Raw genomic sequence first — 128,722 nt, 5'->3', positions numbered from 1 at the left:
ACAGACTGAGAGAAAAATCGTCAAGATTGCCACCTTGGAGTCTTCGGCACTTATCTCTTGGAGATTCCAGGTAAATGAGTCTGAAGAAAAGCATAATAAGGAGCTGAATGATGCTAAAATGCGAAGAAAATCACAAAATGATCATCTTCTGTGAGATAATTGCTACATGAAGCAAGCTCAACATGCAGTGCATATAGTCATGTGATTAGTTTATTCTGTTAACATGATTACAGCAGCTTTAAGTATGTTAAATTTAATACACAGGTGTAGCAGTTTATGTGAAGTCTCTTCATTCAGCTAGCATTGTATAACATGATGTTCTGATTCTATTCTTCACAGACATGGCGAATGTTCAGGCTTGAAATACAGCGTGATTTTTGAAAACAGCGCGATGATAATTGGTGAGTGAAGAATAGCCATAGGGGAATTATCTTAAATGGAGACCCGTGTTAATAGTTTATCCTGTTTGTATTTATGTTTTCTACACAGAGCAACCTTTCTACCTCAAGGATGTCTTCCTGACTGCTGACTGTTCCGACTGTCTGGTTATCTATGAAGAAGTTATCTCTGGGGAAAATGAATATAACTCTCTCCTCGTGTTCAGTGAGAAACTATCCCTTATCTGTCCTAAACACATTGCAAAACAGAGGATTTGTTTTAAAAAATGCCTCATATTGAATTGAAACTCCTGGGATTATCGCTGTTTCTGACGTCTTTGTTTCCAGGCAGGAGAAAGACTGTCTTACCTGATGCCCTGGAGCTGTTCAAGAAACAAGCTGAATGCCTCCGGATGCCATCACCAATAATACTCGACCCAAACTATGGTGAGAATTTTAACACATGTCCCCATGTCCCCATGTCGTCCCTCCAGAGCTATTGGTTTTATTCTTAATATTTATGTACACAGAAATGTGTCCTGATGACATCCAACCAGTCGAAGGGCTTGATGGGCTCAACTCCTTATTACAGACCAAGATGCTTCGATTTGCAAGAATTCTGGATTTCTTTTTTGATATGTTTGTGAACTGATTTCTAATCACATAATTAAACATTAAATTGGAGCATTTGTATTATTTCAACTAACAAGTTAACTGAAGGTTTGGATGAGTCCACAGTGTCGGCATTAATGGAAATCTAAAATGTTTATTTCAATAAACTTAAACAGCATGATATATATGATATACTAGAACTGCAGTCAAAAAAGAAAAGCAGTCAAGAATGCAAGACATGACTGAGTTGATGCAATGCAATGACATGCAATGACAGCGGCAATTTCTGGAGCTGAACCTATGTAACATGGTAAACATGTATCTGGCCAACAAATCTGGTGCCCCATGTGAGGCATAACTGTACTGTAGCTGTTCATAATTGTACAGAGATAATTCTGCATAGTTTTGGTTGACTCCCAGCTATATTTACAAAAATGCTACTACTCTGTACATTTTGTGAGTTTTAGGAAGTAAAGAGTTGGAAAAGTTGAACTGAAGCCTCTTGAAAGACATACCAAAGAACGAACCAGAAGTCCTGCTGCCTTTCATTTGTCATTATAAGGAGCAATTATGGCTGACACATACATCTACCTGAATAAAAATAAAATAAAATATATACTCGGAAATCTGGTAGAGTACAAGAGTAAAGAGTGTCTTATGTACAATCAACTGCATATTTCATCATGTTAGCAAATAAATCCTGTACATTGTGTGTGCAATGCAGTACAAAACCACCATCATTAGTGCCCTGTGATGTTGCTGAGTGCTAATACAGAATTTCAGTGTATGTACTATAACATTTTAAAATACTAAATTTTGACATGAATTTTGACAGTAAAAAAAACCTGCATCCTGGAGCTGGGTCCTCAGGAGAGCAGTGCAACACTGACCCAATATTACAGTTGTAGTTCTGCGTAAGCCTTTGACGATGCGCAAATGGTCAAAATCACTCATGTACCTAATGTTTTGGCGAATGAGTGGGGATTCGATTCTATAAAAGGCCTTAACAATTGTACACACACAAAGTTAGACAGCAGAATTGCCTCTTCTTTTACCTTTTTGGTTCTTTTTTAAAAAAAAAATTGGCACAATACATTGTTGAAAGTTGTGTTTTTCATGTAAATGGAATTATCAGTTTAGCTGTTTACTTTTAATAAAACCTGCACAGACAGCATGCAAGTGTTGGTCCAATATCTGTAACATTAGTCTGCTAAGAACACTGTAAGCATTATTCTATATAATTCACACCACTAGATAGATAGATTGCTGTTATCTAAAAATTAAAGGCACTCTAACTCATCGGCTATCACAAAATTTCAGTGTATGCACAAACATATAAGCAAAAGCCGTTTGTCCACCCACAAGCTAACATCATCTAGTAGATGCAGTAAATATCAGAAGGTACGCATTTTACACAACTTAAGGTCTCTAAGTGAGTTTAGGAAACTAACTGCATTGACATCAGTGAGCTGGATATATTCTTAAACAAGAGCAGAGAACAGAAGCATAAAACACACTATGAACCTGTACACTGATAGGCTGTCGTTGCTATTGGTAGCTCCAATGGTTGTCCTTGTGGTTGTTGTAGTTGTTGTAGTTGCTGCGGTTGTTGTCATAGATGTCGTCGTTGCTGTTGCTGTTGTCGTCACTGTTGTCGTCGCTGCTGAGGTTACTGGGGCTGCTGTGGTTGAGCGCGTGGTTGGTTCGGTGGCTGTGGTTGTTGTTGGTGATCTGGTTGAGGCTGGCTCCGTATCTGTGAACACACGGACAATTAAAGCTTGTTAATCAGCATCTTTGAATGAGGCACAGGGCGGCCATTGATACTAATGACACCACAGTAATAATAACAATACTGCTGAGCCTTTAATCTTTTGAGGAGGTACAGTTGACCTGAGCGTTCAGCAGCCTACAGCCTGAAAAAACACATCCTATTTAGACCAGGCGTGTCAAACTCATTTTAATTTCGGGGCCCACACACAGCCCAGTTTGATCTCAAGCGGGCCGGACCAGTGACATAATAGCATAATAACAGATTTTTTTTCCATTTGTTTTACATTTAATTAACTATTTTTTTTAATTTTGATTTTAAAAAAAAATAATAATTAAGAAAAATAAGTACAATTTGGGCGCACTGGTGTCTGCTGTTTAGTCCTGGATATCTGTGTTGTGTCCACTTCACTTACTAAAACAGTGGAAAAATTAGGAACAGCAGTTATTTTCATTGAAAAACTGCAGTCCTCTATGTAATATTCACACTCTGCAAATTCATGCGGTCTGGTTTTGGCCGCGGGCCGAGTGTTTGACAGCTGTGTATTAGACTGAACAACATCAGACATGAGCTAAACATACAAGTATTGCACAACTAATTGCATGATATATTCATTTTTTTCTTCTATGTCAAGAGTAAGTTTATTTCCTTCATTTTAGTATAGTTTAGTTGTTTATTTTAGTTGCGTGAAGGGACCTCGCAAAGTAAGTATTTCATTGCCAAGTATGAACCAAAGCCCTTTGCTACTGTTTTCAGTCTATGCTAAGCTAAGCTAACAAGCTACACAGTGTGGCTTCATTTCAGAACTAGGCGAATGCTTGGGGCCCCCAAGCCACCAGGGGGCCCCAAAGCTGCATGTTCATCCTCATCTGAGGAGAATTAAAATGTCCTGTCTTTATCTGTAGCTATCTCGTGTGTTTGTTACATCCCTTTATATGCTTAAAAATAAACGTAGGTCAGGATATAAATAAAATAAACACGTTTTGCACAGACTCCAGTAGTGCACAATTGTCACTTTCTATATTTATATTACTTACTTGCCTATTTTTTATACTTAGTTAGCTAATTTTATTCTATTTTTATACTCTTACTTTTACTGTTTCTGCTTTGGCTTGCACCAGGACCAGGGTAACTAATTTTGTTTCACCTCATGTACCAACATGTGTGTAATGACAATAAAACTCCTTGAATCCATCTAAGGATGAGGAATCTCTTCATTGTAGTTTGACAAACTAGGGGCCCCCAAACAGCATCTTGCTTAGGGCCCCCACGAAGCTAGAAACGGCCCTGCTTCATTTGTTAAAGTACAGATATGAGAGTGGAATCCGTCAAGCAGTTTAAAGAGAGCGTACTGAGTGTCAAACGGATGACGACAGCGTTAGCTTGGCCGTCTGATCTCATGTGCTGTGTTTGTTAAGAGATGGTTCCATGCCACCGAGCTTCTACGTAAATTTGAGTGTGTAATTTCTTCTTGTCAGACTCACAGTTGACTGCAGCAGTGATGTTTTCTGACTTCACCACTGGAGGGGGTTGTGGTCCTTCAGGTCCCAGTTCTAGTTTGGCTTCACACCAGTACTGAGCTCCATCATGTTCTTTGCTAGCAGTGATGTTCAGAGTGAAGTTCTCATTCACTGGTTTATAGGGTTCACTACTTTTAGACTGGAGTTGTTTCAGTGCTGTCTCTCCTCTGTGGAAGGTCACAACAAGGTGTCTAGCAGGAGCTACGTTCTTCACGGTACACTGCAGCTGGTACTGATGAAACTCAATCATCGGCCCAGTGTGATCTACAAAGCTGATGGACACATGTTCTGGAGGCTCTGAGGAGACAAGGATGAAAACAAAGATGTAGAGAGACACACATAGCAAACTAGAGACTATAAATCCCTGTAACTACTGTGAATCTGAACTAGAGAAGAGAATAAATTCTGATTATAAATGATAAAACCATCAATGTTAAAAGTGTTTTGGTCAAGTTTACTCACGGTAGACAGTTACATTCAGGTTGGTACAACACTGTTTATCATCATGAGTGCTGTAATGGCACGTGATAGTTGAGTCCCATTCAGTCACTCTGTCAACGTTCCACACCAACGTAGTTCCATTTCCTGTTACCTCTCCCTGAGATTTTTCCAAACCAGATGTGATGTTCTGGCAGGAATTATGACAAGGAACACATGTAGCAGAGGTTGGGTCTCCATGCTTCACTACCAGACTGGTTGGAGTGAATACAGGTTTATCTGCACAGTTTTTTTCTGTAAGATAAACAACAAATTACATCACATTGACATCAAACACCAACGCTTCTAAAACTGAAATCCTACCAATAGCAATTACAATCATACCTCATATCTCACGTTAGTACCTTGGCAATATAGTTGCGACTAAATCCGCAGACTCAAACATCTCCCCTGCTCTAATTTACAGTATGTTTATTATAGTGTATGTAGTCTACATTTTGTACATACATACGTACACAATAGTCATATAAAATATACATGTATATGCTGAACACTGTGTATTATAGCACTCATCCATGCTTCTCTAATTCAGTAAACAAAGATCTGATCTTCACTGATTTGATTTGATTATTTTTTTGAGACGTAGACTAGTCACTAGCTGCTAACAATGATTACTAACTTTGTCGCACACGCTGCAATAACAGAATCACAGGAGAAAGAATACGGGGTGGAAATGCAGAAAAAAATGTGAGTTCATAAGACCAACGTACATTAGCTGGAGCACGAGGGTCTCTGAAGCAAACACTACAAAGTATAAAACACTGCGTACTTTATACACAGACTGGACTTAAGACAATAAAACTGACAAAGGTTTACTATGTACTTACCACAGCTGGACACATAGTGGACATGCAGAACACCCAAGAGAAAAACACAGAGAAACATCATACTAAAGTAATTTTTTGGGTGTCAAATGAAGCCGTCTGGTGGAATAAAGTGTCCCAACGTGAAATCCAAAGGTAGTCAGAGAGTGAATGCGCTGTACCAGCTCCCCCTTTTTCCTTTTTCTATTGTTCAGAACAATGTTGGCAAAGCACCATGTTTTTACACCACACATCCTCTCTGAAGTTTTTTTTTTTTTCCAGCAGTTATATCCTTAAAGCTACTAACATGTGAAAGTGAAAGTGGCAGAGAATTGTCATGGAGGCCAGAAGCAGGACAAGTCTGTCTCCCACCCCAGGCCGCATCATTTTAAATTATTAACTTAACAAAGTGAAAGTGTCCATAAAGAAAGGACTCTAATATTATCTTAAAGTAGACTTTATGCTAGAACAGGGGTACTGGATTACATTCAGCTGCACAGCTTTACCTTAAGATGTGAACACTGAGGGTATACCGATCAGGCATAACATTATGACTACTGACAGGTCAAGTGAAGAACACTGATTATATCTTAATCATGGCACCGGTGTAATGGGAATGTTTCACGCGATCAATGCACATGGTTTAGATGCTTGTTATATACTCTGCAAGACACGAGAAATTTGTTCTTGCTCCTAGGGCTACGAGAACAAGAAAAAAGTTAGTTTTGGACAGACAGGTAGTTTCAACTTCAGGAGAAATACTAGTACCAAACTTTGGGGAAATCTTCACAGGGCCCTCCTACTGCAGCATACATCACACGCGCAAACCGCGTGGGAGATGACGAGAGGGACTTTTCTTTATATTTTCGGATATCGGCCAGTCGTTTTGACGACCTTGTCCGTCGTATCACGCCGTTCATTCAGCATGCACCCGCGCACACAGTATGCCGATCTCTACCGAGGAGAGATTAGCGGTGAGACTGCAAATGTTAGCTTCTGGGAGCTCACAGAGTGGCCGCTAGCATTTCCACTTTTCCCCATTAACCACACCCACTCCAATTCATGACCAATTACAGAATAGTAATCGGACACCGCGCCAGAAAAAAGTTCTGCACGATTGATGTGTCGAGAACAAGCTGCGAGAACTCCCAGACGAGGGCTGCAAGAACAAAATTACGTCATTTTGTTCTTGCAGCCCAAGGAGTGAGAACAAACTTCTTGATTCTTCTTCGCTTCTTGTCTTAAACCTACAAGTCTAATTGAGGCATATGTCAGATGTTCTGTAGTATTCTTGTCTCCTTTCGGGGCCCATCTGCAGATGTTGGAGAGAGACCAACACCAGCTCTATTGGACTTTTACGAGTTGCTGATGAGTTATTTTCCAATTAGTGCAAATAATTAAAAAACCATACATAAAGGCTGATTTATTAAATACTGATAATTTGTGCACATCATTTATTGACTGCAGGGCTGGTGTTTCAGCTGACAGGGAATGAACGAATCAAATAATCACCCAGTGGAGCTGCGATGATTGTTCGACTGTAGGCGCCCAGCGCACTTTTCATTGTAGCCTGCTGGGATTAAGGTGGAACCCGCTGATTTGACAAACACACACATCCATTAGTCATTAGGATGTATGGACTTGTGGCCATAATATCAGCAGGTCTTTTGGTGGTCTACACACAAGTAAAATAACCCTGAATCCTAATGACCTTAAGATTTGTGACTTCTTGTGCCCAAACTGCTGTGGAAACAGATCTGAGTCACAGTACATTCCTTAACTTCCTGGGAATTTTTTTTTTTTGTTTTTTTTTGTTTTTTATCACTGTTTCCTCGAAACGCTGCCATGGTAAATGAGGGCGTTCACACATTATTCTCTACGAGTCCTTACACAATACCAACACGCACTTATAGAGCATGCTCCGGCCCCCGGTTCATGTTTACATTCAGACGGAAGCAGAACGCCCTAATAAAGCGTGGAGATGTTTTACAGCGGCAGGTTCTGACTTCCACTAGTTTTAGAAATGTTCGGGAATCCGAATGGGACTTTATGTAAGTGATTACAAAACCATGTGAGATAAATTTTGACACCTGGCAACAGAAACAACAAAAGCTCTGCCAACATCAATAAGCAGGCACGCTCAGAATAAATCCAACACAATAGATGGTGCACCTTACACAAAGCGCCATGACCTAACAGTTCGGACCTGGTTGACCTGCTGCACTCAAACACAATAATAGATTCAACAATAGAGTAAAGAAGGCCGATCTTGGCAATGTGATTTGTTCTGAAAAAATTTGACCACGTTGCTGCAACAAAAGTGTAAGTCACGTATGTTTTTATTTATAATTTTAAGTTAAAGTACAAGCAAATGGAACATAAAAAGATCCGCAAAGAAAAGAAAAACGTACAAAGAAACAAATGTGTTTTCAAAAATCACCTTATTTACATATAACGAAAGTCTGCATTCACTTCGAGAACGGGTGAAAGGAGGTAAGTGCAGCCCAGGGGAGGCTAACGAATACTTTCAGGGCACGCAGTAGTTCCAGTGTCGTTCGTTGGGTAACGCCTGGCAGAGCTGCAGGCAGCAGCTGATGGTGGGCTCGTAAAACACAGCGTCCGGTTCCTCGATGTCCGCTTTCTGTTCTTTTATCTGACACGCAGGAGAGCGGGCGAACAGAGAGGGCTTGGGACGTTTGACCAGAGTTTTCTTTGTCACGCAGCCCATCTCTATGAGCGCCTGCGGAAGAGAGGGTGAAACATCAGCTGTAATGCTGCTTCACATCAACAGCGACGGCAAAGAGAGTGAGTCTATTTACCTGCATGAGGTCCAGCACCACCACTGGCTGCAGCAAATCTTTGTAGTGCTCCACCAGCGCCTGCTGGGTGAGTCCGGGCCGAGACATGACGTGGTAAAGAAGGGCCTCCAGCATGCCCTTACACACCTGCTGGTTCAGCTTGCCGTCAACCATGCGCCACGGCCGGCTGATGAAGCTCATGTTTTCACTGTGAGGAGAGATTGAAGATTGATAAATAAAGATGAAACAGCAGAAATAAGATAATTGAAAGAAAAATGCACAAGAAGTGATACTTACTCATCATCAGCTGATCCTGAAGGTGAAGAGCATGCCTCCTCTTCTCTTTCATTGTCTAAGCTGCCCTCTCGGTCACTCTTTTCTTTCTCTTGTTCCTGTCTTTTCTCAGTGTCCACGTTCTCCTGTCCTGCCTCCTCCTTCTCCTCCTCCTCTCTTTTCTCCTCAGGCTCCGTCTGCCTTCCTCCCTCCTCTTCCGTGTTCAGCATCTTCTCCCCTCTCCCCACGTCGGCCTTCTCAATCTGTTCCAGCTGCTCTCCCTCACCGAGCTTCTCTCTCGCAGCACCGCTCGACGCTCCACCCTGGTCCCCCGCGTCAGCGCTCGCGTCTCCGTCCACGTGTGTTTTTTTAGCCGGTGTCTCCTCCGTCTCCTGAGGGACGATTCTGCTCCTTCTCTTGCGCATGAAGGCGAGGTTGTGCTTTTTCTCCGGAAAGCGTGACTGCGACCTCTGCTTTGAGTTTACGGTCAGCAGCCACGCTTCAGCGTGCTGCATGAGCACCCAGCGGACGCCCATGCTCCCGACTCTTACCACCTGACCTTCTTCTTGTAGATCCTGAGGTAAAAAGACAGGGATAGGGGTTTAGGAGACAGTCAGAAAAGACAACAATAATGCAGCCTCAACTAATATGAGCTGTGCATGCGTTCACCTTCATATACTGCTCCAGGCTCCTGGTGCGTCCAGACTGGGGCACATTCAGGTCCGTAAGAGCCTCGTGGAGGTCATGCATGTCCAAACCGTTCTCACCAGCTTCCTCTAAGCTCCTCCTGAGCTGAGCGCACGCTTCAAGGTCCTCAGGGCTGTATCCTCTTTGCTCAACAAAACGCCCGTCACACTCCTCCACACTGGGAGGAGAAGAGCGGGATGAGCGTACGGAGTAGGTTAGGATGGAGGGCAGCACGGATGGGCCACATTTAGTCAAGTCCGGCGGTGTGGAGTCTAAAAATTAAGGGGAGAAAAAACAAAATGGATGAAAAATGATTCCCTGCAGATTAAACAGACTTTGTACTAAGTCTTGAAAGCGTTTATACTTACTCTCCGTGCTGAACACGCTGTGAGCCGGTGTGTTGCGCAGCTGCAACCTCATCGTACATGACTCCATCACAATGTTATCGTTGGGGTTGAGGTTACGTAGTTTGACTAGAAAAAAAAACAACAACAAATTAATTAGACAGAACAATTTACAAATCTTGTAATAGACCGGCGACCTGTCCAGGGTGTACCTCGCCTCTCGCAGTTACAGATAATTTAATGAATTTATAAATCTGGACAATGCAGCAGTTAACAATCCATCCCACACATTTAAATCAAACAATAAACACAATACAGACACTTTCCTCTCCCGGCAATATCCATTTTCACCCAATTCTCCTATTTTATTTCTTACACTTTTTCCAAACTGGAATTGCGGGGACGGCGAGTGGACATATTTGACAACATCGACAAAATTAGACGGGATTGAGGGAGAGGTTGAGTCTGGACCATCTTTAGCTGCACAAATGGTCTAAGACAGGGGTCTTCAACATTTTCCAGGCCAAGGACCCCCAAACTGATGGAGAGGTGGAGCAGGGACCCCCTACTTATGTGTATTTAAAGACATTTAAATTTATGGTAAAAACTTTCGCGACCCCCCTGCAGCACCTCCGCGGACCCCCGAGTCGTCGCCGACCCCATATTGAAGACCTCTGGTCTAAGAAATGCAAAGGAATGGAATCAACAGGATTGTATAAGACAGCGTGGGTAGAAGATCAACTCCTCACACTTGAATAAAACAGACTTAAAACCACCTTTGCTACAACATCTCTGCTTGTACGCTGCATCAAAGTCAAGGCAAAATATTGTACTGTCGCTTCTATTTCAAACAGACCGTGTGCAAGACACTTTGAGTGTGTCCCATTATCTCTCGATAACAACGTCCTGTTGCAGGGAAACAAGTCACTGCCGCTGGCATATCAGTAGGAGTGGCGTGTGGCTTGTGGCCTGTCAGTGCAGGGAAACAAGCCGCTGCCACTGATATGCCAATATTGAAGTGTTGTGTGAGTCAATAAACTAACCAAGAATGTAGAATAATGATAAACACGAAGACAATATGCTTTACTTTTAAGCCGTGCCCCAGGAAAAGCCACGGCAAATTAATAACACGTTATAAAAACAGTCGTCTGTCGGAGAAAAGCAAAGCTTCACCTATCCCAGGAGAGCAGTATCCTCGCATCATCAGGTAGTTGGTGTGCGAGGCTTGGTGTGCTTTCACCTGCAGCTTCTTTTTGCCCTCGCACTCCTCACCGTCGTCGTCGTCATCTTCTTCCTCCTCCAGCGCTGCCATGCTGAAAAGAAAGAAGTCGTTTTTACTTTTTAGTACGAATACGTTGCCTCAGGTGTAGATTTAGTTGTTTTCTCTTTGGGTTAGCTGGTATATACTGTACTGTGAAATATTCCTCCTCCTCTGACTGATTTGAATTACTTTAATGTCACTTGAAATGTGCACTGTGCAGTAGACATCACAGGCAGCATTACAGTCTCTCCACATACACGAATAATAATTCACCTCTTAACTACATCGTTGTCCACCAGGTTGCTGTCCACCACCACCATCTGCTTAGGTATGGACAGGTACACACTCAGCAGTCCCAGAGACATCAGGCTGAGCGAGACGACGCAGGCGCCACCAGGAGAGTCCAGAGAGAACTGCAGCATCTCCGACACATCTGGAGGGCACTCTGAAGCTTGAGGTGCTGCCTTGGAATTGGCCGACCCTCCTGGCGGCTCTTCTTTGGGCAGATGATCATCTGTGTGCTCCTTGTTCGACGTGGCTTCAGACGAACCAGATGTAAGATGATCATCTTCTGTGCTTTTCTGCTCGTCTGACTTGCTCATGTCCTCAGTTTTCATATTGTTTACGTCTGCCTCCATTGACCTGTCTTCTCCGTCCGTCTGACTTTGGTTGTCTCGTTTCTCTGCGGCGTCTCCGTCGGGCCTCTCCGCTTCGCTCGCTGGCCTGTCTTCTTCTTTTCCTCCACTTTGTTTTTCTTTTCTTTTCGACGCAGCTCTTCTTTCCAACGCTTCCTCCCCGCCGTGCGACCTTTGTTCAGTTTCATGGTAAATCTGAGTAATGGGCCAGTCATCTCTGGTCCCGTTGTCAATTAGACGCCTTAAGAAGCAGAAGGAGTCAGTGCACAGCGAGTAAGGAAGGCGCCACGAAAAACACCTATCAGGAAGGAAGAGGAAAAAGTTGGGTCAAACGTTTTGCCTTCGGACAGAAGGCAATGCAGAAAACCTTGAAATCTGGAAAAAGCTTCCTTTAATTTAAAATTCTGTTCCTGTCACAGCTCAACATGTAATCTTTTAAGCCAGAAAAATGTCATAATGATTTAACTGTGTGCTTTGAACAGGAGTACACAAGTGAAAGTGGAGGCTAAAGCCTGATATCCCTTTTCCTAAGTAACACAGATCTGCTTTCATTTCTGTCGCAGTCTTGAAGGAAATTGTTTTTGATGGTAGAAATTTTGGCACAAAATGACTTACTGGTGCCTGCCAAGCAAAGCCGTATTAGAAGTGTAAAGAAACAGGAAGCAGCTTTGCTGTTATGGATGACTGTCACCAGTGAATTACATTCCCTCTCACAGTATTCACCCATGTGGATGTTTTTTATTCCTTACTGCTTTTATAAATGAATTGTGGTTAATTTCTTATATCACCAAAAAAATAAAAACAAAAATCTCAATCCCAATTTCTTACAAAGCACACTAAGCAAGCATAAATATTCACCTCCCTCCAGTTATTATTTTATAGATGCATCTTTGGCTGCAATCACAGCACTTAAAAAATCTAAATCACTCAGACGCCAGTTCTCTATTGGGCCGAGGTGCGGGCGTCGTCTCTGCTACGACGGATCATTCACTTTGTTGTCTTGGAAACGTCTGTGTGTTAATTATGCTTCAGGCCATTGTCTTGGTGTAAATAAATCTCTTCCCATGATGTAGTCCTCTTGCAGACAGACTGTCCTCCAGGATTTCCCCGCATTGTGCTGAATTCGTTTAACCCTCAACATTTACAAGACATCAAAGTGTGTATGCGGTGTCGAGTGGGCTTTGGTGTCCGCCAAGCATAGTGTGTAGTCTGATGGCTAAAAAAATCTTAATTTTGGCCTCGTTAGACCCACAAGCATTTAGGTGAACTCTGATCAAAAATGGATATAAGATAAGAAAAAAGGTATTCTGGGTCTTGGGTATCAGGCACTCATTAAATACGACAAAGGTAGACCTGCTTTCAAAAGCAGAGACTGGACTAATGATTTAAACATGGACGTCGACGAGGCGATATGGGAACGGATATGGGAATCGGCAAACAACATCTCGGTCTGTAATAGGACAAGAGAAACTCTGTTTAGACTTCTTCACTGTTTACAGATCACTCCTTAGTTTAGACACAAAGTGGATGACACTAAATCAGAATTGTGCACTAAGTGTAATGTCGAGTTAGGGAGTTTTATTCATTGTGTCTGGATGTAGAAAATCGAGTACATTTAACCATTAAACCTAAAAAAGACCCGGTTTGTCTATTGTTTGGACTGACGGACACACAACTTAGAAGTGCACATTACAAAATTCTTCTTCTCTTTTCTCACTTTTTGTGCAAAGAAGAACATATTGGGAAGAACTGAAGTGGATAGACTGGAAACCCCCCACAATAGCGGGATGGCATAAGGCAGCGGTGTCAAAATCATTGTAGTTTGGAGACCACATACAGCCCAATTTAATCTCAAGCGGGCCGGACCAGTAAGAACAAGAAGACAAGACAACAAGAACAAGTAAATTATTATAATTTCTTATTATTAAGAAATTTTTTAAGTAAAATAAGTGCAATTTGGGCACTGTCTGCTGTTGAGTCCAGTGTTGCCTTCTGTCCACTTCTCTGACTAAAACAGCGGACAAATTAGGGATATTAGTCATTTTCATTGAATTTTCACATTTTCAATGCGAATTGATGCTGCGGGCCAGATTAGACCCTCTGGAGGGCCGCTTTTGGCCCGCGGGCCGTATGTTTGACACCAGCGGCATAAGGTTATTTTTGATATGTTACACCTATGGAATACTTAACATACGGAGGTTTTCTATGAAATCAGGTCCCCATTCCTTACTGATATTGGTACAAGACTAGCTGCCATTGTGTTGAAAGGCCTGGTGGACCATAAGTGAAAAAATACAGTATGGGTCAACACATAACGGGGCTTCCTCCGTGATGCTGCTGTGGTGGATCGTAAAAACTGCATGCTGTCTTTAGGGGGATTCCCCCCCCCCACTCTTACTTCTGTGTATCATGTATGATTCTTTTGTTTATGAATGATATGGCCTCATCCCCTGTTGTTATGGTTGTTTTTGTGGCTGTCTATGTTGGTCTGCGTTTATGTATATTTGGTTACTCATATGTGAAGGAACAGAAACTGTACTTCTTTACTTTTTGTCCATTCACGTCTCCAGCCTGTTGCTCTACATTTATAAATTGTTTTTCTCGTGGAAAATTCAATATGAACAGCTGTGTGCTGCTCATACTAATATATATTTTTGCTCAAGAGTGAGACATCAGTCTTTGAGGACAAATGCAGTGTCCCATGCGGATTGGCTGGAGCCCAGGATTGGCTGTTCAGGAGGCTCAGCCGATTTAAATAGTCTGACTCTCAACCGCCCAAGAGATTGTGATTGCTGATCATGATGAGCTGTATGTTGTGGAACTTTTTTTCGTGTGCCTTGTAACTTCAGTGAGTTTTTTGAGTGTGTCCCTTACAGACGTCTTTTTTCCTGTGAGTGTGAATTATATTAGGAAGCAGAAGGGGTGAACTGCCATTTCTTTTCAAATCCGTTTTCTCCTGTTTTTGGTAAAGTTAGACAGTTAGGTTTAGAGAATGTCTTTTTCTTCAGTTTTATTTGCATTTAGGATTTAGTTAGATTTTGAGAACCAGGTAGCTGGGTTTTTGTTTGTTGTTTTGGCCTGAGTTCACCCTGAGGACAAGCTTCATCAGTTGCTGTATGTGATGTAGAGTCTCTCCCATCTCAGCTGCTGAAGGTTTTAACTCTTTCAGGGTAGTTATAGGTGTGTTGGCGGCAAATTTAAAACATCTGGATTAAAGATCGATGTGAACTGTACGAGGTAGAGACATTCTCTAATGATCAGAGACGCCGTAATCCGTTCTGTTTTCTCTGGTCTCCATAACGCATTATGTCATTAGAGCTGGATGAAATGTAAAAGAAAACGTTAAATGGTACAGCACTATATATAAGATGGTGAGATAGAACCTGCTCTGTTATAAACAATAGTTATTCAGACGGTACGGTACATGATTAATTCCTGCTGGAGTCAGGAACTCTGGTACAAAACATTAAAAAGGAAACACGATACAATACAGATTGTCGCTTACAATGAAATCTGGTAACATGAGAAATAGAAATACTTATTCTCGCCAGTTTTGGTGATGCAAGTAATGAATTGAGTCTTTCCTGAGGTGGGCGTGTACCTGTAGTAGGACTGGGAGAGCTGGTAGGACATGGGCAGGATGGGCAGCGCTCGGTTTTTCTTTGGCCCAAACGGCTGACTGACCCGACGGCGATTGATGAGCCCCCTCTTCCTGCACTGGATGAACACTTGGCAGAGCAGCTCCTGGTTGTACTGACTGTACATGTGGAAGGTCTAAGAGAGAATTAGAGGAGTAATCAGATGTTTGCATGTGTTTTTTTTCTTCTTATTCTTAGCATTTTTGTTGTTATGTTTTCCAATGTGTGATTATTTAGAAATAAAACCAGAGACTGTGAAGAGGGCGGCACCTGAAAGGATCTTGAGGACTTCATCTGACTGTTGGTCATGGCCAGAGTGCTCTGGATCAGGTTATGCAGCACTGTGGCATGAATGTCATCAGTGCTGCGGAGGAGACACACGAACCGACATTAGTTGCAGTCGTTATTTTAAATGAAATAATATCTAAAAATCAAAATCTGAATCCTTACCAGGTGAGAGTGTCTTTGCATGAGACCTGTTTTCCGTTGTCTATTGCAGAAACCTTAAACCTGTAAAGAACATACTGTGTTACATTAAACTCACCGTCTGAAGGCAAGGAATCAAACCTCCACCTCTGCTTACCGAGAGAACAGCTCCTGTTTCGTGTCAGGAATGATCATCTCGTGGGCGCTCATGACGGAGCTGAACTTCTGTCTGAGCAGCCTGATGTACTCAGAAAACGCTTTGACACAATCCTTAAACAGCACAGATGGAAATATTCAACTCTCAAGACAAGAGTCAACTTCAAACTTTAATAAAAAAACAAAAAAAAACAAAACAGAAACACACCTCTGGTTTATCGGGGTCAACAGGTTTCTTCTCCTCCAACACTCTCATCATCGTTTTATCCTGGTAAACCTCAGCCAGACAGATCCTGCATCGAGTATGAAATCTAAATAAAACCGCACGACCGACCGTGTTTAAATAACCAACGTTGTTCATCTGTTATTGAACCAACCTGTAGTTCAGGAGCGTCTGGGGGTTTTTGAGGATGTATCTCGACCGCCGTGCGACAGAGAGAGATGTTTTATCTATCGATATGTCAAACTCTGTGTGGAGCAGGTCTCTTACCACACAGTGAGGTATGAATGGACGTTTTAACTGCAACACAGAAAACACCGTATGATTTAATCCGAACAAGTGAGAATTTAAAACAATTAACAGGACAAGAAGCAGTTTCTGTGAGTTTATTCTTGATCGTTCTACTTCTACAAGCAGAAACAGGTCTAGGTAATCGGTGACAAGTGGCTTCAAGAAGACACTGCTTTGTTTTCAAGGGTTACTGGAAGAAAACATTGAGAAAACACTGGCTTGATGTATTTGAGTGTGTGTGTGTGTGTACCTTGCTGTTGAGCAGGTGTGAAGCCACACAACAGAGCATCATCAACGAGTCTTCTTGTACAGACCAGAAGACCCTCTGTCTGGTCATCATTTTCAAAGCCCGGTGGTCGGCCTCGTCGCGGGCCGGGGTGCGTTTCTTTGGCTCTTCATGGCAGATGACACACAAGCACACAGAAACTGTGAGCTTTCCCCTCTGAAGCCCATAAAACACATGCATACATTTTTATTACGTTTTCCTGCACATGCCGTACCTTTCTTCTTCTTGCGCGGGGCCTTGACGACTTCCTTTTTGCTTCTCTTCCTCTTTTGTTTCTTTCCTCCGACCACGCGCTGGTTTCTGGAAGCGGGTTCGATGTCCACCTGTTTACAAAGAGACAGGAACAGAGAAGACAAACTGTTTGCACAAGACACAATTACGAGGCTGTGTTTTGAAAATAAGCAACTACAATATAAGCTTTACTGTTTATATTAGATAAATATAATATAATCAGACAAACCAACAAATAACATAATTGCTGAAGGCGTGATACAACTTTGAACACAGTTTCTTATAAAAGAAACTGATAAAATTGCGCTTTATAAGTAGGAATTGTAGACATATGTACTATATGATATTCAGTTGTTTCAAACCTAATAACATTTAGGAAGCGGTGGGTTGTAGTGTTGTTTGTTCACTCGACTTATATCACCAAGTTTTTAGCCAATAAATTAAATTATTTACCAATTTGTATAACGAAATATTGAAGTTCCTCAAATGGAGAATCGAATGAAATCTCCAGAATGATCAAAAGGTTATATCAACACATCTTAGGAAGTTTCAATCCGAGTGTAAATAAGGACAAAAAAAAAAAAGATAAGATGGAAATTGACAGAAAACATACCTCCACATTTTCTGCAACCAGTGGTCGCTTGGAGGTCACATAACGAGGTGAAGTGCTCTCTCCTGTTGTTATAGAGACTAGTGTTAATTTTAGGCCCAGTGTAATCAGGATTACAAACAGAAGGTGATTAAAAGCAGAAATTATCATTATGTTTGGGGGAACTCACCAGCTTTAAGTGCAATCCTGAGAGCATTTTTACTCAGGAGGCTTTTCAGTCTGATTTTGGTCTCCTCTGCCTCTAAACCAGTTGGATTCTAAAATAATAATAACAATAATAATATTAAAATGTATATTAATTCACTCTTTGTCACCGAATTAGATTACAATTAAGAATAAAATCACATTAGCTCAAAGAAAGATGAAAAAAGGCCAATACTGTCTGCACTGTCTGCACATGCATGTTTACATATTCAGCTTGTGTTTTAGCTACATACCCTCTTAACAGCAAGCAGGTGATTGGTCCACAGCCAGTTGCGTTTCAGATGAGCAAAGAACTCAGAGTCCAGACCTCCTGCTCCTTTACCGTCTCCTGGTATCGCCCCGTTATCACACACTTCTCGGCTGCCCCTGTGAACGATTCATTCGGTTAACTGTCAAAGCTTAATGATAATCATCTTGAGATTTGATTTTTTTCCATAGAGTGAGGGAAAAAAGCAAAGGGACAAGGAGAACAAGTTAAACGTATTGTGATCACTACTGAATCTTTATCTCATAGCAATATTCAAACTACAGTCAACTTAAAAAAAACACAGGTGTCACATGTCATAATGTCATTTAGACCCTTTTGCATAGAAGTGTCCAACTGCTAGCCCATGTACAATGTGCAGACTGACACATTATTTTCTGTACAAAGTACAAAAAAGAAATGGGCCATGCATGTGTTTTTCCTGCATTAGGTCCATGGCAGGACAAGTGAACACTCCTGCAGCTGATAGAGAAATCATAATCCACTTACTTCAGCAGGTACGACATTCCTACAAACACATTGCGTTCACGCACGAAGGGGGGAGGAGCAGCTTCCTCCTCCGTGGCGCTCCTCTTGTTACGAATTACCCCTAAAAATGCAAACGAGATGATTTTCAAGACATTTTCCGTATGATTACCAGAGCTCTGAAAGCGCACGTTGGCGTGATTTCATAGTTGTGTATGCACGTACCCAGCGGTGTGTTGAGGCAGACACACATCAGGTCAAACCAGTAGCTTTCCACGTCATCGGCGGTGTTGAATGTGTACTGACGCTTCTCAAACGGTTTGTCCGGTGACTCTGTGACCAGCCAGTAGTGAGGCTCAGCGCTGGTGGTGTCAACAATAGTGGCATTGCGTCTCAGGTACACGAACACCTGGATCAGAGAGGAGGGAAAGAAGATGAGATGTTTGAAAAGAGAACTCTTTAATGTTTTATATCCTTTGAGTAAGAATCTACACTTCTCATTACAGCCACATTCTGTAAGTCCTCCTATTAACTCACCAGCAGTTAAACTGAATGCTACAAACAGCTCCTCTGCTTTTTGTAAAAATACGATACAAGACTAGTTTTTCAAACATCTCATCCTCACCAAAGACCTATTCTTCTGACCCATATTTAATAATTATTTGTTAATATTGCTAATTATTATTACTTGGACTTATATTTTAGGGTGCTCTCCAGAGGTGTCAAGTAACGAAGTACAAATACTTCGTTACTGTACTTAAGTAGATTTTTCAGGTATCTGTACTTTACTTGACTATTTCTTTTTCTGACGACTTTTTACTTTTACTCCCTACATTTCTACACAAATATCTGTACTTTCTACTCATTATATTTGAAAAACAAGCTCGTTACTTTTTTAACCTCCACGTAAAAGACGTGACATGATCGGACATGACTAGAGCATCGGACTAGAGAAGGAAAGTCGACGATGCGCTTCCTGTGTTCTTCTTCTACTGTTTTGAACAGGCAGCCTGTTGGTTAGTTTGAGCTCTGCTGCCACCTAGTGACTGGAGGCGTGCTTATCGTTCAAGCATCAATAAAGACAGTAATACTGAAAGTCCACCTGACCCCACTATTTGAGAACTACTGGTCTAATGTGAAACAAACAAATTCAGGTATGGTGTGGTTTCTGTTGCTATCATTAGTTTTTTGAGGATTTTTTGGAAGCTAGTTTACAACATTAGCAATGCTATGGAAACACACCTTTTGATAGTTTATAGCTAACACTAGCTAGCGGTTTAAAAACAACAACCCAATAACCCTCAATTTATTATTAAAAATTATTCAGATGTTCATGCAGGACATCTGGTCAATTCAGTCTAGATTATTCTGCTAGAACTTTTTCATTTTGCAAAATTAACGGATGAATTGTTTCATTAATGGCAAAATCATTTTTACTTTTTACTTAAGTACATTTCAGAGCCTGTACTTTCTTACTTTTACTTGAGTAAAGGAGTTGAATCAGTACTTTTACTTTTACCAGAGTATTTTTTTACACAAGTATCCGTACTTTTACTAAAGTACAGAATGTGAATACTTTTGACACCTCTGGTGCTCTCACACCTAACTTGTCGTTCTGAAACCAGGACCCAGGTCAGTTTATGTGGGGGCTGGTGTGAACGCGACAATAACAATCAGTTCTGGGAGAACTGAGCTAAAACCAGTTGGAGGGTTTGCAATCGCTCCCCTGAGCTTTTTGTTTGCAGCAGAGAACACAAATTACACAAATGCCAGCGACACTCTCATCTGATGCTCATTTTTGATGCGATGAACCAAAATTAAATGAACTGTGACGACACTGCATCACATTACTACATTAGTTTTAATATTTATCTCCCTTATCAACTTTCCATTGATATTTTCTGTATTTCGGTGAACGGATGAGTGCAGCAATGAGATGAATGCAATCTTTATTTTTCATGTTTGCATTTGCAATGACAGACTGTGTTGTGTACCTGGTCTTTTTCCTTGAACTTCTCTGCAGGACCAAACTGCAGCAAACCCATGTAGATCAACCTCTGCAGGTTTTCATGAAACACAAAGATGTATTTCCTAAAACAAAGACAAATATACATTTAAAAAGTTTAATTTCACATTCTTCTTCTGGATTGCAGGTTACAGAGAGCGAGAGCAAGACAGAAAAGAAAGAAAGTCACCGTTTATAAAGCAGCTGTCTTTTCATGCTCGCAGGCAGCGCTCTCACGAGGTAATGTTGCTTCACAGGGTCGTTGAGATAATCCTCCAGTCCATCTACCTGCGGATAGAAATCCACAAACGTGTTCAGTTGCCAGTTTTATAATGTCGAACTATTTAGACGGCTTTGTCCCATAAAAAAAATAATTTAGACTCACCTTGTAATTGACCTGTATGACCTGCACGAAGATGGAGAGAGGCAGGCAGAGGAGCAGGTCGCCCACCATTGCCCAGCCACGGTTGTAGTCTTTTTGTACACGGACAGGAGGGACGAATCTCTTCCATGAGTCTTCATCAGCGTACACTATCAGAGACATGGAGAGAAGTACAGTAAAATGGTTAAGAACAAGAACAACTGAAGGAACAATCTGAAATCAAGAAATCACGTGCTGGATATGACAGAAACATATAAATGCATCAAATACGCAGCTCACTCACCTTTCATGTCAGCCTGAGGGTGACTAGATACGGATTTATCCTCCCCTTCATCCCCTGACGTCACATCCAAGTTAGGTAAGGTATAGTCTGCGGTTTGCTGGTCCACAGAGCCGCCGGCAGCAGCGTCAGACGACTGCGTTCGCCCGTCTGTGGAGTTTTCTGGTTCTTTCAGGTCCGGTTTGACTTGGCTATCTGGGTGTTTGGCGTCAGGGTCGGAGCTGCCGGGGTCAGCTGTTGTTTGATTGGTCGCGTCAGAGCCGGCCGGGGAGTCGTTTTGGTGAGGGTGCCCGTAGATCAGGTACCACAGGAAGTTATGAACAACACGCAGGCGATGCATCTTAGGTTGAAAGCCGAAGGTTTTACTCAGACCTCGGACTATAAAAAAAAAAAAGGACAAAGATTTAGGAATGAAATATCTGATCTTGTGGATGTTGCGTAAATGCACTTAGGCAAATTCAAATACAGTAGTTTTCTTGTAATGATAATCTTGATGACGAGAGATCCTCAGAAATTAAATTATATGGAGCTCACACAACCCACTCATTAGTTGGTCGACAGAAAAAATAAATGGATTGGATTGGTTGGATCTTTACGATTCAATATTAACCAAGCAACATGTTAAGAAATATGTGCAGTGAATGGTTTAAACCCTCTGCTATTATCCTAATATAGCAGAGGGGACAGACAGAGCATCTTCTTTGTATTAAATGATTGAAAACGGAACTTGTTGTTGGCTTGAAGTCGGAGTCATCCTTTATCTTTCCACTGGAAGCCTTCGACAGCTTCGATTGCTTTTCCAGGTCTTTGGCTTTCTCTTGGGCATGCTGCACCCTGGAAGAAGGAAGAGGAAGTCCAGTGAAATAAGATAAGAAGCAGTTGAATGGAGGTTTTTATCAAGAAACAGGATCCAATGTTCATGTTCTACATTAGTTAAGGAGTAAGTACATAGTGCACTCAAGTACTGTCCTGCAAGTCAGACTGTGGAGAGCAGAGGATCCATCATTTTGACATATGTAATTGGTTCTGTTTAATTTGTATAAAGTTTGTTAAAACGAACTGTGGCAGCACCTGAAACAAAAGCATGCAGCGAATGGCTGAAACGTGTCTTTACAAGATTCAGGTGCAGACTCCCGACCCAGCTCCAGCAGCACATCGAAAAAAAAAAAATAATTTTGTGCTCACCGTACGGCCGAGTAAGAGCTGGAGATTTTGAACCGGACCTGCTCTATAACTTCTTTGATCGCGTCGTCGCTGGGCTGAATAGATGGATGAACGATCATCTCAAGCTACACGTGCAACAGCGTCAGACGGACACAACACAGACACAGAGACAGAGAGAGAGAGAGAGGGGACAGTTTATATGTGATGTGATGATTGTCTAAGTGAGTCAAATGTGGCTTAAAATAAGAAGATATGTCAACAAACATTCTCCATTATTGGACTGGAACTGGTATCACAAGTGACCAGCTCTTTCCCCTTCTTGTCTCTGTACATTCATGGCTGTGATGCGTGCATGTACCTTCTTGGTGATCCCGTCCTGTATGACAGTGGTCGTGAAAATCTTAAGCAAGCCTTCTCTCGACAAACTGTTGACGAGGCGTACAATAGACTTCTTGCAGCACTTTGAACTGACGCCATCCTGCTTCTCTTCGTCATTGATCATCTTCTGCAGCCTATAAAAACAGGGCACGTTGAGATTTTTTACTCTCTCTCTACTACTGCGCGATAACACGATTTGACGCTTCAGGCAAACTCACGGGAAAAGACCCTCGATGATTCTGAAGTTACGGATGGCCTCCACAATCAGGTTCTTCCTCCGCAGAAGACGGTATGTCTCATGGGACCTAATCAAAGTCCCTTTGGGTGCCTGATGGAAGTACATTGAACGGTTACTTCCGCCATTTCACACAGATTACCATCAACCTATTGTAGCCGGAGGAAAAACAAAACACTGTAATCAACCGGACTCACCTTAAGCTCGGAAACACTTTTAACAACCCCAGGGTCGTCGTTTGTCGGGTTATCTTCTACATTCGACGTCTCATTCTGAGGCAAAGAGCTGGCACAGGTGGAGTTGGGTTGTTCCTCAGTCTCGGCTGGAAAATATGAAATTAAATATGAAAAAACAATGAATTTGGGTCAAGGCTAAATCATGTCTGCCCTTTGTTTTAGTTTTACGGACAAGAACATTACTGTTTTGGTCTAATCTGATGGTCTAAAACCTTCCTTGCTTTGGGCCAAAGAAAGCATCTTTCCCTCCATCTTTTACAGTTTCTGAAGTTCATCTTATCTCTGTTGTACACACACATTAACAGCAAAATGTCACCCAGACGGAAGTTGGAAAACACGACTAAGCAAAAGTCAAGTGAGCACTCACTCTTCTCCTCTGGTGAAGGCTGTACGATGGGACAGTCAGTCTGTGTTTTCTTTTCCGTTGCGACACCTTTTTCCTCTTCTGCCTTTCCTCTTTCTCGGTCTCCACGTCCAACCGACCCTTCATCCTCTTTTCCGTCATCACAGATTTCCGCCTCTCCATCTTTGCTTCTTTCTCCGTTTGTTTTTTTAATCCTCTTGGCCGCGGGAGTGCTGACGTCTTCTTTCGCCGTCGCCTCCGACGGCGTTTTGGGGCAGGTCGGGTCAGTATTTGATGTCTGTGGCGCGGAAGAGCAGAGGAGCTTCTTCCTTTCCTGCTCCTTAGCGAACTGCTTGAGCTGACCACTTACACCCACACACCTGTCAGGGGACGCGCGCAGAACAAGACTTAGTACAACACGACGCGACATAATGTGGTGTGAAACTAAGGATTAGTTGCTTATTTAGAGGTACGAACTTATGGCTGATGTATTTTGTAGTCCTCTGACGACCCTCATCCACCATGAATCCCTGTAAGACATCACACACATTACACATTTACAGTGTAATACAAAGCCTAATTTAATACTACTTAACTTCTAAAGCTTATTTTTGTACAAACCACATGTTCACACTGCTTCATCTCCAACCAAGAATAAACCAGACTATTTAAAATGTTTACTTGTACTTGTGCAAATGGCAATAAAGTCTATTCTATTCTTCTATTCTAATGACAGCGGCTGACGGGAATGTCTTGAATTGTGCTGGCATCTGGCCATAAACTTAATTATTACTGAACACTGTGGCTACAGAGGAAATGTCGGGGCGTCACCCTCTATCCTAAAGAATGTTTACATCCAGCTATTGTTGACACACAGAGGGATATTAAAGGCCTGGTAGAGGCAGTAAATGTAACATCAGGCGCTCACCACAGGCAGGGATGTAACTCATACACAATTTCTTTGACGATCCACGACCAAACGTCTGTTACCACACCTACAGCCACGTGTCTGCTCTAGCTAAACATATTTCCTGAAGGCAGCATTAACCGAAGAGCAGATTATCTGGTCATTCTGTATCGTCTGCATGTTTGCAGCTTATACAGTAGTTACAAATGCAAATGGCTGCATTTTCCACTCATAGAACTTCCCACCGTACTCCAAACACGCTTTCAAACTCTTATCGGATTACCATCGCAACCTGGCATGCCACCAGAGGAAGGACTTTCTTTGTGGCGAGAGGTCAAGTGGGTGGGAGCCCAAACATCCGACAATTCAAAGTTCGATCGCTCCAACCGCACATAGTCCAGTCTAATAGATTTACCAGCTTCAATGCCTTTTCAAGTAGTTCAGTGACACATTGAGGAATTGCGTTTTCAGAAAGGAGCAAATTTATTTGGATTGGCGAAAGGAAATAAAAAAAAAAAAAAAAGAACTGTCCAGATCTCACCTTAATCACACCATCCCTCTCCAGCTTTCGGCAGAGCATACGTGATTCAAGTTTACCGACGTTCATTCTAAACGAGATCCTGGTCTTTGGGATCCCATTTGTACCGGAGGCTAATACTGTAACAGACGGAGAAAACAAAGGCGAGAATTAATGCAATAAGCAACCACAGACAAACAGAGGCAGCATAATCCCTAACTTTCTGGGCACTGACGTTCTTATTTCCTTCATTTTTTCAAACACTTGTTACTGTAACTTATCACATCACCTGGGGCTGGTTGTACACGCAGGTCAGTTTTCGTTTCAAATCTTTTTTATTATCATTTCACAATGAAAACACACGAAACAGTGATACATTGCAGATGTATATCACAACAGTAACAAAAATGCCCTCCACAAAACATCCCAAGGTTGGGCTATTGCAGTTTCAAATGGTATCAGAAAACTGATGTCCCACAAAAATTTACATAGAAAAAAAAGGATTTTCAAGAAGCTTGAGGTAGAACATTGACCCCACCTACCCACCCACTCACCCCCAACCCCCTACCCCACCCCCTGTCTTTAGAGAAATTAGGTAGAAGGCACACAAAAGGAAGGAAACAAGATAGCGGATTTCCTTTTAGTTAAAGAAAAAAGGCAGTTGGCAGGCTTATCAAAATCAAAATCTTGAGCCTCTCGAATGACAAGGGTTCCTAATGTTCATGCTCTCCTGTTACAATCTATGCTGTATAAGAATCATGGAAATAGGTCAAAAAGGATTGCCAGGTCTTATAAAATTTACTCTCTGAGCCTCTAATTGAAAATCTTATCTTCTCTAGAGTAAGACAGTGCATAACACCTTGGAGCCACTGAATATGTGTGGGCGGGGCTGTCCCCTTCCATCTAAGCAGAATGGCCCGCCTGGCCAGAAGCAAGGAGAAAGAGATCACATGGCGCTCAGAGGAAGTCATCGGGGGAACATCATCCCTAGAAGCACCAAACAGAGCAATCATAGGGTTTGGATCTAGTTTACGCTTCAGAAGTTTCGAAAGAGTATGAAAAACTTCATTCCAAAAAACTTGTAATCGAGGGCACAGCCAGTACATGTGAAAAAGAGTGGCGTCCCCGGATTTACATTTGTCACAGGTAGGGGAGATGTCCGAGTATATGCTGGCTCGTTTGAACTTTAACATATGAGCCCTATGGACCACTTTAAATTGTATAAGGCAGTGTCTTGCGCACAGTGATGATTTATGGATCGATTTCAGGATCGAGTCCCAGCGTTCAGCTGCTATTGAATGTCCTAGGTCCTGTTCCCATGCAACCCTGGTCCGGTCCAGTGGGCAGGTCAGTTTTAAGAGCAGGCCGTGAATTAAACGCCCCAATGAGTTAACACAATCTTACGCCTAATCAGAGGCGGTGAACAGTACGAAGTCTTGGGCAATTTCCTGGTAAAAAAAATAAACAGGCTCCACCAGGCAGGCAGTCAGTCAGACAGGAAAGAGACGTGACTGACGGTAACTGACCTCAGCTTGGGAGTTCTATTTAATTCCCATTTGTTTTCTCTTTCGTTCTTTCAGGAATAGACTTCTATTCTGAGTCTAGCAGCAGGACAATGATTGGTCCCGCAGGACAAGGATGGAATCAAGGAAGGGTCACTCTGGTTTTTACAGTGATTACACAAGGTTGGATTTTTTGTATCATCACTTCCTCTGCACAGCAGGAAATTAACAAAAAGGATGAAATATCATTTTCACATACACAGTATCTCTGCTTTTTTGAACAAACATACCGATGTGATAGGCCTGTGACATGGCATCCCGCTCCATGAATCGCCCCTCTGAAGGGAAATCGCTTCTCCTCGCTCCGCTGTCATATTCTTCGTCGTCGTCGTCGTCATCGTCCTCTTCTTCGGTTAAGCCCTTCCTCGTGTATGGCTTTACCAGTTTCAAACAGCGCACAAGGACTTTACCACCTAAAAAAACAGTAAAAGCATTAATAGCAAAGATTTATACAGTCAAAAAACTCCAGACTGCTTGTTCACAGCCTCTTTAAAACAGGGGCCCTTCTGAACAAGGCTTCGTCTATTTACATCTTAGTCTTTTTATCAGTTTTTTCTCCAGTATTTTTCTCTGATTTCCTCTTCTTTCAACTATAATTTGACTTCTCAGCAGTCATTTGTGGCACACATTTGCGGCTATAATGGAGGGCTGTTGTGCTTAACTTCTATTACGTCAACAGAGCAGTTCATGATTTTTAGAACAAATTAAATGGCACCGGCGTCTAGACAGGCATTGTTGTGACTCGGCATTTTGATTAAGCAGCCTTGATTTTTTATTTTTTTTTTCCCTGCCATGCAGTTTTGTTTTTCCAAATCTCACTCTGGGCTGGTGGTGGGAACAACGTGACTTAGTGTATTTCAAAAAGTGTAGTGTGGAGCAGTGTTGTTCATCTGCACCTTTCAGTTGTGGAACTGTTACTGATATAATTATTTATATGTAGGGGCAAAGAAGGGCAAGAAAATGATCTATTGTTTTAGATTATTTCTTTTGGCTTCTGAATATGGTGAATTGTCGTATAGATGGTTAATTGAGAAAATGTTGCTGGTAAGTTCATTTGACAAAATGTTCACATATGTCAGAGATTGGATATTTGATCGGCCTGTATATAATTTCAAAAAGATGTTACATAAAAGTTATTTATTAAGAATTAAGCATATTCTTATTGTTAATATGTCAAAATGTGAGCAGAAAAACTAAACACAAAATTTAAATTTTAAAGTGGGCAGCAAAAAAATTACTAAAACGGTCAATGCTATCAAAAACGAAGGAATAATTATATTGTCATAAGTGGTTTGGTTCTGATTTCAATTTTATTTGTGATTATATCATTTTGATTTTATTACAGACGACGGTGACATGTCATATATTGTAATACAGTTGCTTAAGTGGAGCATTACCATTTTTTTTGGTGCAGGGTCCAGCGCTGGGATCCAAGTCCTCCAAAGGGTACTGGCAATACTCGACCAACTTGGCGCTTCGCATGTATTTTAATATACGCCTGAAGGTACATTCATTCACATTCTGCAAGAAAAACACATTATTTATTTACCACAAAAAAACAGAACAATGAGCACACAAACACCAGCAGACGCTTAGAGAGAGATACTCACAAGTTGTTCTTTGAGTGTCATTATAGAGGCAAATTGGCCGGGTAACGGCTGGAGTAAGTTGGACACGTACTCCATGAGTAGGTCGTACTTACTCCTCCTGAAAGAGCAGAAAGGGTAAAAAAGAGACAAACATAGGGAGTGGGCGTTAAGAGAGACGTACACATGTAAGGATGATATTAAATCTTAATATCTGTACAAGTAAGCCCCTGCCTGCCAAATTCACAATCAATGTAGGAATTGTGGTTCTTTGCATTCTTCAACTCTGTCAAAAAAATTGACAGCTCCCTAAAGATCACTTGTTTTTGAAAGTAAACACCGAAATTAGCAACCTTCCACTGACTACATTAGAATTAGACTCACAATTGTCCTTAGGGTATGCTGTTGGCATTTAGTTTATGTCAGACTCAAAATCAAACATTTAAAATGATTCTCATAAAAATCGCGCTTATTAAGAAACTACAGGGAGTTCTTGATTGTGGATGCTACAAACACATTTTTAGTCAATACACACAGATGAATTATGGTTCGCTATCTCTCTCCGGGCTTCATGTAACATAAATGATAGTAAGGATACATTTGCCTATGATGGCGTTGTGCTTTCACCAATTTGTAATCGGTAAATAACAACAGTAAAAGTGGGGAAAAAACAATACATGGACCAGAAACAGACCTGTTCACGTGGAAGCGTTTGAGCAGCAGGAGAATGGAGTGTTGCTGTTGGCCGGAGGGCTCCAGTCGTGTGACGTGAGACTGCATGGTGACCAGTTCATGTCTCACAAGAGACTTCCTCAAGTAGTGACACTTTCGAGCATCTATCCTGAACGAAACAAAACAAAAACATCGGCTGTTAAACGGTGAACGTCTAAACACTAGACAGAGTAAACACACAAGAGCAAGTGTGCCATTTAAGTGTGCTCATGCTTCCTACTTGAAAGCAGATCCGTGCAGATCCCTTTGAAGCTCTCCTTGCCACCGCGCTCGGCCCACTCTCTCCAACACGCAGTAAGAGTCATCAGTGAGCTTCAAATCAGGGTCGCTCTCAATACCGATCAGAGCCCGAAACCTGAGAGTCTGAGCTGCCACAACGACAAGTTTACGACCATATCTGAGAAAGTGAAAAAGAAAACATAAAATATTAATCATAATAAATATAGTGATGCACACAAAATGTAATATTTTATGTGCAGGTGCAAAACTCTACTGTTTAAACCATCTGTACAAACATTTCCAAAGCCTCCTCCAAGCTGACGAGCGGGGTGAGGGTGTTGGAGCGGACTTGCCCCGTGACGTCTTTCCTTTCTTTGAAGAGGGCGCATGAGCCCTGTATGCCATCCTTGTTTTCCTGAATAATGTGGACGGGGTAGATGTCTTTGGGCGGGCCAGAAAACTTCTGTTTTACTTCGATGCCCGTCTCCGGGTCGACGTCCTTAAACCTGGAAGCACGAAAGCAACACAAAATGTCCCACAATGTAAGAGGACGAAGAGGAGCACGTGTTTGTTCAGAAACCTGTAACGTGTCCCGTTTCTGCACTGAATAAAAGAAAATATTCTGGGCAAAAGGGATTTTCTCAGTCACAGTAGCATGAGTGATCTCTGACATTCAGAAATTTAAATATGATAGACAGATCAGGGAAATCCAGTGTCCAGTAGCTTCATCACATAGAAACAGATATGAAAGATATTTAAGTTTATAATAATAATAAAGTAAAGCTAAACAAAGACCACTACAAATGCTTATTTTGAGATCTTTTAGTTCATTCAATCCACATAAGGGTTGACAGACCAATTCTTGTTGAGATTCTGTCATTTCTGTGCAAAGGCTTAAACCAAAATAAGAAAACTACATCCAGCTTCCATACTGTTGATCAATCAGAAGAGGAGATATGAAGAGACAAAACATACAGATTGTAATTGGGAGCACAAACTAACACCTCAAAAGTGATTTCTAAAACAGGTTTAACTTAATTTAGGAGGGTCTGTTAAACAAAGAAGTAATAAAATGCCGTCAGATAACATGGCTTGAACTGATAACTGTCAGAAAATCACCTGTCAAACAGCACCACATCTTCTCTCTCCTCCGGGAGCTGGTAGAAGTCAAGGCCGCTGTTACAGGCGAGTGACTTCCAGAGAAACCCCTTGGTGCAGTCGTCGAGCTTGAGGGGAAACGCGGGCTGCCTGTTTTCTAGTCTAATCCAAAGACTGGGAACGGTTATCCCGTCCAGTCCCTCCAAAGCCACCTCGTCCTCAACTACGCTCAACGCATCCATCGCGTGCCGGCTAACTGTCAGCTAGCTAGCGAAGCATTAATAACTGCTCACTAGCAGCCTGTGTGCTCGCTTAAACCCCCATAAATTCACCGGATGATTCGTGCCTTAACGCGCTTTCGATTTAGATATTCGTGGCTGTGACAATAAAGTAAAACGTCTTTACAAAACGGTTCAGTGAAGCTACAGCTTTTTTTCAGACTGGTTTACAACTGTTTACGTGCTTGCGTCACGTGACCGCTCTTTTTCTTCTTCGTCTGTTTCTTGGCGGCTCATTAGCGCCATCTTGTGAGATTGGAGTGTGGACTTAATGTGGTACTGTCCAAACAATGTAAAGCCTTAGTTCAGCTATAGCAAGTCTTTAAGTTATTTCAGTAAGTCTATTTCAGTATCAGTCTACGGAGGACAATAAATAATGATAATAATAATAAAAAATAATGTTTTTCTGTTTTCTATGTGTCACAAAACTTACACCCACCAGCCGCATATTTACCCCATATTTATCCCACCCTCCCTCTTTATCACTTCTTATTTCTTCTACTTTATTTTGGATACTGTATCTCCTATCTTTACTTTCCCAGTTCCCGTCCTCATGCCTTTTCTTTCTTTTTATGAACTGATTTTAACTTCAGTCTTGTAATTTACTATGATACTTGATTCTAATCGTCTAGTTTTGCAGATTTGTCCTACACATCCCAGCGCCGGGATCCAGATGCATTTAACAGCTGTTTGCCTGTTTTGTGAATTCTGAAGATAGTTTGCGATGTTTCCTGGGTGTATGCAATTTCTGACAATGATTGATGCGCCACTAGAACTCCATTAAAACTTTTCTTGGTGTGACCTTTTCCCTCCGATTGAGTGCCAAAAGAAAAGCCGGCGGTTCCCCAGTAAATGTGCAGTTGATAAATGTTATGATTAAAATCGCCCTTTAATCTGAAATGAATGAACGCAACCTCTATTTTAACCTGGCACTGTGCGTCCCTCTTGAAAGGACTGCAGAAGAAATAAAATCCACAAGGTGGCGTTCAAGTACAGTTTCTGGATGATGTTCATAAGATATTTTATAGAAATTATGTTTTAATCACACTCATTTATTTTCTTTACAGAACAAACTCACGGTGAAAATGTACACTACTTAGCTACTAAACTACCTTTATCTTTACCACCACAAGTGGCTTAACTGTCTTACTTTCAACTGTATAAGCATCTTGATTATTTCACACTGTAGCACGGTACACTCCTTTGAGAAGGTCTACCTAACATTTTCAAGAGGTTTTGACTATACTTGCACAGTAGTTATGGAGGTAAATGCGTTGACTTAATGGATATGATTTGTCTCGGGGAGCTAACTCCATCTGCTGATGAAGACGGTCTCTTACAAGTGAGGTTGAGGATATGATTTTGGCATTTAGCTAACCCCGACTCCGAACCATTTATTGTTTTTCTCTGTGAAACACTTAAATATTGTACATTTTGTATAAAAGAGTCGTGAGGACACAGTTCACAACACTGGTAGAGGTATTTTGCCAGCTATTCCAACAGTTAATAATGGGATAAAGTATTAAAATGATGTTCTATGCCTGATTTTAAAGACGATTCATATTTAAATCTGATAATCAACGGTGGAATTTTTAAGTTATGCATTAAACATTTTCATTAAAGTGTGCACAATGAAAAAAAGAGCAATAAGCTGTTGTGCAGAACCGCAAAATTCTCTGTATGGCAGATTAACACTGGATTATTATTGCTAATACAAAACCATGTTAGAAGCATGTATATACTGTATACGGCATATATTTCTGAGATTCATATATTATTATCATACTAAATTGCACACAAGTGCAGTGAAGTAATCTCAAAATTGTCGTAGAGTAGAAAACATACTTCAGTGTAAGAGCCTGTACTCTACCACTGATCCTGGCAGTATCACCAAGAGATGATTAAATAGTATGTGCAGTGTCACGTGTTCAGTCCGAACAATAAAAGAGAGGAAGGTTTTATTCAACATCTTTATTATGAAGTACCTTTTTAAAAGAAATGTACAAGTGGAACCAGCACAGTGACATCTTGGCGTTTACCTTTGAAAAACAGAAACACCATGGACATGTGGTGCGGGTCTGAAGACACGTATGAAATGATAATGTACATATTTACAGCAGAGGGTTGATCCGAACAGAAGTGAGAAAAAAAAATAAAAATAGCATGACTGCAGCTTAAAAAAAAAAAAATAAATACAACGGGACTGACTCAGTAAAAACCATTAAAAAGCATGGATTGGTTCAATAGACATACTTTGAAAGATAACATGATAAAGGCACTGTGTTTCACACAAATCAACAACGTAGATGCAGTTGTTTGTTTTGTCCATTAAATCATAATCACAAGAAACAACTCTTAACAAATGTCGTCATTCAACTGTCCCTGGGCGATTCTTTCTAACAGAACAGACACAAGATATCATCAGAGGGCCGTAGCAGTTCGCACATAAAACATTAAAAACAAAACAAACAAAAAAAAAAAATAGATAATTCAACTCATCCGGAAAACATTCCTTAAAAAGAACATGCTCGGTGATTATTAAAATTACATTTTTTTTTTTTAATAAACAAATACATATCTAAATTTTTAATTTCATATTGAAGGCATAATGGGTTGGAGTAAGGACAAACATGTTTTCTGATCCTATGCTTTCCCCTTGCTGGGTGAACCCAGCGTGGAAATAAAATAAAATTTAAAAAACTGTATTTGACATTCCTGCAAGACCTCTTTGTTCGGGGGAACACATTCAATTAACTACCAGCATAGATAAAACACTCGATCACACCACCGGCTTGATATCAACACTGAAGACAGACTCAGGTTTGATGGATGAAGTAGTTCCTTTGAGGATAAAGTGGGCAAAAAAAAGGGACATTTACATTCAGCTTACATAGCTGGTGTGTCATCGGTGCACTTTCTGCTCTGTGATTTACGACATTATGGCCTCGAGGCTTTTACTGCAGCACGGTACTGATACGAGCAGTTTAAAGGACTAGCCTGACATTTTGGGGAGAAAAAACGCATTTTTCTTTTTTGTTTCCGGGTAAATGTGAAGCCATCGCCAGCAGCTGGTGAGCTTAGAATAAATAAACATTAAAACAGTAAACCTGACTACCTTTAAAGGCTTTTCTATCTAGAGTTGAGCGTCTTACAATCATTTTTCAAGCAGAAATACTGAACTTTCCGTTTCTGTTCCAGTCTCCAAACAGCGAGTCTATTTTTTAAAAATTTTTTTATTTTTTTTGTAAACCAAAAAGGTCCGGACCGCTCGTCCGACAAAATATTTTAGAAGCCGTTTTCGGCTTTATGGAACGGCGATGGAATAAAATTTTAAAGCCACAACGGTTAATCAATTAGTATATAATTAGGATCAAAAATTAAAAACCATCAATCAAATAATTTAATTAAAATACTCTTTAGTTACAACCTACTACAAAAAGCCAGACTGGCCCCGCGTTTCCCTGTTTCCATTCTTTCGACTAACTATTGCTGACTTTAGTTTTAATATTTACTTTTCAGATATGAGCACTTAATCAGTTTAATATCATCTAATAGTTCGCAAAGTGTTAAATTATTCAGTGACGATAAACGGCTTTAAAAGGTTTTAAAACTCGACGTTAAGCGAGGTTCGAGGCGTGGGAATCCGCAGGAGGAACGTGAGATTCCCTTCGTTTTTTGTTTTTTTTTTACTGCACACACACACACACACGCAGGCGTATGGGACACACAATATGCTCTTTGGCTGAGATCAGGCATACGCGACAGACACACGGCTTCTACACTCAACGACACGATTCAGAATAAGCATTCGTGATAGTAATGGCACTGGCCGGGCGGGCGAACGGGCAGGCAGGCACCAAGACTCAGCCTAGAGGTACGAACACAGGCCGTCGATTTAGCAGTTCTTAGATACAGGAGGGGACAGTGTGAGCTGTTAAAAATACTATATATTGTGGGGTTTTTTTTTTTCTGTGGGTGGGTGGGAAAAAAAAAAAAATAAAGTATCCTATATATTTCAAATCCCTCTTGCAGGAGAACAGAACGGCACACTTAAAGGTAAACAGTACAGGATCGAGGTGCGATGATGATCGTATAGTGGGAGGAAAACAAAAATGGCTGCCCTGAAATGACTAATGAACTAGCTTCAAAACATACACAATAATACAACATTAAGTTGGGATATGACGAAAAAAAAAAAAAAAAAAAAAAATTAGGCTGCAATAATAAGTAATAGTACCTGCCTTGTACATACACAATTCAAATAAAATGAAAACAAGTAGCTAGGATACTTGCCTTATCAAAAATATGTAGCTTTGGTAAACAAGTTATGCAGAGAACTGTTGTCTGAACATGTTGACGTGAGAGATCACTACATGACATCTAGGAATCGAGGGTGAGCATGTTTCTCTGTACTTTGAGGCTATGAAGTCAACGAGAGGAGAAGCAGGCTAAAAGTTCCACTCCCCCCCCACCCCACCCCCCACCCCCCAAAAAAAATCTTCTGTCCTCTCCTTTCGTCACCAGCTGATGAGGAACAGAGACAGGCGGAGGCGGCCGGACCCCGCCGCGACGGGAGCTGAGGCCGCTCCCCGCACTGTCCCGAGCACCGATTGAAGAGTTTCCGTGGTAATGTAGCAGCATTGTAATGGTCTGCGGAGGACAGGCTCCTCCAGAGCAGAAGTGGAAGACTACTTAGATCCCCTCTCCTTCCAGCAGTCCCCTCACCCTTTTCCATCCATAGCATTAGAAGTGGAAGACTGGTCAGACATCATATTTTTTTTTTTTTTTTTTACAGCTCTCCTTGAATATCCACAGTGGAGGCAGGACAGGTGAAATAATTTATGTTCTTTTCTTCTTCCTCCGCTCCAGTATCATCTGGCCAAGCTTCTTCGCTTTATACGTGGGTTTGATCCAGGCACAGACACCCCATGAAAATAACCACCTCCTTTAATACTCCATCTTCTTCTATGCAGCGTAATCTCCCTTCTACCACACATCGCTTCCTTCCTTCCTTCTACTTGCCGTCGTTCGTTTTTTCTTTTTTCTCTCTCTCTCTCTCGCAGGCGAACTCTCATCCAACCTGAATGTTTTCTTCCCATCTCCTCTCTTCAGATGATCTTTTCTGTCTCGTTCTCCTGTTCCCCGAATTTTCAGTCAACCTTCTCCACCTTCCCGACGATCTTCTCCTCGAAGATGGGCAGGATGGCGTCATCGTCGCGGACCTCCTCGAACACCACGCCGCAGTCGAACTCGTCGCTCACTTTCTTAAAGTAGAACCTGCGTGCGAGACGGAGACACGGGCGGGGTCATTTGAGGGTTTCTCACGTGCATTTTTATTCGACGGCCTTTAAAAGCAAACGAGCATGTTCTCACCTGTAGTGGCCCTTTTTGGTAAGCAGCTCCTTGAACTGGCCCAAAGTCACGACACGGCCCTTGACTGATGTTCGGTACGGGATTGGCTCTCCACAGAAGTAGTAAGCGACAGTCATGTTCTCACACACTTGCCGCTTCCCAGATTTATGCCTTGGAGAAAGAGGGATCCACGTCAAACACTCAAATAAGAACACAAACACTGAGGCGAGCATAGATTTCGACTTCGACACGCACCTCTGCTTGGCCTGCTGTAGTGCGGTCCTCCTCCTCTCCTCCTCCAGCCTCCTCCTAGCCTCCTCCAGTTGGGTGAGGGGGTTGGGCGCCGGGTTGGGGGGCATAGCCGGGTCCTGGATGAAAGGGTGCGAAGGCTGGACCTGGGTGGAAGATGAGCCGGGGACGACGGTGGACACCGAGGAGGGGTTGTTACGCAGCTGGGCCGAGACCCAGGGGTGCACGGCTCCGGGTCGCTCCACTGAAGTCGGGCGCGGCGACTCGGTGCTTGTTCCCGTCCTCCTGGAGCTGCTGGTGCTGCCGCTGGGGGAAAAAAAATCAACACAAGAAATGTAATTTTTAGTATTTTTAGTACTCAAAAACATATAATAATATATATATTTATTTATTTATTATAATATAGTACCAGATCAATAAAGAGTTTCTGTAAACTAAGGACAAAATCCTAACATATCCCTAGTAACGAATGAGAAACAACAAGACTCACCCATGAGTGCTCTTCCTTTGTCTGTCTCCTTCCATCATCCATTGCAGGATCTTCTGGTTTCTCTCCAGATCCTCCTGTGGTACCTGGGTCTCCATGCCACGCCCAGTCTCCTCCCCTTTGCCCGACACCTCCGACGCCTTCTTACAGCCTCGCCTCGACAGCGTGCTGCCTTTACTGCTGCGGTCGAACAAGTAAAACACACCATGAGGTCACCCTAATGCACTCCCGACACGCAACAGAAACGCGCTGCAGACCGAAGATGTGTGCTAACCTGCTACCCATGCCCTCGAGCGTGCTGGCTCCAGCTCCGTCGGCGTAGTTGCGACTCCTCCCCGTGTACTGGCTGGCGGGGTCTCCGTTCCACAGGAAGTTGGGCTGAGACCTCGAGCCCGCTTCCTCCTGCCCCTCTCTTCCTCTGTGGTGGTACAGCTGCTTGTGATGATGCATACCTGAGACGGAAATCGAGAAGACTCATCAGTGACACACGCTCTCTTCAGCAGAACCAGAAGGCTTTTTTTTTTAAAGTTTCTAAATTACTTCCACAGCGATTACATAACTAAATAGCTGGGTATACAACTTTTCAACAATGCAATAATCCATACAACATGGTGCCTTCATTACTCCACCGCAGACTCTCAGACTCATGTCTTCCAGAACAGAGGCCATTAATCTGCCATTTACTGTTTATCGTTACGCCACGCCATGAGGTTAGCGCTGGATCACGTGACTATATAGGTTTCCAGTCGTGTCAAAATGTGTGCGACAGTTAAACAAAGTGAAGACTTTTTAACGAGCTGCGGAAACCTTGAAAAAACACTGCAGTTAAAGCCAAATCTGATATGTCAATCTCTCCGGTTTACTATTAAAAAAAATGTTAATAGTACGGCATTAGAGCCAGGATTGTGGCTCGTGAGTTATTTGGAACTCGTTCCCTCGAGGTCCAAGGCGCGCAACATGCTGTAATTTACCTCATAATCAATGTAATCCTATTAAAAACAAAGAACTAATCCCGTCAGGAAGTATTCTGTTGGTCATAACATTAGTTTAGTTTATTCCTCTGCGTCGTAGAGCTCTGGCGTTCTCTAAAAACTGACCATGAGGTGACAAATTTATGAATTACAATAAGCATCGGCACATCATCATGTCAGTCCAACATCCCCAAACAGATGTGTAATATTCTACAGCTGAACCAAATGACTATTTCCACCAGCGAGCATCGGCCTCTTACCTTTGACCCCCGCGGCCGGCAGACTGTGACCCCCTCCTCTGTGCGAGTATTGAGGCGGCCCGATTCCCCCGTCGGGTGACCGCGACGACTTGGGAGGGGTGTGCCGACCCCCTCCTCCTCCTAAGGTGCTGTTGGTTGCCCCTGGCGACTGGCAGCCCGGCGTCTTCATCACCCGCTGGACGTGCTCGTCCAGAATGGACTCCGGGTCGTCGTCCAGGGAGTCCTCCATGGCGACCAGGCCGCCGTAGGTGGCGGCCGTCGCCGTGTTAGCAGTGGTCTCTGAGTAACGGGCGCCGTAGAGAGGTGGAAACGATGAGGGGAGGGGGAGTGGTATGCTATGAGAAGACAAGGAGGTTGTCACGGAGATGTCGGCATCATCCCCCTCTTCTTCCTGTTGGCGACAGAAGACAGGTGTTTTATTTCTCAAACGTGTGCGTGCCGTAGACACTGCTACACACACACACACACAAATAGAAATGTGTGTGGCTGTAAATCAATGCCCTGTTAAACATGAACTTCGCTGACATGATGTCTAATGGGTGCATTTTTTTAATGGAAGCATAAACTCACCAGTCGTACTCTCTTCAGCCTCTCTTCGAGACGTTCCTGAGCCTCTCTCTCTCTGAGAACCGTCTCCAGCCTGCTGATGAGCTCCGCTGCAAACCTCTCAGGCTCTACGTGGATGTCCTTTGGCATGCGATACGTGCGCTGTATACAGACACGAGCACAAAAAAAAATAAAAAATAAATGACATGCCACAAACTGCAACACACATCTGCTGCCAATATTTAAATGCTAAACTTATGATTTAATATGCAGCTAACACACAAGGGCAATAGTCAAAGAGAACCAAGAAGCATGCAGCTATTGTGAAACAATTCAAAACTTGAATAAGTAAGATGCAACAGTTTCTCCACTGAGGAAATTAACTCTGAACAATTAAACAATTAGTGTTCTACTTGGAAAAATGGTCCTGCATCCAGTTTCCACCATCTAAAAGTTGATGACTCAACTCCTCAAGACTGTGAGTCAAAGCTGCATCTTGCAGCTGCCAAGTTGTGCTCTTTACACATTTTGTCAACAGAAGCGGAAGCAAAGTGGTTTCTGCTCTCGCAGCTGGCTGTTAGAGACGTTGATTAAAATACCTTCGAACCAGTGTTCAAAGGTATTTTAACCAAGCAGCGTTCCTTTGAGTTTTTTATCTCTCTGCCATGACCTGAATGCACAGGTCATGGTTTCAAAATGACAGTGAACCACAACTATAAAGCTGAAGCTGGGAAAAAATATTTATTTCTAGATGAAATAAGAGTTAAAACTAGGAAATATATCAGTAAAAAACATATTTTCAAAGAAATATTCATATACTTTATGTCTAAGCGTGCACGCACAAACGTAACCAGATGAATTTTAAAACAGCCCTCTGGTACCAAAGTGAATCCATGTTTCATTCTGCATAAATTCAGCTGTGAATACTGAGGCTAGGCTACATGAATGGCATCCGTACTCACAGGTATATGAGGTAGGGGCACACGTCCATTGGCTTTGGCACTCTCATGCATCTCTTTACGGTGGATCTTCCGATATCTGTACGGAGGGATACCATCTCTGCACGCACAAAGCAGATGAAAGTTAACACCGAGCAACTTGATTCAAGAAGGTGCGAGGTCCCCGGAGCGAGGCAATCCCGCGTTTACTTACACGCTGCTGTCGGTCAGCGACAGCGTGTCTGCGTCACTTGACATGCTCTGCTGCTCGCTGTCGTTGGCGCTGGTCGCTGGAGCGCGAGCGTAGCCCATGTTTGCGTAGTACGGGTTCACCGGCTCTCTCCACGGCCTGAGGAAGCAACGACACGCTTTTATTGGTGCGCTCACACAAAAAACAAGGATGCATCTTAAAGAAAAAACTTTCCAATTAACCCCAGAACACCAACGCCGGGTGACTTTCACCCGTGCCATTGTTGTCAAGTGATTTTCATTGTGTTTCTTGTGTCTGATTTGCGTGGGTCCTTGGTTGCGTTCAGGCTGCTCGCTGACGTCATCAAAGATAGGAGTGTTTACCCGCTCTAATCCCTGTTTTTTTTTTTCTTTCTACAGGTACGTGTTCAGGTGATTTTCACCTAGTGTTTGCATACTAAATCACACGATGGTAATAACTTACAACCGGTATTTTATGGCAACATACAGTGCACGACTATCATCCTGTCACAGGCTTGGATAATCCGGCACACCAGCAGGTGAATAAAACATAACTACAGGTAGTTTACTTTACCAATCGCTAGCTACACATATTTATTCTTTGATACTAGCGGCAGCTAAGCGGTCCAAGGGTCATTTGGTCCAAAACATTTTTATAGACAGCTCGTGATTCTTATCCTGTCGCTCTCACGGCAGTCAGTGACGCAGGACAAGTCTCACATGTCCCAGGAACGGGTCGACCCGAATTTCAAGTTACTAGCTCCATTATTATTCTTATTTTTTTTTTATTTAAGGAGCAATTCGTAAAAGATTCACTAAATTTTCGCACTTTTTAGAGCCTTTTTATAGAACTTTTTTTGTTTTATGGATCGTTATATAGTTGGAAATAATAGAAAAGTACTTTAATTTACCTTGCATTCTTGTACTTCAATATATTAGAGAAGTATTTTTTATTGGGTATACTATATCGGGTGAAATATACCCGTCGTTAGCGATGGTGTAACTAATTATAACGTTAGTGTTTTGGGGTTTTTAGTGCCTGTTTTTACATCAACAATCAAGATTGTATTCATTGTTCCACAAATGTCTGAACACGCAATGACAGGTAAATATATTAGCTACATGTTGAAATACGTATCTCATCTGAGGAAGTCAGTGTCGTTATGAAACAGACAAAAAAATATAATATTCCAATATATTCACTTTGATTTATTGTTTTAGAGAATAACTTCAACATGTTGCATCAACATGGAAGTACTAAAACACACTGCCAAGACTTTGCGGTTCACCTCATGAATGCAAGACAATATCTATTACCTGTACTCCCTGCTGTCCTGCCTCCTCCTGTTGACTGTGGCTCTCTGAGGAGCCGTCTGCATCAGCAGGCTATGAGTCAGCCGACCAGCTGGTGTGTCTCCGCACTCCTCCTCGTCTTTCTCGTCCTCCTCTTCCCTCACTCCTCCTCCTCCACCGCTGCCGCCACATCTGAGATCAGATTAACATCCGTTATGATCTTGACTTATCGTCGGTGCTGCATGACTGTTTAATGATTTCAGATCACACACACAGTACATTATAGGAGGGTGCAAAAAAAAGAAAAGCTCATCTCACCTCCACTCCTCGTCCTCGGCGAGTGTAGGCAAGTACCCGGGCACAGGCTTCGCTGGCCCCGACGTAGGGCTCTGATCGCTGGGGTTAGGTTTGGGGCTCTCCCCTCCTGTCCGCGTGTACTCCAAATACAGATCTGACTTGAGGAACAAAGGGTAGGTGTTCTCCTCCATCATGGCCTGGATCTCTGTCTGAGCCTGGAGCACACGCATAGACACAGACGTTTCATATGTGGTACAAAAAAACAATGATGCCTCCAGATTTTACCACCCCACTAATCAATGAAGCACGATTTAAAGATGGACTAACTCTTTAAATCGTACTAATTGACTCTGAACAGTTTTACTTTTAAATATAAATGTGAACACATTAATAGAAGCAGTATTACATACCAACACAATTACAGAGCAAACTGTCTTTATATAACGGCTGGTGTGTTAAACTCACACCGATCTGGTTTGAATTCAAGTCAAACAGAGCTTTAGTTTTTATTAGAGATGATAATTTACTGAACTGATGTTTAAACATTTCAGGACTTCCTAAAAACTCTTTTAAAAAAAAAACAGAAATAAAGAGCGAGTGTGTGGAAAGGCTGGCTGCAGAGAAAACTAAAACAAGCTTCAGTTGGTTCATTATGGTAATTATGTAATCCCATTTTGTGCAATTTTATTGTTCAGTGGCGATGCGTACGGCCCTGCTAGGAAGCCGTCTTATACGGCGTATACGTGGTGTACAACACATATACACAACTGCAACAAAAAAGAGCAACAAAGACATAATGAAGGTGATAAAGAGCGAAAGAGGTCATGAGGGAGAGAGTGCAAAAAAAACGAGCCAAAACTCAAACCTCATTTGATCTTTTCTTGTGGTGTAATGACTAAAAGCAGAAAAACACGAGAAAAAAACAAAATCTGTGCTTTGACAAATCGGTGACACGACAGTTGCCGCTTTTTCTCGGTCACAAAACACTATCCAGAATCCTTTTCAAGGCTGATCAATCCTTTACAACAACACGCTTGAAAACCAGGAACCTCGTTAGTTACTGCAGGAACTCAAATCCACTCTTAGTTCCTGGACCACAGTTCCTCCCCCTCCCTCCTTGAAAAATATCCGTCAGTAAAGCAGCACTGAGGTTCCTAACAAATCTATGACATGCTTCAAGAGTTGCGTTGCATGTATTCTGACAGAAAACGTGATTTCCCGTCTACAGAAAAGCATAAAAACGCAAAAGCACACTAGACATGTCCCAATCAAGGTATGTTGCCTCTAATCTGATGCTAATATTTTAATACCAAGTCCCGATCTGACCTTAAATTTACAAAAAATCTCCTAGATCATGTATGCACGGATGCTGTCTGGATTAGCGCTGTCAAAGCTAACGTAGTGAGGAGAGGCTAGCCCCCCACCCCTGGCTCCAGAAGCTCAAAGTTGTTAGCCAAATGCCGTTAAAACAGAAGAGGAATAAGACATTTATACGCCACAGAGATGGTTTTAGTTTAGGGCAGACCTAAAAAATAAACAACTATAACAGATCCATGCCCGATACCAACTGGGACGTCCTTGCTGCATACTACTCTTAAACTTTTGTTCCAAAACTGACAAAACAAACGTAATATGTGGCTTTCAACTTTCTTAAATGAGGAAGTAAACACTGACACTGACCTATTGTGGGTTTTTTTTAAGGAAGAGGTTCATAACAGTGTGTACGGGAAAGAAGTGTAAACAAAAAAAAATAAAAAACCCCTCTGTGAACCAGTCTGAGGACAACTCTGACTCTATGGGCGGCATGCAACATCTTGCCAGCATGCACAATTCACTTTCATCAGTGTACCCTGCCTGCATGCATGCATAACAATGCTGCTTTGTGTCGGCTCATACCGTAACAGCTAAAAATGCCAATGTTTTATCGCGGCTGAAATGGATCAGTTAAGGTGATAACAAACAGCCTGTGTAGTATTTGTACCATCTCTCACTGACCAGCGCAATCCGACATGCATCGCTCGCATTGGGAACATTTCAAACATGCAATCGGTGTTTTAATCACCTGTTCAAACATGGCGGGGTCCGGATGCGGCTTCCCAACACAGTCTCTGATGAAGCTCTTGGTGGCCGCCTTGATCTGCCTGGAGACGATCCCACTTCCATCTACAATGTACTTCCTGTAGATGGCCTTGGCCAGCTTTGCCCTCTTCTCCTGGCTGGTCTGCCTGAAACCCGAACAGGCAAACCAGAAGTCGAGAAGGTCCGCACATCCTTCCTGGCACAGGAATTTTCTGAACAGCTGGATGCCTTCCTGGTCGTCTAGGAGGGAGTGAAGTGACTCGGCCCACTTCAGGTAAGGTGGAGTCGGTGAAGCAGAGCCCTCGGGTTCATACCCCAAGTCCAGGTCAGGGCGACGAGGGGTCGCAGACGACGAGGAGGGAGTGTAGCTTGATGGATCCCCCATTTTAGATGACAAGGACGACGAGGCATAGCCTAGCGTTTGGGAAAGGGCGTTTGGACGGATGCTGACCGACTGGACCTGGGGGTCCACATCAGATCCCTCCTCACCAGGAACCGGGGGCCGCGGGGCATCTTCGGTAAAGTGGGTATGGCCGCTCAGAGAAGCCACAACCCCACCACCACCGCCGCCGCCGCCGCCCCTGTACCCAATCCCATGTATATCTCTGACAACACTCATGTCTCTGATTGCACAAGGCAGAGGTCAGATCTTCGCCTGTAGCAAAGATTTTGCTGGCAAACAATTCACCCTGCAACAGAAACGAGAGAAGCAGTTAGTGGGGGCGGTGGGAGTTGACACAGAGACCACATAAACATTATTGCTCAGATGATAAAGATGGCTTGACTCATCTCTCGCCCCTTCACTGTGTCATACCACCAATATATGTACATATTAGGAACTTAATTAGACACATTAAAGAAGACAGAGCAGAATATAGACATAAGTAGCAGAGAATGATGAGATTCTTACCATAAAAACAAAGAAATAATAAATTGGAAACCACATTTTAAATTAGCTCTTAGTGACGCCATCATTACTTTCAAAGGGAAGCTAAGGCTCCTCCAGTGCGACCAAAAAACAACTGAATGCTGTGTACGGCTATTTCCAAGCTGGAGTTCACCAACAAGTTTTTTTTTTGTCTCCAGTTCCAGCAGCTAGCTCACGAGCTACCGCTAACAGCTGCTAAATCACAGTTAGCTCGGATGAGACATCGTTTTCCCCCAAAACAACCAACACAAATGTTAACAAGCTAAGACAGCTAGCTAGCCTCGCAGCAATGCCACCACCGATGCCAGTGCTTTGAAGTGAGAATCTCATTCATCTTGGCCTGCAAAGACGGTGGGGGGATGGGTACAGAAACAAACTCTACAACCACACAAGACGGGGCCTGCGTGCAAAAAAAAAAAAAAAAACACTTCAACACAAGCGTACGCTGGGAATTTACTCGTGACCAGCAAACTCGTCAATAAGCACCGCAAACTTTCTCACTGATTGACCCCAGCCGATCGGCCGAAGTGAGATCAAACGAAACAAGAAAGCGAGGGCACGTTTTCCACTCTACTGGCTGCAGCGCCAGCTAGCTTAGTGTGTTAGCTAGTTTTGGTTAGCTTGCTAGCTGAGCTAGGTGCGTTAACGTCCCGTGTTTTCCACCAAAGTGTGCGTCTTACCGTCTCTGAAAGCCCGTTCCCCGTAATCCGCTGCATTGGGGATACTGGCGTGAACAGTGTGCTCCAAAACGCAGCATATGGATAGCTTTCGGGCATTAAATATTAACGAAAATAACCCGTCGTCTTGCCCTTAACTCCCCATGGTGGCTGGTTTCAGAGCAATAATACAGAGCGAGAGAATACGTGCGTGCACGCCGACTGCGTGCGGAGTGTAGTACGTTTATAGAACTGCGACGAGTAGAAACGACGAGTCAAGATCTGAGGTTAGAATAAATGTTCAGATTATACACACAAAAACCCACAATGTTCAAGTAAACCACTGCACAATTTAAAAGTATTCTTTGACTAAATTTAAGTTTAGTGAAAGTACTTCCAATGCTGTAACATGGCTATCAGTCTTTTTCTAAAATAAACATAATGGAAAAAGCAATTTGCAAACACGCTCTTAAAAGTAAACGTCCTGCACGGGAAAGTTCAGTAAAAGTACGCAGGTGAAAAAAATAACCTACTGTGTATGTCATATCATTGGATCTATCTATCTAGCTATCTACGACTAACAAGCAGCATTTTGATGCCGCGGCTATTTGCAGTGGAGCAAATCTGGTCTAATTTATTTAAACCGCTTTAAGATAGTGAATAACTGTAAATAAATAACTAGTTTATAATAATAATAATAAATAAATAAAGTGTTTTATAGTCTTTTATTTACCTTTAATCTGCAAAGTAACTAGCTACTACAGATGCCATATAGGACTTTACACGGTGTAGTAAAAATTACAATATTTCCTCCACAACTCGTGCAAACTGCATAAAATTGAAAGTCTAATAATCAGAACTATACTTATATATACATATATGTATATACAGACATTGAGTAAAGTTTATAAACTTTCTTCAGATTTTAATTTTGTATTTAGAAAGACTTAGAAATGAACAGCAGCGTTGTGCTAATTGTGTTGCTCGGGTCACGGTGGTGAAAGCAGTATCTACTCAAGAGAATAAGGCTAATTAAAAGTGACTTAAATATAAAATATCATTAGCAAGTAAACATTTTACATTCAAAATATAAGCATAGCTGTTACTGAATATAGTATAATTGTATAGTAGTAAAAGTATATTACGATAAAAGCGACATCATGGGGCAGAAGTGTAAATTAGTTTAAAACGAACACATTTGTATTAGTAACTTGATTTTTTTATGTAAACTGCTTTTTTAACATTATTTTACACAAAAAGGCCTCCATTAAATACATTATTTAAATGATTTTATAGATTATTTCGGTTCTATCTGTCGCAGTTCTATGTCAGGTAAAGCGGAAAACCCGTCCAACAGCGCCCCCAGCGACAAGAACGAGTCATTACACAATCTGACAAGATGAAAAATTTTAACACAATCACTTTTGATTAGAAGTTATCACATGACTTCTGATAAACCGGCTGTGCCACACATTGACGTATAGATTTAAAAAAATAAAAAAATAAAATAAAATAAAAAATATTCCATGAGTCAAGACACAGAAACTGCACCGGCGCACCACAGACATCATGACCAGGTACAGCTCACTTTGCTCCAGGCAATCAACCCGTGTGAATGAGAGACACGTCTGAAGTACATGTTAACGCTCACAAAAGAGCAAGGCAACTCACCTCTCGGATGGTTGTTTTTTCTTCTTCTTTCTGACCTGAGCAGGTGTTTCAGTTCAAGGAGCCCATCTCCACTGGCAGAGGGACTGACGGGACGGGGGCAGCACGGCGCGCCGCTGCAGACACCTGAGCATCCCCGCTTGTCACTCCCCTCCGTCGGGCTGTCAGTCATTCATTCAGGAGCACCGAGCTGCCACCGGCTTCTGGATGAGTTGTATGTGAGGGAAGGAGAGAGAGAGAGAGAGAAAGGGGGAAGGAGGGATGGAGAGAAAGAAAAAGAGGAGGGAGGGAGAAAGAGATGGAGAGAGAGAGAGAGAGAGAGAGAGAGAGAAGGGTTTTGCTCTACATTTCCAACAGACTTGTGAAGTGAAAGACATATTTCCACATATTCAACAACCTCCTCATGTTATTCCACATGTGTCATACATGTGCGTTTCACATGTCACATGAGAGATGCTGTATATGATATACACATGTGCTCATATATATATATATACATTGTCCTATCACATTTATTTATTTATTTTTTTAAATTGCCCAATTTTTGTAAGGTAATTGAAAAAAAAAAAGGTTTTATTTTTAAGATATCATATAACTGATGGACGACATTTTCCTTAATGAGAAAGAGAAAGGTACCAAAGCCCCACCTCTTCACATTTGGCATCACTGAAAAGCCCTAAATGTCCTCTGTAGATATAGCAAAAGGAATTAATTCAGTAGTATGCAGTGGGTGGGAGATATTCAGGTTTACAAAAGTCCTCCACAGATGACAAATTTGAACTACTGGTAGTCAGGAGGATATGTGATTTTATAACCTTACACCTAACTATAATAAAAAAATAGAGCTAAATAATAACAGAGAACAAAAAAACAAGCTCTCTCACTGGAGCTTTGGATCATAACATACGATCATCATCATAAGATGGAGTTTGACTAGCTGGCATGTAATTATAAATATTTTTTTTATTTCTTCTATAAACTCAAAGCATTTGCTGTTTTTAAGTTTAAAATATAATAATGCCAATTTCCTTAGCATCACAGCAGGACCAGAAATCAATTAATGCCATTGCTCTTTGTACAGCTTGTACATTTACGGTTAATTAGCGGCTGAATGTGACATCTGGATGGTTTTCATTTGAAGGTGTATCTGTGTTTACCGTGGTCAGAGCTGACGCAGGATTTATATGATATAGGTATTCATTCTGTAGAAAGAAGATGAAATTAGATACAGTTTCCTTCGTGTCTTACCATGCCTCCAGGGCGCAGGGTCTGGAGGCTCAGGTGAGGTCCAGGCACCTGTCCTCATCTCTGCCCCTGTCTGGGTGAACTGCTTCTCCATGACAACCTGAAGCTGGGGAACAACAGGGATAATGAAGAGCAATAGAAAAAAAAAAAATAATAATAATAACAAGCACCAGTGCTGCTAGCCCTAAAGCACCTCAGACAATTTTCTTTTTAGTTTTAGTAAAAATAAATGTAAACAGCGTCCAATTTGAGCAGAACAATATTTAAATGTGGTACCATGATATGAGAAATTATATTTTCTGGGATTGATTCTACTGTTTATATTTGTGCGTGCAAGTTAATTTAAAGATGCTTATTTCTGGACTCACCCAAAAAACATATTGTGGATACAGTTTATTGCTTGAGCATATACTCAATAAAAATTACTTTCTTTATCTGAATTTCCATTTGTGTAAATATCCCCTGAATGGAGGCAACTCTAATTATTTTCACCTGCTTATATCTTCACGTGTTTTAAGATACTATTGTCCACCCTTAAAATAGGTGCAATAAAACAAAAGCAAAATATAGAAGTATGCTACACTTTAACCACAAAACTTGATTTGGACTATATGCCTAATGTCAGTTCGATCGGTGTGAAATTGTTCAGTAGGAGATCTAGAGGGGGCTTTCAGGGGGCAGTAATGAAGACAGGCAGCGGAGACGTCCAGAAAATGACGACGCGCTCGAGTGGCAGACTTTAAAACCGAGGTAAACATGATTCATTATGGAAATGTATTCACATTACTTTGGCCAATATTCTCAGCAGTCAACACACACACACACACACACACACACACACACACACACACACACACACACACACACACGCTGCACCTGCATAGACAGGTTCCTGTGGCAACAGGCTGGTGTTGTTACAACTGCTGCAGTGCCCCCAGAGACAATGAGGAGAGAGGGAAGGAGACAGAGGGAGAATACTGACGAAGATGAACTTGACCTTTATGATGTCTTGGTGAGGAGGGGTTGGGGGCATGTTGGTACTTATGAATCTATAATGAATCTCAGCTTCATATGTGTGTGTGTACGAGAGAGAGAGACTGTTGTAGAGGTCTGAGCTCTTAGCTGAAGAAAGGTCATCACACAAGGGGGGGCACTAATACACCTGGCCCTAATCTATCTATCTATCTATCTATCTATCTATCTATCTATCTATCTATCTATCTATCTATCTATCTATCTATCTGTCTATCTATCTATCTGTCTATCTATCTATCCATCTATCTATCTATCTATCTATCTATCTATCTGTCCTATAATTAGGAGCCTACAGCCTAAAGGTGCTCAGCTACCAGTGAGAGCATTCAGTGTCAAGCCCAAGGACATATAGGTGGACCAGTATTTATTTCCATAAAAACTGGAAAACAGCAGACCTGTCAATGAAGACTCATGGTTGAACAGCTCTAGGCGTTGAATTAAGGATTTAGTTTTAAATTTGCATTCAAACACGATAATTCCCTAACTGATAATTTCACTTATATATAGCGTTTTTTTGTTTGAACACGACTGGTGGCATTGAGCTAACGTCATAACTTCATGAGTCACATCATCGTTCGGCGGGAGTTGAATGTTATAAACGTAAACTGGACGGCAGTCACTTTCCAAAAATGCGGGTGAATGGAAGTCACTTCAGGACGAGGACGGATCTGTCCTCTGAGACATGTAGGCATGAAAAATAGATGTGTACAGAACAGACAGCGAGAGCAAAGTTAACATATAGAAAGTCAGGACGACACATTACAGATAGATGCAGCTTCCTGACAGTCCTGGATTTTATATATGTTTGTTTTGCATCAACTTGATGAATTACATAGAAAGTCCACAAATAGCCTCCATCTGGGGTGTTTCTTGAACTACACTACAACAGCAATGTGATAAAATATCATATAATATAAATTTTTTTATCATTTTTTGCCCGGCTTTATGGTTCTCTTTTTTTAACCGTAAATGGTTTTATTGCGGGAGACTGCATGCTTCAGCTAACAAGCAGAAATGTATATCATGTGCAACACTAGTTCCAAAATAGAGATTAATTACAACGTCACTGACGCATGAGTGGCCGCCTCTAAATTTCTCGATTTCAGTAAAAAAAAAAAAAAGAAAGAAGAAAATCTCTTCCATTACTGTAAAAAAAATAAAAACAACAATTTCCAGCGAAGATAAGAGTAGATTAATAAATCTTAAATTGAGGCAGCCGCCTTTAACGACTGAGTCGCGGCTTTTTGTCAGTGCGCCGGTCCAGCTCAGGGGTCCCTTTGTTCCAGCTGCCAGAGCAGATTTGGGCGTCTGTACGGAGGCCTGTCAGAAACAGGCTTATCTCTTGGGGGCCTCCCAGCACAAAGACCCATTTAGATGCTCACAGAGAGTGAAATCTTCATTATACACCCCTTGAAAGAGAAACAGACCTCTGCTCTTTGAGAAAATTAATTGGAGACAAGTATTTTTTTGTTTGGCTGCATTAAAAGTTACAAAAACAGAAGATATGGAAGCTCTCGGGCGATGGAGCTCTTTTTTTTTTCTGTAAAGTTTGTTGTATAGTGAGTTTATTTTGATTTCAACATTTCAGGGTCTGTTAGCGCTGAGAATTTACTATAAAATTAGACATAAATATTATCACAGAGCTGTGAAGGGTTGAAACTCACATCCATCGTCTCTATTCTCTCATAATTATACAATTATGTCTGTTTTTCTTTTGCTTAAAATACGAGATTAAGACGACTAAACTATCTATGAAACAAAGAAGGGGTAGTGTCACTATGAAGGGTTTCCATCTCTCCATCTATCTATCTATCTATATCATTTATGCACCAGTCCGTTCATCCAACTATCCATCCATCTGCTGGCCTTTCCCAGCCATGCCTGTAGTAAGAGTGTCAGTATATCTGCCATGGCGTCCTGCTGATGTGTATTGTGATGGGGTTGAATACTCCAGCTACCAATATGGCCCGCACCAATACTGGATTAGCCACAGTGGATTAGCAGGCTGCCCTCCTGCTGCTTATTCAAATATTGTTTCACGTATTGTCATCATCGGGGCAGAGCTCTGGCCCGGTAGCCTGCGAGCTACAGAACATTTTCAAAGAAAAATCAGAAAAAAATCTTTGCCTCCCCACAAACGTGTCCGATTTCATGTTCTTAAGCGTATGTGTAGAATTTGGACCCGCTGAGGGTCGGAGAGGAATCGTCGATGGTTTCTCGGAGAGCGCTCTGAAGCCCTAGAACAGGCAGGATGGAAAGATGATGGAAAGCAAGACCCAACTAAGGCCGAAGCCAGGCATGAAAGCGTGCCTTGATCTTTGATACATGGTGTTGTTCTTTTTTCTCCTCTCTCCCTTTCTCTCCTTCACCCTCACACATACACTTGGGAGTCAAAGCAATTGATGTGCTGCCTTTGATGGCAAAGAGAGGCCTATATTAACAGCCAAAAAAGACCATGATGAAAGGGCAGAGAAAAAGAAGGGAAAATGGGTGGAGAATGCGTTATTAGAATAAACGACAAGTCGTGATAAATACTCGGGATGGAGGGATGGCAACCAGGCATCGGGGCGCTGAGGGTTTGATGCGGCGGAGGGAAGGCTAAGGTAGACGGAGAGCTTACCGTGCTAGCCCGGCGGTAGTGATGGCTGAGGTTGGCTTGGTGGTTCCAGTGTGTCATGCTGGTGGTCATCCCGTTAGAACAAGGGAAGGGAACGCAATTGCTCAGAGGCCTGGGTTCGTCGTGGGGATTCGGAGGTCTGGACGCCAGTGGACGTCCCATTGCAGAAGCCGTCGCCATCTTTGTCCCGTTGTTGTCTTGGATATCCTCTCCTGCGTCTTCATCCCTCCCTCTCTCCTTTGATCATGCCTCCCTCCCAAGCTTTCTGCCGTATGACATCATCACGCAGCGGTATCGACAGGCATCAAAGAACCTCCGGGCAGGACTGTGTATCTGTCGGTCTGTGCATTTGAAAGGGGGGTAAATATTGAGCATAAAGAGTGCTGTAACCCCCCCTGCTCGCTCCTCACATCCACTGCTCTCCTCTCCCTGCAGATGGATGGTTTATTAGGCCAATACAAAACTATACGCACACACAAGCACACACCCACACCACCCATCTCTCAGACGGGTGTATCCCAAGGCCCCCTGCTGTGCCTGCAGCGTTTGATGATGTGTTTAACAGCTTCATTCATCCCCAAAGCTCGTTCCCTTTCTTCCACATGCATTTCATCCCTCTTCTTAGCCATCTCTCCAAGCTGTTGCCGCAAAACGCGTCCATCGGCCAACTTTGTGGCTAAGTGACAACACTCCTCCCCGCGTGGCCAACCCCTCCTTCCGCCCACTTTGACTCTCATCCCCTGCTCTTTCTCTCTTACCTCTTACAGCTGGTTGGTACCATTTCCAATCCTGTTAAGGCTGTATGTCCTCTTAAGCAACCCCTTCTGTGTGTCTGTCATCTGCCTGAAAATCACATATACATGTTTCACTGTGACACGATCTCGATCCTCTGTAGCAGCTGTTATCCAATCCAATAAGATCTTCTTCTAAAAAAAACACACACACACACACACACAGATTTAGCAACAGAAGGAGTCGAGTTTGTTCAACGCTGATGTACGTACCAGCCTGCCAGCTTTTTACTACAACACATCTTTGATATACGGTGTACACTGAACAAAGACAGGCAGCGCTAACAACAGAAACAGCAAAAGTCATGAGAAAACATCTCAAAGTTGAAAGTTTTCTTGAACAACACACTAGGAGACATAGAGACAAGTTTTGATGTCATCATTTTATGTTTTTTAAAGCTATTATTTACCCACATGTTAAGCCACGTCAGTGAAATGCTGCTTTTACTGCCACTCTAATTTTCCTTTAGCCTGCTACATTAGCTATGTTAGCTACCTGGCATGAAAAAACTGAATTAATTATTTTCATTGACAAATAAATATATTTATGTGAGAGAGGGAGGTGGAAATCACCTGCACGCACAATTGTTTTCTAATCTAACTCTTCTTATAAATAAATAAATAAATAAATAAATAAACTAATCTATCCTCCTTGCTAGCTTGCGCTGATAATAGATCAGACAGAACTCTGTTATTTTAGCTTGCTAGCTAACTCTTCTTTTAGCTCTGTTTAGTTACTGTAAAAAAATTCTAATTTACTTTTGTTTTTTATGCAAATTATTGACTTCTGTGGTATAATATAATATTTTAAACAGTAAAAACTGTGTTAAAAGGTCTAATCTTAGCAAAATTTTGAGTAAATACAGTATGTGGTTACTGTGTGTTAGCTTTGTGATGCATTATAGCACCACAGACTCTTTGGTCATTGCCCTGATAATAATTAATTTATTCATGTATTTGCATACCTCCTTTAAGATTTTATTAACACTTTCACTATATTTTCTACTCTAAATAAATAAATAAGCTGCTTTTTTTACTAATAGCTAGCAATAGCATCATAACTAGCAAAACCAGCCCAATGCAAACCAACAATGATGCAGCTGAATTAATATATAATTATGAAACTGTTTTACATTTATTTTTGCCTCTGACGCAGTTCTTAAAAAAAAAAAAAAAAGCTGGTGAAGCCACTGAAGACTAGTAAAGTAGCCTAGAGTGCCCTAGAGTTATATACTGAGCACAAATCTCATTAGTGAAAAAAGGCCTTGATCCACTTCCTCTTAAGCACAGATTATTATTTGGATAAAAAGAAAAAGAATTAAAAGTTTTCAGAGTCACTCAGCTGACGTCCGAGTTCCACCTCCTCTCTTTAGTCCCCCCGTTCTTCTATTTTCCTCTGGTTTCTATTCACATCTTTACTCCGCAGGCTGCCCTGCTGCCTCTCTGCCCCCACATAGCCTCCCCTGTCTAACTAATTGTCAAGGTTCTTGTTAGCATTATGCTCAAGTGCGTCCCTCTACAGCAAAAGCCACCCAGTGATATGTAAAAGAAACCAGAGCCAGGCTTACACCGCTGATGAGGACGACTGAATTAATGTGCGTGGACGGGAAAACCTGCTGCTGTGTTCCTTGTTGTTGCATGCTTTCCCCCCTCAGCTCAACTGTTTCTCAGCTTTCCTCCTAAAACCATCTCATCCACGTTATTATATATTACATTCAAAAAGCAACTTCATGCCAGGTATTGAGAAAACTAATTCAACAACATTAATAGACGCTCACTTATTTCCTCCGCAAATTACTTCCCCCGTAATCCTAATCAGCTAAATCCGTCTGCTGATTGCTTCCCTACTGCAGGGACAAATAGGAATATTTGGAATCAATACGAGCACTCTTGGCCTACCTGTAGGATTGTTGGGGTAACAGGCTAATGGCAGCGAGCTGACAAGCTGTACAGGGTTGATAAGCATTTCTCATTATTGAACCCCATTCACATAGCTGGCTGCCACACACATAATGCACACACAAACACACACATATACACAAAATCTCTGGGAGAAATTGATGTCCGCCAAAACATATTGCCATCATCATCCGCAACAATAGATACAAATAAATAAATAAATCATTGCCGTGTGCATCTATTAACTATGCATAGAAAAGAGAAGGCATCTGGAAATGCTGTAAACTGCCACATACCTACAGGGAATGGACAAAATTACAGAAAAGGATTTACTATACAATACGTTCGCAGCAACACAACAGTTTAACGAGGAATATAATTGTTTTCCTGTAGCAGAAGCAACTTCTTGGTCATTTCCGAGGCCTCAATTAGTTGTCTAGAAATATCCCATTCAGTGTCTTTCAGTCAGTGCTGGTCTGCTCACGGAAACTTTGCCAGAAGTAGATGTATCTGTCCTCTTCATTAGCAAAATGAGTAATCACTTCAGCCTTAATTCGCAGCGTTTTTGACTGACAAGAATTTAAAAAGCAGATGCAAAATAATCTCAGTTAGTACGGTCTTTTCCTTTTGGCTGTTCCCTTGAGGAGTCATCTCGCCCAATCCTCTGTATCCTCTTCTCTCACACCAACCACCTTCATGTCCTCCTTTACGTCATATCCGTAAACCTCCTTTTTGGTCGTCCTCTAGACCTACAGCTAATATTAGAAGAATATCTGGACTAGTTGTTCACAGCAGACAATTTGACATGTCACAATGAAGCATTAACAATGAGCTCTGTTTTATTTATTTGTTCCCATCAGCCGTGTGAAGGTCTGCTACCATGGAAAGATATGGAAGTCAGCCATCTTTACTTTCAGTGTCGTCTTTAAAAATGTCTACAGCAGTGTTATACAGGCAGCACTGAGGTTGTTCTTTTAGGGCTCAGTTAATGCACTGAAGTCTCTTTTACATTACTATAAAATTATAGTGGTTCCCAATGTAGAGGTTGGCTCTTCTCCTAGGCATCACAATATACATCTGTACAATGTTGGTGCTACTAAGAGAAAATAGTCCTTTCTTTTTTTTTTGGACAGCTATCTCTTAATGCCTCACATAGGTAATAAATATTCTAATTTACAGGAATCACTCATTCATTTTAAAGGAAGTCGTTCTGAGGATACCACTTAAAATGTTTAAGATCAAATGCTGGCAAAATTTGAATGTAATGACACAACAATGTCTGTGTGGTGGATGGGGAGATGTCACCTGACAGCAAGAAGGTCCTGGGTTTGAACATGTATGTCCTCCCTGTGCTTGCGTGTGTTTTTCTTTTTTTTTCTCCGGGTGCTCCTGCTTTGTCCCACTCCAAAGACTGAAGGCTCTTTTAAAGTACTGCGGGACGTAGACTCCGTAACCTACGCACGTAGCCGACGCCTGTGTGAGCCATTTATACTTGTGCCTCGTCAGCCTGGCTCGCTCTGTAAAAACGCCATCCAAACAGTCGGCACTGTGTCTTTTTTTGCCAGTCTGGTTAATTTTTGTTTCAACTTCCTGCTTCACTTTCAACAATAGCGACTGAAACCTTGCCGCCGAAATTTCGCCGAAGACGAGTCATACAAACTTTTATATCTCCGAACCTCCTCAGTTAACCTTTCCTCAATGTGTTACATCTTTATTGATCCAAAACAGGAGAAGCAGCCGGAAATACTAAAGCAGAAACACGCTACCACCAAGTGGACCAATCACAGCTCTTGCAGTATGCGTTTCCGTGGTGCATAGTTACATTTCTGATTGGCGGTTTAGACTTCTGCGTGAAATTGAAGCTGTAGGTACGGTGGCAGCGCAGACCCTACGCAGACGCTAGTGTCGTAACTGACGTGCACCTCCCAAGAAATATAACTACTCACCATGGCGACGCAGACCGCAAGATCTGTGATTGGTCCGCTTGGTAGTAACGTGTTTCTGCTTCAGTATTTCCGGCTGCTTCTCAATCTCCACAATTTTTAAATTGATTGATTTGGATGAATAAAGATGGAAAGGTTAACTGAGGAGGCTCTGTGATAGAAACATGCGTACGACTCTACGTCTTTGGCGAACGTTTCATTCGCCATTGTTGAAAGTGAAGAAGAAAGTAGAAACAAAAATTAACCCGACTGGCAAAGTTACAGCGTCTATGTGTCGCAGTACTCTAAAAGAGCCTTGATGAGGTTCACATCTGCTATGGCGTTAGGGTCTGCTACGGCATCAAATTGATGCAGAAGCCTAAACCGTCTATAAGTGATCATAAATTGGTTGTAGGTTTGTTTGTTTTTTGGTGTTAGCTCTGAGTTAGACTGACGACCTGTCCAGGATGCACTCCACCTCTCACCTAATGACAGCTGGGATAGATTCAAGCCGCTCATTACCCTCTACACTGTAGAGTCTACAGGATAAGCTAACGGATAAATACGTCTTCTGCGGGTTATTTATTGTATAAATTTAAAAGTCTGTACTGTTAGTGACAGTAAACCTGGAGTCCTTGGCGAGCTCTGAAGCTCTGCAGCCTCAGCTACAGCTTGTGTTCACTCTGCACCGAAAGAGAGAAAGCTACAGTTGTTTGGGGGCTGTGGCCATTGTTCGGGTAAAGTGAGACAAATGAGACCCTGGAGAGCACTACTTAGCCACCCATAAAGGTCAGATATGGAGCCACACCAATGGATGCTAATCCTGACCCTGGGGAGAGTGTGCACATGCGCCCGTGGATGTAATTGTTTCACAGGCCTGTGACATTTAAACCTGAATGAGGGTACAGTCCTCGGTGGCAGAGCAGTGTGTACGTGCTTGTACGGCTTTTGTCTGGAAACCAATGGACTTTAGTGCCCACGGAGGTTTAATTAGACATGGCCTTGGGGGCAATTAAAACATCAGACGCTATTTTCTCCTGCGTAGACAGCACCATTTGGTTGCCACTGTAAATATTTTCTTGATTTTGATTATGCGGTTCCTGGCTAAACATGTGAAAGTGTCCGCTTCCAAAGATTTGGAAGCGATTTTAATTCACCGAATAGGAAATTATAATTTTTATCTGCTAAAACAATACTATTCACTAATAATGCATCTCTGGTATTACATTTCCTATAAACACAAGACTTTCAGCTGACAGCATACACATCATTACGCGGCATCAGTGTATGTTAGCCATTATGTAGGAAAGTTAATCTAATTGGTGTTGTACTGATGTACACACTGGCAGGCTGAAAACCACCAGTCCTTCCCCCTTCGCGTCGGAGCCACAAGCTTGTCAGCGGGTCTCACAGACTGGGGCACCGGAGCGCCAGTGGCAACGCAATTTGGGACTTTAAGCAAAATACGGCGGAGATAACGACTCGCAGGTCACGGCAATGGTTCAGCTCGAGTGTAATGAGCAGAAAAAGAATTCGCAAATCACTTAATGTGTGTGTACACGTGTGTGTGTGTGTGTGCATGTGACAGAGAGAGAGAGAGAGAGAGAGAGAGAGAGAGAGGGAGGGGGGAGAGAGAACATAAACTAGATGTCCTTATTCTTATTTAATTACCATCACTGCACTGCATCCAAACAATAACATATACTGCACCATTTCTGCTTTAGACGCAGTTTTTAAGCTTAAATTTTCAGTTTTGATGTGTCTACCCCCAAATCTGTAAATAGGGCTTGGATCTCTTAAAATAAACCATTAAGCTGTTCACTACCTTTGGAGGGCGGCTCGGTAGAGTGGATGCAGAACCCAGACAAAGAGACACGGATGTAAAACCTTTCTGCAAACACTGGAATAAACAAACAAAAACAGGAGACGGCTCTCATATTTTGTATGTTTAAGTCATGTTAATGCAAAGGCTATGAAGACGGAAATTTTATCTTTTTGTTTAGTTTTTGCAACTTTGGCACGAATTGAAATGCACTGTAGTATACCTGTACATGCTTGTGCCCCCCTCACAGACTGAATAAAAAGACAGAGCATCACTTGTATCATCATCAGCAAGTCAAACTTTTAGTTTATCTAATGCTTTCATGTCTCATCATCTGCGAATCTTAAGACCGTCCCATCATTGTTTGAGTTTCGGGTGATTAGCAAATGAATAAAAAATGGTATCGGGGAAAATTGTAAAGATTATACCTGTAAACGTGTTGTCATTGTGAGCGTATTAGCATGTGCAGCTGCGTAGTGGTTTGAGAAGTGACTATGTGTCTGGCAGTTTGAATCCCAGGAGGATGGAGAACGGTCCCATCGGCATCCGTGGCTGAGATGTCCCTGAGGAACGCATCTGGACTCTACTCACGGGAATATGCTCACTACCTTGCGTGCGGTGTGTGCACAAAATGGACTTGGGTTAAATGCAGAGAATACATTTCCAAATATAGGAATAGGTCTCCCTTGTGCCTCCAAAACAGTTGTGACTCATCAGAGAATGGACATGGGCCTTCTGAGGGTGTCCTGTGGTGTCTGTAGACAGGATGTTGTTAGTGGAGGGCATTCCTATGGGTTGAGGGGAGGGGCCTCTGTGGATCATCCCACTGATACTTGATCAGTTTGGGATCTAGTGAGTCTGGAGGCCAGGTCAACACCTTGTGCTGTTTTTCATGTTTTTTTTAGTTGTTCCTAAACCGTTGTTGTGTCTGTGTCAGGCTGCATCCTGCTGGGGATGGCTGCTGCCATCAAGGAGTGTCATTGCTATGGGGTGGGGGTGCCTGGTCTGGTCTAGGTGGGTGCTACATGTCTAAGTAACATCCACATGAATGCCAGGTCCAAAAGTTTCCTGGCAGAACACTGAATTGTCACAAGATGATAAAAGGTATTTACTGCTCCTGTCAGTGGTCATAATGTTATGCCTGATCGGTTTATACTATATAATTCAAAAACGAATCAACTCCCCCAAAACCAGTGACATTTCTTAGCACAAGTTGTATTTTCCATGTTAAATAACCCTTCTGTGATCAGGTGCATGTAAATGAATGACATCTATAATGACATATACCGTACTGCTGGGTAATGTGAAAGTCTATCCTGTTCCCAATTAGCAAAAGAGCTGCAAGAAACATATTAAGAGAATTATTTAAACGGTAGTCCAAAAAAATTGTTAATCCATGAACAAAAACCACAGCCCGACACCACGTTCATACCTCTGCTAGGTGAGGCATTAACTCCATCTTGTGGAGCAAAAAAGAATAACCAACCTCGCTGCAGATGTCACGTTCAATCCTTCTCTTGTTTTATCCTCCTCTACTTTCCTCTAGTTGTGCCAATAAGGAGAACACACCTTAAAATAAGTCAAGGACGTGAGGGAGACGAGTCAAACACACAGGTAGCTTTAATAACAGGGACTAGTTCAGAAGACAACTGTTACAAAACGCAGACAGTTACTAAATGTGACACGCCTGTAAACCTGAGCAAAACTCCCTTTTTATTATTTGATTTTTTTTTTTTTTTTTTGAGTAAAAATGTCAAAAGTAAAAATGACACTGAAAATCAAAAAATCTAATTCAGCTGTCGGCAAAAAATGCGAAATATCTACAGATAATTTAAAATCCGTTGAATGTGAAGCTGGTGTCAGTGTTTGGCAGATATGTCTGTTGTTTTTGATTATTTAAAAAAAAAAAAAATGTAATTAGGCTCCTGTCTTGCCAACCTTATTATTCGGACAAATCATTTTACAGTCCATTTAAAACAAAAACACTACAACAAAAAGCAACTTAAGATAATGTCTCACCAACGGACAGCCTATCTTTTTCCTCATTCCCCTCCACCTTCACCTTCATCGACCTCTTTCTTGTCCTGCGGCGCGCTTGTGTCCTCTTCTGCTACTTCTTCTCCGCCCTTCTTCTCCTCTTCTTTGTCCGTCTCCCCCGCGCCGCGTTCCTCCGTCTGCTCGGCCGCGTTCGTATCCGTTTTCGCGGCGGCCGCGTTCGTATCCGTTTTCGCGGCGGCCGCGTCGGGCTCGGGCGCGTCCTCCTTCAATACTTCCTGAACGTTGTACTTTCTGTACAGCGTATAGTCTTTCACCACGCTGAGGCAACACACCGCCTTTATCACCTCCACGATGATCGTCAGGTCGGGGCTCGTCAGATCCACTCTATTTTTGGGGTTCAGCTTCCCCACGATGCCTGGAAGCAGACAGGAACAAAAGGGACGGGACAGTTTTCTTGAGCGGGAGTCGAGCAGCGGTAAAATACAGGAGACTGGGTCGGAGGTTACCTGCGATAGATTTGATGATTTCGTCTCTCTTGTTGTGGCTGCTGTTGCGGGCCTTGAAGGCGATCTTGTAGGTAGCGCAGTTTGGGGTTTTGAACCAAGGCTGCAGGAACGTGGTCAGGTATCTTACCATGTCCTCCTGGAAGGCCTTGCATGTTCCAGTGACCTGGAGGTCACAAAGACAAGGATCAGCCACGGAGGACAGCAGCATGAAAATGTTACACACTCTAACATCTACTTTGATAAACACAAGAGGGACATTGGCAACGGAAATAAAACCCCTGATGAGTCACAACTGTTTTGCAGGCACAAGAGAGACCTACACAATATTAGGAAGGTGGTTATAATGTTATGCCTGATCGATGTATGTGTCAATAAAGAGACTTCTGTGTTAGACGGCTTATACCGCAGTGGTTTTAGTTTCTTACCGGCAGCATTCGAAGGATCACACGTGACTTCTTCTTCTTGGTGGTGTGGAGATCAGACAGGATGTGATGAACCAGTTTGTCAGATTCTAGGACAGAAAAAATAAATCAACTAAATTGTAAGCACAACCCCATATAGGATCATAAATTTACTCTCTCATTAAAATGTTCCTACCCAGGTTTTGAGTTCGGATGAAGATGACGTTGTTCGCCCCGCTGTCCAGAGCTTGGAAGCGCCTCTGCTGTTTGGATCCGGACGCTCGCAGCTGCGCCACTTCCTTCTTCAGCGCCACGTCCATGTCTTCTTCTTCCGCCTCCTCCTCTCCGCTGCTGCTCCCGGCGTTTTCCTGCAGCTGCGATCGAGAGAGGCACATTGTTAGCACCGCGTTTGATCTGAAAAGGGTTTTGACAATTATTCCCGCAGATGATGAATAATTGAGAGAGTAGTGAAAAAGAAAGACGCCGACGTGCAGCTGAAGACTCTTTATTTGCCATGAAATCAATATGAAGCTTAAGGACTGTTCTCTACCGTACAGTTTGTATTTTTTCCATTACTACCATATATCGATTGCTCCAGCTCTATAAAAGATTGACACAGTTAATTCATTTAGAAAGCAATTTAGTACACCAATCAGGCATAACATTATGACCACTGACAGGAAAAGTAAATAACTTTGACCATCTTGTGACAATTCAGTGTTCTGCTGGGAAACTTTTGGACCTGGCATTCATTCATGTGGATGTTACTTAGACATGTAGCACCCACCTAGACCAGACCAGGCACCCCCACCCCCATAGCAATGACACTCCTTGATGGCAGCAGTCACCCCCAGCAGGATGGCACAAAAACAGCACAAGGTGTTGACCTGGCCTCCAAATTCACTAGATCCCAAACTGATCAGGTATCTGTGGGATGATCCACAGAGGCCCCACCCCCCCACTAACAACATCCTGTTGCCAGACACCACAGGACACCCTCTGAAGGCCCATGTCCATTCTCTGATGAGTCACAACTGTTTTTGGAGGCAAAAGGGAGTCCTACACATTAGAAAGGTGGTCATAATGTTATGCCTGATCGGTGCGGAGTGCATAAGACACAAATATTCCAATGGTTTCTTCTTGCTGCCTCTACAAAACACAGAAGTGAGCAATTTAATGTATAAAAATTAGAACCAAGTAGATTAATTAGTGCATCTTTCCTGTTGAGTCTGCACAGAGAGCTGAAAAGGCCTCATGTGCATCTGGAAAAGTCAAACTAGAGATGTTACAAGACTTCCAAGGCTCACCTTCTCGGGCCCATACAGCTGCTCGGCGTACTCATTGAGCAGATTGAAGGCCTCCGCAGTGCACTTCCTCTGGTTCATGTTGCATGTGATGAGGATCCCCTGCATGCCCACCTCCAGCTCCCGGGAGCCCTTCCACCGCTTGTTGTGGTGACCCGCCGCATAGCGCTTCTTGCTCCGCTTCCTGTACTCGTTCTGCGCGGCTGACATGTTTCCCTGCAGGCTCCCAAGCGGAACACACTAAGCTCACTTAGCAGCAGCCGGCTACCTTCTAGTTTTTGGGTTATTTTTTTTTTTTTTGGCTGTCTCCTCTATTAGCCTTTATTAGCCGTTAGCTCAGTAAAACGAGCGGTGCTGGGGTTTAAATCCGCAGCGACCACACTGTAGAAAGATTGCGCGGTTCAAAGGACGACAAAGACTTCCCTACATAACATGTGTTCAAGTTAAAATCGTGGCTGTTTGGAGGAAGGACGTCTCTCTATCTCAGTCACAACATAGCACGTTAGTTGGTTGTCGTGTACGGCGCGTCCGGAGGGACAAAAAGAACCGGCCGCGCGTAAAAGAAGCGATCAAACTAAAAAAAAAACAACAACCAAGAAATAAGTTGTGAATATTTATTGTGATTAAAATGGAAATTTAAAAATGTAGTTTTATATTAAATATTTTTTTATTTACATGAATCAGCCACAACATTATGACCACCTTCCTAATATTGTGCAGGTCTCCCTTGTGCCTCCAAAATAGTTGTGACTCATCAGAGAATGGACATGGGCCTTCTGAGGGTGTCCTGTGGTGTCTGGCAACAGGATGTTGTTAGTGGGGGGCCTTTGGATCCTACGGGTTGAGAGGAATGGCCTCTGTGGATCATCCCACAGAAACTTGATCAGTTTGGGATCTAGTGGAATTTGGAGGCCACTGCTGTTTTTCATGTTTTCTTGAGTTGTTCCTAAACCGTTGTTGTGTCATCCAGGAGTGTCATTGCTGTGGGGTGGGGGTGCCTGGTCTGGTCTAGGTGGGTGCTACATGTCTAAGTAACATCCACACAAATGCCAGGTCCAGACGTGTCCCAGCAGAACATTGAATTGTCACAAGATGGTGGTCAGATGGTTCTTCACTTCATCTGTCAGTGGTTTTAATGTTGTGGCTGATCGGTGTATGTCCCAGCAGGACATTGAATTGTCACTAGATGGTCAGTGGTTTTAATGTTGTGGCTGGTCGGTGTATGTCCCAGCAAAACACTGAATTGTCACAAGATGGTTAGACGGTTATTCACTTCATCTGTCAGTGGTTTTAATGTTGTGGCTGATCAGTGTATGTCCCCCAATACAAATCCATGTCTTAAAATGTATTTTTTTTTTTTACAAAACTATAAAAACATTTATTTTTGGCAATGATGATAAATAATCAGCTTCCCAAACTGGAATCAGTCATTTCAATGTTTACACCACATCAAATTTTACAGTTGTTTTATTTCATGAAAGGAGAACTCTCTCAAATATGTGGCAGTACAATAAATAAAATAAATTTTCCTCATCCTCCTTGGCTTTGTCTTAGTTTTTTTCCATTTTATAAATGTTACAAATGACACAGAGGAGTTGCAAGTTTACAATAATTTGAAAATCGATCATCATTTGCCCCAAAACTGTGTCAGTGTGACCGGAGCAGCCGTTTCTCTTTAATAGCTTTTTCTCAGCAGTGATCTGTTGGGTGGACGGTGGGACAGAGTGGAGTTGATCTGACAGAGTGAAACAGAAGACCCGGCAGCAGGAGCGGCCGCTGAGCTGCTCCTCATCACCGCCGACTCCCACTTAAAAAACTCACAGCCCTTCTCCACCCGGCCCCCGCTGCCCGAGCGGCGGACCGGGCAGCAATAAAACCCTCGCCCGTGGTTGGGACCTCCGTTTGAGACGACCTGACGCTTTGCGCGGCGGCCGCACGCACACAGCGGGGCGGTGGCCTTCAGTGCTCCTTTCATTGTCGATGAAATAGAGGAGCGCTTGGAACAGGAGGAGGAGAGGTTGTTGGTTGACAGAGAGGAGAGGACATTGCTGGGGGTGTACAGAGAGCTGCATGAAGGCGCCGCAGCCTGTTTTGCTGGTTCTTTGTAGATTGTAAAGGGTGACTTCAGGGTCTCTTTGTGTTTTGTGTGTTGGGTTATGACTGCTTGTGGCTTGACAAATGAGGTATTAGGGGTGGAGGTCTTTGCTGGGACAAAGGGTTTAGCCCTCAATGGAGGGAGTGTGTTTGCTTTACAGTTTTTATGGAGCCCATCAGACTTTTCTTCAACTAGTAGAGAAGTCTTGTGTCCTGTTTTGTACTGATTTGATTTGCCCCAGTTTACAATTTTAGGCACAGCAAAATGTGCATTTGACCCCGAGTTTGTTGAATGTTGTACGTGATTAGAGACATTCACAAAGGACCTCGACATCTTTGTAGATGTACAAGCCACTGATGACTTACTGTTAATACTTTGCGCTTTAAAGTTGTTTCCAGTACTCACTCTAGTTATACCCTCTAATGTGAACTGAGCTCCTGGTGAATGCGAACTGTCTGGTTCTTCCCGCTCGTAACATCCACTGTCAAAATCTGACATGTACACAGCGTCACGTTCTCTTTCGCTAACAACTTCATCGCCTTCCAGCAGCACATCATCATAAGAACCACACCTGTCCTCTGTTTCTATTAAAAGTTCTGCTCTGTCCTCTTCCCCCGCGAGTCCTAATGTCGTTCCCGTTGTTGAGGCCTGGTTTGGTTGGCGTAGACGTGTGAAGCGGCTCACGGTGGTGGCACACAGAACGAGACTTTTGTTGTCAATCTGCGGCGAAGTACGGTTTTTCATAACTGAGGAGGGAAGGCCAGAGGCAGCTGCGGCGGTAACCGATCTCCCGCCGCGTCCCCAGAGAGGTGCAGCCGAGCCATTCAGCAGCGTCTTCGGTGAGATCAGGGTTTGACAGATCTTCACCGATCCTTGAACTGAACCCGAGCGCTCCTTTGTGTCTAAATTCACAGTAACGTCTTCAGTGGATGATTGTTTTTGACTAACTCTGAGAGGAATTTTGGATTTTTTAGTGAGTGTATTTTCCTTCTTGTTGGTGTTGTTGTTTTCTTTCATGTTGTTTGCAGGACAGGAAGTGTTTCCAGACATGGGTTTGACCACGAATGGGGTCTGTGAGAAGAAGGATGAGATATGGAATCAGTTTGTGATACAGTCATTTGGACTAAGTACTCAATTATGTTGCTTTTGATCAACAATAAAAAATGTTCTCATCGGAAAGCACACAAGTAAATACACTACATAAGAGGTAATGGGGTCGACATTTATGATTTGCAGCAGTCCAGTTCTCATTTATTTCAAATAAGCTTTAAAAACAATATTTAAAATTCTACATATTAAAGCTTTTTAGACAGAAAAAGCTTCAACCTCAAAAATCTCAATAATTTAAATGTGCATAAAACAGTTCTTTTGGGGAAGCTGAGGAGGGAGGCTGGGATTTCAGGAGTTTTGGTTCATTAAGGACGTTGTCAGCCAGCCACTCACCCTCTCCAGACTCCTGGTGATCTTCATCACACACCCATCCCTCATCATCCTTGCTGCCAGCCGAGCTGTGTTACGTGCATCATCCAAACCTGAAGAAGGAGTAAGAAGAAACACAAGAGTGAAAAAAAGGAGGGTGACATAGAGTCATCAAGACCAAAGAAAGTTTGTATTATTTATTTATTTATTTATTTTTTACCAGAATGCTCTCTCCCAGAAAATTGTATTCCCAGATCCTGAAGTGCCCCGTTCAGACCTTTAGGTTTCCTATTGTAAAAGACCTAAAAATGAAAAAGAAGAGGGACTTAGAGATGCATGAGTAGAGATGAGATCAGGTCAAATTAGATTATTTAGTTAACATATGGCGAGATTTATATTCATTTATGAAACATAAATACCAAAAGTTTTATGTCTACACCGTGTTAAAATAAAATATTTTAATTTTTCCTGTTTCATGCTAATGTCAATTACAAAATTCCAGTTTTTGAATTACAGCTCAGAGCTCTGTGAACTTAATTAAAAGCTAGTTCAAATATTTTAGGGACTGTAAAACATACACAATAAAAAGCTGGCACTTACTTTGTATGTGTTTCTCAGGTCTATCCAGTTATTGAGAACATCCGGTTTATGAAGCTGTTTGCGTTTACACTCGTACTGCAAACAGACTCCAAGATCCCAGTCTGAGACGCAACGCAGATAGAGTTACTTTAAATTTAGTGTGTTTTAATATATAGTGTTATAGTCTAAATAAAGGCAACAAATAAAAGTACATATCATCTAAAAAAGATCTCCTTAACTAGGTCTGATTGCGATGAGGTTTATGTGACTCATCTCGTTGAAATTTACCTGACCATGTGAGGAACGTGCACAGTTTTTGCGAAGGCAACGGTGCAGAGCATTTCTGCTGTTTGCTGGGGAAAACCACTCCCATCTCGAGCTGAAGGTTTTGCAACCAGCGGCTGAACCGTGAAAGACAGATGTGGAGAGGAATTCCTGCCTCAACTTGCATCTGTGACACAGAAAGATGAAGCCGTCAGCTGCTCTGTGCGCCAGAGAGTACATATAGTGCTACATTTCTGCTTGTACGGTTTTTGCCAGTGCGCAGACACCTGTGTAATCCCGGTGAGCTCGGTGCAGAACTCGGACAGAATGGGATGCTCCTGGGGTTGGACGTAAGTGTGAAACTCCGACTCGACCTCCCCCGTGGACGTGTTCAACAGAACGGCAGGAAACTCGACTGATGGAAGACGGAAAGAAAAGGTGGACGGATGTTAACTGCAGTAAGGATGAAATAATAATATACAGGTAAGAATCAGTGTTGCTTACTAATTTCCTGGCCGTAGTTGTTTTTCTCTCTCCAGCATGTGGACTCAAAGTCAATCACAATCAAGTATGAGAATATCTGATCTGAAAGAAAATGGATAGTATTCAGAACAATAACAATAATAAGGATGGACATGCACTGTGAGACCGAGCCAATTTAAACAACCACACTCACTTGTTACCACAGATTTCTTTGACCCAGACTGACTCCTCTTCCTCACTAAACCCAATTCCCTGTGGAGAGAACACAAGATTAGAGAAGAGTCTCTGAGGTACAAACAAAATCAAAAACGAAGCAGTTCTTTTTTTGTATGTAAACTACACAATATTTAGTGTCACATTAAAGAAACAAATACAACTTCATGCTGTTTTGGGCAGACCAGTATAAAACTAAGTTATTGTTTCTTGAATAAAACGTTTAAAGGGACATACTGCTGTTTTTTTTTTTTAAACAAAATTTAAACTTTTAACTTATAGGACCATATAAATATAAGACCAAGACATTTAATTTCCACCGAGTTTACAAAACGTTTATTTAACTATTCAGTTTGTTGTTTGGGTTAGCTAGCCGGCTAACAAGCTATATTTACTTACTTCGCCAGTTTCTTTGTAGACATAGCTGCTGGTTTTAAAACCGGTGAGCTTTTTTCTTAATAACTTCATAAAATAGATGAGAAGCTATCTTCTAGTCCTTTTCTTAAACCATAATTTGAAAACGGCAAAATCGCGCTGTTTCTTTCAAACGACCATCTATGATTCTGAGCTCTATTCGTCGAGCCTGCAAGCAAGCTAAATCGATTTCAGAAACAACCGGTTGATCACAGGAAAGTTTATCGAGCTGGGAAACAATCACTTCCGGTTTAAAAAGCTCTCTAACAAAATAAGAGCAGTTGCCAAGTTTAACCACCACGGGTTTGTGAGGCAGCTCATACAAGGTTGCACATATGGAGTAATTTTACGTCGAAACGGAACACCGATCAGTAAACTGTTTCTTCGGACCGAACAACATCAACTTTACGCTGCAAGAAATCACAGCCGGTACCCGAGTTTTATTTTTTAAAGCGACAAACCGGAAGTGTGTGTGGCATTTTCAGACTTTACACAACATACAGTCTAACGTGCTTTAGCCATGTGTTGTTAACATCTACCAGGCGTGAATACATCTGATTTAGGACTTATTTGGACCCACAACATCTGGTCTTCACACATTTATATCCTTGTTACTACTCTGAGGCGGATAATGGACTTATAAATACTACGGAGCTATACACGTGTGTATAAAGTGTGAATTGTTTTTGTGTGTGTGTGTGTGTGTTAGCTAGCTAGAAGTTTTCTGGGTGACTGTTTGACACAGAATCACCAGAGGGAAGAGAAGTTAGTTAACCCACTTAACCAGCTGACTTGGGAGCCTTTTAGATAAAATTAGATAAGATACATTTATAATAAGTTGAAAAGTAAACAATGTTTTTATTTTATTTTAATTACAGGTATATGCTAGTGCCTTCAGATGGTTAGTGTTTGGTTTAGTAACTCATATTTGCATCAAGCCCTCTCATACCCAAAGGTATTACTTATTGTTTTCTGTTTTTATTTAGGGTTAGCTCAAAAATGTTAGTCTAAAATACAGCTATACATGTACACAGATCAAAATAATGTATCAGCACTAAAATCCTAAATGACTCTTTTTACTGACACTAGCTCAAATATAAGGCTCTTTCCTTCCACCTTTATATGTAATGGAAAACAAACACAAATCAGCTGTAAACAATGTTAAAGTTTAAGGTTAGTTCACATTTGATATCCATATCCTATTTCAAATTTTTGTTTTACCTCCCAGTGGAAACGCCAGCTTCACCATGGAGTCATCTCCGTTGTCTCCATCATCAGCACCAACTCGTAAAAGCAAGAAAAGGAAAAACGTCGCCCCGCTCACAGCTCAGGAGGACGGCAAGAGATTAAAAACCGAGCAGGAAGGCGATGAAGAGTTTCAACGTACCGTTCGCTCACCGAGCCTCTCTGTGCTGCTCCACCGCCTTCAGCAACCAATTACGGTGAATGAGCTGACCGAGCTTCTTCATTATGCTGCTCTGGGGAAAACAGGTGGCATCAAACAGCCCAGGTAATGACTGTGTTATCTGCTCTAATGTGTTACCTGCTCTATCAGTTCTCCTCCAGCGATTCTCTGTAAATAACTTCCCGTGCCCCCGTAGTGCCATAACAATAAAACCATCTGACAAACGCCTGCAGACTCGCAGAATGCAGCCGTCTCACTTTCTAAATCTCGCCTCTCCGTCTGCGTCCTCTGTCCCGTGTGTCTCTCTGCTAGTTGGTGCCGTCTCCGCCATCAGAGGAAGGTTGAAGGTGTAAATGTTGTGATCATGGAGGGCCTCACGCAGAGTCACTTTTACAAACACTACCTCGCCATGAGACACCTCCGAACAAACTACACCACCGTGAGTAACCGGAGGGAAATCTGATTCGCTGACTGAAATCATGTGATGAGAGGAATTCTACTCGTTTCTTCAATGTCTTGGATCTTTTTTTTATCTGATTGTGGCAGAGGGTTACCTTCAACCCATCACCTGGCAACGTGGCATCTGAAATCTTCAGTAGTGAGCTTCCTAAACTGGATATTACATCTGTACCTCAACCAAACAATCAGCTGCATAAAGGTGAGGATAGCATGTGTGTGTCATGAATAATTAGCACCCTATCTATGACCTTGTCCTATTCATATTACTTTTTTGTGTTTGTGTGTAATTATCATACTTATAAGTATATATTCAAAATATTATAGCGTATCCCTCAGTGGTAGTTGTTGTCAGTGTTGTTGCTTGTCTGTTTAACTGTGTATCACTGTTCACTGCTGCAGCGCTGAAGAGTCACCCAGTGATCACCAAGTTTGGGACCCAAACGAGAGGACTGACAGCGTACGTTCTCACCCAGGAGGAGATGATCAAGAAGCACTACCCCGTCAAGGGTGAGTGGGTTTATTTTACCTGAGTTTTCCAGATATTCGTGACCAGACCACATTAAGACGACAGCATTTTTTTTGCCGTGTTCCCACTAAGCTGCTCAGTTTACCCCAAACTGAGCCTTTTTGTAGTTTGATTCTTTCCCGAAAAGCTCATTTTCTGGTGTGACAACTTCAGCTTAGCGGGGGACGAGATGTGTTTTCGGATTTATTCAGTATAAAGTGAGTGCGGTCTAACTCTGCACCTTCTCTCTTACTGTTTTTTTTTGCACAGGAATACCAGGCTTTGAGGAATTTGTGTGTACAGAGACTGTGGACTGTGTGACAGACACGAGCCCCTTGTATGGACTCGACTGTGAGATGGTGAGATGCTCGCAGTTATGTAATTACACGCTGTCTAATGTGGAATCCAGTGGCATAGTTTCCTAACAAGCAGTGTCACAAGCAGTATGGCAATATACCGTGTACCTGTCAGACCTTTTATAAGCAGACTGTGTGCTTCATGGTAAATGGAGAGACCACGCCACTGTTTTTGCTAAGGTGCCACCAACTTTGTCTGTGCTATCAACTGCAAAAGTAAATGCGTAGCAAACTGTGCTAAAGTCTTTGCTGCACAAAGGATATAAATAAAATAGTAAGCCCTGTGATAGCCTGGCGACCTGTCCAGGGTGTACCCCGCCTCTCACCCAATGACAGCTGGGATAGGCTCCAGCCCCCCTGCAACCCTCCAGAGGACAAGCAGTTACAGAAAATGTATGAATGGATAAAATAGTAACGGTGTACCAGTTTACGACGCGTCTTCTGGTGTTGTATTATAATATGTGCTATTGCCTTAATTGATTTTGCTGCCTCCACTCAGTTTGTCATTGTGTTGGTGTTTTGTTTCAGTGTCTGACAGAAAAGGGAAACGAGTTAACTCGTGTTTCTTTGGTGGACAGTGATGGGAAGTGTGTGCTGGACGATCTGGTGAAACCACAGAACCGCATCTTCAACTACCTCACTAGGTAAACACAGTCACACAAACACATGTAAAACTAAAACACTGGTCCCCAGAAAGATAGCTGTACAAGAGCAAACACACACACACACACACACACACACACACACACACACACACACACACACACACACACGGTTGTTTGGCTATCTTTGTTTGGATTCATTGACATAATGCATTCCTTAACCCTTTACCCGGACCCTAACCATCTCAACTAAGTGCCTAACCTAATTGTAACCTTCACCCCAAAACTGAGTCTTAACCCTCAAACAGCCTTGTAAGGACCGGCCAAACTGTCCTCACTTTGCAGAAATGTCCTCACTCTGATGGTATAAAACTAAAAACTGGTCCTCAGAAAGATAGTTGTACAAGAGCGCGCACACACGTTCATTTTCCATACTGATCATATCCTCACCTATCCTTAGTCTTCATGTAAAGGAACATTTCACGTGTCACATTCTGCGTTTAAATACTGAAACACATTTCTGTTCCCACCGTTGCCGGGTGCCTCCTGATAGGTTCTCTGGTATCACTGCAGCGATGCTGCGGCCAATCACGACCACCCTGCGGGATGTTCAAGCAAAGATCAGGATGCTGTTGCCAGGCGACGCAGTCCTGGTGGGCCATTCCCTCAACAGTGACCTCATAGCTCTGAAGGTAAGTGACACTGACAAACTGCTGACCCTCGGGCAGGTGAAGCTTGGCATTATAGAAGAAAAGTGTGTATTTATTAACACATGTATACCTCTTCTATAATCTGTGTCCAGCCACACACTCTGAAGTCTGACACAGTGGGTTGTTTGATCTGATCAAGTCCGACACAGTATGAAACAAGTAATGAGGGAGCCTGAGGAAGTGGCAATGCAAAATACATTTGTAATCATGTGTAGCCGTTAATCAAGGAGCAGCATGACTTTGTGTGCTGCCTTTCTACATAGACATATTTATTAAGTTAGAAAACACATTACTTTATGCACAGTTTGGAACATTAGTTAACCTTCAGCACTCAGGAAACATAAAACATAAAATACAAGATATTTGCAACATGTTAGGGAGTTATTATTTAAAGAATATGTTGTTAAAAATGCATTTTTTAAAAAATATATAAGCAACACTTGATGATTTCATCGTGATTTTCTTTTTTGTAAAGAGGAAAAGGGAAATAACCCAGGGGAGTAATAATATACTTACTGATGCTTTTAATTGAGGAAGCACTAAAGTAAATTAAACCATGGTATCACATAATTGAATAGGGACACTACAGAATATGTTAAACAAAAAAGGGAAAGAGAATTTTTGAGACTGGAATAATTGAGGATACACACCAATGAACCACAACATTAAAACCACTGACAGGAGAAGTAAATAACATTGAACCTGGCATTTATTCATGTTGATGTTACTTAGACACTTGTAGCACCCACCTTGGCAAGCCCACCCCATAGCAATGACACTCCTTGATGGCAGCAGCCGTCCCCAGTAGGATGCAGCCTGACACAGGCACACACACAAAATTCACTAGATCCCAAAGTGATCAAGTATCTGTGGGATGATCCACCAAAAAAATGAGACGGTTGCAAAGAATATTTGCTTTTCAAGACCTCGAATGATACCATTATTCCTCCTTCATAGAGTTTAGGAACCACAAAAAACATGTAAAACAGAACAAGGTGTTGACCTGGCCTCCAAATTCACTGGATCCCAAACTGACTCAAACTCAAGTATCTGTGGGATGATCCACAGAGGCCCCTCCCCTCAACCCATAGGACCCAAAGGCCCCCCACTAACAATACTCAGAAGGCCCATGTCCATTCTCTGATGAGTCACAACTGTTTTGGAGGCACAAGGGAGACCTACACAATATTAGGAAGGTGGTCATAATGTTATGCCTGATCGGTAAAGGCCTGAATATCTGGCAAACGCAATATTTCATCATTCTCAAAGAGAAACTGAATCAAAGGATACATTATGGATGACCATGGACATGATTTCAGGTCACGTCCTTTTACTGTCTTTTTCAGAAAGCCGTATCCTCAATAATCTCCAAAACCTTTAGCAACAGCTCGACATTCACATCTCTCTATCTGACAGGTTTAGGAAAGATGATACCTGTCTCCTATAAAGTAAAAAAGCCTTTTACAAAACATTGCTTTAGAAAAACTGTCCCACTGTTGGCCACTGTATTAATATTGTCAGTCACATACATTCTCTGTGTCAAACTAGAGAAAAACATTAGATAAAATGTTGTCTTTATTTAGTTAACATATAAAAACGCAGATATAAATAAGGTTTTAACATGTCGTCCCTGCAGCTCATCCATCAGCATGTCATTGACACCTCACTGCTGTACAGGAAAGAGTTCGGGCAGAGGTTTAAGCTGAAGGTTCTAGCCGAGACCGTGCTCAAGTGAGTTCTTGTTTTCTTTCTGCGTCTCTCTGAGTTCCTCTCTGTCACCTTCCCCCCGGGGGTAATAATTTTCCACTTGCATCCCAGGAGGCAAATACAGACTGACGAGAAGAAGGGTCATAATCCCACCGAGGATGCTGCGGCAGCCCTGGAGCTGGCTCAGTACTTTATTAAAAGAGGACCTCGTCAGGTAGCAGATTGCTTCCTAAATCACACACACATACACACACACACACACACACACACACTTACACAGATAATATAAGATTTGCTGTGTGTGTGTGTGTGCTCGCTGTCAGGTTGTAGAGCTTCATCTGGAGGAGCTGTGGGGATACCAAATAGAGGAGGAGTCCACTGAATGCACATCTCCACCCACACCAAGTCTCAGGTACTGTGACATGTTAAGCTTGTTACATGCTCCACGAGAAGTTTGTTCTTGCTCCTAGGGCTGCGAGAACAAGAAAAAAGTTCATTCTGGCCAGGTCATTTATACTTCACGAGAAACTCAAGTGCCCAAGTCCTCATGGGGCCCTGCTACTGCAGCATACCTCACACGCGCTAAGCATTGTGGGAGATGGACGACTTTTTTTTTATTATTTTTGGATGTCGGCCAGTCGTTAGATCACGCCGTTCATTCAGCATCCACCCACACACATTGTGCCGATCTCTATCCAGGAGAGATTAGCGGTCACACTGCGAATATTAGCATCTAGGAGCACGCCCACTTCCAATTTCTAACCAATCAGAGAATAGTTGCCGGACACCACACGAGAAAAAAGCCTGGTTGATGTGTCGAGAACAGGAAGCAAGAACAAATTTCTCGCTTCTTGTGGAGAATGTAAAGCTTGAGAATAGTTGCCGGACACCACACGAGAAAAAAGTTCTGCCTGGTTGATGTGTCGAGAACACGAAGCAAGAACAAATTTCTCGCTTCTTGTGGAGAATGTAAAGCTTGAGAATAGTTGCCGGACACCACGCGAGAAAAAAGTTCTGCCTGGTTGATGTGTCGAAAACAAGAAGCAAGAACAAATTTCTCGCTTCTTGTGGAGAATGTAAAGCTTGAGAATAGTTGCCGGACACCACACGAGAAAAAAGTTCTGCCTGGTTGATGTGTCGAGAACACGAAGCAAGAACAAATTTCTCGCTTCTTGTGGAGAATGTAAAGCTTGAGAATAGTTGCCGGACACCACACGAGAAAAAAGTTCTGCCTGGTTGATGTGTCGAAAACAAGAAGCAAGAACAAATTTCTCGCTTCTTGTGGAGAATGTAAAGCTTGAGAATAGTTGCCGGACACCACACGAGAAAAAAGTTCTGCCTGGTTGATGTGTCGAAAACAAGAAGCAAGAACAAATTTCTCGCTTCTCGTGGAGAATGTAAAGCTTGTTACACAGTCTGTATATCTAGTTGAACATCTTTTCTTTGGGTTTTTCACAAAAATTTATCATTTTCAGAAAGTTTCTTCACAGAATAAAAAAGCTAAGAAAATGTAGGTCCTGAAGAACGAGGATGTAACCCAACACAGAAAACATTTCAAATATAACCTGGAAACAGCGATGACTCACACTGTTTTATTTTATATAAAGGTTTTACAGACCTATTTTGCATAAGTCATTGTCTGACGGTTGTCTGATTGAGTCATCCTACAGAATAATTTCAGCTACCATGAAAGATTTAACGTCTTCCTTTGAATTGTGCAGGACTCTTTTACATATAAATTGACTTACATTCAAGATAAGTTTGCCCAGTGTTGATTAAATCTGTCGGTGCGAGAAAAATCTCCCATGTGTGTTGCAGTATATTAGAGTTTTCCATCTGGTGTCTATGGCGACATTCACACACTGGTGGAAAATTGAGTTTAGTGACGGGGTAGTCTGCAACAAACGTTTTTGATGAAAAAAATCTGTGTTCATAAGAGTGATTATAGTCTAAAACAGAATGAGATCAGTGGTGAAGGCAAACGCTTCATAAAACATAAAACTCTGGAAAGTCCTTGTGTTCAGAAATTGTTTCAAGACAATAGTTTCTTCAATAGGTAGAGTACAAGCAGCTGCAAAGCCTCCAGAGGTTTTTGAAATACTACTTGTGCACTAGCTGTAAGGTCACTGTTATGCCTCAAAAACATCAGTGATAAGATTTGTCTGGTTCATAATCAAAGTTTTCAGAAGACTCATCTCTCACTCCATCATTACTGTGTTTGTGTAATTACTGTCACTACCAGATGGGGGCGACAAAGATTCCACATTGCAAATTTCACAGATCAGCCACAACATTTTGGAAACGTTTGGACCTGGCATTCATGTGGATGTTACTTGGACATGTAGCACCCACCTAGACCAGGCCAGACACCCCCACCCTATAGGAATGACACTCCTTGATGGCAGCAGCCATCCCCAGCAGGACACCGCACACAAAACGCTTTAGGAACAGGGTTGGGTAGTAACTGATTACATGTAATCTAGATTACGTAATCAGATTACAAAAATCAAGTAACTGTAATCAGCCTGTAATCATTACAGTTACATTGTTGGGGATTACCTGATTACATTTTATCATGCAAACAATGCAACTTTTTTATGATAGCCTAGCCAGTGTTTTCATTTGACAAGCAGCCCATTTGTTTGTTCACTAGATGTCATTATCATCCATTTGCCTGTGTAGTTTCTTGACAAGAAAAAGGTTCAAATCAAAACCCAAGATGGAGGAACCGTCAACGTCAACCAACCCAGATAGCAAAATCAGATTGGCAGATAGCAGACCGCTGGTGGCATGCCACTTGTGGTCCACCGTTGGACCACCATCTCTTGAAATTTAACTTATCATGAATATTAAGAAAATATATGAAATGTTATTAAAGTGATGGATGAAGTATAACTGAATAAATGAAAAAGGTTTTAGACCAATAGTGACAAAATATTGGGGCATTTGACGACAACTCGCTCGCGGACCGCCAGTGAACCGATGAGCAAAACTCCAGCGGACTGCCAGGTCTATCCCCAGTGGGCTGACGGTGGTCCGCCAGCCTCTTGCTATCTGGGAATAGACCTGTTCCAGTCGGCAAAAATACGTTCAGTACTTGGCAACATCACCACAACTTTGAATTAAAGACAGAGGAAAATAAGATTGTGTATGTCTTGTACAAGTTGTGTAAAAAGTAATCCTAAAGTAATCAGATTACGTTACATGTTTTGGGTAATCCAATAGATTACGTTACTGATTACAAAATTTGCCATGTAATCTGTAATCAGTAATCGATTACATTTCAAAGTAATCTGACCCAACCCTGTTTAGGAACAACTCAAAAAACATGAAGAACAGCACAAGGTGTTGACCTGGCCTCCAAATTCACTAGATCCCAAACTGATCAAGTATCTGTGGGATGATCCACAGAGGACCCTCCCCTCAAAGGCCCCCACTAACAACATTCTGTTGCCAGACGCCACAGGACACCCTCAGAAGGCCCATGTCCATTCTCTGATGAGTCACAACTGTTTTGGAGGCACAAGGGAGACCTAGACAATATTAGGAAGGTGGTCATAATGTCGTGGCTGATTGATGTATATAAAAGCATCACAATCTGACCAACAAAACAGTTCATCTTGTTCCTTCACAGTGTAAAACTCACCTCAACACACGTCCTACTGTTCGTCTTTGTGACATACTCTCCATCTCCAACTCTCGCTCAGGTTCGCCGACACACTACGGACACTCGGCCGGACGGTCGCCTTCTTAGGGAAGCGTTCCGACGTGGCGCTGGACCTGTCCTACCAGAAGTGGTTCGGCTCTGACAAAGAGGTGAGAGGCAAGACGTCGCGGTGTCGGACGCTGTAGCTCAGTCCAGACATGACCTTATCAAACACTCGTCCGAGCCTGAAACCCCGAATCAATGTGTTTGTTTTACCTTGAAATAAGCATTGATCTGTTTGTGTTTCCCAGAAAGTTGGTTCAATTTGTCGGATATTAGCAACACTCCTGAAAGTCAGGACGGCACCTTCCTGAGGTGTCGGTTTTTGATGGATAATTCTTCATGGCACTTTCGGGCTAATTCGGCAGTGAACAATAAATGACAGATTAGGCTCAGTAGATGAATCTGATTACCACTGATTATATTATAGATGAATTTACATCAGCATCAGTCTGCTGTGCCTCCAGGACGTCTGTAATCAAATCACAAGTGACAGTCTTCCGTGTTTGTATATATTTCATTCCTGTTTGACCTCACTATCCTCCCCTAAACTCCTCCTCCTCCTCTGCTCCTCTACCCACGCGACTGCACCCTCTCCAGATGCTGGCATCTTTCAGGAGACAGGCGGAGCATCCGTTCCTCTCGGTGCTCCAGCTTTCCTCGTCCTCAGACCACGTGAAGAGGCGCCTCCCTCATCAGGAGCGCCGGTTCCCGGTGTGCGCGGACCTTCGGGATATGTGCGTAGTGTTCGCCGGGCCGTTCCCTGCGGGTTTCTCAGAGGAGGAAGTGAGGCGGCTGTTTTGTTGCTGTGGACCGGTTCGACAAATCAGAATGCTGAACGCAAGCGTCAGGGTATATCCTACTTCTTGTATCTGCTACCTCCTAAGATATGGTGATGAATACTGCTCCAGCTCCTGAACTACAGGTGTAAAATTGTTGTGCTTTTTTAATCTTACCTGTATTTTCTGATAACGTTTGGTCTCCAGGTTCATGCGGAGGTAGAGTTTGAGCTGCTGGAGGGAGCGATGCTTGCTGTAAAAACTCTGAATGGACTTAATGTGCTGGGACAGCCCATCAAGGTAGCTCTCTTCTCTTGTATTTTGTCTTATCAGCTGTTCTCAAACTTCTCTTCACTCACGTAAGTATGTGTCTTATTTCCTAGGTGCAGAGGCCTGTGCACGAGTCAATGCTCGACCTGGATCTGACTCTGGATGCTTTAATGGGCGACGCTCTCAACGGCAGTCACCTCTACGCCGTTAAGCTCAGCCCCAGCGCGGCCCAGCGCGTAAACATTCCCGCGAAGGTCAATGGACACACGTTAGACGCCAAGTGTTCAGGTGCCACGGGAAACGGTTTGCCACCACGGCTGAAGAACGGCTCCGCCGCCAAATCGAAACTGTCCGAGGAGTCGGTCAGAGAGACGTTCGGTCAGTTCGGCGCGGTGGAGAGAGTCGTCCTGCCTGCCACGCCTGAAAAAAAACACGCGAAACATGCATTCATTAGTGAGTAGAGAGCTCTTGTATGAAAGCGCAGTATGTGTGGGTGTCGACGTCAAAACATTTCTAACTGGGGTGCGTACGCCTTGACAGAGTTTGAGAGTTCAGAGAGCAAACATGCAGCCCTCAGCTCTTCAGAGGATCTGAGGACGAACAACTACCTCGTCTGTCCTTCCCTGACTCCGCCCCATTTGCTGTCATGGGTTGCCATGTCAACACCAGAGACCACAGAGGATGAGAAGGAAACCTGCACGCACAACAGTCCTCAGGTAAACCCGGATTCAGATATTCTTCACCCCCGGCATAGAGGATATCTTAATTATAGTGGACTACTACACCGATCAGGCATAACATTATGACCACCTTCCTAATAGTGTTTACGTCTCCCTTGTGCCTCCAAAACAGTTCTGACTCATCAGAGAATGGACATGGGCCTTCTGAAGGTGTCCTGTGGAGTCTGGCAACAGAATGTTGTTAGTGGGGGGCCTTTGGGTCCTAAAGATTGAGGGGAGGGGCCTCTGTGGATCATCCCACAGATACTTGATCAGTTTGGGATCTAGTGAATTTGGAGGCCAGGGGGGTATTCCAGAAAGCAGGTTTACCGCTAACTCTGGGTATGTAAACCCAGAGTTAGCGGTAAACCTTGGATTTCGGTTCCAGAACGCTCAAATATGATCAGGCTATGTAAGTAACTATGGTAACATAGGCTCTGAACTTAACTGGGTATGTAAACCCTGAGTTAGCGGTCAACCTGGGACTTCGGTTCCAGAACGCTCAAAAATGATCAGGCTATGTAAGTAACTATGGTAACATAGGCTCTGAACTTAATCTGGTAGGGGTAGGTTTTGTTCAGGTTATGTTCGGGTATTTAAGTGCACGTTCAGCCAGACCGCTGTTTCCACACTTGTCACACAATGGCGTTTCCTTTTGAGGAAGATCCAATTGACATTGAAGCACAAATCATTCGGGCTATTCACCGTGAGAGGGTGATAAGACCACGACTTGATATCCTTTCTTTTCCTGATGAGTTTTTGCCAGAGCACTACTGTTTTTCTGCGGAATCTTTAATATATTTAAACAACATTCTCCATCCCCACATTTCGAACGTTACGCATCGTGGATTCGCTCATCGTAATTGTTGCGCGTGCGATAACCATATTGCACAACATTGCAACGTTGCGCAATGAATTAGTTCCTGCTATTGAGGAGCAGATAGGAACACATTCAGCAACTTGACATCAGAGATGGTCAAAGAATGCGTGATGAAATCTGTCACAATCACTTCAACCAAAAAAAATAAAATAAATGCACGTAAGACTGTTTCACACATTTATTTGCCCATTGCGTGTTTCATGGCCTGAAAAGAGAAAACACTTCATTATAGAGCAAATGTTCTGATCCAGTGTTCTCATGCACTGACAGAAAACATGAAGAAACTATGCTCTAGTCTCTGCACAGCATTTCTTTACCTCGATTCCTCCGTGACTGCTGATAATGTCTATTCATCCTCCTATTATTTATATGAACGGTAATATTGGCTATAAATTGGTCATTTTCGAACATGCAAGGCTACACAAATTAGACATAAGTGATTTAGGCGTGGGCCTATTAGGGTAAATACATTGCACTTGTTCATGTTGCTCCTCCTGAGAGGTTGAGGGCTCCGATGACGTGCCCCCAGGAATCCCCTCCATCATCGGACGCCCTCGATTGATACTGATCGCCAACTCCTCCACAGGGGTGAGGGGGGACACCGCTGGCCCAGAACCGGTCTTCCTCTCCTCTGCTTTCTTCCTATTGGCTTTGAAATGAACGTAACTTGTTGCAATATGGCAATTCAAGAATATAATACTGGATAAGTGATGTCTAAGATGATGCACCCAGATATATCTTACCAACTTACAATGTTTTTATATTTTGTTTTGACCTGCGGCCACGTTCTCTTGAGGGCGGTCGGGTTACATCTAATTAAAAATAATACAATATATGACAAGGTATTCTATAGTATAAGAAAGTCTCATACAAAGCAGTTAATATGTAGCCTAATATCTACTGAATTATTGTGCTTCTGACACATTAGTGTGCTATATCCTACTAAACTTACGCATTTATGCGGTCGGCAATTCTCTGCCAAGCAAGATCTCGTTCCTTGGCAGACGCGCAAGTATTGCTTTTTTCGTGATTATCGCTCTTTCCTCCTCGTACGCCTCGAGCAGAACTTGCTGCTCCGCTTCAGAAAAATAGGCTGCTCTGCGCTTTGCCATTTTTACTCATGGTTTCGACTCTCAATAGATGATGCCTTTATAACTTCGCCGTGATCGCGCACAACTCTAGGTTAAACAATCCGGGGTTGATTGAACTGATTGCTAACCGGTGTTTTGGAACCGACAGCTCGGGTTTAGTCGCCTCAGGTTCAGACAACCCAGAGGTTAAGTTTTATCTCAGTGTTTGTTAAACCTGCTTCCTGGAATACCCCCCAGGTCAACACCTTGTGCTGTTTTTCATGTTTTTTTTTTCTCCTGCTGGGGATGGCTGCTGTCGTCAAGGGGCATCATTGCTATGGGGTGGGGGTGCCTGGTCTGGTCTAGGTGGGTGCTACATGTCTAAGTAACATCCACACGAATGCCAGGTCCAAAAGTTTCACAGCAGAACATTGAATTGTCACAAGATGATCAATGTTATTTACTTCTCTTCTCAATGGTCATAATGTTGTGGCTTATTAGCATGTGAAACAAGCTTTGTTTCAGGATAAGACTCCAGTTTGAGTAGTAGTGTACATAAATATTCACAAGCATCTTTTAAGATGTGATTTTATGACGTATATGGGGACGTTTACAATAAAGACTCCATTGTGTAACATGTGTAGGATCAGGAAGTGGATCTCACCATGAAGAAGCTGGACCGCTGGCTGGGGAAACTCTTCAGGTCCCTCCCCGACGGCACCCTGTCTGTGGTCGTGCTGCCTGGACACATCAGGTGAGAGCTTACGGCGTCTCCGGCATGATTTGCTCACCCCTTGAATATCGTTGTGTAACATTCTGCTTCCTCCGTTTCCTTCCCCAGTGCAAGCGGTCACCTTCCTGGTTTGTGTCTAATGGAGGTCAAGCAGAAGTCTGGAGGAGACGAAGCGTAAACCTGCAACAACACAATGTCTGCTAGTTCCCCGTTGTTTAAACCTGTCCTCTGGACTAAAATAAATCTCTTACGTATTCTGCCATTTTCACTTAAATGTCTGGAGACTCTGGAGTTATCCAAAAAAAACAAAGACTACCGGACGTTTGGTTTTTCTTGGAGACGGTTCACCACTCGTCCCAGTGGCTTCCTCAGCTCTGAAAACAAGTCCAGATGCCTTTGTTCTAGATTTGTTTTTGTGTACGATACAGTGACTTGTGATAGAGACAATGGCCTTTTTTTTTTTTTTTAAATCCAGCTTTGTGCCTTGAATCCTCACAATGTTCTTCCACAGTGTAACCTGGATTCATCGGGTACGATTAATCTCCTGCAAGAAATGTTTACGTCACACACCATGTTTAGGTCTTCAGCTAGCTACAGTAAGACGGATTGACATTACGGCAGAGGTGAAGCTATTTAAAAGCCAAGATAATGAAACAGAGAAGTTTTTCTTGCTGTAAAACATGCAGCTAAGAGCAGTATTTTGTACATGAAGGCAATTTAAATAAAATCCAGTGGTTGTAAAATAATTAGTTATAGCCTGGTTATAATAAAGTAATTACAAAGTAGCATTTGCCTTTGGTACATGAACATAGACATTTTAGATGATTTTACCTAGATAAACCGTATTTGTTGCATTGACAACATTGAAGCACAAAAACAAAAGTGTAAAACCTGGTGGAGAAAAGTCCATCATAATCAATACCACAAATACAAGCAATGAATTGTCACTTTGAGATTGTTTTTAAATTATCTACAGTGCATGTTCTATGAATTTGGAATATTACAATTTTTTGTAAGCAAGGTTTGGGTTTCTATTATTGTCAGCGTTTCAGATTATTCCTGATCTTGGTTTTAAATTATAACCTTATATGAACTCTGTTTGATAGGACAGACTTTGGTCCTTTGAGGTAGTAGAACACAAACATATTTTAAACATAATCACTGTTACTTTAATGTTATCTTACAAACAAGAACAGTACATTTAAAGAGCACCTGCAGCTTCTTTTTGAATGATGGGGAAATCAAAAGTTATTTTTTTTTAATCTGATGGTTTTACCAGGACTTTGTAAATTGGAGCATGTGGAGAAACAGTTCTAAGTATTATTTGAGACTGTATATGTAAAATCTGGTCCGTTCACACGTGCAATGTATAATGTTTAAGAACAGAAAGACAAACCGATTACTAAGAAACATTCTTTAATTTTTTTCCCTTTCAAAGGAAATATTTAAGGATTCTTAAACTTTATCTTATACAAAAAAGTACACGTCGTCTTAACGTTTACATCTTTTGCATTGGAGCATACTCTGACATTGTTGCAGGTTGACACAGTTACAAAACATTGAACACAAAAAGAAAAAAGGTAAAGAAAAACAATTCTGTACAAAAAATAAATCCACAAGCACCTCTCATGAAGGGTCCAAATGCCACCAATAATAAATATGACATTATCATTGATCAGCTTATTATATATGCCTGATAAAACTGGAGATGTTGACAACTTAATTTTTCTTTTTTTTTAAAAAATGGCAAAAGATTTGACTGATTTAAAAGACTAAATAACCCCGACATTGGAAACTACAGAACCCGTCAAGTGGCATTTTATCACATTTATGAAATGGGACTCACAGGAATACAAATGCTAGAGAAAATGTACAACTCCCTCACATGCACGGACTCACACACGACTCACTCACAAAATATAAGACTGATTAGAGGTGGCTGCGCCTTTAAAACTCACGAAGTGATAGCTGTGGTGGCAGATTCCAGTCTGAACACAGAATAATGTTTGTAGTTTAGATTTTATAGATGTATTTATATATATTTATATAAGTGTGTGTTTACTCAGAAGAGTTGCCTGCTCCTCTGGCGTAAGATCAAAATATGGCAGCTGTTGTTATGGCTTGTGTTCTCTTTGTCAATAGTCCAGTCAAGTACGTCGGCCGGTAGCTTTGGACACGGCGTCCGCGGCTGTTAAGTGAACGAATGAGTTTAGGGCATGCACCACTTTTAGTGCTGTACGACCTCGAAGGAGAACGTCCCAAGTGCTTAGGAAGAGACTCTGAACAGGAGCTCAGTGCGGGACAGCGGCCTCTTCTCCCCTCACCTCTCGCTACCAAACTTCTGGGACTTCAAACAGTGAGGTTGTAGATTCAGCCGCTGTACAACAGAGGTAGAGATGTTTTTAGAGTACAGCAATTTAATGCAGCAAGTACAGTACGTACATTGAACCTGTTGAATCACAGCCTTTGTTCAGTCAAGTCACCTATTTGGCCCTGAATAGAGCTGCTGTGTTTACATAGACACTAGCAGAACAAATGTAACCACCTCAACTGAAACAGGCTGGCCGGTGGGTGGTGTAAACCTTTGATAATCCATTCAATAACCACGTAACCGTTTGATTTGACCCATGTGGGTTAAACATCAAGCGAGGTGTTTAGTTTCTAAGAGAGACAAAAACACGAGGTAGCAAAAGGAACTGTTGGATGTGATGTGAGCAGCATTGCGTCGTTTCCGTCTTATTCATATTTTACTATTGCGACCGGGTTCAGTTTAATGCAGCCGCTTTAAACACAACTTCTTCTTCTTTGGTTCTATTTCCAGCAGATCTGATGATCTCAAGTTTTGAGGGCGTACACATGCACATATCTTGTCAACAATTAAGTTCTGTACCTCGGAGATCTGTGTGTTAGCTAGCTGTACGCACAGATTTAACGTTTGCACCATGAAAATCTAGCAATTCTGTTTACCATAATGTCAAGACTTCTATAAGATGATAAGATCTGCAATTGAAGAAAAGGTCTAACTGTGATACTAATCAGCCATTATTGTCCTGTATACTGGTGTCTCCCAGTCCTCTCTTGGTCACCTTCAACCCTCCGTCTTTTAACTAGCACTAAGAGAAGAGAGCACATCACTCCTATCTTCTATTCCCTCCATTGGCTCCTGGTCCATTTTAGAATAGATTTTAAACTTTTGTTTCATCTAATTTGTCTGAGATGTTGACCGTTCGTGAGTGTGGTAGGGCTCTGAGGTCGTCAAACCAACTCTTGTTGGAAGTGCCCAGGTCAAAACTTAAACACTGGGGCACCTCGGCTCTGGAATAAGCTCCCCAGTGACATGCGTCTCATTACCGACCGGCCTTTTCCAAATCAAAACTTAAAACGTATCTATTTAAAATGGCTTTTAGTACCCGGTAGTGTGGTGACACTTTTATATTTATCTTATTTATTTTTATTCTATTTTACTTTTTATCCTCTCATTATTTGTTTTTTAACTTTCTTTTACTAATGTACTTGTTTTCCAGTGTGTTTTTTTAATTGTTGTTTAATCTTTTGTAAAGCACTTTGGTTCACCTGTGGGTCGTTGTAAGGTGCTATATAAATAAAGTACATTTACATTATGATATTAATAGTGGCTTCTAATGCGTCTTTAGATTTTTTAGTGGATTAACAGACCTCTAAAGAATAACCTCACACCGACACACACATACCTTCTGACTTCTTTTTCTTGTTCTTCTGACCTTTCCTCCCGTGGACCGTTGAGGCTTGCTGCCAAGTGACCGTCCCGTCAGCATCATTGCCCTCAGGACTCTTATCATCATCCTCATCAGGGACCGGACTTAACCCAGCTGCATCTGACGCATCTCTGCACAGAACACAGTGACCGTTAAGTCCAAGCAGACAGGACAACAGCGACGGCGTCAATGATCAGTGCTTTTTACTCACGATGTCTTCAGCCATCCCTCTGATGTCTTGCTCTCCACGGCATTAACCTGTCCACTTGGATCTAGGAAACGGTGACGAGAGCAGAAGAGCCTGGCTTAAGTCATCTCATACAGCATGTATAGTTATTTACGAGACACACAAGGCACACGTGCAAAGCCAAATTAACCTTTAAGGCATCAGAAAGCTAGGACCAATAGCTTGTTGCTGCTGAAGAGTTTACTAACAGTAAACTAACACCCATCCTGAACTAGAGACTGAATAAAAACTAAATAAACAAGTGTTTGTGTGCTGCCTCAATTGTAATATGCAGGGCACGTGTCTCTGGAAAAATGCTGTCAATTAAGAAGGCGTCCGACCCATCTGTTCTAGAGCAGGTGGCCATTAATAAAATATAAAAACCTGTCGTCAAACAAATTACACAAGACTTGTTTAAATTGACCTCCTAGGCCATGATGATTATTCACATTGCCACATCTACCACACTGCAGCAGGAAAGTACAAACAAACACCCACCATCAGTTTTCAGCTTCTTGCTGCCCGTGCTGTCCGGGTACGCGTAGTGACTCCAGCCGTCTGCAGCTTGAGCCTCGTCAGTTCCCTTCTCCCCCGGAACAGGACTGATGCTGCGTTTCCTCATCCTTAACAAAGAAGCACAATGAATGCATCAGTGAAACTAGAACCTCCAGAAACGACAACACAAAAAGGAAAAAAAATTAAGTGTATAAGAGCACAGGTGTACCTGGGATATCCAAACCCAGCAGTAGTGGAGGAGGTGTAGTGCTGTTTCACCCAGCTGTCTTCTCCCCAGCTTTTCGCCGCCTGGCCGAGCTTCTCCTTCTCCTGCTGCTGCTGCTTACCCTGGATGTACTCTGCATACGTCTGGATTTTATAGCTCTCTGCATAGCGGCTGGTGTTCATAGCTGCGCAATGAGGAGAATATTAATAATTACTGGATATTTATTCACTGGTCCAGTCTTTGCGTATTCAGGTAAGACCTCAGACTCACCTATTTGCACCTGGTCCGTCTGACTTAAGGACACAAACGCTGATGTGTCGTCTATCCATGAAACCTGGATGTTTCCTGAGGGGGTAACGAAAGAAGCGTTGAATAATAAACAGAGGACAATGCCGGTTTGGAAGTAGGTTTGCAAGATGGTGACTTACCAAAGGCACTAAAGAGCTGGTAGAGGTCACTAGTCTTCCATTCTTTTGGGAAGGTGACATACAGGACATGGTCCCTTTTGGGTTGCACTGTAAAATTTAAAGAGTGTGAGGTAGAGAAGCAGCAACAGCAGTTTAAAAAAAAACAAAAAAAAAAAACACATACAGTACAACAGTAAATATTTAAGACAAGCCTCATGAAAGGTTTAGGCTCGATACATTTTCACATTTCCTCAAAGCAAGATAAATCAGCAGCGTTATGTTACTCACAATCTGGTCCTGTGATGTTGAGGTAGGGTATATCTATGATCCTCATCAGGAAAAGCCTGGAGAACACAAAGTCGAAGAAGAAGGATTATCAGAAGTTATTTAAAAAGCAATTAATCGAGCAAATTAAGAGCACTGCTCACTTGTTGAAGAAAGGCTCGACGAGTTTGGAGCGGGCTGAGATGTAGGCTTTGGGTGGAGTCAGGAAAGAACCTGAAAAAGAGAATGGCAAGGATTTAAAACTGCACGTATTAAGACACATTTCTTTATTTGCCAGTAAGACCGGTGAGACTTTGTTACCTAGGTAGTTGGTCATGGAGATGAAGCACAGGCCGGTGATGTAGGCATCGTAGCCGGCCTCGTGGAGCTGCTCCTGGGCTGTGTCGTAACTGGGGAACCCCTCTGCCGTTTCTGACGAGAGCAGCAGAGAAGGAGAAAATAAATAAATAAATAAAAAAGTGTCAGCAGGATTTTGAGACGTGATTGGATCTCAGGCAGGTGTATTTACTCACCCACTTGCGGCGACTTGAAAGGGCACTCCTTCAACTGCTTCTCCAGCTCTGCCAGTGAAGTGTTGTTGATCAGCTCCTGCAACAGAAATAAAGGTTAAAACAACAATATCATCCATCTGTTCGTTTATAGTATAATTTAGAGACTAAATCAAATCAGTTTTTGAGGTGATGGGAGGGCTCCAACAAGCTGCTCAAGTTGCACTTTGACTGCATAATCACACCTAATTATATAAAGGCTTTTAATAAGCCCCACTTAAAACCATAATCAGCTTCAACCACGTTGATGCAAGAGACATTTGAGCACATTAGCGTCCAGAGTAATAGAACTAATTTACAGACTGACGCAGATTTAGAGGTACACAAATACACGTATCGGCCAGTTTATTAGGTTAGAAAACAAATGGACTCTAATAATCCTCATTAATGAACATTATGTTCAGTATGTTTATGTTCAGTTTATATTAAAATAAAAGTGGAAGAAAGATGTTAATTCAACTGTTATGATCATTTTGGAGGATGTACTTTGTGGTGCTGTTAAGCTGGAATGAATTAAACACCAAAGTGTTTTTATTATTAATCCTAGACCATTGATTGAAATGGGGTTGTCAAAATAATAGAAACATGTGTCAGTACAATACTATACTACTACAAACTAGGGGTTGACTTTACTGCTGTGCCATGACGCTTTAAGCAGGAAGTCGACTAGTCGCCGATCATGTGACAATAACAACATGGACGCCTCTTAGAAGACAGGTGAGGAGCCCAGTGTGTTATTGCGGCAAACTAGCAGTGGTTCATCAAGTGTGTGGAAATACTTCACTTAAGATGAAGCCCAGAATATGCAAGTCAGTCCTGAAATACAACTAAAGTACTACTGCAATGCACACTCGTCTAAAAAGGCATCTGCTAACGGAGGATCAGTCCAGCAGTCAATTAACAACTTCACCTGTGGTTACAGAGAGACGGAGGCTGCAATACAACAATTTGCCGATGAATTTCATTGTCTAAAGTTATTAGACCTTTAGCTGCTATACAGGAAAAGGCTTCGGAGATATACCGTGTTTTTGTTTTTATCCCGGCTACATAGATTATCTTACAACATGCTGTGAAGTACTATTAAATGCTATTGACAGTGCAGATTTATACAGGGTATACACATCTGCAGTGCACAGGATTGATAAGCTCATGCGTTTATGTTCAGTTCTGCTGCGTTCTATTAGCTGACATTGCTGCTGTGGTTGTAGAGCAAGTGTCAGACTGAAGGCGTTTATGTCGTTGACGTCAGCTACGGCCGACAGTAGCCTGTGTTCAAGCTTCAATTACCTTGCAGAAAAGCCTCCGTAGCTTCATTTGTGTGAGACGCTTCAATATGTATTGAGGTCAAGAATATAGATTTCATTGTTGTAAAGCATTATTTTCTACTGTGTGTTTACGTTGGACGCCATCGACTAGTCGACTCTCACTACGTATTAGTCAAATGTAAAATATCGGAAGTCGTCCAACCCCTACTACAAACTACGGTTTCCAAAATGAAGACACAGTTGATTGAACATCCGTTATCTTAAACAAATGCTGAATACAACCTTCACGAAGCTAAGATTTAGTGCAGGACTGTGGCCTGCTGAGTGTAAGCAAGTCTAATTTCTTCCTCTTAAATTTTCATGGTGGCATCATCTGTCACCGACGCCACTGTTCCTTGTTATTCTACAGCACTTAAGTAAATGATTTACCTTAAACGGCTGAGTGGAAGCCATCAACTTTGTGTCTAGAAGTCTGCAAGCAAATAAACAACAAATACAGCGATAAATCAAAAGATAAAAGCGTCTTTATACGACATGAAAACAGTCAACAAAAAGGAGCAATTTACCTCGGGAAGACACACATAGTAACCTCTTTAAAGTCTTGGAGATCCTGGAGGAAAAGAGTATTGGCATAAATAATGCAGACATCACATTACTTAAAATGTCATTTTGTATTCAGCAGCGAAAACACTCATTTATTTAAAATCTCCATCTTGTTACCTCTGGCAGAGGGCAGTAGAACTGGTGGATGGTGTGCATCACATCCAAGAGCATGTTGTGGCCGACAACAAGTTTACTCTGTGTGAATAGTTTGGGGAGTACAAGTCAGATTTACCAGAGTGAAAATAATTTAAAACCACCATAAAATAATAATGGAAAAAAGAGACAATTTGGTAAAAGCAGCAACACAGACGGTAGTGAGTGTGAGGACTACTTCAATTAAAAAAAAAAGTAAAGGTTGACTCACAGATTTAGAAATGGCATGGATGACCCTGGAGAAGCCTACAGCATCATTTAGCTCCTCCTGTTGGAGAAGGAAAAGTGTGTTTATATACTGTTCAATACACTCTTCAGGCCGAGGACGTAATCAGACGCGGCAATTCGATATCCATCTTAATCCCAAACTCACCTGCTCTCTCTCCAGTTTCTGCTGTTCCCTCCTCTTCCTTTCCTCTTCGTCAACTTTACTGACCTGGATGTACCGCTCCTTCTGCACAAACCGAAACATTATCCATTATTCCAAACAAAAAAAAACAAAACAAACAAAGGTGCCAAAACATATTAAAATAAAAGAAAGGCTCACCTTTTCTGTTTCTATAGTTTCCACATGAAGACCCTTGGGAAACCTGCGAGAGCAAGACAGATGTTTATCGACACCGAACCCACGCAGTCACAACAGCAAAAGCAAAGCCTTGGGATAAACTTACTTCCAGTTCAGTGTCTGGTAGATCAGCTTTCTCTGAAACCTGCCAAGTAAAAAAAATAAATAAATAAAATGCAGGATTTACACAGTTGATTCAAATTCAGGGTGCATTTGGCTTTCTTTGACAGGAGGGATGGATTACCCAGTGCACGGCTCCAAGTCCAAAGTCTTCTCCGAGTTACTGAAGAGGGCTTCGACCTTCTCTCTGCAAGGAAAACACAGCAGAAATAAACAAAACACAAAGGGACAGAGATATATTACGGTGACGAAGTGTTGTGGGAACGTCCGGTTATTCCAAACGTAAATGAGTGTGACTAAAAGTCTGCACACGATGTAGCAACAGCCTCAGCAGCAACAGGAGAGAACCAGGGATCTAAGATCTAAGCTCCTACCGCCATCCACAGCTTATATCTCAGTCCTCATATGGGTTTTCTAAGTCTAAGCCTTTCTCTTTCACTTACAACTCCTGAGCCAAAAGAAAGGACAATAAATACACATGCATAACGTGAAATAAAGCCATCGAGTAAAACGCCAATACGTATTTTTATTACACCACATGTAAAAGGGCCTCCAAACATGTAGAAAAGTGGCATTTTCAACAGCTTCTATCCAATAATTTGTCACTCATCTTAAGATCTGACTGCTTCTTTTTAGGCAATTTCTTATAAACTCTAATGCTGGAAAGCAGCCGCTCAGCCTCTGAATCCACATCAGTTGCAGGAGGTAGACAAGATAACTGATAACGACTGATGTCTTTATTCTCCCTAAAATTCACCAAGTCTTTAAGGTCAGGAATACTATTTTTTAATTTCTGTAGAAAGATTGAGCTCACTTATCAACTGCACTCCCAAGATAAAATTTTAAACCTAAACTTGTAGATACATCCTAACTACGGGAAGATGAGAACCGCCCCATGGCTTCACTGCTGCAATCTCCACAACAACACCACAGAAACCAGAAACACTTTCATACAGAAACTAAAACTGTGCAGAATTCTGACACATTCTGAGTTTCTCTCTGCCTTTAGTGTGGACTGCAGGTTTTAGAATATGTATAACACTTACATCACTTTGTTGATGAAGTCTTTATGTTCCTCAGGTACATGTGCGGGGCCTTTGGAGGATGGAGAGATGAAGGATGGCGTCCCGACACCATTAGCATGTTGGTTCCTCCTCTCCTCCGTCTGCTCTCTCAGCTGGGCTTCCTCTTCCTGATTTAAGTATGGGATCCCTTAAAAAAAACAAAATACAAACATCTCAGTTTTACCTCTACATAGTGCCTATATGGCTGCCTTAACCATTCACTGTCAGCTTATGGTGTCATGTTATTCCCTCCAATGAAAAACCTGGTATTAACATGCAATTACTATCAAAATAACGTCTTCCATTATGAGGACATGCACACAGATCCCCATTTGGAGGAGGTCTGGCTTAACATGGGAATACACTACACAACTTTCACAGGCTTTACTGATTTTGAAAAGACCAGGAGTGCAAACTAACAGACTGGCTTCAGCAGGTTTTTGTATGACGACTGCAAGACTGAGGATCACAGAGCACTGAGTACGTGATTTATCAAACCAACTGAACGCATCAAACCCTCACGAGGACGACAGTTGTGGTATGCACTGAAACCAACATTACATAGGCACTAGTGCTCCTGCCGCAACTCGATTAATCTCTCCTCCATTTCCGTGGTTCAGGTTCGCTTTGCCGCCACTCTGTCGCTCTCTCCGTTTGGATATTCCAGTTACTTCCTGTAGTCTTCTGGGACTATTTCCCTTGTCCCACCCTCGCTTTTTCATTGGCTGTTGGTAACACACGTTTGCAGTTGGGTGGATAACCAGATTCGGTACAACAAAAAATTCAAACATGTTGGATTGAACGCTCCCGAGGTCGGACTTTGCCCAGCAGGGAATCGTGGGTAAAATCTGGTATAAAAATCTCGTAGTGCGTCCTCAGCTTTACACTGTGAGCAGATTTCAGATCAGGTGTAAAGGCAATCCATACAGTGCGAGCACATATTTGGGAAAGGAATCTGCTTGCCAAGTTAAAAGATCACTTTCAACTTCCCGCAACCTTGAACAAGCCTGACAAAAAACTACAGGTAGCAGCATAATGTTAATGTTGGCTCAGCAGAAAAAAAAAAAAAAAACAAGTCTTGACCTGAGACAGACTAATTTGCATTTTGAGACGAGATGAAACTGCGGGAACACATTCAAGATCGCAAGACTGCATTTTAACACCAGGTGTAAATAGCCAGATATGTTTAAAATCATTCACATAATAAACTCTGTGACAGGCCACATGTTAACACTTGGACATTTTTTATAATACTTAGTCTAGGATCTGGGAACCTGTGATGAAAAATAAAATCTTTGCACATCATAGCTTATGAGGCTACAACACTGGAAATAAAGACTACACAGGATACAAATGTTATAAAAGTTCCTTCTGCCAAGTCTGAAGTGGGGAAAATTGGTTTGTGATACTTTAGTGGAAAGAACTGTTGCACAGCTTGAAGATGCTTAATAGACTTTAAGCTATTACAAGCTTATGTTTCTAAGAATATGTGTGACCGTTTCATTTCATCTTGTCATTTGTGCGAGTCTGTTGTTTCAAGTCCATTCATTCATTTTGCGTACGTCTAATGTGCTCTTCTACTCATCATCCAAAAATGAAACATAAAATAAAAAACTGGCCCAATATTCAGACTGGATTGCCATCATTCTCTTTTAGTTTCCAAGTCTGACAGATGACAACTTCCTTTATCCAACACTGGGGCCAAGTAATATTTACAAATTAAATTATAAACAATTGAAAACACTTCCTACACATGTCTAAAACCTTTAAGTGTTTCATGTATTAGAAATTAGGCGATTCAATAACTGAAAAGAAGAAATAACTTATCTAAAGATGCATAAATTAAGGTTTTATGTGTGAGGATATCCACATACACTTCACACTACAATACAAAACAAACAGGACTTTCCACATGTCATGGGAGGAGACGTGTCATTCTGCACTCACCATGACAGAACACCTTGTTGAAGTCAAATCCTTGACTGGCCAGAAAGTCGATACTGGAGCTCTGAAATGACAAAGGCAGTTCTTTTCACACATTTCCCAAATCTTCCTGCATTTTAAGAACGAGCAATTAAGACCGTTTAAATCCCTGCAAAGCCCTAAAAGTAATTTATTTTACTTGTGTACCAAAAAGAAAGCAATCCAAAAACCCAGAGAAGCTGCACTCACTTACTTGACAGATGAATTTTATGTCGGGGGATGTCCTGTTGAACGGTTTTGGGAAAACGTAAAAGTTAAAAGGCTTTATGATATACCTGCGGAGAAAAGGGGGAAAACAGAACGTGACAATGAGCATCACTCAAGCTCTCGGATGTTTATTGCAATAACCTGCAGGCAAGCTGTACAAAAACACGCACTTGACAACGGTTTGGCACAAAGCTTGATCATTTTTGACTCTTAAAGACTAAGGCCTCAGGATCTGGTTTATAGCTGTGATGGCTGCATTGCACGCATTTATCCAACCTAAAATAAGGCTTTATCATTTTCTCTCTCTCAATGCAAAAGCAAAGACAGCATTGACGGCGCATTGAAAAGTTGTGGAAGAGAGAACAGATTAGATCAGCCATAACATTATGACCACCTTCCTAATATTGTGCAGCTCTCCCTTGTGCCTCCAAAACAGTTGTGACTCATCACACGAACGTACTCTGTAATGTTTAATCGTATCACTAATAACAGAACTAAAAAGGTTAATTGGACGACAAACCTTTTTCTAGTTTTTAAAAACTGTTGTTTTTATTCTTTTATTATTCAGAGGTTTAAAGCGTCCCTCAGGTGGAAATAAAACACAGCTTCCAGTTGGGAAGGAGTTGCTTCAAGAAGCTACATTTTGCTGTCACATTTCACATGGATTGGTGTACAATATACACCAATCAGCCATAACATTATATCCTAATATTGTGTAGGTCTCCCTTGTGCCTCCAAAACAGTTGTGACTCATCAGAGAATGGACATGGGCCTTCTGAGGGTGTCCTGTGGTGTCTGGGAACAGGATGTTGTTAGTGGGGGGCCTTTGGGTCCTATGGGTTGAATGCATCCCACCGATAATTGATCAGTTTGAGAGAGAATTTAGAGAATTTGGAGGCCAGGTCAACACCGTTTTTTTTTGCGTGTGGGGGGTGTCTGAACATTGCACTGTCCCAAAATGGTCAATTTTGTAAGTGGCATGTAAAAGTATAAAGAATTACTAAAATTTGATAAGTGGTTGGTAAAAGTGACAGTCACAGGGATTAGCCCCAGGGTCTAAATGTGTGGTAAATTCACACACAATCACTATTAAACAGGCAATCACTCACTTTGACTTGGTCTGATCATACTTGAAGGTACATAATCCAAACTGGAACAAGAGAAAGTCCATGGAGTGCTGGTGGACAGAGACAGGGTTTAAACCAGGTTAACAAAGATCTGGATGATTAATGTGCTGCAGGATAGTGGAGGGCAACATAAGACAGGTGTGGAGGGAAAGCAAATTGGGGTGGGGGGGAAAAAAGGATGTAGTATGCAGCGTTCATCCACCTTTTTAAGCTTCGTGTATCTCTCCTCTGGGGTGTCCAGCCCGTTGGTTAGTGCACTGACATTAGGACCGTCGCTTATCCCTTCAAACACAAAACACATGTCAGTTTCCACACACACAAACACACACACAGCTCTGGCTACTCCTGCTAAAATTTAGCCACTGTTACCTGAAAACTCTCCATCGATGGCAAGGAAGTCTGCCTCCTCTATTGCGCTGTACACCGTCTTTAAACTGTCTTTATAATCTGAAACAAGAGACGCGTGCATTAATGTTAGCATGTTAGCATAATGAGGGGAGCGAGCTAACCAGCGGCGGAGCAGTGATGCTACCTAGCAAGCTAGCTAGCCAGCCGCACAAGCACCGAGGAATGTCCACTTCCACTCTTACCTTTACGTAAATAATACAGTGCCATTACCCTGTTGTACAATTTAGTACATGCAGCGAGCTGTTAAAAAAAACAGAAAGAAGCAGTGTGAACAAGCTGCCTGGCTACTTACTTTTGCGTGTTACCTCCATCCCTGCACAATGACTGAACCCGGCTGACAGCTAACGTTAGCTAGCCTTCCTCAATTGGCTTTTAACCGTTCGACAAACGCTTCCGGGTTCGCCGCTGCCGCACGAACTGCCGCTGTGATGTTGGCTTTGTAGTGTTTTAGTTGAAAGAGTTGTCATTAAAGATTTAAATATAAATATATATGTACTTAAAACTGCGCATGTGAGTGTTTAGTTATTATATCACACATGCTGCGCATTTAGAGAGAAGTGATAAATGGAACTGAAAACACTGATTTTGCGTTGTGTAATTATTTTCTGCCTTTTTTTTACCTATATTTTTCGTTTGATAATTTATTTTGCCACCAATTTATGTAAGCTCTGCAAGTTTAACTGTCAGATAAATACCACAGAATGAAAAAATCTTCCACATTTGGAGGTCAAAGGTCACAAAACAAGCTTGCCAGGCAACCAAATTACACCTATTTAATATTTATAATATTCCTGTGTACTGACCATTATGATGCATTGATTTTGTCCCCCAATCCCCATTCTTTGTTATATTTATTCCTATGCATGGTTATCTTGTACTCCAGCTTCTTCCCACCGTCCAAAGACATGCTGGTTAGGTTAATTGGTGATCGTAAATTGGCCGTATGCGTGCATGTGAGTGTGAATGGTTGTCTGTCTCTCTGTGTTAGCCCTGCGATAGACTGGCGACCTCTCCAGGGTGTATCCCGCCTCTCGCCCGATGACAGGTGGGATAGGCTCCAGCCCCCTGGCGACCCTTCACAGGACAAGCAGTTGCAGAAGATGAATAAATGAATGACTGAATGGTTATCTTAATATCACCAATTTAACCGATCCTTTTATCACAGTTTGCATACACGTGGCTTGAATTCTTGTGCTTTTTACGTGCACTAAATAACACACAATTCTTTGCTTCCTTTTAAAGATAAGATAGAGGACTGAGTCAAACACTCAACAAAACCCTACAAGTAACATTGCATGCAGGTATCAGTACATGCTCCTACCAAGATATGCAAATGCAAAAGGGTGGAGGGAGTTCTTAGTGGGAACTAGATTAGTTAGTCCCTGATGCCTTGTCAGCCTGCCACAAAATTTCAAGGAGCTACAAATGCGTACCTCCTGCAATTATCACCCACATTTTGAAATGAATATGTGCAAAAAGTTTTAAGAGAAAATGTCTTTGCAGTAAAAGCACGCGTGAGGTATTTTCTCCATTGAAATGCAAAGATGACATTTCAAAGAAAGAAGGCTTCATTCAGCTTGTGGATATAACGTTTTCTGTTCAGGTCCAAAGCTGAATTTTTATTCACTTTTGTTTTCTTTTATTGACAGAATCTTACATTTATGGAATACTAAGTCTTTTCTAGCCTTCAGATTTAGCACATCTAAAAGCAGAGCAGACATCTTTGTTATCTTTCTGGAAGTCTTTGTTTGCTTTGGTCCGTAAAGTTTTATTACAATAACTTGTGGGTTGGATGTACCCAGACAACATAAGAAGCACTTGGTTTTATAATTATTTTATATTTATAAATGGTGACAACAATCAGAGGAGAAAATCACCGTCTTAAAACTCACATCAGAGCAAACAAAAGAAAAATGAGAAGTAGGAGGACACAGACACACATCAGGATGACGCACAAGGACATAAAAATAAATTACAGCAGAGAACAATTGGGTGACAGATGCTTACATTAGAGATAAAAAAAAAAACACCTCAGATTAGACAGATTTAATAAGATTTAATGAGTGGAAGTGAGGGGCGGACAGCATATGTGAGTGGAACTTAAGCACAGAGCACCTAAATTAAAATTGTTCTCTGGGAAGCTTTTATTTTTGAGTGACCTTTAAGGTGTCAGATGTGTTTTCCCTTCTCACTCCGTAGAGATAAATCTGTGAGGGTGGAAAAGAAGAGACGTTCTCAACTAACTTTCTCTGGAAACTTATTTCACACTAGTAGTTTTAAAGCCACTCTATTCAAATACGAATTTTATTAATGGGGATCTAACTGGGCTGGGAAAACAGACATTATTAAATAATTTTCCTCCCAATTTATTAACGCTCGAAAAGAAAAGAAAAGAAAAAAAAGGCTAAAACACCAAGAAATTAATTTATTTGATGTTGTAATGGAAAGCAACTGTGATATTTCATAATCAGTATAGGAAATCATTCATGTCTTTTTAAGTTATGTACTGTTTTATCTATTTTTTTTTAAATTGAACCATTTATTGATGAATTACTATTTAATTTATTGTTTTTTTTATATATAAAAGTCTTTAAAATTCTGAAAAAGTCCAGCAATTAAAAAAATATAGCAATGTCACACTTGTAAACTTACTGGAATTGGATTTATTTATTTTTTTACTAGTTATTGATGATGATTTTGAAGCCGTGTTTGTGATTACTGATTAAAAACTGGATCTAAAAACTGAAAAAAATATATAAATATATATGCATACAGTGTATATATATATATATATATATATGGACAGCCACCACATGTGGGTGCTGCACGCCAGAAAATGAGACGAGTTGTTATCTTTCTGTTAGACAGCACCTCCCATCTTCTCTCTCTCTCTCTCTCTCAGTCACACACACAGAGACAGATGCTTGAGTTCACTACAAAAGCTCTCTGCTCCCTCGTGTTGTCTTTTTTTCCCCTTTTTTCATCAAAGCACACCATACCTTTTTTTTTACAGTCAAAAGGAACACAATGGGGAAGTCACTGGACAAAGTCAGGAAGCGAATGAAAGAATGAAATCCAGTCAGAATGAGGGATGAGCTGCGGGAGAGAGGAAGAGGCAGAAAGAAGCGGGAAGGGGGCGAAGCAATCTGAGGAGAAAGCATACTGAGGGGAGACCATTAGCATCTGTCAAGTGAGCGTGTCCATTGTTTACTGATCCAACCAGCGCACATCTCCACAATCACCCTTTCGTTGAGTAAAGAAATCGAAGTGAGGCCGCGGGGGATTGAAGAGGTAAAGGAGGGAAATTGAGAACGCTGGATGAAGGTCAAGGCCCGATTCCAGCGGCACGAAACAAAGACGGAAGGAGAACAGGTGGGAAAACGGCAGAAAGGGTCTGGTTGTAATGTGACAGTTGGTGGTTCAATAAACACTTTCTAGGCTGTCACACACATAAAAGCATGCAAACACACACCGAGAGAGGGGAGCTTCCATTTTTGTAACCTGCTCAGACAGTCGTGTTATTGCTCTCCTAATCATGCGTGAGATTAGGTGGCAACACACACGGCAAAAAAAACCTGATGCTGAAACGTCGTGTGTCATTTCAGCACACGTACGCACACACAGGCGTGCACGCGCTCTCTGTTTTAACTGGTCCTCTTGTGAATAGAAACTGATTTGCTTTAAGGCCAAATAGAGAAATGAATAAGTGCGGTTTATCACACTATAATTGCAGGGTGGGGACGGGAAAGGGAACAGAGACGTATAGAGGCGAAAGGGATAAAAGATTTTCAGAGTTGTGGAAGAGCAATAGATAAGTAAGAACAAAGGATAAATTGATGGCAATTTAGGGAAAAGAGCTTTGCGGGCCGCCCGTCGCTGGTCTTTGTTTAAAAAGAACTTGTGGGAGGACGAGGGGCTTGACTCAGATGAAAGGAAAAGCTGGAGCGAATCTCAGCTTTGGAGACGAAGGAGGACGAAGCCTCGCTCTCGGAGGTGAGCCACGGAATTTATGCACTCATTTCCGCCGCCAGTGTCCAGAAATAGAGTCATTTTGCAGAACTATCGCAGATAATCAGAGAAGGGCTGCTCGTTCTGAAAATGAGGCCCGTTCCCGTGCTGTCGATGTGACTGAGGTCTCACAAAAACATATGCAACCCAAGGGGAGAGCACAGGAGAGACAGCCGGCAAGTGAATCACTTAACCTGTGCTATAAAATAATAAAAACGCAGAATACAGTATGAATGTGGGCAAAAAAAAAACAACAAGCTGGACAGCTGAAAGAATCTTTTACTACCACAGCAACACAAAAATCACAGCTTAAATAAATGCCAATAAAATGTCTCCTTAATATTGTTTCAAATATATATATTAAAGGTTTACATAATGCACTGTAGTTTTGCATGAATAGATGTGGTGCTCTATGCTTATCTGTTTAATTGTGCAACAGTTGTCGTCAGTTTAAGCCATTACATGAGAAGTTGCATGGATAAAGGTTTTAAACAAGCTGGAAATACGGCCAAAACTGTAAATACAGAGAGGTGTTAACATAGACTGTATGTAGCATGTGCGCTAGTCAGTCTGCTAGTCAGCGCTGTGTCTTTTTTGCCAGTCGGGTTTATTTTTGTTTCTACTTCCTGCTTCACCTTTCACTTCCTGCTTCACCTTCAACAATGGCGACTGAAAATTTCGATCAAAACTGAGTCATACAAATGTTTGTATCGCCGAACCTCCTCGAAAATTGCGGAGATGGAGAAGCAACTGGAAATACTAAAGTGGAAACACACTACTACCAAGAAGACCAATCACAGCTCTTGCGGTCTACGACGCCGCGGTGCGTAGTTACATTTCCGGGGAGGTGCACGTCAGCTGCAGCGCTAGGTTTCTGTGTAGGGTCTGCGCTGTCCACGTAGCTACGGCGTCAAATTGACGTAGAAGCCTAAACCGCCTCTTAGACAGCACTGCAGGAGAAAATGTCCAAAATCGGTTTTTGACTCTTGAAAATCTGAAACAGCGAACTAAATCAGACATTTTCAGTAACATACACTATATTACCAAAAGTATTCGCTCACCTGCCTTTACTTATTCTATGAACTGAAGTGCCATCCCATTCCTAACTCATAGAATTCAATATGATGTCGGTCCACCTTTTGCAGCTATTACAGCTTCAACTCTTCTGGGAAGACTGTCCACAAGGTTGAGGAGAGTGTTTATAGGAATTTTTGACCATTCTTCCAAAAGCGCATTGGTGAGGTCACACACTGATGTTGGTCGAGAAGGCCTGGCTCTCAGTCTCCGCTCTAATTCATCCCAAAGGTGTTCTATCGGGTTCAGGTCAGGACTCTGTGCAGGCCAGTCAAGTTCATCCACACCAGACTCTGTCATCCACGTCTTTATGGACCTTGCTTTGTGCACTGGTGCACAGTCATGTTGGAAGAGGAAGGGGCCCGCTCCAAACTGTTCCCACAAGGTTGGGAGCATGGAATTGTCCAAAATGTTTTGGTATCCTGAAGCATTCAATGTTCCTTTCACTGGAACTAAGGGGCCAAGCCCAGCTCCTGAAAAACAACCCCATACCATAATTCCTCCTCCACCAAATTTCACAGTTGGCACAATGCAATCTGAAATGTACCGTTCTCCTGGCAACCTCCAAACCCAGACTCGTCCATCAGATTGCCAGATGGAAAAGCGTGATTCATCACTCCAGAGAACGCGTCTCCACTGCTCTAGAGGCCAGTGGCGGCGTGCTTTACACCATTGCATCCGACGCCTTGCATTGCACTTGGTGATGTGTGGCTTGGCTGCAGCTGCTCGGCCATGGAAACCCATTCCATGAAGCTCTCTGCGTACTGTACTTGGGCTAATCTGAAGGTCACATGAAGTTTGTAGCTCTGTAGCAATTGACTGTGCAGAAAGTCGGCGACCTCTTTGCACTATGCGCTTCAGCATCCGCTGACCCCTCTCCGTCACTTTACGTGGCCTACCACTTTGTGGCTGAGTTGCTGTTTTTCCCAAACGCTTCCATTTTGTTATAATAGAGCTGACAGTTGACTGTGGAATATTTAGGAGCGAGGAAATTTCACGACTGGATTTGTTGCACAAGTGGCATCCTATGACAGTTCCACGCTGGAATTCACTGAGCTCCTGAGAGCGGCCCATTCTTTCACAAATGTCTTGTTTCACAGTCTGCATGCCTGAGTGCTTGAATTTATACACCTGGGGCCAGGCCAAGTGATTAGAACACCTGATTCTGATCATTTGAATGGGTGAGCGAATACTTTTGGTAATATAGTGTATCTGTGTCCTAACAGCCTCACGAGGACTCACACGGGGGACAACAAAGCGTTAAGCGTTCTAATTATTCAGAATCGGGGCTTCATTGCGAACAAAACCCAAAGTGACATAACATGGCCACAGGAGAATATGGCTGCAATGTCGAGGCCAATTTAAGAGCCACACCACTATATTTAGCAGCTAAAGAATGTGGCCGGCATAACATTGTACAAAAACCCAGCCAGATACCACTGGAGTTACACCATTAAACCATGCAAAATAATTTTACTTTCATTTTATTGGATACTTCTGCATCACTACTAGAACTGTATGACATGAACAGTTCGTCCTGAATCATTTAGAGAATATACCGGCCTTGGATTTGCATTTGTTCTCTCCGTGTTGTACTCTCTGACGTCCTTGCTAGTGGTAAGACTGCTTCAATGCCACAGCGTGCCCGGGCTTAAAATACATCATGCAAGCTCCATGTACAAGACCACACAGCAATGTTAATAGAAATCGATATGAATTCACCTTCACTTTATCTTTGCTTATGTCTAGGCATGCACAAAAACTATGGGTTTCATCCATCAAAATACCACCCGAAATGAATGCACGGATCTATAGACGCTGTGCACACCTGCAGGTGTGTGTGTGTGTGTGTGTGTGTGTGAAAGAGCAGAGATAGAGCCCTAGAGAGACTGCTCTCACACAGCTGAATGATGAAAGTGAGTGTAATAGCAACAGATCTATCTATCTATCTATCTATCTATCTATCTATCTATCTATCTATCTATCTATCTATCTATCTATCTATCTATCTATCTATCTATGGTTGTGGATTGCAAAGCAGACACTGACATTTTTTATTATTTTTTTTAAACTGGTACCTTTCTTGCAGAGTCAGAGGACTGGGAAATTGGAAGTGAGTCATAAAATTACCGTGGCAGTGAGTGCCATCACAGACGGAGATTATCTCCATCTATTGCTCAGCTCTGTGCAAGTGTGTGTGTTTGTGTGTGTGTGTGTGTGTGTGTGTGGTCTGTTAGCAGTTACAGTCAATAAAATCCCCAGGTTGACAACTTAAAGCCTGGTGTTTGGTTAATTTAGTTGTACATTTAAGTTTCTTTTTTTTGCTTATTCCATACTTTGCACTTGCCAGAGTCTTTAATTTTTCTCCTTTTGGTTGTGTTTTTGTCTACACCAGCCAAATTGATTTAAATCTGAATTATCCGCTATGTTCATCATATGCAGTAGCTGCTAGTTACTTGACATATTTTTGTTTTTTTTTGTGGGTTGGTGTCATTTTATTGTCAAAAATTCTAATGCCTGCTGCGGCTGTCAACAGGCTAGGAACTCAAAGCAGCGAGCTGAGACACGCTGGATTGCTTAGCGAGGAGAAACACAGCAGGTTTGTCACCGTGAGCCACAGCTTTAACAGCGCACATTTGATCCATCGCTATAAAAATATACACCAGGGCGGCCGTAAGTGTGCACATTATTTACTTTAGCTTAATGCAACTGTCAGCCCCAGCAGGTGTGACCCATCACCTGATAAACGCGTCACAATATGAGAGAATTAAGTTCCACGCACACCTCAGCATCGAGCCCCCCCCCACCCACCCAAAGGACACAGTGGCATTTTCTTAATAAATCAGTTGAATAGTTTTCAAAAGAGTGTGCGTGGTTTCAAATTAAGGGCTTGTTTATTTGAATCTTAACCGCAACACATCCTCCCTCTGAATCCAAAGCCAAGATTTGCAGTTTAAATTGAGTTATTTATTTATTTATTTATTTATATATTTCCACAGAGAAGAAAAGAAAAGTTTCTGTGTTGCCACTTCATTTAACTGAAAAATGGCTTTCTGGCGCTGCTGAATCCAGATTGCTTCCTTGTTCTGACTGGATAGATTTGATGAATTGATTGTTTTGTTTTGGGTATTTTTTTGCCTTCAGACACAAGACAAACTTTCAAAAGTGTGTTATGCTGGCCACACAAAGCCTGAAACCAGCTCTGATGTACTACTACGTGTACATCTTTTAACTAATATCTGTAAACTGACACGATCCTCACACATTTACCTCTGCCACCTATGAAATGTTGAGGCAGAAGAAGAATAGCAATTGGCTATCTTTCAATTAGTGACAGCAGACGACATGGAGAGGCCCATCATTAAAAGCAGCTGATTAATCTCCGACCTTATTCGTCCTCAGACTGTGTTGACTTAGTTCGCTAAGTTTGCTTAGCCAGCTTAGTCGCTCTACTTAAAACTGCAGACCATTTGGCTGATTCGGTTTCAAGGTCTCGTATTGTGCTTCCTGGCCCTCTGGTCACACCGTCTTGGCTTTGTGGGACACTTGAACGGAGTCATTGTTAATATATTTAATAACTTGTCTTGTAGAAGTTAAAATGCCTGGAGTGTGAAGGCCCATTCCAATGAAATCGATCAATCCGTCTTGACTAGAAATATTTCAAGTGCGCATTGTTGCCAGGTGGCCAAAAGGTTTGCCAAAAATAGATGCCTCGTTAGAGTCCATCATTCAGCCATAATATTTAGACAGTGCTTTGCTCCACACAAGTATTATCTCCTGTAATGTTGCCTGAATAGACAGTGTGGACATGGACAAACTGATGTCCTTCACTTGCCTCTCTGACCAAGACAACTTCAACCTTAATTATTAATAGTTTGTTGGACATGCAGGCGTGCGGTTGGTAAATTGTCTTTACAAAATAGTTGCCGTTCAAGTTGCAACCCCTTCATAAAGCCTTAGAGCACCCCACTGCTAGGCAACCGTTGACGTCTAGAGGCATCCCAGGCTAACAGTTTAGCAAGCTAGCAACAGGGGACCTTAACGTAAGAAATTCCAAGGCATTTTGAGAGGACAGGGCCATTGTGAATATCAGCATCTTCCCAAAGACATGATTTAAAATTACAACAAAGAAATTACAGTATTCAAACATTCACCTGCTTAATTTCTGTCATTTCTGAAAATGACAGCAAACATGTCAGAACTTGGACCCTTTCAAAAAGAGGTTGTGAATACCACAAGAGATGGTCGCTCATATGGACTTTTCTTGTGAAAGCAGTATAAACCGATCAGCCACAACATTAAAACCAATGGCAGGAGAAGTAAATAACATTGACGGTGTTGTGACAATACAATGTTCTGCTGGGAAACTTTTGGACCTGGCATTTATGTAGATGTTACTTAGACATGTACCACCCACCTAGACCAGACCAAACATGGTTAAGGAACAACTCAAAAAACATGAAGAACAGCACAAGGTGTTGACCTGGCCTCCAAAATCACTAGATCCCAAATTGATCAAGTATCTGTGGGATGATCCACAGAGGCCCCTTCCCTCAACCTATTGGACCCAAAGGCCCACCACTACCAACATTCTGTTTCCAGACACCACATCGTTGTACATGACCCCATTTGAAGGTAGCTACAATTCAATTACAACGCCATGCAGCTTCAATGTGATGACAGGTGTATTCAGTCAGGGTATTTGAGAACACCAATGTGGGGGTGCTGGTCCTTTGATGTGAGCATATTGTCAGCGTGTCTTTTTATTCCAAATCTTCACCTTCACAGGAATAATTCTGTAATCCCATACCCCCTGGAGTGGTCGGGTGACGTAAACACTTCCATGTTTCCCACCCGTTCCTCATAACCTTAAAACAGATTTAAAAGCTCAAACCGAATCTAATTAGACGGTTAATAAAAGTAGGATTTGTTGCATCGCCTTGCATTAGATCACACATCTGTATGTAATTAAGAGATATCGGGCTTTTCTTGCTCTTGTGGCCTTCACTCTGCCTCGCTAACCTCCTTCATCCATGTACTATATAAAGACCGGCTCTGAATATACAACATGCCGGTTGGACAAATCCTACCATCTGGGATCTCAAACGGGTCAGTGGAAACTCACAGTCAACAACTGTATTTGCATAGACTGTGATAATCTTGGCTGATTTGTGCAAATTTCACCTTGATCTGTTCTTTTCATAGCCATACACGAGAGTTGATTCATGCACAGTAATAGCTTGAGCATCATCAAGCAGCTGGATTGCTGTACGTGACGCAAAATCCCATGAAAACCCTGTGAGTCTCAGTCAGATGAAGGCATATATATGTGTTTAAAGTGGCCTTTGATAACAAGATTGAATCATCCACATCTCTGTTTCAAAGCAATGACCTTATTTGGGTTTAGCTAATTAAAAGCTGGTGTTGGCACGGCATTATCTAACTGAGAATATAGTTTAATTGGATCAATGTCAGCGTCTGACTTTCCATTTCGACAGTCACTTTGTTCAATAGACATCGATCAGCCACAGCATTAAAACTACTGACAGTAAATAACATTGATCATCTTGTGACAACACAACGTTCTGCTGTGAAACCTTTGGACCTGGCATTCATTCATGTGGATGTTACTTAGACATGTAGCACCCACCTAGACCAGACCAGACACCCCCACCCCATAGCAATGACACTCCTTGATGGCAGCAGGATGCAGCCTGACACAGGCACACACACAAAAACGATTTAGGAACAACTGAAAAAAAAAAACAAAAAAAAAACATGAAGAACAGCACAAGGTGTTGATCTGGCCTCCAAATTCACTAGATCCCAAACTGATCAAGTACCTGTGGGATGATCCACAGAGGCCCGGCCCATGTCCATTCTCTAATGAGGCCAACCGGGTCCTTTCTATGTGGAGTTTGCATGTTCTCCCTATGTCTGTGTGGGTTCTCTCCGGGTACTCCGGCTTCCTCCCACCGTCCAAAGACATGTTTGTTAGGTTAACTGGGGATCATTCTAAATTGGCCGTAGGTGTGAGTGTGAATGGCTGTCTGTCTCTCTGTGTTAGCCCTGCGATAGACCGGCGACCTCTCCAGGGTGTACCCCGCCTCTCGCCCAATGACATCTGGGATAGGCTCCAGCCCGTCACCCCCGGCCCCCACAACCCTCCAGAGGACAAGCGGTTACAGAAAATGAATGAATGTATTAACGCTGTGGCTGATTGGTGTATATGTTGTGGGTTTGAGTGGTGGTTTAATATAGCCTGTGTGTGTTGTGTCTGAGGTGTCTGTGTACATGTTTACAGGCTTGTTTATGTCATGTCAGTGTGGATACGGGCAAAGCACGACAATGACACTAATATGAAAACATATAAACAAGCTGCATTATTCATGAAGTAGTTGCTGCAGTCTGTGAGTAGTCGCAGACCGGTCCTATATAAAAGCAACTACACGTGTCAACAAGGGCCTCACCACATAGTGCATTAGTCGTCCGTTCTCTCTGATGTACACTGTCAGTATAAAGCCGACCACTGGGCATGTATTTTTTTCGCAGCAGTCCTCTTCTGCTTTCTGTGTGTTTCAGTTTTAAAATTCACTTTGCTACAAGAAAACGACAAGAACAACCCCCGAGCTACACACTGAGATTGTCGAGCCTTGATAAAACATTTGGACTGATCAGATCTACAAAGTATATATTTAAACCATTGGCTGTCCAATAACAAAGTCTTGCATTATTCCGTTTTCTGACCCAGGCTTTTTATTCTTAAAACCGACCAAAGTACGGATCAGGTCACTTCAGTGTCTCATCTACTGCACCACTTTAATGCAAACAATTCAAACAACAATTCAAGTTTCCCACAGCACTTTTTGGCAGGGGCGTCGTCGCTGAATCCTGAATTAGCAGGGATGATTAAGATTGGTTTGAAGAAATAAAATCAAGTTTTTTTCTACGTACAAATAATGAGTGCAGCCAGACCATTGTCCATCACTGACACAACACTGTGGAGACAGGTCTGGCTATGTAACTCTAACCCATGCTGTTGTTTCTGTTAAACAGCTCTGAGATACTGAAGCCATTCTGATCATGACGCTAACCTGTAACCCTGATTAGTGTTTCCTAGCTCGACGTTCTTTCATTTCCACAGCACACAGACTTTGGAGAACATCAGTGTTCCCAGACTCTGCGCAACAGCACAGAAAAAGCATAGAAATCCAGGATGATCTGCCCAGAAAAGCTTGGAGATCTCTGCTCCGTGCTTGGATGAAAACAAACACTAGTCGACGTAGATCTCCCATTCATCCTTCTCTGCAAATTTCAGTAAAGAAACAACCAGTCAACCCAGAAACAGTGAAATAATTACGCGTGATCACAACCAGGTCACAATGCTGCTCATGAATTTTTTAGGCACTGTGTGAAATGTATTGATTTAAAAATCTCTCTGGTCTTTTCATCTTAATATCACTTGTAGTCTGTTCGTTGTCTTCCATCTGAACCTCTCCTTCACAAGTATAAACCCGCTCTTTACTTTACTCTTTGAAATCCCTTCTATCTGTCTCAAACAAGCTGAAGCCCAACAAGCTTCTCTGTCAAAGCTTAAATTTGAAATCCATAACATGATTTACAGCGGTCCAGACGTGGGTGCATTCGGGACAGGATTTTATTAGATCACATTTCACTGACAGACTGACGGACGGGTCTGAGTCCAACATTACATTTCTGTGGAAGCACATGTCAGCTAAGTGGTAGCTGTGGGCGTTGAATGTATCTGCTCTGTGTCCACACTGGGGCCACTTGAAGGAATAGGTCAACATTTTGAGAAGTATGGCATTTTAGAGTCTCCACTTGTTGCCTGGCAACCTTTCAACGGCTGTGTCTGGCCAAGAAATAGGCCAGCATGTTTCCTCACACGTCCATTAGCATGCAATTTTACGCTTTGCTCGAACGTGTAATGTGTCAATTAATGAGCTTCGGAGGTGCTGGTATTTAAAGCTGGATAGGCAGGGACTGGCAAGCTGTTTACCTAGTTTGAGTTTTAGTCCTAATCGATGAGTACCGACTGATCTCTCTGTCCCTTAGAGGTAATTTTCATTTCATTTTCATTTGTTTGAGAAAATACACTGACATAAAAGTCAGCCTTCAATTATTTTGTCCATGCTTGTTAAAGTTTTCTGTTCACAGATCTAACAAGGTAGCTCTGAACGAAGAATCCCATCTCGCATCTGCCACCTAAAAAAGTTAAGGTTGTTCCCCGACCAAGTGTCAACGAGTGCGTTGAGAGATCTGAACCAGGTGAGCAGTCCAGCAGATGTTTGATGATGTTTGCAGATTTTAGTAGTGGAACATATTCAAGTGGCGACAGCGTATATCACGATTCCTTGACCCTGTTTGAGACAGATAGCAACAATGGGAAGGTTTTTCTAATGGTATTCCCCCTCCCGTCAATCTAAAGCACGGTTTATGCCTCTGTGGGGCTAAATACCGGAACCTACGCACATAGCCGACGCCGATGCAAGCTAGTCGGCGCTGTGTCGTTTTTTGCCAGTCGGACTAATTTTTGTTTCTACTTCCTGCTTCACTTTCAACAATGGCGACTGAAACTTTCGCCGAAGTGGAGTCATACAAATGTTTGTATCTCCGAACCTCCTCAGTTAAGATTCCTCAATGTGTTCCATCTTTATTGATCAAAAACAATCGGAAACAAGCGGAAACCCGCTACTACCAAGCGGACCAATCACAGCTCTTGTCGCTGTGGCGAATAGTTACATTTCCGTTGAGGTGCATGTCAGGCTACGCCGCTTGGGTCTAGCTAGCTTGACGCAGAAGCTAAAACCGTCTATAAGGGCCTGTTCAGACCTTGCATTGTGATCCAAACAGGTGTTAACACCCCAAGCATTTCAGAGATCCGATCTCTGACCACATTTGGAGGTGGTCTGGGTCGCATGCGTCCCACATGTGTCCGCATTCTTTTGATAGTATGAACTCAATGCGTCGTGAGTTGCATTAAAGGGCCTGTTCAGACCTTGCATTAAGAACTGATCTGGACTATCGCAAGTGATCAGCTTTAGGTGTTCAGATCTGGCATTAAACATGCAACATAAGAGCAGCTGTCTCTAATTTCATCATTGCGTGACATGATCTTCCCTACCCACTCGCATACCAGCTCCCAGTTTCCTCATTAGTCCTCTCTGATTTTGGGTCCTTTTTCCTGTCAGATGTTGCTGGACAAAGACGTTGTGAGGGGTTAAACTTCCTGACCTTCTTATTGTCTGCTGCCCGCCAACCAGAGGGCTCCTATACTTTGTCGACTCCTGATTTCCTATGTTCCTGACACTAGCTTGGACAAACTATAGCAATGAAGGCAGGGACAGCGTGGAGGTGAGACAGCTAACGTTAGCAACAGTGCTACCTTTGAGACACAAAATGGAAAAATTCTAAGTCTTTTCACCAGTTTTCAGTTTTTATTTGTGTTATTTCCTCCGCTGTAACCACACATAACACACAATTATGAGTTTTAAAGCTAGGTTTTCAACATTTTTACATGGAACTAAGCAACAGTCACATAGGAATCTGAGACATGAAAAACGGTACGAGAGCTCTGGTTGGTGGTCAGCAGACTAATCAGAAGGTCAACAAAGGGTCCGTTGTTGGCTATATTCTGCAAGACAGTGGCAAGGAATTTAAATGTTTGAAGGGAAGGTGGCACGTGCAATAGAACTCCAACCCATAAAGAAATAAACGAATAATAAAACCCACCTTAAGTTTTATTATTTTCACTGCAAACCGGATGAAAAGGCTATCTGTGCATCTCTGTGTGGGGAAAAACCGAGCGAGAGGAGAGAGCAGAGACTTCATGCTGAACACACACACACACACGAAGACACGAAGACACACAAACACACAGTTAATCTCACATGGCCTTGTGTTGAGTGAGGATTCTGAGGTAGCTTGAGTTCATCCCTGAAGGGAAACAGAAGTAATGATAAAGGACAGAAAAAAAAAAAGGACAGAAAATAATGTGAAGAGGATCGTCTGTGGTCTTCCACTCATTCTCATTTTTTAATGCGGCCATGGTGGACACACTCATCAAAGTATTTTGCTTTTTATTACATAGGGCAGACCCCAGAGAGCACTTACGTACGAGTATTATATGATGTGTTTGTGAATGAGTGCTCATACGTGTGAGGAAGGGTTTATTGCACGTGCTCTACAGGAGGATTTATCATGCGCTGTAAAGCGACATCCGACACTTTGTGGCCTTGACACGCAGCCTGGCGACGGGAATGAAATTAGACTGTATTTTACTAAGGTGTCACAACACATCACATTTGCACATTGTAGAGGAAAAAGGGTGATTCTCATTTGTATTTGAGAGGTCGGATTCGACATTTACTCATTAAAAACACTGTCAGAAATGTAACGTGGGCGACCAAACACATGTCTGTCTTTGCTTTTAGCCCCCCGCTCCCCAGCCAACAATAACTCAGTAATCCCATGTTTTCTTAGGGATGGCGCTTCATGTCTAAAGAGTAAGACCAACATCAGCAACAGCAGCTTGACTTAATTACCTGCTCCCGTCTCTTTCAATTTTAGTAATTGCAAAAACATTTTTCTTTAAGCCTAGTATTTGTTTTGAAGCAAACCTTATTTTTTTCTTTCCTTTTTTATTTATATATATATATTTTTTAAATTGACTGCCAGCGACTTTAATATTTTCCCTCCTGCTGCACGGAACTGTGCTTTACACCTGTTTTGCTTAAGTGTACATCCATAAAATTAATGTTTTCACATGGGCATATTTGGGCAATAATATAAAAGAAATCTATTCAAACGAAACGCCAGCCTCAGCGAGGATTTCTTTTGTGTTTATTCACGTCCCTGCTAATTCAGGGACAAATCCGATGGTAGCTCAATGTATGAAAAAAACAAAAATGAAATGTGGCATTTCAAAACTATCTGCAGACGTCCTGTCTAAACCAGGGGATGATTCAGCATTCGAATATTTTGTGTGTACAGTAACTCGAGACCGCAGGAAGGAACAATTTGGATATCTTTAAGTGAGATTCTTTTTAACATTGCTAATGTGAGTTCATTGTAATTACAGCGGACAGTTTTTTAATGAACTATGGCCAGTTCATTAATCAGACTGGTTTTCATTGTGTTCTTGTACATACGTTGCAAATATTAAATCATAAAAAACATGGTTTACAATAGAAAAAAGTGGTAAAATAAAGGTATACTGAAAAATCAAGACAGCAAACAACAAAAATGACAAGATAGGCAACAAATACAGATAATATAACCACCACAACCACACTGCTCTGTAATCTGGCACTCACCATTTGATGAATCTTCCTGACACTAAGGTGGCTGTGTGGATGTATATGAAATCACCATCTATTCACTACAGTGTTCAGCAAGGAACATCCTGTATGTTCACATCTATTCAGGTGAGGAAACCTTCATGTGACCATTGTTATAATGATAGGAGCAAAGGTAGAAGAAATCAGGTGAGAAAGGCCTCAGTTATACGTCACCACAAACACATAGTGTCTTACTGGAGGATGCATGCAGAGCCGGTGCTCCCTGTAGAGTAGTGGCTGTGACTATAAAATATACGTCTCACGTACCTGAGGATGTAAAACATATAAAACTAGCTATACATACTGTTTGTATCCTTATCAAAACATGGGACAGGAAGAATGTATATAACATTATGACCACCTTCCTAATATTGTGTAGGTCTCCCTTGTGCCTCCAAAACAGTTGTGACTCATCAGAGAATGGACATGGGTCTTCTGAGGATGTCCTGTGGTGTCTGGCAACAGAATGGTGTTAGAGGGGGCCTTTGAGTCCTATGGGTTGAGGGGAGGGGCCTCTGTGGATCATCCCACAATACTTGATCATTTCGGGAAACCTATTGAATTTGGAGGCCAGGTCAACACCTTGTGCTGTGTGCCCGTGTCAGGCTGCATCCTGCTGGGGATGTCTGCTGCCATCAAGGAGTGTCATTGCTATGGGGTGGGGGTGCCTGGTCTGGTCTAGGTGGGTGCTACATGTCTAAGTAACATCCACATGAATGAATGCCAGGTCCAAAAGTTTCCCAGCAGAACATTTGTATTGCCACAAGATGGTCTCCTGTCAGTGGTTTTAATGTTTTGGCTGATTGGTGTATAAGTATTCAGTGTGTTTTGTCTTGCCAAAATCTGACCTTTCTGTGTTCATTAAATGATCAATCTTTCTTCAGTGAAGCAAATTTATTTTAGTATATCAAACATAATTTGGGAGGGTTTTAGCTTTCATATGAGCCATTTCTAAAACCAATGGATTAATTAAAAGTCAGGTTATAAACTGTTGTTTCTACAAAATGGATAAGTGACAAGACTTTTGTCAGGGACTGTATGTTTGTGAAGGACATCTGTGGACTGTATTTAAACCTCACCAGCTGTTTCCTGCTATCCCTGCTGACACATACACCGTTCAATAGTGATTAATAATGGTTTTGGAAGACATCACATTTTCTAAAACCTGATACTACTGACACTACTACACCTGATGGCCATGGCTTTTATATAGGCTGTGCTAAAAGAATAACTGATGAAGTCATTACAAGTAAAGTCTGTGTGTGATAGACATCTCACCCTCTTTTCTGCTTTGTTACCCTTTAGTGTGAACCAAATTACACCTGTATCATTCTTACCGGTATATCGAGCTCAGTAACCTAATTTTCATCTCCGTTTAGCTTCACTCTCCTTTAAGCAAAAGATCCAATCAGCTGGAATAAGTGAACGTACCTCTGTGGGTGTGCAGGGACTTTATAAAAGCTGGCAGCAGAGATTTAAAGGAATATAGTAATCTAAATGAAGAGTAGGATGGTTGCATGCACAGTAATGTAATGAACAAACAGTATTACTTCAAGGGAGACATGAGGAAAAAATACCTATCACCTACCACAGCAAACTCTCAATTCTCAGTAGGAACTGATTTAACCCTCCTGCTGTGATGTGGGTCAAACTGACCCAAAATCTGAAAGAAAATGTAAAAAGCTTGACAGGAACCTTTCCTGTTACCACGGGCAAACTCAACCCACATTGAGTGGACCCTCCGTAGGGGAGGGACAAACCATATAAAGATTCTCTGCACGGGAGTCCTTCCAACATTACACTCCGCTGCTACATATGATATACTCTCTGTCAGAGCTTTACGAAATGAGCAGCAGAAGTAAACGGGTGGCAGCCCTGGAGGCTCTGGAACTCATTTTAGATCACGACAGCGAAATGGAGGAGGATGCGTCCGAAGATGAAGACCATCTTGAAGTCAATTCTGAGTCTGATGACTGTGATTATGAACCAAATGAGGAAACTGCTATTCACGTTCCTCCGAGCGACACATTCGCATCAAAAAAAATAATGAAATGCAGCGGTCTTCGTCCCCAAATGTGCGTCATGTGCGGCAAAACCGTCTGCAGAAAACATAGTGAAGACAGAGCCGGTGCCCTCTAGGATGACTGTGTGACAGACATCAGGTCAGCTAGCGTTAAATAAATTGGAGTGGCACAGTGGCACGGTGGTTGGCACTGATGCCTCACAGCAAGAAGGTTCTGGGTTCGGATCCATGGGCCGACTGGGCCTTTCTGTGTGGAGTTTGCATGTTCTCCCTGTGTCTGCATGGGTTCTCTCCGGGTACTCCAACTTCCTCCCACCGTCCAAAGACATGCTGGTTAGGTTAATTGGTGATTCTAAATTGGCTGTAGGTGTGCATGTGAGTGTGAATGGTTGTCTGTCTCTCTGTGTTAGCCCTGCAATAGACGGGCGACCTGTCCAGGGTGTACCCCGCCTCTTGCGACCCTTCACAGGACAAGCGGTTACAATAGTGAATACTACTGTATTTTCTATGGAGGTCATTCCAAAGTTCATGAAAGAGAAGATTTAACATGCATTTTCTAGGAAATATTTGCGAATTATCCTCATTGAGTCATGATCTGTGAGAGGTATAGAACACCACTGCACTACATATTGACTGAAATGGTTTGTGATGGAGTTAATAATGAGATATAAACAAGGTTTATTGGGATTTTTTTGGTTTCTGACACTAAGATAATCACATGAACAGGAGGCTTACAAATGGTGCTTTAAAAAAAAAAACATGCAGCCAAGCAGTTTGCGATAACAGCATTACATATTCAAAAACAAAAGATTATAAATAGAAAGTAATCACAGGGGAGGCAGTTACCATTACATCTGTGCATGTCATACAATTACAAATAAAATGTTTTAATTCAGAACTGTTGACGACTAAAAGCCAGAATGAAATCTGGGAATTACCGGCGGTGTTTGTGTGAAAACTTTCTTGAACCTAATTTTGCAAAAAAAATAAAAAATTGGTATGAATTAATGAATCCCAGAAAAGTGTAATGATTAATTGACTCCCAGCTGATTAAATCAGAGCTTATTCTAGTCCACTGGCACAGACATAACTCACAGCTTGAACCGATAATGGACACGGTGACCGGGGCTTTAGGGCCGGGCCGCTCTTAATTATTGCACCACGTCGAGCGGGCACTGCTCATGACCGCCTGCTCTACACTGAACCCACAAACACACTCAGATCGCTCACGTACGTATACGCACACGTACACAGCACACACTGCATTCATGTGGTTGGTTCCCAAGTCCCACAGCGAACTGTTTTTAATCCCAGATGAGATGCTACGTCCGGGGCATCTCATCTCCCAGCAGCCCCTCCTCCCACCACTCTCAGAAAACTAGACCATATATTGTCTCCTCGACATTTATAGCATGAGCAGTTGCACTGTTGTCCCAGCTGCACGTATATACACTCTTTCCCCTTGTGCACATGCCCATGCTGTATATGCACAGGACCCCATTGAAATAATAAAGGCAGCCGTGAAAGGCCTCAGGTCAGCAGCAGGTAATAAGCATGGAGATTATTCTTTGCAAAGTAAATGTATTCATAGCTTCCATAAGGTAATATTGGTGTTATCATGTTATCTTTTATGACCTCCTCACAATCTGCTGTCGTATCCTTGACATTCTTGGGAATCAGGTCAGACTGTTCACTTTAACAATAATGAACACTTTGATATGACAGAAAAATTAATCAAGGTACTGCTGTCCCCTAACGGAAACTGACATTTAATAACGGGATTATTTAATTATAGTTTCACCGAGAAAAAAAAAGGAAATCAAAAGTTTTGTGCTCGGGTTTTACTCAAATATGTCGCTATTCCGGTTTTCTTTTGCCCACAGACTATCCGCAGTGTTGCCGCCCACCCTCAGAGCAGCCGCCGTAAACAGTTTGTGAAGTGGAGCGTGTTGCAGTGCACCACATGCGAAGCAGGATGGCACGAGACGGATCTAACAAAAACAGTGGATTTCTGTAAAAATCGTCACGGAGAGAGGGAGCGAGGGAGCGAGGGAGCGAGATGAGAGCAACTTCCAGAACAGTTATGCAAATGCGGTGCTTTTTGAGTGTCGACGTGTCAAAGGAACTCCCGGCCAGTGCAGCGGAATGAAATAGGTTTTTTAAGGCCGGGCTGCACTTTCAGAGATAGCTCACCGGTCAAGTGCTCAGTGGAGCTAAACAACAGGTTTTAGTGTTATAGAGGAAAAAGAAATTATCATGCGTCTGATGAGGGCGGCGCAGTGGTGTGGTGGTTAGCGCTGATGCCTCACAGCAAGAAGGTTCTGGGTTGGCCTTCCTCCCACCGTCTAAAGAGGAAGTTATTTGGTGATTCTAAATTGTGTGTGTGAATGGTTGTCTGTCTCCGTGTGTTAGCCCTGCGATAGACTAGCGACCTGTCCAGGGTTTTTTCCCCGCCTCTCGCCTAATGACAGCTGGGATAGGCTCCAGAGGACAAGCGGTTACAGAAAATGAATGAATGCGTCCGGTGAAGACTACAGGTATTGACGTCTCTGCAATTTCCTGCAATCATTCAACGTCAGATCATTATGCATAGACAATGGACAGGGTCAATTTAGTAAAACCACAAAAATGTGGTATGTGGGTGAGCCCAGTAGCACAGTTCATTTCATACAATGAGCTGTAATAATAATAATGAACAGGGCTTCATCCTTTTCTGTCTGTCCACCATCCACAATAACCACTTCAGGTTCTAGACCACTTTATAAGCGACCTTTTAGTTATATGATGATTTCTCTGAAGGACTTCCACATTTTTTAAAGCATGCTAGCGCAGCGTGTGTCCACACTGCTTAAAGAATGTGTTCATATGTGGCTCAGAATGTGGTCAGAGCGATTGCTTCTCATGTGTCTGATCTCAGCGTGTTTAGACCCTACGCAGACCCTAACGCCGCAGGCTGATGTGCACCTTCCCCAGAAATGTAACTACGCATCGTGGCATCGCAGACTGCAAGAGCGGTGATTGGTCTGCTTGGTTGTAGCCACTTTAGTATTTCCGGCTCCTTCTCAATCTCCGCAATTTTCGAATCGATTGTTTTGGATCAGTAAAGATGGAACACATCGAGGAAAGGTTAACTGAGGAGGTACGGAGATACAAACATTTCTATGACTCGACTTCGGCAAAATTTCGGCGAAAGTTTCAGTCGCCATTGCTGAAAGTAAAGCAAGAATAAGAAACAAAAATACGTCTGGCAAAAAAAGACACAGCAGCAGCTAGAGTTTCGGTTGTGTTTTTACAGAGTGAGCCAGACTGACGAGCACACAAATAGAAATGGCTCGTACTGTTGACAGCAACTATCCCTTTTAATCCCAGGTGTGAACGTGGGTTGTAGCAGTCGCAATGGAGATTATCGCAAGGTACGTGGAGTATTTCTCTCAAGGTTTCTCAACATTTCAAGAGTTGTAAAAGAAATTTCACTCATGCTCGAAGTGGCTATAAGATTTGCTTATATACAGGCTATAGGGAGCTAATAGTGGGGGATCACCCTTTGTCTGAAATGTTCAGTTTTATCTTTCAGTCTGCTCGGATTGGACCACTAACTCACTCCGCTGGGATTGGTAACCTGCTTTTAGTGTATGCTGAAAACGCCGCTGTTGATACAGTGATAATGTCAACGTTCTGCAGAACCTGAGTCTATTAATAAAAGCAGGAAGCCAAACCAAACACCTGTGATATCACGAATGGAGCAGGACGCTTCATAGTTGTTATTGTGCAGCCTGGTGGTGCAGTAAAAGGAGAGTTTAGACAAGGTATACAGTGGGATCCGTCTGTAACAGTACAGCCTGGATTTATAATTGAGTCAAGACCACTTCAGTCAAAACTTATTTACCCATTTTTGCATTTGCAGTAAACTATTTTTGGCAGTATGGGTCAGTTCTGTCAGACTTGCCTACGCTTGCACAGGCATGCCTGAAGCCCAAGGCAGGGAGAGCAGGTGCAATGAGCCCCCAGATACAAATACAGAACAGAGCCAGCATCAATGACACATAAAGGACATTAATGAAGCTTAAATAAGGCGCCCCCTAAATGAGATTTACCACCAGAATGAGTCACCCACTCTCGGTTGACGAAGTGTGGGGTTGTGAGCTGATCTGGACTTTGCAGCCTGCTCGAACTAATACCTGTTCAAGACCTTGAGATAAAAAACAATCAGCATATTTCAACAAACTTAATCTTTAGGTGAAAGCTGGCCCACATCCGATTTGTTAAATTCTTTCGTTAGCCAGCGAGTTAGCTAAGACCTCACAGGGTGTGGAGGTTTACGAGCAAACGCCTCTCTGTTTGTTTTTGAGAAACTCTACCACTGATAAAGCCTTCCCAACACAGTTAAAGGTTGGGGCGGCACTGATGAGGGATAGCAGTGAAAAGGGATTTTAATCACCAATACTTTTTCTTCATCTCCATTTGGAAGTTCGCGCAAAGGGAATTTGAAAACTGCTTCTTCTCAACATGGCAATATTACAAACAAAAGTCTTTTGGCATGTGGCTTTGTTTGAGAGCACGCCAAACTAGCTCCTAGATGAGCATTACGCAAGAGTGTAAATGCAGCGCTGAGAAGACAGCACAGGAGCTGTGTTTTTCATAGGTTTTGCGATGGCTTTGAAATTTTGCAGGAGACTTCACATGCACAAGAACCACCCAGCACATGAAAGGAGAGGGAAGAGGAAAAGTTGAGCAAACAAACCTAAACCGCTGCTGAAATTTACCTCTAGTTGTAAATTAGTTTGTGATTTGAGGAAACCAAATAGTGTAGACATAAAAATAAAAATAATAACAGATGCTCTGGAATAAGCTGAAATTGTCGCTGGGGCCATTTTTGTAAAATTGTAGGCAGTTGGGTTGCCTTCACCATGGCAGCAAGGCAAATATCACTGATATCTCTGAAAGATTCTTGGATATGACAGTCACAGGACATCTGCTGCTACGAATGCTCCCCCTGAGGACTTACAATAAATGAACGCTGAGGAAGGAGGAGGGATGGTGTAGACCAGTCGCTCCCAACCGTTTCACAGCCCGTACCCCGTCAGACATTTGACCTCCAGCCATGTACCCCCTACTCTCACGCACTTGTAGCAGCTAGAAAAAGAAATGTCTGTGAGCCTGACTGGTGGTAGCAGTTGAGGTCTCTCTCAGAAGGGCAATCTATCCGTTTTAGCCATTTATCCATTTTTGGCGGTTAGCCGGGCGACCTAGATGACTTGACAGCTCAAATGACAGAAAGTTATCAGAATTGTTGACGACATAATTTAAAGACCCAATCAAGAACAAGATTTGCTTGTTTCTGGGGGGAAAATAACTTTAGCGAGTAAAGCTACCAATCACAGACATTTCAGGGAATCGGAGTCTTTCTTATTTAGGTGACCTAGCGCTAACTACATTAGCAGCAAACTGATACATAGCTTCAAAGCCAGTTGTTCTACAATCTAGCTATTAACATAATTGACTCACATGAAAAACAGTCTTTTGATTTTTCATTTAGGTGGAGAATCAGAAAATGAGAAAACAACCCGTTTTCTGTTTTTTCAGTTTCAAAATGTAATCAGGCTGAGTTCAGAATCAACTCTTTCGCGTACCCCATACGTCACTTTGCGTACCCCTGGGGGTACGCGTACCCCAGATTGGGAGTCACTGGTGTAGACTATTAAAACACCGAGTTTGTGTTTAATCATATTTGTGTCTGTGTTAATAAAAGCTCGGATACCTGTCTAAACACACACAGTAATAAGCACACACAGTAACCTTCACCCGAACCCATTCTTGGCGTCACACAGCTAATGGGATGTTGTGGTTGACAGATGACCTTTAACCCATGGACCCTCCCTCCATCTCAGAAGGAGCCTTGTTACTTACACTGACACCCACATCTCAACAACAACTGCTCCAACACAAATCACGGCACAAATAAACAGACTGCGGCTGAGACTTTGTCCTGCCTGCTTCTTGCATCCACACCTCTGTCCGTGTTAGTGCACCAGTGTTTTGCAACTGGCCAAGATAATGCGCAAAGCTAAATCCATGCAGCTTCAACAGTTTCATTGTCTCACCCCTCATGATAGACAGAGTGCAGGCAGTTCCTCCGTGAGCATGTAATACATTACGTGTGCATGCGTTGTAAAATACAAATCAATGGACGGACAATAATCAATGACTCTGCGGAGGCCTAATTTGCTAACAATGCATCATTCGAGACGCGCAAACAATGCTATTCAAAGATATGCACATGGAAGAAGAAAATTATCGATCGCTGCTCATAGATTTGTACTTCAAAGCGAACAGACGTGCAATATTTTCACGCGCACGCTCGCGGGGTTGTAGAGAGCTGGCACTCTGCAGCCCTGCAAGTGCGTGTAATTTGAGTAAAGAAAAATCCACGCGGCAGCAGCAGCAGCAGCAGCAGCATGCAGTTTAAGCCTCTTACAATATAATTAGCAAACAAACACCGCTCTAGAACAGGATGCTTTCCCAAATGTTCCTTCCAAAACACAAAGCGCCCGTGTTACCGTTTGACAAACAAGCCTGGTAAAATAAACATGCACGGAGTTCTGATGAACAGAAACGTTTTGGGATTTTGAACCAGAATGTGGAACTGTTCCTGTGATCATCAGCGAACTCTGCTGTAGAGAAAATAGTGTAAACTGAAAAAGGGGCTTTTTTTTTTTCCTTGTGTAGCTTCAGGCTATAAAGTGTGTACTCTGTGTTTATAGAGCATATAGTTTATAGGCTAATACAACACAACTCGCTCCGACTGACTCAGAAAATGGTTTACACGGCTCTCAGCCTGATCATCCTGAGGATCTTTTTTCTTATTGGCTTTCTGCAGTTTTATTGTTAGCAGTGCAGCTTGATCATTCTGAAAAGTTGCCGATCGCTATATTTGTGAAGCAGTGTTTTGAAGCTCAAGTGTGTTTTAAGTGTGTTTCTGATGAGTACGAGTCATATGTGTGATTGCTGCTCAGGTAATTTCAACACAAATTGAGAGTTTTTCTCTTTTTTTTCTGTGGGTACATCGGATATTGGTCCTAGACCACCTTCCTAATATTGTGTAGGACAAGCTTTGTTTCAGGATAAGAATCCAATATGAGTGGTAGTGCACATAAATATTCACAAGTATCTTTTAAGATGTGATATTTTTTTTTCATGTTTATGACGTATATGGGGACATAGACAATAAAGACTCCTTTCATTGGTTTTAATGTTGTGGCTGATCGGTGTATATTGCAATGCACTTGCATATAAATTGAGGTAGTCTGCATACAACACAGGCAGATTAAAAAATTTAAGGAAAGAAGAAAGTGAAACTCTGGAGATATTACAAGACTCCTACCACAAGGTGAGAATACATTTGCTGGATTTACTGATTCTAAAACGATGTGACACAAATCCCATCTACAGAAGCATATTGACTTAAAGATAAATGTACAGCTCAGGGTGACTTAAGTTTTCTGAAACAATCGGTATAGGAATGAAGTTGTCATGACACTGTGAGTCTGGAGCTTTAGTTAAAAAATGGGTGACATTCTTCCTTTTTGTCTAACAACTATCTACCACTGAAGGTCATTGACAATGTAAGATTAAGTGCTTTCTTTCTACAAATGGCTTCCATGGGACAGTTAGAATGACGGTGGCTTTTTTTTATTTATTTCAGCTTGACATTTGAAACGTGAATACCAGCTTCGTGTTTTTTAAGTTATTTTTTTTGTGCCTATTTGCAAAAGTGGAGCCACAAAGGGCAAAAGCTGGAATGGAACACGAGCCACCGTAATGAAGGACTGTAGCCTCGGGTCGTGGGACTCCCTATCATCGAGGTGAGCCTTTTGAGGCGTCCCGGAATATTGTGTTATTTAAGCACTTACAGTAAGCCGTGCCAGAGATGTACTACACATTTAAATAAAATGTAATTCTTGGTGTGTTCTTTTGGCAGTAATCATAAAAATGTGTTCATCATCATCATCAACATCATTGAGATGTTTCCCAGTTTGGGATTAATAAAGAAACAATCTATCTATCTATCTATCTATCTATCTATCATCAAATTCAGTATTAATTATATTTTTGAAGAAAATTTGGTTTTAGGCTGTACAGACAGAAATTAGGTGACCATAAACAACAACTATCACACTCTTTGATGGCAGCAGCAGGATGCAGCCTGACACAGACACACACATAAAAACAATTTAGGTGTTAAGGTGTTGACCTGGCCTCCAAATTCACTAGATCCCAAACTGATCAAGTATCTGTGGGATGATCCACAGAGGCCTCTCCCCTCAACCCATAGGACCCAGAGGCCCCCCACTAACAGTATTCTGTTGCCAGACACCACAGGACACCGTCAGAAGGCCCATGTTCATTCTCTGATGAGTCACAACTGTTTTGGAGACACAAGGGAGACCTACACAATATTAGGAAGGTGGTCATAATGTAATGCCTGATCGGTATATAACAACAGAAAAATGTTTTGTGAAATGAAATGGAAACTGAGACAGACTGACGTTTTCAGCCGCGCTGCCAGCATCAGTACCAATCACTTTGTTTTCCTACGACCATGTTTAAGTTATTAGATGCTGTTATTTTTCCACTGATTGGATTATCATCTGGTTACACCAACCCTCTCGGCCTGATTCTATTCTATTCTGGTTTTAAAGTTTTCACATCAGGGCATTTTTTCCACAGCGTTACACTTTTCCCGATTAGCAGCAGAACAGTAGCGCCGCTGTAAACTCAACCAGTGTGTCCCGTAACACGGATCCTTGTGATGTGAGCGAGCGGGACAGTTGAGAATCTGTTTAGTCTCACTGAAAAACATTTTAAAATAAAATGTCCTGAGGTGGCTCGCTGGCCACATTGACCAGCTCTGACAGCTTTTATTTACCAGAGCATTGCCACCAACGCACAATACATTTTAACAAAGCATGCACACCCACTTCAAAAGCGATTCATATTCTGTACGCTAGCTCTGTCACCAAAAAAAAAAAACGTCTGATTATGATTAGAATATATTATGGAATTGGGACAGAGCTGGTATTTGCTGGCCATGTTTTACCTTTATTATATTGTTACGCTGTCAGTGTCTCCAGTAAAGGGGGAAGGGCACGCCGCACCGACTGATTTCAATGAGCAGGGTGATATGTGAAGACCTCACATGCTGCAAAAATTAAATATTGACTGTGTTTCTGTGAACATATTGAATGATATTGAACCTGCATGCATTAGAAGTTATTAGAAGAATCAGTCACATTCAGCTGTGCTGGTTCCTGCTGTGACTAAAGTGTTTAAGTGTAACTGCCCCCTCGGTGGTGAAATGCACTTATCATATATTGCACATGTGAGTTTTATGCATTTATTTTTTATTTCCAAATGAACACATGGAGAAGCTGCATGTCAAGTCCTTCCTAGAATACGTTTATGAGTGTCTGTGCAGCCGTTGTGTTCGCTCGTATGAGAGCAGATGAAGGAAAACCCTCAGGGGGCGTATACATGGCTGAAAAGTAGCTGTAAGCGGAAAGAAGTTTCCCTAAATGCTGCGAAAATGCTTTGCCAGGAGTTTGATGGAGGGAAATTATTCACAGAGGAACACAGGCCAGAAAGGAAAAAAACAGAGATAGCTGTGGGGAGAGAAATAAAACTAAATATGACCCAAGACCTTTGAGGGTAATTTAAAACCTTTTAAGAAACAGAGAAGCTTCACACGTGCGGCAGCGTGGCAACAAATACATGATTTATACCCTTGAAATGTTCATTCTCATCCACATGAGGTATAACATTAAAGCCACTGACAGGAGAAGTAAATAACATTGACCATCTTGTGACAATACAGTGTTCTGCTGGGAAATGTTTGCACCTGATATCCATTTGTGTGGATGTTACTTAGACATGTATGACCCACCTAGACCAGACCAGGCACCCCCACCCCATAGCAATGACACTCCTTGATGGCAGCAGCCATCCCCAGCAGGATGCAGCCTGACACAGACACAAAAACACTTTAGGAACAACTCAAAAAAAACATGAAGAACAGCACAAGGTGTTGACCTGGCCTCCAAATTCACTAGATCCCAAACTGATCAAGTATCTGTGGGATGATCCACAGATGCCCCTCCCCTCACAACCCATAGGACCCTAAGCCCCCCCCCCCCACCACCACCACTAACAACATCCTGTTGCCAGACACCACAGGACACCCTCAGAAGGACCATGTCCATTCTCTGATGAGTCACAACTGTTTTGAAGGCACAAGGGAGACCTATGCAATATTAGGTCATAATGTTATGCCTGATCGGTGTATGTAACAGGTCTGTGGTTACTACACATAAACACACTGTCTTTCATTTCTTTCATTTTTGCCATATCTGTTTTACCGAGATAGGAATTATTAACACACGGCATATACACACTTCTGTCTTTTCTCCTCCTCCCGATTTTGCAGCAGCACAAACCCGTCCGTACCCTGCTCTGTGCATCCTGACGTCTGAGAGGCGCAGGGAGAATTCATGATATCCATCACTTCCGAGAGGCTACCGCCGAAATTACACAAACAGAAATTTTGAGCGGAGGAGGTTTCAGATTCTGTTCATTGCCTTTGGGAAGGGTGTATTGAGGGCGAAGAATGGTGACAATCTATCGCTGTCCCCCGAAGAAAGGAGCACTTGGACAGGCTGGATGGGAATTTGCCCGAGGCCCTACTAAGGAACAGAAGGAACAGCTGTCCTTGACACATACACTACACACAAATATCTGTGCAGGCAGGCGCGCAGACATTCACACAACCACACACACTCAAACTAAGCCTGTCTATTGTTGCCCGAGGGCACTTTTTTTTTTTTTTGCAGAGAGAGCAGCGATTCCACAGGATAGCCAAATAGGAGAAACCCATTTAAGCCTGATGCTTGTACCACAAGCTGATATCTAGAGAAAAAAAAAAATAAAATAAACAGATGGCAAAGCCCTCGCATATGTCTTTGAAATTATGTATGACTTTTCGTGTATGCCTTTGTAGAAACACAACAATACCGGCACTCAGAGATGAATGATCTTGTAAATGATGTCTCATTTACATCTCCTGTCTACATACGCGACCACTTTACCGAAACCTCTTTGGTTTGCGTCTCCGTTTCTTTCTTTTATGACCCTCTGAAGATTCCTCCTGGACTTGTTAACACGGAGGACCATTTAATTGACCCATTTAAAGCAGACACTGCTTAAGTCATCTGAGAAAGGATAAATCAATGTGACGCACACACACACACACACACACAGCGGCACATGCATAAACAGATACGGGGTCTTATGGGAAGAGTTAAGGTGCCTGTGAGTTATGGCGGCCATTAGGTATTCACACGAAGCGTTCTTTGCTTATTGGCTTTGCTTGTTTTCACTCAAATGGGACTGTTGCTGCTCCTCAGTCAGTGTTCACCGGAGATGCTTTAAAAAAAATAACGGAAATAACTCCGGAAGGCAAAACCACATGCAACATAAAGAAACAGCATCTGGTTTAGAGCAAATCATCTAATAACAAGCAGAATCTGGAAGCATAATATACTACAAAAGAAAGGTAATCATCTCCATTTCATGTGTTACGTTGCATGCAGTCTCATTTAACCAGCAGCCATCAAAAGCAATAAGTAGGGAGCTGAAATCTTCAAAACCTATAAAAAAAAAAAAGCTTCATGAAGTTGTTTACTAGGTCGGAAAGCCGGCATAATAATATAATTGCAATATCTGTCAGCATCTGAAAGCAGATAATTAGAGGTTTGTTGAATAGATGTAGTTCTAACGCAATGCAAGGCACAGACACAAGTCTCTCATGAAGCTCCATAGACTGTGTATAAATACGGACGGAGGAACTACTCCTCTGAAGTGAAGCCGAAGCAAGTAGAGCTCCCCCTGGTGGCTGGCTGCAGTATAGGTCATAAGCTCCACCTCCTCCATATTAGTGGATGGGACTTGGACCAAACTAAAACACTAAAATACACGTCAAATATTTTTTTTCAAGGATGGTTTCTGTCATTTTCGGTAGTTTATATAATGTTGACGCATGTTCAGGTGTCATTCTTTTGGATAAGTTATTTGACGCTATAGAAACAGGATGTGACATAATGGTGACCACAAGTTGCCATGCCAACCACTCTGTAAAGTGGTCCCATAGAACCGTGAGAGTTGCAAAAAAATAAATAAATAAAGTAAGTATAGTGTATAATCCAACATTTCCTTGTAACTGGTGGAGATAGAGCAGAGCGTAGTATTAATTAAACTGAAATGTGTTGACATTGTTGTGAGGAGCTGAGTGCTTTGTGGTGTCGTTGTTGTACTATTATTTTCTTCCTTATTTGTTTATTGTCATTTTAGTTTTGTTTAATATGTAAAATGTGATATCTTTCTATATGAAAAATGTAGTAATCACAACTATTTCACTGTCTTTGTCAGTGTTATTGTGTGTTTGTATGTGTTTAATATGTTTAAAAATCCATAAAATATTGTGGGAAAAAAAAATAATTAAGCTGAAACATGAGTGAGTCTGGAGGAAGCGTGGGCGGGGTCATCGATATCACAGCACCACTCTTGGACCGTACTGCGCAGATTCTGGCTACAAACTCGCAAGACGGCGCCGCCCGTATCCCCGAGAAAATAGCGTCAGTTTGGCCAATGCAAGGAAGTGGGGACACATTGTCCATATTTATATACAGTCTATGTGAAGTTCAGATATGAATTAATTAGTGCTGGTAATTTCCCTGATAGTTGAACTTTTCTTGATATGAACACAGTGTGACTTGTTTCTGGAAATGTGAAAAAGTGTTTCCAAGATGTGGTCTGACAGTAGACCTTCGCAAAGAATAGTCCGTGGCACCCAAGCACACCTTGACAAAAATATTGGAATATTTTTATCAAGACACACCAGCATATCCAGCTGCCTTTGACTCCTTGATCCTCCTGAATAAGAGCTTTCCAACTTGGCTGCTGAAAGAAGAGGTTAGGAGACAGCTGGGTTGTCATGATTGTTGCCAGTGAAGAAAACTTGAAAACAGTGTTTTTGAGGTTTTTCTATTCAGCAAGATACGGTGGAGGTGTATCCGTGCAGACCCCTAAAACTAGTCCAAGTAAAACAGACTGTGAAGAGAAAATAAATCCTCAAACAACTTCATGTCACCGGTTTTGAATCTTTCCTGCCACCTTGTTTGGTTTTTCTTGTGTTTTCTGCTTTATTTTGTAATTAGTTTTCTCATTGGATTCGTGTTTTACTTCCTTGTCTTTGTCAGATTCCACTCACCTGTCTTATTGATCTCGCTTGTCTCTCGTTATTGTACCAGTCCCTGTGTCCTTTCTCTGGACGGGGACCTTAACCCTGTCTATCGCTACTGTTCAAGTCCTCATACTTTCTTGTGTTTCTGAGTTCTTCTCTTGGTTTTGGTCTCCACATGGTTTTGTTTTCCATTTGGTTTCATGGATCTGCCTCCCTCTGTGTCTTGGATTTGGGTCCTACTCCACCAGAACACTTCACAAATCCTGGATGTGCACTAAGCAGTCACAAGAAAACTCTGCTTTGAATCGTAAGTAAAAAAAAAAAAAAAAGAAACAACGGGAATCGTTGTTGGAGAAAGCTATAACTGAACTCTTAAGAATATCTTTTAATAGTGTCTTGTGTTTGAATGAAAATCTTTGTAAAGCACTACCCAGCGTGCTCTAAACTCTGCCAGTGGTTCAACAGCTAATGGTTTTCTTCCAGATACAACTGCATAAGATGCCTGAGGTTAAAATAACCAGAAATCTTTCCTCGGACAACTGGGGGATATAACAAAACCTGTTACTCGAGGAGCTTTTGCATTTGCAAGCAGCATCCCAGTCTCACATCTAGCTAAGTATATTCCTCCCTTAATAATCAGACGTCCTCATCGTGAAGAAATAACACGTGTGAAGTGTTTTTGTCTTTATTAGATAGGACAGTATAGGTGTAGACGGGTAGCACGGCTGCTGGATTTTAGCTTTTGAGGCTGTGTTTTATGCATCTTAACCACTATCAGGATGTGCACACATTAATATGCCACAAAGCAGAGCACAGTGTGATTTTACCCATTCAATTTATACATTTTCAGAGTCATATGTTGACATAATGTGCATGGATACAGATGAAAAGTTTTTGCAAAGCTACCGACAAAATCTGAACATATTTCCATCTAAAACCTTTATTCTGGTGATGTAAGGTAGTTCCAGTCATTTATAAGTTTTAATTAATGCTCAGAGAGTGCACAGCGCACCATGAGGCGCATTCTTGGCAAGGGGGTGAAAAGGAAAGAAAAAAAAAACATCTGAGTAATGGAAGACTGAGTGACACATGTGATTGTGGTAGAGGAAACATATTTGAATCAGAATGGAGGAGAACGGAAAAGACAAAGGTCTTTAAAAGGCCTTAAGATCTAATCCGGTTCCTGAACACCGTGCCTTCACTCTTTCCCGGAGAAAAGTAGAAAGAAAAACACACACCTGAGAAAGAGTAGATGTGAAGGAAAGAGAGAGAGTGCCAGTTTGTATGCAGAACCAGCTGGATTTCCTTCTTGGCCGACCATGTGCTGCCAGACACTGTGCTGATCCCCAGGGTGGCTATGATTGATTTTTTTTTTTTTCTACTTGGATTTAACCCTCAGCTTTTATCCCTCGCTTTACTGGATATTTTCATTTGCCCACAGGAACCATCTACAGTAAATCTTCTGCTTCACTGGCTGTTCATTGACTTTTGACACAGGTTGCTCTTTAATTAACTAACCCAAATGTCTCTGCGGTTTCTAAAATGAGCCGAGCCACTTGCAGATCGTGATTTGATCATTTTCGAAATATTTAAATCTGACTGGGAGGCAATTCATGTATTGTGTAAGGTTTGCTTGTGTATTTTTTTTGCTTAAGAGAGCTAGAGTAAAAGTTAATGTCTAATAATTATAAGAATGAGCAAAATCTTAAATAGATGGAAGAAGGAAGAAGTAAAAAAAATAATTATTTCCTACATATTTTACCTGCTGACATATCTTTTTTATCTTTTGAATTTAGAACAGAATTATGATTATTCCTCTCCTCTCTATTGCACCAACCTTTTATCGTAAAATCCACAAGAAACAGCTAGCAGGGTGATATTTGTCTGTAGCCTCCCTAGCTTGGAAAAGTGAAACCGGAGCTAGTGGGGCCGAAAATATGCCTTAAATATTTACGGCACATTTGCTGGAGAAGCCCAGTCTGCTCTGACCGGTCAAATCCAACGGCTTGTGGTGGCACCGGCAATGTTTGAGCCAAGAGCCGAAAGCTGCTGAAGAGAGATGTCGAGGGGGGCGTGGGGGGAAGGGACATAAACATTCAATTGATGTGTTTTCATGGGAGCAATACTAGCATACGCCCCCAATTACAGGATGAGTTATCAAATAGGTATTGAATCATTCTCCAGGAAATTTCTTTCTCTAATATACCATCAAGACACACACACTGGTCAGGCATAACATTATGACGACCTTCCTAATATTGCATAGGTCTCCCTTGTGCCTCCAAAACAGTTGTCACTCATCAGAGAATGGACATGGACCTTCTGAGGGTGTCCTGTGGTGTCTGGCAACAGGATGTTGTTAGTGGGGGTCCTATGGTTTGAGGGGAGGGGCCTCTGTGGATCATCCCATAGATTTTT

At 42.2% G+C, this 128,722-nt stretch overlaps 5 protein-coding genes and 1 pseudogene across 6 annotated transcripts; 1 reads left to right on the top strand and 5 right to left on the bottom strand.

Moving 5' to 3' along the window:
- Positions 1-7,820: 7,820 nt before the first annotated feature.
- On the bottom strand, positions 7,821-30,460 carry gtf3c1 (general transcription factor IIIC subunit 1). Its single transcript, XM_084557147.1, has 39 exons — positions 30,034-30,460; positions 29,211-29,420; positions 28,916-29,092; positions 28,658-28,804; positions 27,988-28,084; positions 27,775-27,898; positions 26,608-26,790; positions 24,840-24,955; positions 23,869-23,921; positions 23,416-23,771; positions 23,010-23,134; positions 22,796-22,905; positions 22,558-22,711; positions 22,221-22,324; positions 21,763-21,869; positions 21,039-21,413; positions 20,759-20,904; positions 20,564-20,661; positions 20,363-20,459; positions 18,594-18,777; positions 18,393-18,492; positions 17,872-18,004; positions 17,604-17,691; positions 17,438-17,499; positions 16,808-16,916; positions 16,558-16,700; positions 16,174-16,316; positions 16,005-16,089; positions 15,798-15,910; positions 15,665-15,724; positions 15,485-15,578; positions 15,178-15,350; positions 11,215-11,874; positions 10,854-10,993; positions 9,705-9,809; positions 9,319-9,608; positions 8,674-9,224; positions 8,398-8,584; positions 7,821-8,318 (listed from the first exon to the last, which is right to left on the bottom strand). Exons 1-39 carry the CDS (start codon positions 30,252-30,254, stop codon positions 8,106-8,108), a joined length of 6,633 nt encoding a protein of 2,210 aa, XP_084413273.1. The 5' UTR covers positions 30,255-30,460; the 3' UTR covers positions 7,821-8,105.
- Positions 30,461-34,794: 4,334 nt separating this feature from the next.
- Positions 34,795-44,856, bottom strand: LOC311500032 (axin-1-like; annotated as a pseudogene). Its single transcript, XR_014699912.1, has 13 exons — positions 44,581-44,856; positions 42,956-43,661; positions 40,915-41,108; positions 40,621-40,788; positions 39,308-39,442; positions 39,118-39,214; positions 38,180-38,317; positions 37,610-38,000; positions 36,653-36,830; positions 36,382-36,558; positions 35,898-36,197; positions 35,664-35,813; positions 34,795-35,567 (listed from the first exon to the last, which is right to left on the bottom strand). The product of XR_014699912.1 is annotated as an axin-1-like (transcript).
- Positions 44,857-59,162: 14,306 nt separating this feature from the next.
- On the bottom strand, positions 59,163-62,264 carry thumpd1 (THUMP domain containing 1). The gene is made up of 5 exons (XM_084560102.1): positions 61,768-62,264; positions 60,657-60,834; positions 60,485-60,570; positions 60,060-60,222; positions 59,163-59,968 (listed from the first exon to the last, which is right to left on the bottom strand). The coding sequence occupies exons 1-5, from the start codon at positions 61,972-61,974 to the stop codon at positions 59,598-59,600; spliced, it is 1,005 nt and encodes a 334-aa protein (XP_084416228.1). The 5' UTR covers positions 61,975-62,264; the 3' UTR covers positions 59,163-59,597.
- A 962-nt stretch (positions 62,265-63,226) lies between these two features.
- Positions 63,227-67,383, bottom strand: eri2 (ERI1 exoribonuclease family member 2). The gene is made up of 9 exons (XM_084572264.1): positions 67,217-67,383; positions 66,798-66,856; positions 66,626-66,706; positions 66,409-66,536; positions 66,146-66,308; positions 65,879-65,979; positions 65,499-65,580; positions 65,303-65,391; positions 63,227-64,930 (listed from the first exon to the last, which is right to left on the bottom strand). The coding sequence occupies exons 1-9, from the start codon at positions 67,237-67,239 to the stop codon at positions 63,440-63,442; spliced, it is 2,217 nt and encodes a 738-aa protein (XP_084428390.1). The 5' UTR covers positions 67,240-67,383; the 3' UTR covers positions 63,227-63,439.
- Positions 67,384-67,732: 349 nt separating this feature from the next.
- rexo5 (RNA exonuclease 5) lies at positions 67,733-82,399 on the top strand. Its single transcript, XM_084564206.1, has 18 exons — positions 67,733-67,893; positions 68,460-68,741; positions 68,949-69,075; positions 69,183-69,294; positions 69,495-69,602; positions 69,871-69,959; positions 70,485-70,600; positions 71,112-71,250; positions 72,905-72,999; positions 73,087-73,189; positions 73,299-73,387; positions 76,683-76,791; positions 77,282-77,533; positions 77,668-77,760; positions 77,844-78,183; positions 78,271-78,446; positions 81,044-81,153; positions 81,241-82,399. The coding sequence occupies exons 2-18, from the start codon at positions 68,479-68,481 to the stop codon at positions 81,308-81,310; spliced, it is 2,391 nt and encodes a 796-aa protein (XP_084420332.1). The 5' UTR covers positions 67,733-67,893; positions 68,460-68,478; the 3' UTR covers positions 81,311-82,399.
- A 132-nt stretch (positions 82,400-82,531) lies between these two features.
- parn (poly(A)-specific ribonuclease (deadenylation nuclease)) lies at positions 82,532-94,979 on the bottom strand. Its single transcript, XM_084564194.1, has 26 exons — positions 94,841-94,979; positions 94,510-94,587; positions 94,343-94,422; positions 94,123-94,190; positions 93,000-93,081; positions 92,771-92,831; positions 90,806-90,971; positions 89,884-89,946; positions 89,746-89,784; positions 89,622-89,664; positions 89,448-89,528; positions 89,286-89,342; positions 89,039-89,116; positions 88,885-88,928; positions 88,748-88,790; positions 87,018-87,093; positions 86,806-86,916; positions 86,649-86,718; positions 86,509-86,564; positions 86,242-86,328; positions 86,084-86,158; positions 85,817-85,997; positions 85,591-85,715; positions 85,078-85,138; positions 84,843-84,997; positions 82,532-83,509 (listed from the first exon to the last, which is right to left on the bottom strand). Exons 1-26 carry the CDS (start codon positions 94,857-94,859, stop codon positions 83,463-83,465), a joined length of 2,046 nt encoding a protein of 681 aa, XP_084420320.1. The 5' UTR covers positions 94,860-94,979; the 3' UTR covers positions 82,532-83,462.
- Positions 94,980-128,722: the final 33,743 nt, after the last annotated feature.

This window comes from Chelon labrosus, assembly GCF_963514085.1.
Source record: "Chelon labrosus genome assembly, chromosome: 2".
NCBI lineage: Eukaryota > Metazoa > Chordata > Actinopteri > Mugiliformes > Mugilidae > Chelon > Chelon labrosus.
The sequence above is the reverse complement of the archived record's forward strand: the minus strand, read 5'-3'. Positions and strand labels throughout refer to the sequence as shown.

What these genes read in the sequence shown, in the direction of transcription:
- parn (XM_084564194.1), bottom strand. An exon ending in CAACAAGGTGTTCTGTCATG is followed by an intron (nt 90,972 to 92,770) that starts GTGAGTGCAGAA and finishes GTTTTTTTTAAG; the next exon opens with GGATCCCATACTTAAATCAG. An exon ending in TCCATGCCATTTCTAAATCT is followed by an intron (nt 89,117 to 89,285) that starts GTGAGTCAACCT and finishes CTATTCACACAG; the next exon opens with AGTAAACTTGTTGTCGGCCA.
- rexo5 (XM_084564206.1), top strand. Translation starts at nt 68,479, where the DNA reads ATGGAGTCATCTCCGTTGTCTCCATCATCAGCACCAACTCGTAAAAGC. An exon ending in TGCTGAACGCAAGCGTCAGG is followed by an intron (nt 77,534 to 77,667) that starts GTATATCCTACT and finishes TTTGGTCTCCAG; the next exon opens with GTTCATGCGGAGGTAGAGTT. An exon ending in CGCGAAACATGCATTCATTA is followed by an intron (nt 78,184 to 78,270) that starts GTGAGTAGAGAG and finishes ACGCCTTGACAG; the next exon opens with AGTTTGAGAGTTCAGAGAGC.
- eri2 (XM_084572264.1), bottom strand. Translation starts at nt 67,239, where the DNA reads ATGTCTACAAAGAAACTGGCGAA. An exon ending in TTCTGGGAGAGAGCATTCTG is followed by an intron (nt 65,392 to 65,498) that starts GTAAAAAATAAA and finishes CTCCTTCTTCAG; the next exon opens with GTTTGGATGATGCACGTAAC. An exon ending in TCACCAGGAGTCTGGAGAGG is followed by an intron (nt 64,931 to 65,302) that starts GTGAGTGGCTGG and finishes TTCTTCTCACAG; the next exon opens with ACCCCATTCGTGGTCAAACC.
- thumpd1 (XM_084560102.1), bottom strand. Translation starts at nt 61,974, where the DNA reads ATGTCAGCCGCGCAGAACGAGTACAGGAAGCGGAGCAAGAAGCGCTAT. An exon ending in CATCCGAACTCAAAACCTGG is followed by an intron (nt 60,571 to 60,656) that starts GTAGGAACATTT and finishes TTTCTGTCCTAG; the next exon opens with AATCTGACAAACTGGTTCAT. An exon ending in TGATCCTTCGAATGCTGCCG is followed by an intron (nt 60,223 to 60,484) that starts GTAAGAAACTAA and finishes TGTGACCTCCAG; the next exon opens with GTCACTGGAACATGCAAGGC.
- gtf3c1 (XM_084557147.1), bottom strand. Translation starts at nt 30,254, where the DNA reads ATGGATGCGTTGAGCGTAGTTGAGGACGAGGTGGCTTTGGAGGGACTG. An exon ending in AGTTCAAGGAAAAAGACCAG is followed by an intron (nt 18,778 to 20,362) that starts GTACACAACACA and finishes TCTCTGATCCAG; the next exon opens with GTGTTCGTGTACCTGAGACG. An exon ending in CAGGATTGCACTTAAAGCTG is followed by an intron (nt 17,500 to 17,603) that starts GTGAGTTCCCCC and finishes CTATAACAACAG; the next exon opens with GAGAGAGCACTTCACCTCGT.